This window comes from Trichosurus vulpecula, chromosome 1 (assembly GCF_011100635.1).
Source record: "Trichosurus vulpecula isolate mTriVul1 chromosome 1, mTriVul1.pri, whole genome shotgun sequence".
In the NCBI taxonomy this organism is placed as follows: domain Eukaryota; kingdom Metazoa; phylum Chordata; class Mammalia; order Diprotodontia; family Phalangeridae; genus Trichosurus; species Trichosurus vulpecula.
The window spans coordinates 79,062,772-79,206,950 of NC_050573.1; the positions used below are offsets into that span (position 1 = coordinate 79,062,772).

Below are 144,179 nucleotides of genomic sequence, written 5' to 3' on the forward strand. Positions count from 1 at the left end.
CGTTGGGGTGGGCCTTGCCCCCAAGGGATGTAGCAGATGTTTTTGGTGTCTTGCATAGTTACATTAGCTGCTATATATATGAAGCCACCAGGTGGCACTCAAAGCTTGCTATATCTGCTTACAAGTTAATTGTTAACTGCCTGCTATGGTGCCAAGCATTGTAATAAGCACTAGGGATAAAGAGAAAAGTAAAAGCCAATACCTGCTTTCAAGGAGGTCATAGACTAATGGGGAATGCACTTCATGGAATACATGGAAGAAGACATTGTGTACAAACAAATGAAGATGGGAGATAGAATGTTTTGTGTAAAGAATAGCAAGGTAAGTTTGACTAAACTACAGAGTGTGTGAAGGGGAATTGTATATAATAGACTATAAAGGCAGATTAGAATCAGATTATAAAGACTTTAAACGCTAGATGGAGTAGTTTGATCTACATACAATAAGGAGCCACAGAAATTTATTTTGTAGGGGAATGACATGATCAGATCTGTATTTTAAGAAATCACTTTGGTAGCTGTGTGGGGGATGCATTGGGAAGGGGAAAGACTTGGGGAAGGGAGACCACTTAGGAGGCCATTGCAATAGTCCAGGTAAGAGGTAATGATGGCCTGAACTAGGGTCAAGGCCACGTGAGTAGAGGGAATGGATAGATGCTAGAGATGTGACAGAGATATAATTGACAAGACTTGGTAGCTAAGTGGTTATCAATTAGTGGAGTGAGGTATTATAAGGAATTGAAGATGACTCCAAGGTTGTAAACTTAGGTAACTGGAAGGATAGTGGTACCCTTGACAGATATAGTTATAACAGGGTATACTGAGCTTCCCTGCCTGTTTCTGACCTGCCACATGTCCTCATATGGACAATTTAGGGATGTTAAAGCCCCTGACTGCTTCTTGCCAGCCATGTGTGATTCAGTACTGAAGGGTCTTAGATGCTTTGGATGTGACAAAGTAATCCTTTATTAGTCACTCAGCAGAAGTACTGTTGACTCAATGTATCTTTAAAAGGGGGTTGCCTCTCCTCAATTCCCTCTTCTCTTCCTGTCTATAGTCTGAAGATTCTGTCAGTGTTATTCAAGTCTATCCCTGGATTGAAGGAGAAGACTGACAGCGAGAGCAGGTGGATTCAAGATGAGCTTGAATCAGAGCCTCTGTCTATCTCTTCTGATGTTTTTCTTTTTGCCTCATCATAGGTGATGCTGAACACTGATCCTGCAATGGATGTATCAAAATCTGGGAGGCAAGCTCATGAGTTTGTGATATTGGATATCCTGGGTCCATTGGTCACAGCCTAGTAGAAGACGGAGTTTCTGGACCAGAGAAGACAACCACAAAGAAGAGAATGAGTCCAAGTCTGGCTTGCCAGGTAGGCATTTTTCATATGACTATTGATAATTTGATTTCTTTCTCCAAAAACTGCCTGTTCATATCCTTTGACCATTTAACAATTTTTATCAATTCTTTTTTTAAAAATAAATTTGGCCCAGTTCCCTATCTACCTTGAAGGAGATCTCCTTGAGGTCAACTGTGAGATGTCTATTTGGGGCCATCTCCAGTCATCCTGATCTGTATCTTGCCAGTGGACCCAGATGGCTCTGGAAAAGAAAGTGAGGCTGGTAACTTTGCACAGCCCTTCCTCATTTAAATCCAATTCACTTGCAAATCATGGTATCACCTTCCTGATGTCATGGTCCTTTTAAATAATAAAGAACAAATGACAACCTGTGAGTGGTATGGGCTGCCCCACTGGGGACCCAACTGGCCAGTTCCAGTTCGGCAATACAGCTTCTCTCCTTTGCCTTTGCCTTTGCCTTTCCCTATGTAAATAGCAATTGTTTCTGTTTTGGCCAGAAACCCTGAGAGTCCTCCCCTCCCAGATTGATTTTTTTATTGACTAGGTAGAAGAAGCCATTTTTTACCTCATTTCTTACCTAGCCTTAATTACTGAATGTCATTGCCTCAGTCAAACTGAGACCTAGGAAAGACCTTATCTTAAAAAGGCCAAGGTCTCCCACTGAATTCAGGGCCATCTCCAGTCACCTTGACTTAGGTCTTGCCACAGGACCCAGGTGGCTCCAGAGGAGAAAGTGAGGCTGATGACTTTGCATAGCCCTCCCTCACTTAAATCCAATTCACTAACAAGTCATGACATCACCTTCCTGATGCCATGGTCCTCTTCTAGAATGAAGGACAAACACAATGAGATGCCTATTCAATAGTCCTATGAAATGCATCATAATCTGATGTTTAAATTTTAACTTCCTAGGGGAGCATAAAAGCAGTTATAAGGAACTGATTACTTAAGTCTTTTCAGTATGTGTTTGTGTGAGGCTTTTGTGTCAAACATTTCTTTTGTGTTTTCAGAATAAATAGCTGTTCCATAACTGATTCATACTGTATGTTGAATACCTTTCTGTTCCTTCCCTGCAGGAATCATTAGACATCAGCCAATGCAGAACTAATAATGAAGGTTAGCATTTATATAGCACTTTAAGGATTTAAGGAAAAAACTGGAAAAGAAATGAGAGCTATGGAAGAAAGAATTGGAAAGGTAATTAACAGCTTGGCAGAGGAGGTAAAAAAATCTTGCCCAAGAGACAAAATCACTGAAAATTAGAATGGACCAAATAAAAGCCAATGACTTCATGAGGCAACAAGAAATATTAAAACAAAGTTGAAAGACTGAAAAAATAGAAGAAAATGTAAGATATCTCATAGCAAAAACAACTGATCTGGAAAATGTATTGAGGAGAAGAAATTTGAAAGTCATTAGACTATCTGAATTCTATGACTAAAAAAAGAGCCTAGACCCAAGAAGTCTTAAAAGAAAACAGCCCAAATTTCTTAGAACTGGAGGGCAAAGTAGAAATAGAACCACTGTTCACTTCCTGAAAAAAACTCCCAAACAAAAATTCCCAAGAACATCATAGTCAGAATTTAATTTCCAGTTCAAAGAAAATATTCAAAGTATCCAGAAAGAATTCAAGTTCCAAGGAGCTACGGTCAGGCTCATATATGATTTAACAACCATTACTTTAAAGGAATAGAGAACTTGGAATATAATATTCCAGAAGGCAAAGAATATAGGCTTATAACTAATAATAACTTACCAGCAAAACTTAGTATAATGTTGCAGAGTAGAAAAAATACCACTAATGAAATGGATGTTTTGGATAAGTTGGATAATGGATAAGTTGACATCTATACAAAAAAGGAGAGGAAGTAAAGAGAGTAGCTAAACTCTCATCTGAACTGGTCAAAAAGGGAAGAATATATACACACAGATTGATACAGAGATATATTTTACTGAAAAAAGAAGTAGGGAGGAAGAAGGAAAAGAGAGAGTGGGGAATTAGAAGGAAGGTAGATTAAGGGAAAGACTGGTTCTAAGCAAAACAAACTCTAACAAAGGACAAAAACTTTTTGTCACATCACAGAGTGGGAATCTGAGGGGGTGACCATAAATTGGAGAATGGCTGGACAAGTTATAATATATAAATGTAATAAGATAGTATTGTGCTGTGTGCTGTAAGAAATGACGGGGAGGGTTTCAGAGAAATCTGGGAAGACTTGTATGAACATTTTATACAATTAATATATGGTAAAGATGAACAATTTTTGAAAGAATTAGGAACTCTTAACATAATGACCCATGATTCCAGAGAACTAATGATGAAATAAGCTACTCAACTTGTGATAAAGAGGTAAAGGACTCAGAGTACAGAATGAGACAATTTTTTTTTGGATGTGACCAATGTGGACACTTGTTTTGATTGACTATATATGTTTGTAATGGGTCTTGTTTTTCTTTTGTTTTCAGTTTGAGAGGAGATTGGCAGGGAGGGTGAGGAGGCAAATTTTTGTTGATTGAAACAAAATATAATTTTAAAGTATGTCTTTATTTTTAATTTTTATTTTCAGTTCCGAATTCTTTCTTTCATACAGGTTGTTACTTTGTATAATGTTCTCTTTAATTCATTTTGTATCAGCTCATATATATATCTACTCAGGTTTTTTGAAACCAAGCCATTCATTATTTTTTTACAATACAACAGTATTTCATCACAATCATATACTACAATTTGTTCAGCCATTTACCAACTCATAAGCATCTTCTCAGTTTCCAAATCTTTGCCACTACAATAAGACCTACTATAAATATTTTTGTTCAAATAGGTCCTTTTCCTTTTCTTTTATTTTCTTTGGAATATACACCTAGTAGTATTGCTGGGTCAAAGGGTATGCATGATTTTGTAGCACTTTTGGCATAGTTCCAAATTGTTCTCCAAAATGGTTGATCATAGTGTATGATCTTTGTGAAATATTTCTGTAATCTCCTTCCTAGTATTGTATTAAAGTTTTTGCGTCAATGCTAATTAGGGAAGCTGATCTATAGTTTTCTTTCTGTTTTTGCCCTTCCTGGTTTAGGTATCAATACCATATTTGTGTCATAGTAGAATTTGACAGCACTCCTTTATCTATTTTTTCAAATAGTTTATGTAGTATGGGAATTAATTTTCTAAAAATGTTTGGTAGAATTCACTTGTAAATCTGTTGGATTCTGATATTTTTTTTGAGAGTTTGTTTTTGGCTTGTTCAGTTTCTTTTTCTAAGTATTCCTATTTCTTTTTCAATTAATCTGGGTAATTTATCTTTTTATGAATAATCATCCATTTCATTTAGATTGTCAATTGCATGTGATTGTGAAAATAGCTCTTAATAATAAAATATGATTTTGAAAGAGATCATTGGTAACTTAGATAAGAGTGATTTCATGGCTCACCTACCTTGTTACTCCAATCTTGTCCCTTTTCCTTGATATTTTTCTTCTCAGCCTGTCCCCCAAAAGTGAAATTGGCATTTATTTTAACCAGCATGTACTAAGGGTGAAATTGAAAGTAAAAAAAATATAGTTTTTTAAAAATCTGTAGTTGTTGATCTTATTAGTTCTGATTTTCTCTATCTTATCTTCTAGGTCTGCTTTTATAGATGCACCCAAGGACCTTTTGTACTGCTTGATCTTATAACTGAAAGGTGGGAAGGAGAGAATACTTCTCCAACCACTGTCTGTTCCCACTAAATAACAGTTCCCATGATGATCTCAAACTTCTGACCAACTGAGAGATCTGTCAATGGTCAGATAGATCTCCTCACCATCTTTTTCTAGTGTCATTGCAGGTCAGAGTAAAAGAATGACTGCCCACTAAGAGCCAGCTAGGTTGGAGGTACATTGTGGAGGGCTTAATTGTTTAAAAAAAAGAGTTTGTAGTTAATCCTAATGAGACAAAATAGCATCTTTTAAATTGGGAGTACTGATTTGGTCTATGTAAACTATGGGATAAGCAATATGAGTAGTGGATAGAGCATTGAACTTGGAGTCAAGAAGACCTGGGTTTGAATCATGCCGTAGACACTTACTAGCTGTGTGACCAGGATTCTGCTGATGAATGTTTAACAACCAGCTCTCTGAAAACACAAGATAAACTTTTCAGTTTAATCTATATTATTAACATTTTTCTCCATAACTTTAAGTCTAGACAAATCAAGTCCTGATTTGCAGCATTTACCAACTTCCAAAGTATAAATGCTCACACTGAAAATTTAATAATTTACTCTCTTTACAAATTGGCTCCAGCACACCCCCATGTGGGACTCTGGGCAACTCATTTAACCCTTTTTGAATCTAGTTTCCTAATTTTTAAAATGAGAGGGTTGAACTGGAAGACCCCTATGGTCCCTTCTCATTCTAAATCTATGATCCTATCCTGTGGTCTTTTAATGGGTGTACTAAACCATGTAAACCCTGGAAAGGGGGGCTACTGACACTTATGACTTTAAGGTGAGTGGTCAGAAGCAGGATTCAAATCCAGGTTTTCTTGATTCCAAGTCTGGTGCTCTTTCCATTATACCTGAATTCTAGCAGGAGGCATTAAATCTGGGAATACAAATAAGAAAAAGAAAGTCCCTGCCCTCAAAAAGCTTATCGTCTAATGGGTGAAGACAACAAACAAAAGGAAACTATAAAAACTGAGATGAGGGTGACAGGGAGTACCCCTGGCACATCATGTTCCTTGGGGTTCAAATCAAGCAGAGATACATATGTAAAGTGGAAGATTAGCTGGAGAGTTCAGATCCAGCCCTCTCTAAAGGAAATCTTTGAAAGGAGTTTAGTGCTCCACCATCTAGCCCTCCAATCAGAGGGGAGAGGAGGCTGAGGAAATTGGGAAGGTATGCTGATTCTCCTCCCCATCCCCTCACACTATCCTTTGTGGAGGTTGGGCTCAGACTTCATATTGTTTCAAAGTAGTATTAGTCCTAAATTCACATCCAATTGCAGCATTGCTGTTGGACAAGATCCCACCTCTGTTCCTGGGATACTGGTTTCAAAGGCCGCTTCTTACTCCTTGGAGTATTGATGTTGGACTGGCTACAAAACTGGGCTTGAGCTCTACTCTTAGACCTCCATCTGTGATCTCTTTCACTTACAATGAAAGAAAAAAGGGCAAGGCAAAGAACTGAGGCCCATACTCATGGGTCATAGGCTGGTCTCAGATAGGAAGGGCCTGAAGCCTCTACTCTTACACTTTCATTTCTCTTCTCTCCTTGGAAGGCTGCTGGATAGGAAGAAAAACCAAGAGAGAGGACAGGTTATGGTCAAACAGTACCTTTTAAATGTACCCCATCTGGCTATGCAGGCAATCAAATGACTAGCCTAATGGAACTGGTTACAGAATATTGTTGTTTATGGTCATTTGTTCTTTTTTATCGAGGAGGACCATGACACCAGGAAGGTGATGCCATGACTTGCAAGTGACTTGGATTTAAGTGAGGGCGGGCTGTGCAAAGTCACCAGCCTCACTTTCTCCTCCAGAGCAATCTGGGTCCAGTGGCAAGAAATGGATCAGAAAAACTGGAGCTGGCCACCTATGGAATGTACATGTATGCTCCAAAGTCCACATGGGGTTTACATTTGCTGAGTACTTTGCACAGGCTTATAAGGACTGGGTTCATGGGCCAGTCATCCATTTCACTAGTTTTCAGGAAGTCTGTTACTTGAATAAAGTTTATCATTTTCTCTTCTAAGCTATTTATTCTCCTAACTCTTCTTTTAAGAGCTTTAATTTCATTTTTTTTTATCCCTTGCTTCATTTTTTTCTAGATAATCATATAGTACTTATAAACAATTCATTTTTCCCCCCTTCAATCCTCTGTTGCAATTGTTACCAAGCCACCCTTTTCTTCTTTTGGGAGATCTCTAGTTTCACAATAATTTTTGATAATGGTAATTGTCTTTGGTTAACTCATCTCTCTGGATTTAGTACCTGACTTGGTACTAAAGCCAAGGCCAATCTCTACTCCCTCTCCTCTGCTCCCAACTTTCCTCCTGCACTTTTGGGTGGGGTAATCAGTTCTGCTTGGTCTCACCTTGGGTCAACTGGGTTTCTTGCACTAACCTCCTCCTAGGGTTAGATATGACTCCCTCACAATCTTTGAGGTTTACAGTTCTAGATACTTAGGGCCCATTATGTCATCTTAGAACAAGGTGCTCAGAAACTCTTTTATGTCTGGGTGTGGGCCACACTTGCACTAGTCTCAGCTGCTCTTTGGGGCTTTGAAGGGCTTTTTTGTGGATTTACAACTTCCATGGGGATTTCTCATGGGACCCTGCTATTCTTGATGTCTCTGGATAGAAAGCTATTGCCAATTTTTTTCTTACAGTTTTAAAAATGTGTTATCTGGCATACTGATCTATGCCTTCCCTCCTCCCTTCCTTCCCCTCTACAGTTCTGTTTGCTGCTGTGCAGCCCAGGCACCTCTGTTTACTGCATACAGCGCATGGGGCACACACTTTGGGCAGCTTTTCTGTCAATCACCATTAACCTCACTGGAAAATTAAAACAGGCTACAAGTGTCTCTGACTCTTCTCTGATGAGTACTGCTGTGAGACTACAGTCTTGTTTGATTGCATGGCGCGGGGTAGGGGCTGGCTTTCACAGGGGCCCCTTTCTTATTGCCCATGAGCTTCTGGCTGACTTTTTGTGCACCTCTGAGGTGGAAGAAGTCACTTATCGTGGTTTCTCATTGAATTTCTTCATCATTATTTGATCTGGTGTGAATTTGAGGTGTGTGTGTGTATGTGTGTGTGTGTGTGTGTGTGTGTGTGTAGTAAATACAGGGGAGCTAGGCAGCCTGTCTCCATTCAAGTAGCCCTTTTGGACAGAAGTTTATCAACCAATACATTTGCATAATCTTCATTGCTTCTGCTAGGCCAACACTAATGGACATTTACCCAATAATCACAAAATAGTGCTGGGGTTTTTCTCTCTAAAGTTCTCCTGTAGCAATATATTATGCAATTGAGCAGCCACACACATACTGGAAGGCCTGAATTAACAAAGCCTTAGATATGAAGCAGTGACTTATAACTCCTACTCTGTGCTTCTAGGGGAGCGATACAAGTCATGAAACATTTGTACCACAGGCAAACAGCCATTTAATATTCACCTAAGCTCTGTATGGTACAAACAAGTCCCACAATGTTAATATCTTCTAGTGAGCCAGGCCAACAGATGGGCATATCCTTCTGTTGGAGATCATTTCTGAGAGGAATGTTGTTGTGGGTGCCTCCTGCAGCTTCTAGTCAGCTCCAACCGGGGGAAAGGACTGGGTACTCCTGCCCTCATGAACTGACAATATTGCCTCTAAGGGCTGGAAATATCTATCTCAGTTGCTGTTTTGCCACCTATGTTAAGGGAAAGAAACAAAATAGAAGAACAAACCAGAGGCAAAAGGCCCAGAATAACTTGGCCAGCACATGTGTTCAAAGACTGATAGAGATTGGAGAGTATAAGAGGGAGAGATGAAGAGGGAGAGAATTCCAGACATGGGGGACAGCCAGAGAAAATGCCTGGAGTCTGGAGATCATGTTTTTTTCAAGGGAGAGCTAGAAAGGCCAGTGTCACTAGATCATAGAATATATGGGAGGATGTAAGGTATAAGAAGACTAAAAAGGTAGGGAGCCATGCCGGGTTATGAAAAGCTTTGAATATCAAACAGAGGAGTTAATGTTTGGTCTTGGAGGTGACAGGGAGCCACTGGAATCCATTGAATAGGGGCAGTGATATGGTCAGACCTGAAGATCACTTTGATAGCTGAGTGGAGGATGGACTGGAGTGGGAGAGACTTGTGGCAGGGAGACCCACCAGCAGGCTTTTGCACTAGCCCAGGCATAAGGTGATGAGGGCCTGTATCAAGGAGGTGGCAGTAACAGAGGAGAGAAGAGTGCATATAACAAGAGACATTATGAAGGTAGAGTGAAGAGGAGGAAAGTTGTCACATAGGCCCTAATTAGAAACCTCTGGTTCTAAGTGTCGTTTATTAAGAGGTTTGTCTGCCTATCTATCTATCTATCTATCTATCTATCTATCTATCTATCTATCTGTCTGTCTATACATATATCTATATGAAGATAGATAGATAGACAGATACCTAGGTAGGTAGATACTTCTGAGTATGAACTGATGTAGAGTGAGGTGAACAGAAGTAGGAGAACAATTTGTATAAAACCATTATGGTAAAGACAAACAACTTTGAGGAAATGTAGCTTAATGATGAACTACAATTCCAGAGGATTAACGATAAAGCATGCTACCCACCTTCTAATAGAGAGGTGAAGGACTCAGAGTGCAGAATGAGACATGTGTCTCATTCAAAGGGGCTGGAGGGATAGAAATAGAGATCAGAAATCATACGTTTCCTTTGTGTAACTGGAAACCAGTTCTACTTTGCCAAAATCGGCACTTAATGATATTAAGGTGGAAAATTATTTTCTTAAGTGTCCCAACTCCCTTTTCTTTCCAAAGTTGTTTTTTTATGTTTGTTTTGAAGGGTTGTGGGGTTAAGAGGGGATTACTCAATAATGATTGCCTTATTTGGAATTCATACTTCGTTTTCCCTTAGGTTGGTCTCTGCACTTGGATCAGGCTCTGGAACAACATCCAATGGTTTGCTTTCTGAGTTGGGCTCCAGTCATTCAATTATCAATGCCTAGGGTTAGGCATGGCCTTGCTCTGAAAAGTGCTGAGCAAACATTGTTAATTCTCCTTGCAAAGGAATTATGCCATAGTTGAAATGAAGATCAATGAGCAATGAGCAACAATATTTGCTAGATGTAGAATTCAAACCCTGCAGCAGCTTTTCTCTGTTGTCATTCTGGAGAGTTGGGTGACAGCACAGAACTTGACCAAACACCTCACAGAACTGCTGAGATGAGATGTTGTATAGGAGAGAGTTGACGATGGCGCTGATGGTATCTGCAAAGGGAAGGAGGGTCATATATGCCGTGAAGTAGGATAGTCCAGTCTTCCTTTGTTGTGCTTCAGCCGTGAACCTTTGAATCTGCTTTAGTATCCAGCATATTGTACAGTCACAACAAGCAGTCTTGAGTGTATAAAGGGGAAGAAAGAGAGAAAAAGAGAGACAGAGACAGAGAGACAGATAGAGACACACAGAGAGAAAGGCATGTAAAAATATCATAAAATATTTAGTCTCTCTGTTCTGCACTTACCAGATAGGAAATAGTACCAATTTTTCAGTGTTCTGTTTGACAGCCTTTTTTGCCACTAGCAAAAAGAAATTAACACTGTATTAAGGCCAGTGCAGTTGGCTGTATTAAAAATATAGATTTTTTTTAATGATCCTAGTAGGACTCCTTTGTTCCTGTTTTGTTTCATGATTGGGATTCTTGACCTTTTGTTCCTCTAGATGAATTTCATTTTCATTTTGTCTAGTTCTCTAAAATGACACTTTCATAGTTTAACTGGTATGGCACTAAAGTTGTAAATTAGGTTTAGATAGAATCTCCAGACTTACCTGCTCAGCACACTTATGGATGTTGGCCTGTGCTTTGAACATCCCCGAACTATAGGAAGGATGCTCCAGGCTCTATAATGGCCACTGAAGGAGGTTATTCAAATGCCACTGGGGCTGAAAGTGAGCCACACAGTAATAGTTATGCTGAGGCAAGTTCCTTCTCTTCGGATTCACTTCTGTCTTCCTCTCATGCTCCACCCTGTCCTTCCCACCCCAAGGTGGGGGATGGGCTGCTGATACCACCGCTCTCAGCTGCCTTTTTAAACACTGCTCCTTCTGAGCTGAACTCGTATCCATGCAGACATAATCAACCCTGGATCACAGCTTCCTGGATCTAACTACACCCCTTGAAATTTATTCCACACTTGCTATGGTCTGCAAAATGTTTACCAGGAGCCCTAATACTCTTGCCAGGGCCTTGCTTTTGGGACTACTCTTCCGTAATCTCTCAGGTATCTCTGTCCTCATCTCTTCCTCCCCTCTTACAGGACTTGTGTGTGGGGCTATGCCTCCAATTAGATTCCAGATATTTCTATTCCACTCTGCTCCTCATTCTTCCTTTTTCAATTGCGTGGGTATGTGGCTGAGAGTCTCCTTGCCCCCAGTTACTTGTTTTTTTTTTTTTTTTCCTCTGGGACTCGGCCTTTCATTAGTTTTCAGTTATCTCTGTCCTGGTCCTCCGGCTTTCCTTTCCAGAGGGCTCAGTGTGGGGTTGATCTTCTCCTTCCATGTGTCCTCTGCAGGGTCCTGGGCCCAGGTGCAACTGGTGGAGACAGGAGGAAAACTAACCTATGAGGGCCAGAACTTGACCCTGACCTGTACAGCCTCAGGGCTCCGCTTTAAGGACTTTTCCTTTTCCTGGCACTGGAGCTCACTTGGAAGCTTCAAGGAGATGGTGGCCAGTATCACTGCTGGGACAGGTGACATAAAGGAATACAGGAAGGACATTCAGGATAGAGCCTTCATTTTCAGGAACAATGAGGCCAGCACAGTCTCACTGACTCTGCACCATCTGCAGAAGAAGGACTCAGGCATTTACTACTGTGCAAGACTCACCGTGTTGAGGCCCAGGCCCAGGCCCTGACATAAAACCTATTCTCTCTGAGACAGGACCAGGACTGGAGCTGAGAACATAGCAACTGCCTAACCTATGAACCCAGGCATGGGAAACCTCTTAGAAGCAGCTCTGCTAATGTGCCTCTGTGTGTGTGTGTGTGTGTGTGTGTGTGCACGCACGCACGCGTGTGTGAATGTGTATGTGTGTGGGCACACGCGTGCATGTGTGCATTTATAGACTGGGGCAGAGACAAGCTGTGTCTATTTTTCTTTCAAGTAGGAAAAAGAACTCTCTCAGCTTTCTCTTCACTATCTCTCCATACGCCTAGTGGTGCTTGCTTTTGCCTTGTTCTCAATGGATGCACCCCCCACCCCCCACCTACCAACCTCAAGGTGAGTGCCAGGTTGGTCAGTCTTGACTAAGTTGGCTTTGGCTTTTCCAAACACCTACAAATCCATTTCAGAATGTGCTGAATCAGTGACAGGCCTCTTATTTCTGAAGAATCTACTGTAGTTAGAATATATGAGGACCTAGGGAGGTGGTACAGTGGATAGAGCATTGGGCCTGAAGTCAGGAAAACTCCTCTTCCTGAGTTCAAATCTGACCTCAGACACTTACAGGCTGTGTCACCCTGGGGAAGTCACTTAACCCTCTTTGGCCTCAGTTCATTTGTAAAATGAAATGGAGAAGGAAATGACAAACCACACCAGTATCTTTGCCAAGAAAACCCCAAATGGGGTCATGAAGAGTCAGACACAACTCAACAGCAACAACAAACAGCAACAGGAAGCCAGTGAACCAGGAGGGCAGCTTTGTAAAATACATATTCACCTCTTTGGACCTGTAGCATGAACTGGTTATGAATTCCAGCATAATTGTTTTGCAAGAGTCAATTTTAAAGAGAATTTTCATACAAAACTTCAAGATACTGAAGACAGTCTTAAATTCTCTTGGTCTGGGATGAGTTAGGCACTTCCCTATTAAGTGTCAATACAGGGGGTCTTGGAGGACATTAGAGATTCCTTTTCAAGGAGCCATGAGAAATCTCACATAGGTGTTGCTGCAGGTGCCCTCCCAGTAATAATAGTGCCCAGAAATCAAGCATGCTTCTAGGTAGTTGGCTAGTTTCTGAAGGGTATATGCTGTATTAATAAGATTAAGTCAGAGTCTAGAGCTACAGTGACTTGAGTGAGTACACCTAGAGGACTTGACCTTCTAGCTTGGCCACTAGCTTTGAGGAAGGATGCTTCTATCCTACAGCCCTTCGACTATAACAGAGAATGTAGGGAGCCTAAGGAAGTGGAGTGAGGAGAGACTTGAGACAGGAAGACAACCGGAAGGCTATAACAAAAGTCTAGGCTTGAGGGGATGAGGGCTTGTGTTAGACAGATAATATACAGGAGGCACTGGAGGTTTGGACTCCAGCCTCTAACAGGTTCACTCTTGATCTGGTCAGACAGGAAAGACAGCTTCAAAGCGGTTAATAATAAGCTTTATTCACAAACTCTTCCAGGAAGAGTTTTGGTTATCCAAAAACTCCTAGGGAGTAAACATCCTGGAGTTCCAATTAAGAGCATGAGGCAGTTACCAATAGTCAGGCCACCTCACTGATCTTATAAACCCTGATGAATCAGAGATGTGAAAGTGTAATAGGCATAGATTCGGGAAAGGAAGAGCAAGGGAAGGTGTGAGGCTCAATAAAAGGCAACTAAGAGATTGAAAGATTGGCTCTGCAGTTATATATATATATGTATATACATACATATGTCCATATTATATATGTGTGTATACATACACATATACATACATGTGTATATATACACACACATATGTATTATACATACACACACACACACACATATGGAGACATTAAAAAAGGTTGAGACGGCATGAATTTAGTCAATATAAATATTCCAGGCCCAGTGTTAAGTGCTAGAGATATAAAAAGAGGTAAAAGATCCTGCCTTCAAGAAGTTTACAATCTAATGGTGGTGACAATATACACAAACAAGCTTTATGCAGGATAATTGTCAAATCTAATTATTCTTTCTCAATCTTCATCCTTCTTGACCTCTTGGCAGTCTGATACTCTTCTTCAAACTTCTTCCTCTCTTGGTTTTTACTGTCTCCTGACTCTCTTCCTACTTGTCTTAGCATTCTTTTTCAGTCTCCTTTGCTGAATCTTCATCCCGGTTATATCCTTTAACTGTGAGTATGCCCCAAAGGTCTGTTCTGGGCTCTTCTTTCTTTATACTATCTCTTTTGGTGATCTTATCAATTCTCATTGATCCAATCATCATGCCTATGAGGATGATTTTAGAAGCTATATGTGCAGCTTTGGCCTTTCTCCTAGGCTTCAGTCCTACATTACCAACTGCATTGTGGATGTCTCAAACTGGATGTCCTATAGGAATCTTAAACTCAATATATTAAAAACATAATTCATTATCTTCCCCCTCCAACCCTTACTTCTTTCCTTATTTAATATTTTATTTTTCCCCAATTAAATGTAAAAACAATTTTAAACATTCTTTTAAAAAATTTGAGTTCCAGATTCTCTTCTTCTCTCCCTCCTCTTCCCTCTCCTTGATAAGGCAAATAATTTGATATAGGCTATAAATATGCAGTCATGCAAAACATATTTCCATATTAGTCATGTTATAAAAGAAAACACAGACTGAAAAAACCCAAGAAAAATAAAGTAAACAAAAGTATGCTTCAATCTGCATTCAGACTCCATCATTTCTTTCTCTGGAGATGGTTAGCATTTGTCATCATAAGTCCTTCAGAATTATTTTGAACCATTATATTTCTGAGAGTCCATTCATAATTGATCACTATATGATATTGTTGTACCTGTGTAGAATGTTCTCTTGGTTCTGCTCATTTCCATTTGTATTAGCTCATGTAAGTTTTTCCAGGTTTTTCCCTCCTTCTTTCTAACTTCACTATTACTGTTGAAACCACCACCAATATCTTAGTCATCCAGCTTCACAATCTTAGTGTCATCTTCTACTCTTCACTCACACTCACCACCCCCCCCCCCCCGCCATATCCAATCTCTGCCAACTCTTGTTTCTACCTTCATAATTTGTCTAGTATTTACTCCCTTCTCTCCTCTCACACTGCCATTTCTCTGATACAGGCTTTCAGTAAGGTGAATTTTAGTGTAAGGTGGATAGTATGTGTAAAGTGGATTTTTGTTATTATTTCTTAGAGTTCAGTTTCCCAGGATCCATGGCCATAACAACCTCAGTTTACCAGGATCGGTGGCCATGACAATCTCTGTTTCCCAGGTATTAGATATGAGTTCCCAAGCTCATGGTTCAAAACATCTCTACCATACTTGTGCAGCATTATATAAGGATAAATAATATAAACATGTGTGCTGAAACTGTAAGCATCCACTGCAACTGTGCAGTAAGATATAGGGATGAGGTGATGTAAACTTGTGAGGCTATTGCTGGCAATATGCCTTCTTTGTCTGATGCCCTATAAAACGGGTGGCCATTGGTCAGTGAGTTGGGGAACCTTTATGGTTGAATGCACAAGCTGAAATGCTGTGTGCCTTGATCAGCCCCCATCAAGGCTAGGAAGGGGGGGAAGCTTGTGTGCCTCACCTGGTCCCCATTGAGGCTTGAGGGGATTTAGGAGAACCCTTCAGGGTTGAGTGCACAAGTTGTGCCCAACTCGACTGGCCCCATTGAGACATAGGGGTAGTTGCTCCCCCTTCTCGCCGGCCCTTGTGAGAAGGGTGATTAGGGAATACTGTAGGAGTTTATGGTGCTTCTGTTATCAGCAATACTGTGTTAGAGAAGACTAGACTAGAATGAAGCTTATTATTAACCCCTTTGAAGCTGTCTTTCCTGTCTGACCAGATCAAGAGTGAACCTGTTAGAAGCTGGAATCTGAAGCCTCCAGTGACTCCTGTGTATTATCTGTCTAACACATAGACTCACTAATTGAGGTGAGGGCCTTGGAATAATCCTTTCCTCCCATTGCCACATTGAAGCTCTCCCTCTACTACCATTAATCAGTGACCTCTCCTCTTTGAGGTTCAATTCTCCATATACTTTAGGATCCTTTAACTCAGCTGTAAACACCTTCTGCAGACCATACCACACCTGGGGTTTAAGGTAGGTCATGTATCACTGTGTAAACTAAGTTGGAACTCACAGTGATGAAACCTCAGGAACACCTGGGGCAGAAACCAGCCAGTCTGTTGGAGGGGGTGAGGAGAATATGTATGGGGAACACACCTATACTTCATTCCCACTTAAAGGCACTTTCTTTCCCTTTTGACCCAGGTCACAGGGTTGATGATACTTTTTTTGACCATAGGCTCATTATCCCTGGCCTGAGATCATTTGACTCAAAACAGTAATGTTGCCTAGAAATGACCTTGAGGCAAGTCCTGGCTACGGTGGTTCCTCTACTGAGCTTAAACTGCCATTGTTAGGTACAATTGAGGGTAGCTAACCAGAGGAATCCCAGCTTTTTCCCTCCCTCTGTGCTTGAATAAAACTGGGATTTGGCCACCCAAGGAGAGGAAAACCCTTCAGTACTTGAAGGACTGGGATGAGGGAGAGAAATTAGACTTTGTTCTAAAGCTTGTCCTAGAAGGCACAACTGGGAATGATGAGGCTTTTTTGGATTTCATGTAGGGAAGAACTTTTTAAACTATTAGAGTTGTCTCAAAGAGTAATGGAATGCCTTGAGAAAGAATGAGTCCCTTACCCCTGGAGGTCTTAAAGCAAAGGCTGGAGATATTTAGGAGATTTCTATTTAGTAACATTTTCCATGTTTCTGCCTCTAGGATATTACTCATTCCTTCCTCTTTATTCCCACTTCCTCTACCTTACTATCACAGTCAATTAGTACCTGTCTAGATAATTCTAATAATCTCCTACTAGGTCCTGCCTGTATTCCATCATTAGTCCAATCCAGCCTTGGTACCAATGCTAGATTAAGCTTCCTTGGGAGTAAGTCAACAAGCATTTATTAAAAACTTACTGTGTGCCAGGTGCTATGCTAAGCACTAGGAAAAGAAAGGCAAAAAAGTCCCTGTTCTTAGGAAGCTTACACCCTGGTATTACCACCCACCTGGATTATTATAAAAGTCACTCCTCAGGTCTTCTTACTTCCATTCTATGTAAGTTCAAAGTAATTTCCCAGGGAGTTCAGGAAAGGTACTAGCAACCCGGGTGGGGGGAATCAATATCTTTGGCTAAAAGGCACATTTTCTCAGAGGTAGTGGTCTTCTAAAGCACCATCACTGTAGATTTTACCTCTTGAAATAGCTTCATCTCTGATTACAGAGCATATCTTTCCCGCCATGGAATTGTTCTTCAGCAGGACCTCTCCACCAATAAATTGAGATTTCCATATTTTTCCTCCTATCCTGATTCAATCCCTCCTTTTGTCACTTCATTCCTTCTCCAGTAGCCTCTTTTCTTTCTGAGATACTGTAGTTGTTTCCCCTTGATTTTAACACCTATTTGTTTAGAGTACATCATGTTCCCCTGTATCTTCGTTATGACCAAGTTGGATGTATACCAAGGACATAAGGATAGTTCAACACTAAGAAATAATGAAAACAATAAATTATACTTAAAAAAATCCAAAACCATATGATTATCTCAATAGAAACAGGAAAAACATTTGACAGAGTACAACGCTCATTTATAATAAAGCCCTACGCAGTATAGACATAGAGGGAACCTTTTCAAAATAATAAAAAGTATATAACTAAAATAAAAAGCAAGCATCATACACAATGGAGATCTACTAGAACCTTTTCTAATAAATATGGAAACAAAGCAAGAATGCCCACCCTCCCCAGAGGGGGCCTGAATCCCAGAGTTTTAGTAATGGGCCATGGATTATACAAAGAAAGGATACTGGACGAGGTCTGCATCTGGATGTGAACTGAGCTCCCTGGGATATGTGTATTGGCACAGTTAGGTGGTACAGGGGAAAGAGCACTTAACTGAGAGTAAGGAAGACCTGAGTTCAAATTTGGCCTCAGACACTAGCTATGTGACCTTGGGCTAGTCATTTAACCTCTGGTTACTTCAATTTCCTTATATGTAAAAATGATATTATAATAATAGCACTTCCCAGTTTTGTTGTGAGGCTCAAATGAAATATTTGTGAAGTACTTTCCCAACCTTAAAGTGCTACATAAATGTTCACTATTGGGGTGGAGGTGCTATGTTTCATTATATTTGACAATAGGGACAGAATGAAATCATTAAGAAAATTGTTCTAGGACCTTACCTTTCAAAGGGACTATTAAGGTCAGCAGCTTTGGGAAAAGGCCAGTGCAAAAGAGTAAGGACCTCAGGGAATTGAATCCCCTTTATCTTAGGGGAGGGTGACATTCCACAAATTAGGAAGAAGGTTCCCTTGCCCTTCATCCAAGATACCCAGAATTCCGTGGTCGAGGATAAGAGGGATTAAAAGTGAATTATTGGAGATGAGACCTCAAACTATAGAAGTGACTTACCAAAGACTGTCTGAGCTCTCTAACCTACCCCATACTGGGCTTACTCAGTACCCCCTCCCCCACTGCTCATCATGATCTTGGAAAAGGGGTTGCATAAAACAATCCATGCTCTCATGACAGAATTCAGTTGTATATACTAATTTCCCTTCACCCCCTTCTTTCCAGTGCTATGGAAATCCAAATTCCAGAAATTTGCTTGGAATGCAATAGCACTGTGGCAGCATTTTGTGCTGCAACTGAACTAGGGTAGGGCAAAGAATGGAGGTAAAAAGGGAATAGGGTAGGACATACATGTGTTGCTTTGTGGTATTCTCCTAAGCCTTAGGGAAAGAGCCCAACATCCATCTGGAACTGGTTCTGTCCCCCCTGAAGTTACTTGGGGCACAGACCAAGGCTATTGAACCATGAATTACCCAACATAGCAGGGGTCTGAGACACCTTGAGATCCAGTCTCCAGGGAAACTGCAATCAAAGGGGATGGAGTCAGAAAGTGAACAATAGAGGAATAAAAGGAGAAAAGACTGAAATTATCAAAGATCTCAAGAGTAAGAAAATTCAATTAAAGACCTTGTACATAAGCAGATAAATCAACAGAGAAGATGTTAAATCCAAAAGGGAAAATGAACTCCAGATCAAGTAAAAGAGTTCAGTTATCTATGAATAAATATTGAAAGATAAAGGAAAATGAATCAATTTCTGATGAGGCAGAGAACCTTATGTATTCTCAAAAGAGCATGGAACCATAATAGGATGTTCTTGAATGATTTAATAGAAAAATAAGATTTGTGAAAGTAGAATTTATGGCTTGCACAGCAAGAATAATTGGCAGAATAGAAAGACTTGAATCCATAGCAGCAAGTCTAACCAAAGAAACAAAAGAGAGAATAACTGAGTAGAAACACAAATACAAGGAAGTGAAGGACAAACTGGAAGAAGAGAAGAAAAAGAGCGACATGAAGAGAAAGCATAATTTCTACACAAGTAAAACGTTATTCTCAAAGACTGGATGTATAGAGACAATTTAAGGGTTAAGGATCATAGAGATGCCAAATGAAAGTGACAAAAAAATTTAAATGCCATAATGCAAGAAATAATAAAAGAAGACTGCCCAGATCTTTTCTGTAAAGAAAGGAAGAAGCAAGTGTTTACACTGCATCAAACACTTACAAATATCTTACTTGATCTTCACAACAATGCTGAGAGATAGGTGCTATTATTATCTCTATTCTACAGTTAAGGAAATTGAGACAGACAGACAGAAGTTAAACATCTCTCTCTGGGTCATACAGCTAGTAAGTATCTAAGTCAGGGTTTGAACTCAGGTGTTCCTAATTCCATGCCCAGAACTCTATCCACGGTACCACCTATCTGTCACAGAAAATAAAGTGCCAGATGAAAGAACCCACATATTGCCTCCAGGAAAGAAAAGACAAAACAAAACAAAAAACCCCACTTATGGTCCAAACTGCAAGACATGTACATTTTACAATTCAACTGACAAGTAACAAATTTTTCAATGACCAGAAGAAAGACCTTTAAATATAAAGGAAAGGAAATTCAAATAATGTAAGACTATTCATCACCCACCAGAAACTGTAGGAGGGAACAGAATAATATGTTCTGAAGAGCAATGGAACTCAGAATACAGCCCAAGGTGACCTACCTTGCAAATCTAAGTTTAACCAAAAATGAAAAGAAAAAGATTGGCATTCAACAAAAATTGGCATTTGAAATGTTTGTAGAAAGAAAACCAGACCTGATTTTTTTTTGCTTTTCAAACACCCCAAATAATAGAAATACAAGAACAATGAATACATACAGCAACCAAAGAAAACAACAACAAAATAAAGAATAGAGAGATCATTGAAATATCTTTTAAAATGTCCATGGGGAAACAGGTGTTAAAGCAGAAATAAAATGTGGTGGTGGAGAAACAGGCCTGAAACCAAACCTCACGTCATCCTGCCTATAGATTAGTCAATGTTTTTTGTGGGACTAAATTACAGAATAAGAGTGTTTATAAAAGGGGGAGGTGAGGAAGAAGATAGAGGAAAATATGCATTGTACCCTAGTCAAGTTAAAGGCTAATAATTAAGGGAGTGTAACTCTTCTAATGTCTCAAGAAGAGAGCCTTCAGGTGAATGGGGGGAGGAGGCAGAGGAATTGAAAAAGAAGGAAACAGTATTGAAAACCTTGTTTCAGTGGTATGAGGGTTACCACTGGTGAATGCTCCTGTGGGAGAAGAGAGATATTATATGAAGGGAAATGGAACCCTTATAATGGTTTTTATCTACAGAGATTTGATGTTCAGAGATCTCACATCCTACATCAGAAGAAGGGAAATCAGATCTCCTGGTGGCAACTGATATTCAGAAGAACCAACAAATCATTCATTGAACCAATAAATATTTATTAAACACCTACTATGTGCTAAGTGCTGGAAATACATAAAGAGGTGAAAGTTAATCTCTGACCTCAAGAAGCTTATAATCTAATTGAGGAGTCTATATACAAATCAAGCTGTATGCAGGATAAATAGGAAATAATATGCAAAAAGAAGGCACTAGAATTAAGGGGTGGGCAGGGAAAGCTTCCAGTAAAAGATAGGATTTTAGGTGGGACTTGAGTCCAGAGAGGTCAGTAGTCAGAGCAGAGAAGAGAAAGCATTCCAGGCATATCAATCAATAAACAATTTCAATCAATAAACATTTATTAAGCACCTGTTATGTGCTAAGCAGTGTGCTAAGCACTGGGGATACAAGAGAGGGAAAAGACAGTCCCTGCTTTCAAGGAGCTTGCAATCTACTAGGAGGACAACATGCAAACAAATATATACAAATCAAACTATATACAGGATAAATAGAAAATTGTTAAATAAGGTGAAGCACTGGAATTAAGAGGGGTTGGGGAAGCCTTCCTATAGAAGTTGGAATTTTAGTTGGGAATTAAAGGAATCCAGGGAGGCCAGTCATTGGAGTGGAGGTGGGAGAGTGTTCCAGGCATAGAGGACAGCCAGAGAAAATGCCTAGAGCTGTGAGATTGAGTATTTTGTTTGTGGAACAGCTGAAAGGCCAGTGTCACTGGAAAGAAGAGTAAATGTTGGAAAGTAAGGTATAAGAAGACTGAAAATGTAGAAGGGGGATAGGTTATGCAGGGCTTTGAATGCCAAACAGAGTATTTTGTATTTGATCCTGGAAGTAATAGGAAGCCACTGGAGTTTATTGAGTGGGGGTGGTGGTGGCATGATCAGACCTGCATTTTAGGAAAATCACTTTAGTGGATGAATGGAGGGTTGGAGTGCAGAGATAGAAAGAAAGAGAGAGAGATCAATTGATTGATTGATTGATAGATTGATAGCCAAAAGTCATTCCCTGGTAGACAGGTGCACAAAAGATAAAAACAGTTTTCAAAAGAAGAGTTGCAGACTATTAATAATCACATGAAAGAATGCTCCAAATCATTAATAATGAGAAATGCATCCAAAACAACCTTGAGGTTTCACATCATGCCCTGCAAATTGGAAAAGATGACAAAAGATGGAAGAGTCAATGTTGGAGATGGTTTGGCAAGATAGTCACACTGCTGCATTGGTGGTGGAGCTGTGAATTAATACAATCATTTTGGAAAGCAATTTAGAATTATAAAAATAAAGTGATTAAAAGGTTCATATGCTTTGACCCAGAGATTTCATTACTAAATTTATACCACCAAGGAGGCCATTGATAAGAAAGTAGTCCATATATGCACCAAAATATTTATGACAACTTTTTTGTGATAGCAAAGAATTGGAAACAAAGTAGATGTCCATCATCCTGGGGAAAGGTTAAATAAATTGTGGTGCCAGCATGTAATAGAATATTACTGTGCTATGAGAAATGATGAATGTGATAAGTACAGAGAAGCGTGGAAAATCTATATGAACTGAGGCTGAATGAAGGGGAGTCAAGAAAATAAGATAAATGCTGACCAAAATAATGTGAACAGAAACAATTACAAATCAAACATGAATGTTACAAAATTATAAAGAACAAGAATCACTCTTGACAGATAAGGAAAATAAGAAATGCTGGAGAGCATGTGGAAAAATAAGCACACTAATGCATTGTTGGAGTTGTGAACTGATCCAACCATTCTGGAGAACAATTTGGAACTATGCTGAAAGGGCCATAAAATTATACATACTGTTGGACCCAGCAATGCTGCTCCTAAGTATATATCCCAAAGAGATCAAAGGAAAAAGAAAAGGACCTGTATGTACAAGAATATTTATAGCAGCTCTTTTTTGTGGTGGCAAAAAATTGGATATGGAGGAGATACCCATTAATTGGGGAATGACTGAACAAGGTGTGGTATTTGATTGTGATGGAATACTTTTGTGCTATAAGAAATTATGAGGTGGATGGTTACAGAAAAACCTGGGAAGACTTATATGAACTGATGCAAAGTAAAGTAAGCAGAACCAGGAGAACATTGTACACAATAACAGCAAAATTGTAATGATAATTAACTGTGAAAGACTTAGCTACTTTGATCAATGCAATGATCTATGTCAATCCCAAAGGACTCATAATGAAAAATCACCTCCAGAGATAATGGATAAACTCTAAGTGTAGACTGAAGCATTTTTATGCTGTCTTTATTTTTCTTGCTTTTTTTATTGCAACATGGCTAATATAGAACTGTGTTTTTGCATGACTTCACACGTATAATGGGTATTATGTTGCTTGCTTTCTCAATGCGTGGGGGATGGGTAGAGGAAGGGAGAGAATTTGGAACTGAAACTTTAAAAAAGAACAAGTATGGTTCAAAAAAGGAGAAATGAGAAGACACTCCTACCTCATCCCTTTGCAAACATGGTGGGTCTACAGATGTAGCACATTGCACATATTTTCAGAATCTTTCGATATGTTGATCAGTTATGCTATTTTGTCCTCTTTTTCTCTTTTTGTCCTTAAAAATACTATTTGTTATATATGAAGGCTCTCTGGGAGAAGGAAGAGGAGATACTGGGGGAAGAATATATTGATATAAAAAAAGACAATAATAAAAATATTTTAAAACTTTATTTATTTTTATTTTTCAACACTCACTTTTAGAAGATTTTAAGTTCTAAATTTTTTCCCCTCCATCCCCAAGAGGACATGTAATCTGATATAGGCTCTACATGTACAATCATATTAAACACATTTCCACATTAGTCATGTTGTAAAGAAGAATCATGACCAAAGGGAAAAACCATAAGAAAGAAAAAAAAAACAAAAAAAGAGAGAGAAAATAGTATGCTTTGATCTGCATTCAGACCCCATAGTTTGTTCTCTGGATGTGGATAGCATTTTCCATCTTTAGTCTTTTGAAATCTTCTTAGATCGTTGTATTGCTGGGAAGAGCTAAGTCTATCAAAGTTGGTCATCGCACAATGTTGTTGTTACTGTGTACAATGTTCTCCTGGTTCTGCTCATTTCACTCATCATCAGTTCATGTAAGTCTTTCCAGGTTTTTCTGAAGTCCACCTGCTCATCATTTCTTACGGAACAGTAGTATTCCATTACATCCATGTACCACAACTTGTTCAGCCATTCCCCAATTGATGGGCATCCCCTCAATTTCCAAGTCTTTCCTACCACAAAAAGAGTTGCTATAAATATTTTTGTACATGTGGGTCCTTTTCCCATTTTTATAATCTCTTTGGGATACAGACCTAGAAGTGATATTTCTGGATCAAAGGGTATGCTCAGTAATAAAAAAAATTTTTTAAAGAAAGAACTAGTGACAATCTCTTAATTCACAATCACCCTTAAAAGGGCTCTGAGAAAGTGTTACAGTATTGTATTGGCTAGCAGTTTCCCTAAGTCAGAGACCTGCAAAGCTCATCAGGATAGTTCTCTAGGCAATACAGACAAGCCCACCCATCTCTTTACTCCAAAGGTTGCTACATTGTCCAATCAGATTCTATTATCTTAGTACACAGTGAAGCAGCTGTAAAGCCTTTATTTTCTACCTCTGCTTTCCCCTTTCAGACTAGAGAGGGCAGTATCAAGGAATAAATTCCACTAAAAGGTTTTATCTCACTCATATAGATAATGCTGAAGGGCAATAGCTGAAATTTCAAAAGAGTTCAGTTCTCCTCCAATTAGCAGGCTATTTAACCTAATCTTCAGCCAGTGCACGAAGTTATAGGTTTCTCTTTTACTTTACAGCTTCTCACATACAATAGCTGAAGCCTTCTAGGTAACTGAATGTTGATATCTTTTTGGCTGCTATCCTGCTGTGTTCTTCTTAATTACTCTCCTACTGTGCCATTTACCAAGAAATTCTGCTTCTCTCCTCCTCCTCATCTCAATCATTTGGTCATATTTCCGGCATCTCCTTCACCTCCTGTCTCTAACAAAGAAGCAAATCTTTTTTTTTTTTTTGCCCAGACTTGCCTCTTTACATGCACTCTAGATTCCACTGTTCCCCATCTTCTCCAGCAGAATGCCCCCATTATTATCCCCACTTTATCTATGTTCTTCAATATCTCCTATTGGCTGACTGCTTCCCTGATGCCTCTAAATATACTCCTGTCTTCCCTATCCTTTAAAAAATGCTTACTTGATCTAGTTATCCCCATTAGTTATTGTCCCATCTCTTCTCTCCCCCACACCACTCCTTTTCTTGGTTAAGTTCCTTGAGAAAGCCATCTACATTTGTTGCCTTCAAATCCTCTACTCTCACTCACTTCTAAATGTTCTGTATTCTCGCTACCAAACCTCATCATTCAACTGCAAATAGGCTCTTCAAAGTTGCCAATCATTTCTTAAGTGCCATTCTTCATCCTTCTTGCCCTTTCCATATCCTTTGACAGGCACAATCACCTTCTCCTGCATCTTCTCTACTTTCTGTTTTTATGATACTGTACTTTCCTGACTCTCTTCCTACCTGTCTGACCACTCAGTTTCCTTTGCTGAATTTTCATCCAGGTCATCATCACTAACTGTTTCCCAAGTCTCTGTCCTGAGCCTTCTTCTCTTCTTTCATAATATATCATTTGGTAGTTTCATCTGTTCCCGATAGGTTCAATTATCATCTCTATGCAAATAATTCCAAGATCTATATAATTTCTCTCCTGAGCTCCAGTCCTCTGTCACCAACTTCCTTTTGGACATCTCAAATTGGATGTCTCAACATATCCAAAAGAGAACTCATTACCTTTCTCCAGAAAGTCTCCCCTCTTTCTAACTTCTCTATCACTGTCAAGGGTAGCACCACTGTACCAGTCAACAAGGCTCACAACATTGGTGTGATTCTCTACTCTTCATTCTCACTCATCCCGTATATACTATTGCCACGTCTTTTCATTTCTACCCTCACAGCGTCTCTCATTTATATTCCTTTCTCTGCACTCACATAGCTACTACCTTAGTACAGGGTCCTCATTTCCCTCGTGCTTCAACATTTCCAATAGTTTTTAATTGGTCTCTGTGCCTCAGGTCTCTCCTTGCTCCAATTTATCTTCCATTCAGCAACTAAAGTGATTTTCCTAAAGCAGAGTTCTGACTATGCTACCCCACCCACAACTCAGTAAGTATCAGATACAAAGTGCTCTGCTTGGCATATAAAGTCCTCCACAACCTGGTCCCTTCCTACCTTTGCAGTTTTCTTACAATCTTTACTCACTTCCACAAACTCTGTGACCCAGTTACACAGGCCTACTTGGTTCTTGCACATGGTATTCCATCTTCTTTGCATTATCTGCCCTCCATGTTTGGGATGCTTTACTTCTTAACCACCAGTTCCTTGTTTCCTTGATTTCTTTCAAAACTCAACTGAAAACCCATCTTCTTAAGGAGGCTTTCCTTTTCTCCTTCTATCTTACCCTGCCGCTCATGCTTTCCCTCTAAGATTAACTTCCATCTATTCTGCATATATCTTGCAGATACATAACTATTTCCATATTGTCTCCTCCATTAGAATGTGAGCTCCCTGAAATCAGAGACAATGTTTTTCCCTTTCTTTGTATCCCCAGCACTTGGCGCAGCTCCTGGTACATCGTGAAAGTGCTTAATTCATGTTTATTGACTGACTGATTCTTTACTGCTCTTGATAGTTCAAATTAGAGTCTCCTGGTACTCAGTGACCTGTCTTTCCTTCATGATGTAAAATAGCTTGCATAATTATAATAGCTAGTAATAGCACTTTAAGCCTTGTAAAGTGCCGTACATGTGTTATCTTATTTGATCCTGACAACAATCCTAGAAGGTAAATACTAGTATTGTCCCCACTTTACATGCTATACTCACAAAATCTACCTTTTGTTAGTTATGAAAACAAGTCATTATTTAATAATCCCATAGTCTCCACTTATTTAGTTTATTGCTTTGTGAATTTTAACTTCTCAAGCTTTAAAAACAATCACATGTAAATTAGTTGATGGACCACAATGCCTGCAGCTGCATTCTTTCTCTGACCTCATATCAGTCCTTCTAGTTCTCTACTAAGTGCTCCTGATAGTCTGTGTCTCCCATATATTATTTGAAATTGTTTCTTCACACACGGATTTTATAATTTTTAATGACCTAAAGTTTTTCTTTTTGTCCCTTAGACTCACCAAATTCACATATGAAAGGGGGCAGCACTTTATATCCTTCATAATCCTCCTTTTCCTTTATGCAAAAGTTCTTTCCTTGCCCCTTTCTAAAAGGAAACTTTTCATATTTTATCTGAAAGCTATATCTCTTCACACGTGAATTTTATGGTTTTGGTACATAAAAGTTGTTTTTTCTGCCTTTTTCACTCACTAAAGTATATATGAAAGGGCAGCACCATAATTACTTCACAAAATGATTTATTTCTTTTTCTTCATGCTGAAATTCATTTTCTGTCCTTTTCTGCAACCATACTGCTCACATACAAAAGGAAAAATGCCTCTTACACTCATTGGTTGTACTTGTTCTTTTGGGGAGCAAGAAAGGAGGTGGGGAATGAGTCTGTCATTGAGTCAGATCCATTTGCTTTATTTCCTCTTGAGTGAGTGCTATGTCTGTCATCATAGCACCAGTGGTCACTCTCCACCTTCAGAGTAATAGCAGCTTGAGGTATGGAACTCTAGGATCTCACCTTTTGTTTAAATAGCCTAGAGTAGCCCTTCCCTAAGAGGTTCTGTGTGCTACTAGGCACATGATCCTCGTAAGATTCTTCTTTGTTGTTAGCTCATCAAGTTTTTACCTTCTTTGTGTTCTTGATGTCCTAGACCATGGAAATAGTTGAACTTATTTCATTTCTCATATATAATTTCTATATCAGAGGGACTGGAGAGGTTGTGAGGACTGGAGAAAACAGTTATTCTTCCATCTTGTTGTTCACATGACCCAGAAGTCAGGCTGTCACTATTTCATCAGTTCAGGAGATTACCAGAAGAGGAGAGGATTTGCCAAGTAGGAGGGAGGGCTCCCTCTCCACCAGAAAGGGAGTAGAAGAGTGGCTTTGTGTGGTGAAGTTTGTTCCTAAATGAACTAAGGACATCAAAGCCTATAGTTGTTCAAAGAGGTGAACTGCCCTTAGCACATGGGTTTTCTTTACTCTTGTTCCTTCTTGATAAGTTTCTGCCAGTGCCCATTCTCCCTATGGACATTAAGTATATCAGTAGGACAGTGTGACCCAGGTATGTGAATGCTCTATTATGTATTGATTATTACTACATTTGCCTTATGCGCCTCATCATTAAGTAAATGCTTCTCTTGAAAATCTCATGGTGTCATTGTGATGAACTGATTTCTTATAAATGGAAGAACACTGATGGAGGCTTGAAAGCTACAGTGGTGAATAAGGAATATTCCCCCAGAATGAGGTTACTCCCAGGACTCTGAGAGAGTTTTGGGTGTAGATGCATAATGAAGAACTTTTTCTGGGGATCCAGATTAGTCAATATGAGGGCATATTGGCATGAACAAGATAGCCCAGAGAAAAAAGCTACAAGTGGCTATGCCATATACACATTACACATAATTAATAATAATAGATTTAGAGCTGAAAAGATCCTTAGACATCAGTTAGTCCAAAATTGTAATTTTATAGATAAAGAAACAGAGGCCTTGAAAATCAAGGTACTATATCCAGTTTCATACAGGCAGAAAATATCATAGCTGGGATTTGAACCCAGGCCTTCTGACTCCAAATTCAATAAACATTTATTAAGCACATGTGTTATAGCAAGTACAGTCCTAGAAACTGGGGATACAAAGACAAAAACAAAATAATCCCTGCCCTCAAGAAGTTTACCTTCTACTGGGAAAAATAACTCATACATTTAAACAGAAAATCAAATACAAAAATAATCCTATGGAGCATGTGTGGAGATAGATCTGCTCCATAACAAATCTCTTCTTTTGGTGAGATATGTTCCTTGACCTCTTGCTAAAGAGTATAAACAACCAGAGGTTTCTGGTTGGTCCCCATGTGCCATCTTTGCTTCATGTTCCACATGACAAGGCAGGAGGGCTGTGTCAAAAAAGAGTTGAATACTGGGCATCATTCAGTAGGGATGAGACTTTAAAGGGAGAGACAATTTCCACTCTCATCTGAATGCAATATTTACTTCTTTGACAGTTCCCCCTTAGACTTCCTGTAAAGAGGGGAAGAGATTTTTTGTTCCTTTCCTCACTTCTTGCCTCAGTGAGCTTGAGGCTTGATCTCAATGCCTCAGCTGTCTCTTCTGCTTTGTGTTATTTTGCATGCACATAGGTTATCAGACATCTAATCCTAAGAGATGGACTTTTCAGGAGTGGTGGCCTTGGAGTTCAGGAGTTCCTAGTTCCACATTCAATGCCAGTTGTCCTGCAGGAGGTGATGACCACAGACATCAGGATGAACCCGAGCTATGCTCTGGCTTTCCAGAAGACATAGACTTTGGGTGAATTGTTTGAATAGTGCAGAACTGAAGTGTAAGAGAAATGTATTTATCAGTCCCACAAAGAATTTCACATTTCATTGGCTTTCAGCATCAAACATCCAGGAGAGTATCATAGGACTCATAGGCAATAGTTTCATGACTTTGACAATGTATTCTCATGAATCTTTTTTTTAATCTTTTAAACATTTTTTTTGTAGTGGAGGAAATAAATAGCTGTCCTATACCTGATTTACCTTGTATATTGAATTGTACATTTGTTGTATGTACATTTCTAGAAGGGAACCTGTTTATGCCTTTTGAGGAGACTGTAGATATGGGCCAAACCTAAGATTTATGTAAATTATTGTCTCCAGAATTCTACTGTGGGGTTGGGCTATAATGAGCCAGAGACAAGAAAAAGCCTGATCCTTCTCTATTTTGGCTAGGTTTTCCCAGGACTGAACCTAGTCCTCATGAATGCAGAACTGGGCTCCTTAGTGAAAGAAAATATCCCAGTCCCTTCATCCATCAGTTCTGTTGCACATAATATATACAAAGTAGATACAAAGTAATAACCAAAGAGAGGACAATAGCAAGTGGTGATCGGGTAGGGGGAAATAAGCATAGGCTTCCTGGAGGAAGTGGCACTTGAACTCAACTTTGAAGAAAGCTAGAGATTCTATGAGGGAAAGGTAATGAGGGAACATTACAGGCATAGCAGAGAAGCTATTTATTGGCACAGAGATGGTTAGTTGAATGTCCCCTCAGTATTGTGGAAACCTAAGCATCTTTGTAGGTTCAGGGAAGAGCAGGGATAGAGACAGACTGAAGATTTGAGACGAAGAAGGGAGGGTAGGAGTGAAGTTTAAGGGGATTTAAGATACTCAGGACCTTCATATTATAAAGCTGCTAACAAGAAAAAAATGACTTTTGATGACAGACACTTCAGTGGAAGAATAGGAGGAGAGTCCTCTACAAGTGAGGCTTGAATCCTTGGGAGGGTAGTTTACATGTTCTAAAGGTGGGACACAGGTGTCTTCTCTACAGTCTTCTCTCCTCTACCTAAGGATCCCCACAACAAAGGACTACAAAACTCTGTGATTGACATTGTGAGGAGAGTAAACAGAAAGTAGAGAGAGCTGAGGAGGGTGGGGTTTTAGTTGGAACATCAATCGTGGTGTAACTGGGATACACAGTGGTGCATCCCAGGGAGATAATGCTACAAAAACCATGACACAGAGGTGAAGCTGGGGAGGGGTGGGTTAATTGGATTCAAAGAATCTCCACTCACATGAGGATTGTGTACATTACACAGGGTTCTCATCAGTATAGGCAACCTATTAGATTATCAGTAAATACCAATCAGACACAGTTCTTTTCACTTGTCCTTGATGATTCTCTGAGTATTCATTGCTTCCTTTGCATTTGCACAGCCTCCATCTTAGTAGAGGCCTTCCTTCACTTAACTGTCTCATACTCCTTCCCCCTTCATTTCATCTGCTACAAGCCAGCTCAGTAAGCTTTCTCATCACACCATTCCCTAGACCAGAAAATTTAATGGCTCCTCATTAAAACTCCTAAACTAAAACGCCTTAGTCTGCTGTTAAAGACCATATCTACAATCTGTCCACTATGTGATTTCCAATCTTATATTGTTGGGAAACAAGGATGATGAAGGGCCTTGAAATTATGCCATATGAGGATTGGTCGAAAGGGCTGGGGAATTTATCTTGGGCAAGACTGGATTTGTTGCACATGGTGGCTCTGTTGGAGTATTTTAAGGGCTGTTACATAATAATAATAATGGCTAACATTTATACATCACTGAGATTTGCTAGCACTTTACAAATATGATCTCATTTGATCCTCACAACAAACCTGTTAGGTAAGTGCTGTTATTATCCCAGTTTTACAGATAAGGAAACTGAGGTAGGTTTAGTGACTTGCACAGAGTAACACAGCTAGTAAATGTCTGAATCCAAATTTGGACTCAGTCCGTTCTGACTCTAAGTCCAGCATTCTATCCACTGGGCCACCTAGAACAGCCTTCTTCATACAAAAGGGATTAAGCTCTTTCTGCTTTACCCCAGGAGAAAAAGGATTGAAGTTGTGAAGAGGCTTACATCTAGGCTTTATGTAAGGAAAAGTTCCCTAACAATTAAGACTACTCAAAAGTGGCACAGGATGCCATGGGATGTCATCTTTAAGCAAAGCCTGCATGACCACTGGATAGGTGGGTTGTAGAGGGGATTCTTGTTTAGGTATGCATTGGACTCAATTCCTTCCAAGGTCCCTCCAAAGGTTGACATGCTATAGTTCATTGGCAAAGTATTCCCATCACATTTATGGCAAAGCTGAATTGGTGGACACACTAGCTATCCTTGAGTAGTAGAGATCAATGACTCCTGTTTGAAGATTCTGGTCCTGCCATTTGTTGAGTTGATATAAACAATAGAGAGGCCAGCTATTCTCCAAGGGCATGTATTATGGTTGTGGTATGGAATCTCCTAAGACTTGTGAAACCTGACAACTAATATACACGCTTGGAGACTTTTATGAGGACAACCCATACAAATGGGAGCAGCCCACAAAGTATTACTAATAATAATAATAGCTAGCTAACAAATATAATCTTATTTAATCCTCGTAATAACCTTGGGAGACAGGTGCTGTTATTATTCCTATTTTACAATTGAGGAAACTGAGGCAAACAGAGGTTAAGTGACTTACCTAGAGCTACACAGCTAATAAGTGTCTGAGGTCAGATTTGAACTCAGATCTTCCTGAGTCCAGGGTCAGTGCTCTATCCATTGTACCACTTAACCGGCTAAATAATATAAAATTAGTATTTTTTTACATGGGTGATATTTTCATTGCTACAGTTGATGGAAGGTAGGGTTCTTTAGAAGATAAAGAGAATTTGTGAAGTGAACAGGTGGTTAAAATAACTGTCTAATAATGGGATCTGGAATTGTGCATTATGAGAAAATATAGCTTGGTGTATTTTTTGTATGTGTATACATATATGTATTTATGTATACACACATCTGTATTTGTGTGTGTAACCTGAGTCCCAAAACGCACTGGCATGGAACTCTCTCTTCATTGGTGGAGACCAATGCCCCATACATGTGAAGGGGACAGGGCAGAGTTGGGGAGTAGGTGAGAGCAGGAGAGAGCAGGGGAGAGAAGAGATTCACTTTTTGTTCAGAATTTCTTCTTTAAGCCTCTTTGGTTTCTTTAGATTCTTCAGGTTTTGCAGTTTCTTGAGGAACTTTTGGACTACAGTTCCATGCAAGAAGATGGAAGATGTCAACCCCACTTTGGTTTGCTAAAGGAAAAAAAAAGTCTGGGAAGAAGCAGATATGAGTCAAGCTTGCAGTCTCCATAATGTTCCTATCCTCAGCTTGCTACATGAGAGACTTTGGTTAATTCCCCTTGGGTAAGATCTAGGCTTCTCTCTCTTGTTGAGCTGAGTTATCTCACTCTCAATGGGAGAACTCTTTCACCCTGGTGTATATTCATATGGTACATATTCCCTTCTGTATACTTTCTCTGATTTCTGTTTTTGGTATGCACTTGGATAAATGGGTTTCTTGGATACTTCCAGTGTGAGTTCATTTTAGAACTAGCATTTGATGGGATGAGAGTCAGGCCTTAGATATAAAGCTTGAAGTTCTCTTTCCCCCCCGTTAATGAAACAGTGATCAGAAGTTAGCTTGAACCTGAAAATTACATCCCCAAGACTAACAATATTTAAAAGAGCAGATGATATAACTCTAGCCTGCAACCCTCTCTTTCTTAAGAGAGCAGAGGGGCCAACCTCCAACTTCCCCTCCTGGCAAGAAATAAAGTCTCACTTGGAAAAAGATGTGGCAGGGAGAGAAGAGTCTAAAGATGTCTATTTTCTCCCCTTTGAGTCGTACAATACTCCCATGTTACATGTAGTGGACTGCCTCGCTTCATGTGTGACTGTAGTGAGTATACTCTGGGATTACTATCCTAGAGTCAGATCAGTTACAGCTCTCCATGAGCCTTCTAGGGGTATCCTTAAGGGGTCAGAGTGTCTTTTTCTAATGCTGTTGGCCTGGACTCCCATTCTGGTGTGTTACTCCCACTATTAGTTGCCAGTGACTAACGCTCAAGTTCCATTTGTCCAATTAACATGAATTTGCTTTTACAAAGAGATATTTACTCTGAAGCCATGGCAAGAACAGGAACACAGATATGTCTCTCTGACACCTGTGGGGTATGCACTACCCTAATCTAATAGCCTTTTCTCAGTCCTCATTCATTTGGCCTCTTTGTTGCTTTTGACACTGTCAATGAATGACCCATTTCTCCTTAATATTCCCTTCCCCATAGGTTTTTGGGACATGAGTCTTTCCCGATTCTCCTGCTCCCTGAGGACATGCCTACTAATCCTAAGTGTCCCCAGAGGGTGCTTTTCCCTCTATGCTATTTCAGTTGGTGATCTTGTCAGCCCCCATGGATTTAATTATCATCTTTATATTGATTCTCAAATTGACTTAATCAGACCTAACCACTCTGCTTATCTCTAGTCTTGCATCTCCAACTACCTCTTAGACTTCTTGAACTGAATGTTTCATAGACATCTTCAACTCAACATACTCAAAAGTGAACTCATTATTTCCTCCCCAAACTCTTCTCTTCCTATCTATCCTAGTACTGTTTATGGTACCACCCAGGCTCTCAACCCAAGTGCCGCCCTCAAGACCTTACTCTCTTTCACCCCTCCATATCTAATCGGTTGTCAAGTTGTCAAGTCCTTCATAACGCCTCTCGTATATGCCCCCTTTCCTCCTCTGACACTGCTATCACTTTGGTAGGGGCATTACATTGTGAGCTCCCCCATTGTATTGTGAACTCATCAAGGGTAGGTACTGTATTTTGTCTTTTTTTTGTAACCCTAGTACTTAGCATAGTGCCTGGCACATAGTAGGCACTTAATAAATGTTTATTGACTGATTACCTCATGACTACAGCATTGCAATAGCCATCTGGTTGTTCCTTCTGCCTCAAATATCTCCCCATGCCAGTACATCCTCCATTCAACCGTCAAATTGATCTTCCTCAAATCCAGATCTGACCAACCTTCTCCTCCTCTATTCAATCAACTCTAGAGTCTATCTATTGGCCCCAGGATTAAGTATAAAATCTCTGTTTGGCTTTTGATGCCCTTTACCCCCTGGATTCTTTCTTTCAAGTATTCTTATACTTTAGATCTCACCACCTACTCTGTGATATAGTGACTTGCTTGCTATTCCTTGCATTAGACACTCTCTAACTCCTAACTGACCACAAGTAGTCCTTTCTGCCCTGGATCTATGACCCAGAACCGTCTATGAACAATGAGGAGTGTAGGGACATTCAGAGAGGACTAGTACCTCTGGTGTGAGGGCTGCCAAGCCCTTTCAGGTCTGCTTTCCACTTTCAGTATCTACCTGATCCACTCTCATCTGTGGTTTCAAGAAGCTATAGTATGCACAGTGACCACACCATGGCAAACCATTTCGGCAGATAGGCTAAACTGGGCTGAGAGTAATCTAGGGGTCTCAAACCCTTTGTGAGTTAAGGAGGTGTTTATCCCAAACATGTGAGGACCTCCTCTGGTAAAATTGGCTGATGAGGACAATTTGATCCAATGATCATGAAGGCAGCTGAATTAGGTGCTGTGGAGTGTTTAGAGCTTGGTTAGACATTGAAGATGCCAAGGTCATCCATTGCATCTCAAGCCATCACCAGTCATCTTGACTGTCCTGCCACTGGACCATGATGACTCTGGAAGAGGCTGACAACCTTGTGCAACTCTGCCTCACTTAAATCCAATTTATGAACAAATCGAAAGACATCACCCATACCCCTAAAAATACAGTTGAAAAAATCTTCCATGTAAGGAATTGATTCAAATGTATGAGAACAAGAGTAATTTCCCAAATAATAAATGGTCAAGGGACACAGACAGTTTTCAAAAGAGTCAAAGTATGAAATCCAAGCTGTAGCCATATTTAAAAAATGCTTCAAATCCCTGATTAGACAAATCAATAATTAAAAAATGTAAATTAAAGCAATTCTGAGTTTCTACCACATACATCGGATTGGCAAAGATGACCAAAAAAAATGACAATGACAAATATTAGAGGGGCTGTAGAAAAACAGGCATGCTAATGTACAGTTGGTGAAGCTACGAATTAATTAGTCTAGAGATTATGGAAAGCCAGTTACAACTGTGTCCAAAAAGTTACTAAGTTGTGCATATCCTTTGACTCACAATAGCACTTCTATGTCTATATCTTAAAAACAGTAAAATAAGAGGAAAAGGACACATATGTACAAAAATATTTATAGCAGCTTTTTTAAAAATAGGGGCACAGAATTGGAAACGAATGGAGTGGCTATCAATTACAGAGTGGCTGAAAAAATGATGGTGTATGCATGTGATCGAATACTATTGTGCCATAAGAAATGATGAAAGAAATAGTTTCAGAGGACCTGGGGAAGATATATGAGCTGATGCAGAGTGAAATGAACAGAACCAAGAATCAACAAGCCAAGTCAACAAGCATTTATTTATTTATTTATTTAAACACTTACTTTGCACCAGGAACTGTGCAAAGTACTAAGAATATAAATTCAAGCAAAAAGACATTCCCTCCCCTTAAGGAGCTTGTATTCTAATGGGAGAAGACAACATAGACAACACAAAAAAGGAACCTAAAAAGCGTCTGTGTGTGTTTGTGCATGCATGTGCACTCATGAAGAGGGAAGGGATGGAATGAACTTCCAGGACGAAGAAGCACAGGAGGATAGTGGAGATGTTTGAGAGAGTCAGGAGTAGAGCCCAGAAAGAAATGAAGATATGGCTGGTCTGGACACTTAAAATGGAAGATTTGGGAGGACCTGCCCAATCAGAGGAAGGGACTAAAGGCAGAGGTGAGAAGGTGAAAAGGGTGAGAAGGCCATAGGTAAAGTGACCTTCCAGGGTGAAGAGGCCAAAGGGGAGAATGATTTATACAGTAGCAACAGCATTGTAAAGACAAACAACTTTGAAAGACTTAAGAATTCCAATCAAAGAAGACTGATGATAAAGTATGCCACCCATCCCTAGACAGAGGGTTGTTGGATTCGGAGTGCAGAATGAGACACACATACACACATATTTGTTAAATGGCCAATGTAGGGATTTGTTTTACTTGACTATGCATATTTGTACAGAGGTTTTGTTTTTATTATTTTTTCAGTGGGAGGGAGGCAAGATGAGAGAGAAAGAAAATAGATTTTTGTTAATTGAAAAAAAAATAAACTAAAAAAAAAAGAACTGGATTGAGAAATACCATGTTGATCAATTCTCTTGTCTTCGTCAACACTACTCTTCCCCCTAAACCATGTTTCACTGATCACTTGTGAAGAACATAGCTTATAACAAGAAATGTCACTGTCGTTGAAGTCTACAGCATAATCTCTGAGAAACAGACACTACCAGGCATGTCAGAGAAGAAATAAGAATGGCTCGATCTCCAGTTTGGTCCACCTTCTTAGAAGGATTGATCAGCTCAAGTCTCATGCAACATATCAGGAGAAATAACCAGCTCAAAAATTCCCAAACTTCCTGAGAGAATTGGTCACCTCAAATAACACCAGTGAGAATCACCAATTTAAATATCCTTGAGGGTCCTAGAAAGATTGCTCAATGAGCTAGGGCCCAAAGTATACACAGCTTGGTCCTCTTTGGGGAACCACAGTTGGATCTTGAGGGGCTCCAAATCCTGCTCTTGGCTATTATTTGGTCTGCAACCAGACACTAGGATTCATCCCTCTGTATTTCGCTTTCCATTGCTCATTCTTCATTGGTGATTCCATGTAAGTAGGCAGCTAGGTGGTAAGGTGGATAGAGTATAGGGCCTCTAGTCAGGAAGACCTGAGTTCAAATTCTGCCTCAAACATTTACTAGCTGTGCAACCCTGGGTAAGTAATCTAACATCTTCTTTCTCCGTTTCTTCAACTGTAAAATGGGGATAATAATAGACCTATCTCCTAAAGTTGTCCTGAGAATGAAATGAGATAATATTTATCAAGTGCTTTGCAAGATTCAAAATTTTATATAGTAATTAATTATTAATTATTATTACTTTATCATGTCCCAGGGATGGAGCATTCTATCTCTCACTCTTAGGCTGGTAGGGGGCAAAGGATAGGAACTTATGTGGACACTCCAGGAATCAAGTGGAGAGCTATTCTGATCTATAGCAAAGACCAACCCTTTCAAAATGTTTGGCTTGCCTGGGAGTCTTTTCAAGAGGGTGATCCTAGAGGACCTTTTGAGACTTAATTAGACCTGCCTTTGGTCAGAGGATCTCCCATTTTTCTAGGGCCCCATGAGTTTCTTGGGTCCCCAAGAGCTTGACCCTGTATGTCCTTGTCACTAATTTCCTGTATCCTTCCCCTCCCCCCACTTCCTGCCACCTCCAGGTTCCCTCCCCCACCTTCCACCCAAGGAAGAAAAGTTTAGGTTCCTTCCTGTGTCACAGTGAGATAGGTGGGACGACTTTGGGCCAGGAACAGAAGTGACTGTGCTTCCAGGTAAGTTTCATTTTCCCAGCCACACTTGTACAGGGGTCAGGGGAACTAGGCAAGGGAATCTCATTCATTTGGACTCTTAGAGGACAAATATACTAGGCTGGTACCTTTGGGATCCTGGATGTGCCCCTCGATGGCAGAGTGGGGAACCTGGGACTGGGCTCCTGTCATTTAGTACTGAGCTAGTTAAGTGGGCCAGTTCCAGTGCTCAGCCCTCTCCCCAAATTCCTCCTAAGAATTGTCCAACTGCGGACACAAAGGTCCTGGAATTTCTTACCCTCCTGACCCAGGGCACTTCACTTTCCAATCCTAAGGATCTCTGAGAAACTAGGAGACCAAGGAAACTTCCCTACCCCTACCCCTCAAACCCAGGAACAATTTTCACCTCTGGGATTCCCTAAATCTTGCCACTGATCATGTTTGACCTTTCCTGAAGTGCTAGGAGCCATGTAAATGGCTAAAGAGAAATAGGTCCTAAACTAGGGGTCTTGAATTGGGGGGGGAGGTGTCCAGAGAAGGTGGAGTTTAAGAGGTTTAAGGAATCAAGACCCTTACTCCTGGGAGGAAGAATGGTTGGATTGCCCCTACTTACTCTACTCCCATCATTTCTTCTTTATGCAGAGGATAAGATCCAGCTGAAGGAATTAGGAGGAGGTCCCTACCCACGCAGCCTGACCCTGAGCCTCAAGTGCCAAACCTCTGGCTTCCAATTCAAGACAAGTATATTAGGCTGGTACCTTTGGAACCCTGGTCATGCCCCTCGGTGGCTGTCCAGCATTGACCATACATCTGCAGAAACCAATGAAGGCCGCATCATCTCCTCCAGGGAGGACAGCAGCAGCCAGATTTTCCTTCAGATTAAGGGCCTGGGCCTCAGGGACTCTGGCCATTATCACTGTGCAAGGAGGGTAGGTGATGGAGGCGACACAGACAAGCTGGTCTTTGGTCCTGGGACAGCTGTGACTGTAGAACCTGGTGAGTGCCTCCAGGAGAGACTTGGGAAGAAGAAAAGGATCTGTGGTCTGGGAACAGCACAGACATATGACCTGGGGACATAAAAGTTGAGCTGAGACAAGGGCTGGGGTCTGGTTGTCACAATATTTTGTCTCATGAGTTTTCACCCCACATAAGGGGCCAGACCAGGGCTGAGAGGGGGCCAGGAAGCAAGTGAGGTTTGCTTTTCACAGCTATTTGGTGAAATGTGTACATTCCCACAACTGAGTCTGTGTGTCAGGCTGGCAGGGTACTGCATAGGGGCCAGCTGAATGACAGGAAGCCATGGTTTGATTGCAGGACCTCGGAACCCTCTGTCACCCACTGTGTTCCTGGTGAGGAGTAAGGATGCTGTGGCCTGCTTGGTCAGTGACTTCTATCCCAAGGAACTCCACGTGTCCCTGGTCTCCCCTAGGACCTCAGTCTCAGCCCAGGCCCTCACTGTGGCTCCCACAGCCCATGGAACCTACAGTGCCATCCATATGGGCAGAGTTGGTGAGAACAATTCAGTAACCTGCTCAGTGAAGCACCTTGGGAAAGAGACCCTTGTGTCCTACCCACCAGGTATGAGCAGCCCCTGCCTGGGGACGGGGCAGTACTAAGAAGGGGCATCTTGTGCTTTGGAAGCATTTTTTGGATCACTGAGGAAGAGAGGCAGGGAGTAAGGAGAATACTATAGAGTGAGGACGGGCCCCCTGGCAAGTGGTCCTGGGCTGGGCCAAGGAGTTCTTGGGTAGAAAGTTTCATTCCAGACCAGTATTTCCTTACTGAGAGAGGTGAATACATAAGCAAGAGATGGGGTTCCTAGGACAGAGGATGGGGGGAGCCAGGCTAATGAGGAGTGTCCTAGCCTGTAGTGGGAAGTCCTGGGCTCACTGGACCCCAAGACTGTGGCTGATGATATCATTCTGCCTTCAGACTCTGTGAATCTGGAACCATCATGCCCTGATCAGGAGTTCACAGGTGGGTTAAAGGTAAAAGGCAAAAGGGTAGAAATAATGAAATTAATCCTGAACAACTTGATCAGAAGTGAGACCATTCAACCCAGCCTGATATTCTGTATGTCTCCCATTGTGATAATTTGGTACCCCAGGGTTCCTTATGGTGATGGCCCAGCATACAGAACATTGTACAAACAGCCTAGGTTCAGAGTGTGTGCAGCAGGCCTCAGTATAAGTAAAGTAATGGTTCAGGGACTGATGTGATGTCCTGGACCTTCAGACTGTGTGAAGTTCCAAAATTCAGGGAACATGTCAGCCCAGGGCTCAGGGTGGGGAATAGCACATACCTATTCTCACTGGCTTTCTCAGCTGCTCTGGCTTCACTTACATCTCTCTTTACCTAGCCTGGACCAAATAGTCCCTTGATGTTTCCCTGGCTCCTGCCCTAGAATCCTTTATTTCCTTAACCCTCCCCCATTCCTGGACTATAAGTCTTCATTATAGGTAATCCCCACCTTTTCCCTTCTCTCTTGCTAGTCCTGGGATGCTAAACTTCAGTGAAAAAAATCAGCAAATGTGGCTTGCCTGTGTCCTTGGTATTATATCTTTTTGACTCCTGCAGAACCATACTCTATGGGTCATCTTCCCCTTTCACATATCTTCAAGGTCTCCTTCAATATTGGTTCCTTCCTTCTGCCTATAAACAAACTCGAATATTCCCCCCTTCTTTATCTTTATTGTCTTTCCAGCTTCCATCCCTTGTCTCCCTTCCTCTTAACTGCTAAAGTTAAGTTATTTGTAGCCAATGCCTCCATTAACTCACTATTCGCTGTCTCTTCAAGCCTGGACATCTGGCTTCCAGCCCCAACCCCTCTACTCAAAGGCTTCTCTCAGTAACTTCCCAACCACCAAATCCCAGTGGTCCTTTTCAGTCTTCATGACCTATTTGAAGCTTTTGGCATAGTTTATCACCTATAATTGAACACCTCCTCCTCCACTGTCCTTCAGAGATACCACTGAGGAAGTTGATTCATTGAAGACCTCTACCTTATTCCAATCAGTATTAATAAATTTGATATGGTAGGGATGGTGATTATAAGTTCTGTGTATATAACCCTAGAGCTGTGAGCTGCAGGTTGCAAGATCACTTGCTTAATCATAGGAAACTTAACTAGAGGCCCTCTACCCTAGTTTTTCGTTGTCATGGTGACTAAGCCCAGTGTGACAGGTGACTCAACTATATGGAAAGTCCCCTAATTATTTTTGTGCCTCTAGACCATTCTCTCTTGTCCAACATGAGCAGGTGTCCATCTTATGACCACCTGGTCAGTGGAGATGCCTTATACTTCACCTATCTTATGACCACTTAGTCAGTGGAGATATTCCTTGCTTCACCCAACTTGTGACCCTGCTGACAGATCATTTTTGCTTATTTTAGTCTATGCATCATATATGAACCAATGGAATTATTCTATCTTTGGTATAATTGTTCTTGAATATTTAGATAGCTAATCCTATAAAAATAGGACCCTAGAAGGAGGAGACATCTCAGATCATGAGGAAGATCTGACTTCATTAGAGGGGGCCATGGACTCTTTAATAAAGTGCTATTGGCTCAGAGCTGTGCCTCAGTCTCTCTTTTTGTAGGTTGAATAATTTTTATCCCCACAACACACTATCTTTTTGTTCTTCCCCCTTTGTCCTTATCTCTTTAGTCCCACTGTTATCATGTTAGCACAGGTCCTCATTACCACCCTCCAAGACATTGTGATATTCTCATAGCATTTCCCACCTCTATTCTCTCTTCTACTTCAATACAATCACCCAAATAGTCTTTACTACCCCTAGTCTGTCACTTCTTCACTCAAAAATCTTCAGTGGCTATTTTCTCCAAGATAATGGTCACACTCCTTTTTTTTTGGTCTGGCATTCAAGGCCCTCCACCATCTGATACCATCTTTATTGCATTCAAATCTTCTCCAAGTACACCATGCTCTAGCCAAACTGGTCCACTCATGGCCCATGAAACACACACCATATGACTGTCCACTTCTTTGCATTTTCTCAAGTTGTTCTTTACGGGACCAATGACTCCTCAGTGTCTTCCCCTTGTCTTGCTGAATTTTTACTTATCTTTTTAAGGCCTACTCAAATGCCACCTTGGCAAAGCTCTTGCTTGATCCCCTTGTTTGGCAATGACCTTCTCCCTGTAAACTACTTAGTACCTCCCTATTAAGCTATAAAATAAATTATAGCTATCTGTGTTTATGTCTTAGACTCTCTTTGAGATTACAAGCTCTCTAAAGGGAAGGATTATATCTTAGCTAAACATTTTATCTTCCCTATTGCCTAATGTAGTTCTTGAATTAAAGTTGAGGAAATTTAAGTTTAATGAATGAATGAACAACTCGAGGGTCTATGACAGCCAAGGACTGAGAAAGTGTAACCACTCAAATTTTAGATTGTATGACAGTCCAGAACTCAGAGTACATACCTAGTGTTTCTAATATTCCAGGGCAAAAGATGTATGGTAACCTGGTGGTAAGAGTAGGTGATATTCCAAGACTGAGTGTGGGAGATAACATTGTGCTTAGGGCATGATTTCCCATAGTTCAGATATCATAAAAACTCAGGGTTCAGTGTGTTTGATAACTTAGAACCAAAGGTATATAAGAATATAGTACTTAGAGCATGTGACATGCTAGGGCAAAGTGGGTCTGAGATCCCAATGTGTGATTTTCCATTCTCTCAAGGCAGCCAACAATGAAAGTTTGCTTTGTTTAGTCTATAGGGGCCTATCACTGACTCTTCATTAGGTAGGATGATTAATGAGCAGGCAGGAAAAATGTTTCCTGTTATTTTTTGTTGGCTCAGAAAATGAATGAATCCTTTATACAAGCTTTTGTCTTACTATGGGCAAAGCACTGTGGAATACAAGTAGAAAAATGGAGGAAGTACCTGCTGTCAAGGAATTCACGTTCTAATAGGATGAGACAATGTGTATGGGAGGTTTCTGCTGCAAATCAGTTGACTAGGCACTGTGATACTCAGGGAACAGTAGTAAAACAGATGGTAATGCATCTTTAGTGTTGTTTCCTCTGACACCCGTGTCTGTTTCTGGTGCTGAATCATTTGATAGCAATAAAGACTCCTGTGTGAAGAACCTTCTTTTCTGAGTCTTCAGTAGCTGTGGCTGCTGAGAGCCAAGGGCTGTAGCATCTGCACAATGGACTTAGCTGGTCAGTAGTTGGAGGTAGTGGTTGAGGTTGTGGTAGTGGTCCAAATTAGCTGGCATACACTGTCTCATGTCTCTCCCTCAGGATGCCCCACTGCTTCAGCTAGGCTGGCTTGCCTGCCCTGTAGGTGTGATGTTTGGCCCCTTCTCCATAGTTGTTTTCCTAGATTATGGATACAGCGGATAGGCTAGAAGCAGGGCCAGTGGTCTGGGAGGTGCTACCATTCCTGTAGCCCTTGGGCTTATCTGCTATTGCTGGCACTTGGTCAGTGGGTGGTATGAAAGATGGTAGGCCCCATCTCCATGGGGATTAGTCCCTTAAATGATGGCATTAGGAGCACAGCTGAAAGCAAGGTTAGTGGTCTGGGGGGTGGTACTGCTATTCCCAGGGCTCTTGGACTAAGAATACTGTACTATTTCCATAGGAATTGAAGTGGAAGAGATGGTTAATGTGGTGGTGTTTTGACCTGATATCCCTGTCTCTGACCTTGGTCCTTACTTTTTTCTCTTAAAGCAGAATCCAAGCAGAGGAATAAGCTACTCCTCAGTGTGCTGAGCCTGAGAGTACTGTTAACGAAGATTGTGGCCATTAATGTCCTGTTCACAACAATAGCTTTGACCTTCTGAGGTGATTGTTCAATCTCACCATTTCCTCTACAGCTGGACCTCCCTTTTGATTCCATTAATCTTTCTCTCCTACCTGTTCCCTTATGCTTCCCTTCTTCTCTCACCCTTTGTACATCTGTGGATAAATTTCAGGAGGTATGTACATTTATTTTTAAAATATTTTGATAATATTAAAATATAAAAATAATATTAAAAATATAAAAATATGTTGATAATAACTACATTTCAGTATAAGTGGTTTCCTTTGTAATCCTATATATTTTAGTTTATGCATTTAAAAATACTGTTCTGATAAGTTTCACCAAACTGTCAAATGGGTCCATGACACAAAATAGCAAATTGTACATAATAGATCTGTAGTTTCATGTGCAATCCTCTTTTTTTCCTATTCCACCCTATTATGGAAATGATTGTTTTATTTTTTTAAGTTCAGAATAAAAAGGACAAAAACCCCCTTGTCTGGGATTCTTCTATGCTCCTATTACAGTCTAGGGGTTCTGGGAACCCCAAGATTCAAGGGCAAAAGATGTGGGTCCTACCTCAAACAAATTTGACCCAATCCTTCTTTCAGTCAGAGACAAGGTTATTAAAATAATGGTTGGGGTGATCAAGATTTAAGAATCCACACCATTGGCCAGATTTTAAGAATCTGAGCATTCATAATGCTTATATCGACAAGTGGCCCAAAATGAATCGGAGCACTTTAATGGAGGCAAGATGGAACCTTTATACAGAAGGTTGCGGGAAGATCTGGATGTGATCCAAGAGTGGCCAAGTAGTCTGGGAACAGAGAAGGGGTCTAGATGGAATTAAAGGGTGGTGTTCTAGGGTGGGGCCAAGTGCAGACAATGAGGACCACAATGAAAGGATTAACTGGGACCGGCTGGGTGCCACAGGTGAATGCCAGGGACCTGGGACATGTAGGAAAGTCAAGGGCCTTTTCCTTTTTTGAGGTCCAGATCCCAAAGACATGGTCTTTTCCTTTTAGAGATTCAGATCCCATCCCCATCACTCCCACAGCCTTCTCCTGTCCTGTTCTCCTTGGTGTTCCAACAACATATCCTCCATCCCTTGGTATTTCTTTTAGCCATTTCTCTTCTTTGCTTTCTTTTCTGTTCTCTCTGACTCTTCTGTGTTCTTTTAGAATTCCTTCAATTCCCACTGACACTTCCCATCCCCACCTGCCATTCCTCTGGCCATCTATTATCTTCCATTTTGCTCTTGTGTTTTTTATCCCTTCAGTTTCCCTCTGTTCCCATGATCTTCTCTTTGGAGACTTATTTATTTTGGACAGGCTGACTGACCCAAAGAGCAGCTGGATAATTTCGGCTTCTGACTTATTGACCATTGTCTTCTGACTTCTGCTTTTCCAGAAAAATCCTTAGAATGAAGTTTCAGGAATCAATGCTATGTCCTTGACATCATCCTTGGAAATCCCAGAATGATCCCAGCGACTTAAGTTGCATTTATTCCCCCCAGCTACAGAATAGCCAATCCTGGATCTGTGTCCCCTGTGATGTGTTCCTCAGATCCCTGTTCTGAAATAAAGATGGAAGAGGCCTGTCTGCTCTTCTCTGGATTTCTGTGTTTCAGGTGGAGAGTGGGGATTGGGCATTAATAACCAACACCACCTAGGTTTCTCTAACTTAAACTGTAGTTTAAACTATAACTCCTCTTACCTTCGTATCTGAGGCTTATTTTGGGGCACATACCAGGTAGCAACTTCACGTTCATGGGAGCCTGGTCACAGGGACTGATAAGGTCTGAGGGAAGCCGGGTGTACTGACGAGCTAGTCTGTGAAAGGTTGTGATAGGAGCAATAGCCTCACCCCTGTTTCCATGCAGGTTTTTCCTTAAAAGGCGTTGAAATCATCTTTGAAACTTAATTGGCTAGAGGGACTAAATGCTCAGGCTGTTGAAATCACTTCCTGATCATCTGAGTACAAAACAGCCACCCACATAGAGCTCCAGGCATGCTTCTTTTTTGATTGACCACTTTTAGGGAACTTCACACACCAGAATCAGCAAGGAATGTCTTCAGTGCACATACTTGCTAAATATCTTTATTTTGCTATGGTCAGGCAAATCTTTTTGTTATGTAAACTGAGGTCCCCAAGAATAGAGGCAAGGATTATGGTGGAGAGTATGACTGTGAACTAGGTGCTGAACTCTATAAGAAAGGGAGAAAGACCTGGGTAGAGGTTGAGAATGGCCACAGGGGTCTGTATAAAGTGAGACATCTGATGGAAGTGAACTTCAAAGTAGAAGTTTTTGAGTGATGGTATAAGGAAGAGAGTCTAGAAGTATCAGTGAGGAGAAAGAAACATTCCTCATCCTTCTCACTTTGGTGAAGGTGCATCAAGTACACTACAGAAAGTGGCCACTGATGTATATTCTATGGGAAGAGGAGGGTTGAGATCCAGGTTTCCAAGATTGAAAAGAGACAGTAGAAACTTGAGAAGAACAAGTCTAATATGAAAGGTGGTTGTTGTCAATCCCACAGAGTTCATTTTAAAAAAGACAACATTAGGCTGCATGAGCATGTTTATTTCTCTTGAAGTGGGCAAACATGCATGTAGATATGCATGGGACTTTATTTAAAAATGAGCTCAAAGAAAGTCCATTTGAAGGAGACTTTATATCCTTAGAGCAAGGAAGTGTTTCCTTCTCCCTCCCTTTGTGACTTAGGATGCCTGTGTCGGCCAAAATTATAGTTTCCGTATCTATCAGCCATGTCATAAAACAAGAATGTCATAACGGGATAGTGTCCATAAAACATCAAGATAAGGAAAGTGCCAGTTCCAAGGTGCCTGGACCTTATCAGTCATAACAGAAGAATGCTCCTGGTCCACTTCATTCAGCCTTGTGGTTGCTGACACAGAAAGGAGCATTTTGTGTTCACTCAGAGAGCACGCACAGCATCATGGTAGGTTAACTCTGAGTGGGCAAAAAATTCCTTTCTTCTGAGTGGCCAGTCCAGGTTTCTGGCTTTTTTCAGGTGATGGGGGGCTCAAACTGGCTTAGCTAGTTTACATTGTTAACAATATGAATCTCATTTCAAAAGCCTTTCTCATAGAAGCTCTAGTTACTGTTAGTTACTATAGCTTTAACAGCCAAATGGAATGTTTAGGATTTGACACTTGGGGCTGGCATTTTTTGAGAAACTGAGAAAAGAGAGTTAAAGGAGGTGGTTTGGGGAAAACTGTACAGAGGACAGAGAGAAAGAGGTTGAGAAAAGACTTTTTTCATGGAGGAAATGTCCTAAATGTTATACAAAAAACATTGAAAACAAAATTTTATGAGGAGTTAGTTTGGGGCAAGACTGTTAAGAGTGATGGCTTGAGAGAAGCTGAAGAGGCCATTTTCCTGTTATGGCTGGAAAGATTCTGGAGAAGACAGAGAAAAAGAAGATGAAGAGGTATTTTCTGATGAACCCATTTAAACCTTTTATAAAGAGGATGAAGAAAATTCTTGATAAGAGATGTTGTTTGGTATCTTGAGTAAACTGAATGGTGGAATTGTGTTTACATAAGTATGGAGAAGTCATTTGCAGTTACAGTGATGATCAAAGGTGACTTTGGCTATTATGGTTCTTGAAACTAAAATATTTTAAATAGTCATTTATATCTTTGTGTTATCATTGATTACAGTGTTAATACATGGTATAGCCAGTAATTTCAGTCCTACGTGATTAGAATAGCTGCTTATGGGGGATAGAGAATTTTCTATAGTTTATTAAAAATAGTGAATAAAATGAGGTATATAACTTAATTAATGAGAGATATACTACAACTTAGTGATTAATGAAGAAATACCCAAACATGCCCCTAGATTATCTGAGAATTTAGGATGATGAGAGTGAATATGGTAAAAAGCCAAGTAGCAGGCTAATGAGTGACATATAAATGAGATTTGATGACCAATAACTCCTTGCTACAAATAGAACAGGGTTCCATACATTAACTAATAAACAAGCAATTATCAAGCACCTATTATTTGCCAGGCATTGTGCTAAGAACTGAGGATACAAAGGCAAAAGAGAAATAATCTGAATCTTTGAGAATTTATAATTAAGGGAGACAGCACGCACATTTATAAATGTATAAAAATACACAAAACAGTTAAAAGGGAGACATGCATTTGTCCAAATCTCTCATACTAACCTTTTCTTCAAGATGAAGAGAAATGCAATAATCTGGAATTCAGCCTAGTTGAGTGGCCCAACCCAAAGAGTGATTATTATGGAATCAATCTGTATTTGGCTCTGGGCTATTCAAAATTTTAAGAATAATTTGGAAGACATAGATGCCATTCTTAGGAAATATGTATATGACACACAAAATTGGGAGAGATAATTTGCACCTGGGATGATAGGATCCCCAAAAGATATCAATAGATTAGGATGACAGAAACATTAAATAAATTTCAATATGACATGCAAAAGTCCTAGACATGGATTAAAAATAATAATCTGCCCAAATATGAGATGGGAGAGATAGGTGTAAAAAGTCTAGTGGTTTCAGAAGAGCAAAGCTCAATGTGATTCAATAGTGTGACACAGCCACCACCAAAGCTAATGAAGTTCTATGTTGCCTTAAGAGAGGGATAGTTTCCACAAGGAAAGAGGTGATGAAGTTGATGTATTCTGCCTTGGTCTGATCGCATCTAAAGTATTGTGTTCAATTCTGGCCAGAATGTTTTAGAAAGGATGTCCCCAAGAGGTTGATAAGAGCTAGAGATCATACCAAATGAGCTTCAACTGATGTTGAAGGAAAGGGAGATGCTTATTTAGTCTGATGGAGAGACACAATTGCATTTTGAATTATTTAAAAGAAGTATTTGAAGTTGAAGAGGGATTGGATTTGTTCTGTTTGATGCTAGAGGGTAGAACAATGAGCAAGGCAGGAATGTTACAGAACGGTGAATTTAAATTCAATGTTAAGAGAAAATGTCCTATAGGCATTGTGTCAGAGCATCTCAGAGGGACCAAGTTCACTTTGAGGAATTTCTCATCTCTCTTTGATGGATTTTTTTTTTTTTTTTGCAAAATTACTCCCTTACAGCTCTTGTTGAGTTTACGCCAACTTCCCTGGCAAGTTTTTGAGTTTACAAAATTTATGTTGTGAAGTTTTTTTTGAAGTTATAAGAAAAGAAAACAAAACCCACAGAAGAGCTCCCAGCACATGGTGTCTGGGTTTGTTTCCCATAATGCTTCCTCCTTCAGTCCTGCACAGTTCCTTGCACTCTCCAAGTCAGGGATTGGTAGTTCCCACCAGACAGCTTTAATGCCTGGAACTTCTCTTCAGATCAAAGCTGTTGGTGCTGTCCCAGTCTATTGGATAGGGACATGGTTACAGGGTGTCTCTATTTCTAGGGGGAAAGACTCTCACATTGCACCTCTGGAAACAGAGTGCCATACTGGGAATTGCCTTGCCTTGAGTCTAGCCCTCTTCAGTCCTATCTATACCACAACACTCTCCAACTCTCCATCTTGGTCCTGGCGAAGTGGGTAGCAGGTTTCATTATGGGTCATACTTACCCAGTCAGTCCCATTGACTGTCTTGTCTACTAGTTAATTAGTACCAAATAGGTTTTTTTATGATTACTGCCTTTGAGTATGGGCTGAGATTTGGTCCTGTTAGGGCCCCTTTATTCCTATTTTGTTTCATGATTTCCCCTGAGATTTTTTCCTTTTCTTCCTTCGGATGACTTTTGTTCATAGTCTGTCTAGTTTCCTAAATTACCCCCTTGGTAGTTTGATTGGCATATAACTAAAGCTGGAAATTAGGTTAGCTAGAATCTCTAGACTTAGCTCCTCAACAGTGCTGAGCTTTTCATGTCTGGATACTGGCCTCTTTCCTGAGCATCTCCAAACTTTAGGGAGGGTGTTCCAGGCCCTGCAATAGCAGCTGTGAGAGGCTGTTCAAATGCCTCAGTGGCTGGAAGTAAGCCCTGTAGTCGGAGTTATGCTGTGGCTTCCTCAGGCTCACTTCTTTCTTCCTCTCATGCTAACCACCACCCCCAACCCCTCTGTGGGGGATGGGAAGTCACCACTGCTTTCAGCACTCATAAAGACACCTCCCTTTGTGCAGAAGTCATATCCATTTAGACATAATCAACCTTGGTTATAGCTGCCTGGACCTCACCACACCTCCTGAAACCTGTTCCTTACTCTTCTAGAGTAGGCAGGATGTTTATCAGGGCCCCCAATACTCTTGCCAGGGCCTATCTTCTGGAGTTACTGCTTTCCATTCTACCAGGTATTTCTGTTCTTATTCCACTCTTCCCTTCTTCCTGGACCTCAGTGTTGAACTAAGTTTCTAATTAGTTTCTAGATATTTCTTTTCCACCCTGTTCTCCATTCTTCCTTCCCTAGTGGTTTGGGTGCTTAGCTTAGACTCTCCTCACTTTCAGCTATCTGGGTTATTTTCTTTGGCATCCAGCTCCCAGGGATCTCTGTTTTGGTCCCCGACTTTCCTTCCAAGTTGACTCAATGGAGAACTAACATTACTCTTCTATATATTCTTTGCAGGATTCTGGGCCCAGGTACAGCTGGTGGAGACAGGTGGCAAAATGATTCATGAGGGCCAGTTTGTGACCCTGACCTGTACGGCTTCAGGGATCCGCTTTAAGGACTTTGCTATGTCCTGGCACCGGAGTTCTGGCACTGGAGGCTCGAAGGAGTTTGTGGCTAGTATTACTGCTGGGAGAGGCAGCATCAAGGAGTAAAAGGAGGGCATGAAGGGTAGAGTTTTCATTTTCAGGAAAAATGAGGCCAACACAATATCCTTGACCCTGCGCCAGGTACAGAAGGAGGACTCTGGCATCTACTACTGTGCTAGCCTCACCATATTGGGGCCAAGGCAGAGGCCCCGACATAAACCTACTGGGCCAGGACTGAAACTGAGACCATACCTGCTGCTGCTTTGCCTGATGAATTAACCCACATGAGAGATCCTATATCAGTCCTATTATTGCATGTGCATGTTTTTGCATGAGAAACAGAGAGAGGGGGGAGAGAGAGAGGGAGAGAGAGAGAGAGAGAGAAAGAGAGAGAGAGAGGGAGAGGGAGAGAGAGAGAGAGAGAATTTTAGACTAGGTGGGAGACAGGTTGGGTCTGTGTCTTTCAAGGAAAAAAGGTCTTCTCTTCTAGCTTTCACTGCTTTTCCACACCCCCAGTGACTCTAGCTATTGCCTGCCACTTATTTCATGTCCTGCTCATCTATTACCCCCTTCCTAAATGTGAGTTGAAAGTGACCACATTTTCAGGAGTCAGGATCTGAGGGCCAAATGCTGGCTTAACTTGGGGTAGATAATGTGTACATTCAGGTTGGATGCTTACCCAAATCCTGCCCTGATCTTAAGTTTTTTTCTCTACCTAGCCCTGCAACTGGCAGAGGAACAAGCCCAGGCTCTGCTCTGGGGGTTGTATAAAAAATGCAGAACTAGTCTCTACCCCTGGGGAACTCAAAGTCTGGAGACTTGCTTATTGGCCCTTGCCCTCAGGAAACTTTGCTTAAAATGACTTTGTGTGGTAAAGGGCTCAAGTCTGAACATTCCCATTTTAAGGCTATTTCCTTAAATTCCCATTTAAGGATGATGATCTAGTAAGAAGAAGATCCGTGCCTTGAGTCACAGATACATTAAGCAGTCTGGATACTCTAAAATGCTGCCGAGTCTTCTGACTGCTGGCCCCATGCTGGACCAATAACCTGCTGCCCCGCCCCCCCCTCCACCCATATAGGCCAGTGCAGTGCATGACAGTTTGTTGGCCTATAAGACGTCAGGGAAGTTCTGACCCACAGAGTTCCCCAAATGTTTTACCCTGACATACCCTGACAGAGGAGGAGATAGCTTTCAGAAATCCTGTTACTAACATCACCAAATCCAGTTAATGCTCTTTCTGCTTAGGACCACGGACAGCTGCACAGCCCAGCACTCACCCAGGGACTAAACAAAGCAACAAATAGCCCACCCTGAAACCCACAAGGAGAGACACTCAGGGACACCTGCTCCCTGCAGCTCAGTGGTTCCAACGCACCTAAGTCCCATATGGCTCCTGTTCTCCTACGTGCAAAGACCCCCACATTCTGTGTAGGCCCTATGTGGAGATCAAGTTCCTCCAACGTACTTGTTGGTAACTTCTGACAGCTATAGTATGGGAAAGAGACATCTGTGCTACCCCTTATGGGGAAGTTCACTTAGGAAAAGCTGGATTAATGAAGAAAGATTGTAGTAGGGCCTTGATGGAGGGTTAGGGAAAGGGTTAAGAAGGTACCAAGGTTAGGGAGACAGTTGTAAACAAAAGAACAGAGCCTGGAATGGGCCAATCCTGCTCAGCCTCCAAGACTAACCTTGCTAAACCTAGGTATAGTCAACCTCTGTCCACAAATTCAAAATGGCTGCTTGTCACAGGCTAAGGCCCAAACTTTTTGGTCTGCTCTTGAAAACAATTCCGTAAGAAATTACCATTTCTTGAAAGAAAATGTGTGTGATTTTATTACTTTCATTCAGAACCAATGTTAGCCATTGTGTTTCCCTTAAATTTGGTTCTCTTTTAGGACTGTCTTTATTTACATCTTAGTGGCTATTGCATATATTTTTCTTTTTGGTCTTCTTTCTTCCCTCTGCATCAATTCATACAACTTTTCTAACAGTTTTCTGAATTTTCCATATTCATTGTACTTATACTGCAATAACATTTCAGTACATTCGTATGCTACCATTTGTTCAACCATTCCCAATTCAGTAGGCATATACTTTGTCTCTAGCTTTTTAGTACTTCTCAAAAAGGGTTTCCATGAATATTTTGGCATGGATGAGACCATTCTGTCATGGCTTTCTTATAGTAGAGATCCAGCAGTGGATTTGTTAGATGAAAGCAACTTTTCTTGCTTGATTTCCCCAATGGGAATTATTGGATCAATTCACATTTCTACAAGAGTGCATTAGTCTATCTAACTTCTCATAGTCCCTCCGAAATGGACTATTTCTATCTTTTACTATCTATTTTTTCAATTTTGATGTGTATAAAGTGACACTTTAGAACTGTTTTAATTTGGATTTATTGTGTTATTTGGAATATTTTAATATGGTTATAGACTGTTAGACTTATGAATGTATATTAATTCTCTTGATTTTGAAAATTAGGTTTTTATCCAAGAAATTTGATAATTTTTTTCAATCTATACCTTCTTCCTTTTTCCTAGATAAGTAAGTATAATATGCAAAGACAAATAATATACAAAATGACATACACAGACATTAGAATCAGGGACTAGTAATAGAAGAAGGATACAAAAGTGTGGTATGCTGTTCTGGATTTATGGGGCTAGTTCCAAAGGTTGGATAGGTGATCAGGCTCTCCCGCCCACTCTCCAATGTTTATCAGCTAATTCTTTCCAAATGAATAGCTGTATGCTAAGAATTCTTACATACCACTAAAAGATGAAACCAAAATCCAATGTACATATCACTCATCTCTGTAGTAAGATTTGTTGAAGGATATGAGTTATTGCAGAGAAGAATTACAGCTGGTTGGATTGCAGGTAGCTTGGGGTTATTAGGAGCATCAGTGCTTCCCAGAAACACCTGAGGTATTTACAGATGAAGGGATAGTTCTTCAAAGCCTGTAGAGTTTCTTCTGGTCAAGCACTAGCCTCCTTCATATTGTTGTTGTTGTTGTTGTGTCATTCAGTTGTGTCTGACTCTTTGTGACCTTATGGACTTGTCCATGGTTTTCTTAGCAAAAACACTGAAGTAGCTTGCCATTTCCTTCTTTGGTGCATCCCCATTTTACAGATAAAGAATTGAATCAAATATGAGTTAAATGCCTCACCCAGGGTCACACAGCTAGTAAGTGTCTGAGGCTGGATTTGAACTTAAATTTTCCTCACTCCAAGCCTAGCACCACCTATCTACCCTTCATATTTTTGTAGTTATTATATTAATTGTTCTTCTGGTTCTGTTCAGTTCAGTCCTCATCAGTTTATAAAAATCTTTGCAGGTCTCTCTCAGTCTGTCCTTTTCATGATTATTTATGGCTGTGCTAGCCTCCTCCACATGCATATAAGCACCTGTCCACATGAGGAGAACAGGATGGGTCTTAGGCAGTGATGTTATTTGAGGCTGAGTTGCTACTGCTCTTATAGAGAAGAAATTCTGCTTTTGATGTTAGTTCTCATCAGTGAGGCCCCCACTTTTTAAGTGTTCTTGAAGATTTAACAGCACAAATTGGTCAGGCAGTGTATGACTGGGAAATTTTTTCTGATTGCTAATTGGCTAGAGCACACGTATGTAAGCCATGGAGAATTTTTTCAATGCTAGTGATTGGTCATAGTTGCCTTATTGAAGCAACTTTATTTTGGCACACATCCAAGGCCCCCAGAAGTCTTAGACTTAACTACCTGCTATCTGGGGAAAAACTCAAGATGGGGAGTCCTCCTAATTAATCTAATGATGATATATAGTTGGTGACATTGGAGGTAGTACCAATCTCAAGAATAGCAGTCTGCTTAGGTTGGGTATTAATAAACATACTGGGAATGACCTCTACAGAATAAGACAAAATATAGAATAGTTAATACTATCTTAGAGAGGGGAAACAAAACCTCTGGCAGAAAATAGAAGAAAATAAGATCCTGTTGCACTTCTGACAAGCAAACATAAAAGTCTGCAAGTGGATTTGTTTAGAAGAAAACAATTAAGTCTTAACATGCAAACTAGAATAATTGCAATAAACCATTTCTTTTTCATAGCAAAGGAGTTTCCTGAGATGAAAGTTGCACTTGCAGTTGTTTCTGTGTACAATAACTAAAAGTAATAATAATGATGACAACGATAACAGCAATGGCTTTATCTATCACTTAGCTTCATTTATACAGGTAGAATTTCATACATGATAACACCACAGAACTTCCCATTGGTCACACAAGACAAAATAAAGCACTGGCTGATGAAAAAGAGGTCACCCAGGATCAACAGTACTAAATATTAGAATGAGGTGAGGCTGATATGGAAAGCTAAGGATAACCACAAATTTTTTTTCAAGAAGCTATATTGTGGGAGAGGATTCTGGGAAGATGGCAAAGTAGGTTAGAAAATTCCAAGCTCTCCGGATTTCCCCTGCAAACAAGACAAAACAGCACCTCAGGATGAAAGTAGAACAGTTAAAATAAACAAGAGTTGGGACAGGATAGTGGTCCTCCTAGGACAACTGGAGAAGATCCAAAGAAAAATCCTAGGACTGAGGTGAAATGTAACCGTCTCCAGGCTGGTTCTGCGGAAAGAACAAGTGGCAAACCCTGGGGTTAGCGGGGTTGGGAGGTAGCTTCATCCCAAGCCACAGGAATTTTCACCTCCTAGACAGTGTAAAGAGTTTGGTGTCTGAGTGGGGAAAGATTGAGAGAACTTTTGCTGATAAAGGATGCCAGGCACAGCAGTGTTGCCAAGACATGGCTCTGGATTAGAAGGAATCAGCACACACTGGGTGAGTGCAGAAGCAATGAGGTGGGGACACCACTGGCTGTGTGCACTTATAAGAGGGCAGGGTTTTGGTTTTGGTTCCAGGCCAGAGGGGAGAACTTAAAGAAGATCTGAGGCCAGAGGCATCATCTGCATACCCTAGCGCAGGGCTGTCCAAAATGTGGCCCGTGGGCCACATGCAGCCCTCAGTGTGACCCTCAATGGATTTATGCAGCCAGCCTACAAGCATAGAAATTTACATAAATGTTTTAGTAAACAGAGCTCTCACCAAAATGGCAAATCAAAATATATTGTCTATTGTTTCAATAAAAACCTAAGGTTGGACAGTCTTGCCTTAGGGATAGAGGTGATTACAGCAACAAACTGTTACAAATAAAAAAAAAGAGCAGGCAAAAGAGAAAGAAGCCAACTATAGAAAATTACTATGTTCCCATAGAGAAGATTGGGGTTCATCTTCAGAGAAGGATGCTTAAGCAAAAAAGAGCCTCTCTTGCCCCAAAGAGTAACATCAAATGGTCACCTGCCCCAAAAGAATTCATAGAATAACTTAAAAAAGACTGTAAGAATCAAATGAGAGAGATTGAGGAAAAATTAAAAAACAAAGAACAATCCAAGAAAAATGAAAAGATTATGAAAGGAAAGTCGACTAACTAGAAAAGGAGATCTAGAATCTTAAGGAAGAAAATGACTCCTTGAAAATTAGAATTGGGTGAGGAGAAGCCAGCAAAGTTATAAGAGACCAAGAAATAATAAAAAAAATAAAGAATGAAAAAATGGAAGAGAATATGAAACATGTCACAAGAAAACAACAGATCTGGAGAACAGATCAAGAAGAGAAAACATAAGAATAATCAGAGGACCTGAAGGCTACAATCAAAAAAGAATCTTGATGCAATAATACAAGAAATAATTAAAGAAAATTATCCTGAACTGTTAGAACAAGAGGGGAAAGTAGAAATAGAAAAAATCCACCAATAGCCACCTGCAAGAGATCCTATGAGGAAAACCTACAGAAATATCTTAATCAAATTCCAAAACCCCCGGCTCTAGGAGAAAATATGAGAAGCAAGAAAAAAGCCAATTAAAATATTGCAGAGCCACAGTTAGACTCACACATGACCTAGCAGCAGTAACACTAAAAGACCACAGGTCTTGGGACATTATAAATCAAAGAGCAAAAGAACTGGGGTTGTGGCCAAAAATTCCATATCCAGCAAAGTTAAGCATAATCTTGAATAAAAAATAGACATTCAATGAATTGCCAGACTTTTCAGGATTTTACTGCAAAAAGACCAGAACTTAATAGAAAATTTGACATACAAGATCTAAGAGAAACATAAGGTAAACATCAAAAACTAATTACAAGGGACTCAGGAAAGAACGACTTTATTTTTTATACGAGGAAATGTAAACTATATGTCTAAGATTGTAATCAGTAATTGGTAGTTTGAAAGTAAGATTAGGGTAGAGACGAGTATGATGTGATTCTAAAAAGTAATAACATTTCAGAAAAGGTAAAAAGAGTAATTATCTTACATAAATGAAGTGTGAGAGGAAGAACTGACATAGAAGAATTAGATGGGGGTGGAGAATTGGTAGTTCTGGAACCTTACTCTCATTGGGAATGGGTTAAAGAGGGAACAATACATTATACATACACACACACACATATTAGAGTCTTGTAAATTTAGAAAAATAAAAAGCTAAGGGGATAGGAAGAGGGGGAGGGATTTTCAGAGGGAAGAGGGTGAGGGAACAGGATAAAATGGGGTATAGAAGGTTGTCTAGATTGACGGGAATGGGATAAAGAGGGAATAACATATCTTTGGAAGGCTATAAAAGTTTTCTAAATTCAGACAGAAACAAGAGGTTAAGGGGCAAGGGTAGGGAGGAGACGATGAAGGAGAGATCTTCGAGGAGGGGTAGGTTAAGTAATAGGAGTGCAAGGTATTGGTAGAAGTAAAGTAGAGAACTCAGGAGGGATAGGGAATAAGAGACACACAAATATAACATAAAGATCAGGAGTAGAATTTATTAGGAATAAAAACAGGGGTAGTAATCATGATCTCAGACAAAGTTAAAGCTTAAATAGATTTAATCAAAAGACAAAAATAGGGAAACTTCACTATGTGTCAGCCATATTGATCAACATTGTTTTAGATTATTTAAAATAACTGGACAGTACAAGGTTGGAATATTGCTGTGGTGTAGGAAATGATGAGTCAATGCACTTAGAAAAATGTGGAAAGACATTAGTATTCTATCATCTTTATAAACCACAACTTGTTCGGTCATCCCCAGTCCTTCAGATTCCTAGTCTTTGCTATCTCAGAAAAAATCTACAAATATTTTGAACATCCTTACAGTTTGTTTTCCCTTCCTGTATCACTGTCTTCTTGTGGTGGAGGGGCTTGACTAGTTTAATGAAATTATGAGCTATGCCATGCAGGGTTACCCAAGACAGATGGGTCATAGTGGAGACTTCTGACAAAAAGTGATTAACTGGAGGAGATGACAAACCACTCCAGTATCTTTGCCCAGAAAACCCCATGGATGGTATTAAAATGATAAAAGATATGACACTGGAATATGAGCCCCTTAGGTTGGAAGGTGTCCAACATATCCAACAGTGGTAGAAAAGAGCTGAGGACAACTACAATTAGCTCCAGAAGAAAGAAGCAGCTGGGCTGAAGCTAAAAGGAAGCTTAGCTGCAGACATGTCTCGTGATGAAAGGGAAGTCCAATGCTGTAAAGATCAACATTGTATAGGAACCTGGTATATAAAATCTATGAACCAAGATAAGCTGGACGTGGCCAAACAGGAGACGGAAAAATTAAACATTGGCATCTTAGAGGTCAGTGAACTTAAATGGATGGGAATGGGTGAATTTAATTCAGGTGATCAAAGGATGAGGGTGCCCTCATAGTCCTTGATTATTGTCCTTAATTTTTAAATAGGACCAAAATGACATCACTATGTTGGAGTCAAGGTACAGTGTGTCTGACTGTGGCTGATCAGACCAGTATGAGCTCAGAAAGCTCCACCATAGGTTAGGCATAAATAATTCACGTGAACATTTGGGGCGGAGATGTCACTAAATTTATGCATCTCATATTTCTTTTGAGCTACTGCAATTCTGTGTCACTCATAGAGCACAGCACCTTCTTTGATGTCGGTATGCTATGCTGGGCAGTCCTTTGCCAGTGCCTCCTATGTTTCTCAATTGATTCCAGATTTATTCAGAGAGACCTTGAAAGTGTCCTTGCATTGCTTCTTCTGAGCTGCATGTGAGTGCTTGCCTTATGTGAGCTCTCCATAAAATAGTCTTTTAGACAAATGTACCTTTGGCATTTGAACAGTGTGGCAAGCCCATTAGAGTTGCACTCTCTTCAGTAGAGTCTGAATGATTGGCAGTATAGCTAGAGAAAGGACCTCAGTGTCCTGTATCTTATCTTGCCAGGTGATCTTCAAAATCTTTCTAAGAGAAATCAAATGGAATTGATACAGTTTCCTGGCGTGGTGCTGGTATACTGTCCAGGTTTCACAGGCATATAACAGTGAAATCAGCTCTGTTGACCTTCAGTTTGGTAGGCAGTCTACTACCTCTTCTCTTCCACAATTTCCTTCAGAGCCTCCCAAACAGCTAGCTCTGGCAATGCGTGCATCAACTTCATCATCTATATGTACATCCCTGGAAAGTGTACTGCCAAGGTGAGTAAACTTATCCACAGCATTCGATATTTCTCCATTTCCTGTAAATGATGGTTCCAAATATGGATGGTGTGGTCCTGGCTGTTAGAGAACCTGTGTTTTCTTGGTGTTGTTAGGCCAAAATTAGCACAGGCAGCAGAGAATTGATCTATACTTTGCTGTATCTCAACTTCAGAGGCTGCATTGAGTGCACAATTATCTGTGAACAACAAAAATCATGCAGCAACTCTCCCTTCACTTTAGTCTTGGCTTATAGCCTTTTCAAGTTAATTAATTTATTGTTAGTAAGGTAGCTGACCTTGATACTGTTTTTGTCCTCATTGAAGGTATCTGATAACAATGCTGAAAACATCATTCTAAAAAGCATGGGAGCAAACACACAGCTCTGCTTCAGTCCGTTGGTGACTGGGAAAGAGTGAGAGCATTGTTCACTATATAGAACTTGAGCAAACGTGCCATCATGAAACTGTAGGAGTCAATAAAGCAGTCGATAAAAATAAAAGTCAATAAAAGGGTATGAAAAGCAGTACTGGGTTATAATCTCAAAAATGATGGAATGAAATCTGTTCAAATTCAAGGCAAACCATTCAGTATCATAGTAATACAAGTCTATGCTCCCACAACTGATGCCAAAGAGGCCCAAGTTGACCACTTCTATGAAGACCTACAATATCTTCTAAAAAGCACAAAAAATATGTCACATTCATCACAGGGGATTTGAATGCTAAAGTAGGATATGAAAAGATAATTGGAATAATAAGTAAGTTTGGTGTTAGAGTACAAAATGAGACTAATAGAGTTTTCTCAAGATAACTTTCTGGTCATAGCAAACACTTTTTTTCAATAACCCAAAATATGACTGTACACATGGACATCACCAGATGGCCAATATTAAAATGAGATTGATTATAAACTTTGTAGCTAAAGATGGAGAAGCTCTATGCAGTCAGTTAAAACAAAAACTAGAGCTGACTGTGACTTCAATCATGAGTTTCTTATTTAAAAATTCTGACTTAAATTGAAGAAAGTAGGGAAAAACCATCACACCATATAGGTATGACCTAAATAACATCCTTCATAAATATGAGGTGAAAGTGATGAATAGATTTAAGGCATTATATCTAGTAGATAGAGAGCCTGAAGAGTTATGGACAGAGGTTCCAGTATTGTACAGGAGGCAGCAACAAAAAAAATCTAAAAGAAAAAGAAGAGCAAGAAAGCAAAATCGCTGTGTGATGAGGGTTTACAAATATCTGAGGGAAAGAGGAAAGGGAAAGGAAAAAGAGAAAGAGAAAGTTATATCCAATTGAATGCAGAATTTCAAAGAATAGTAAGGAGAGGTAAGAAGGTTTTCTTAGATGAGCAATGCAAAGAAATAGGAGAAAACAATAGAATGTGAAAGATGGGATCTCTTCCAGAAAATTAGAGATATCAAGGGAATGTTTTATGCAAAAATGGGAGTGATAAAAGACAAAAGTTGTAGGGACTTAATAGAAGTAGAAGGGATGGAAAGAATACACAGAAAAACCACACAAAAAAGATCTTAACATCACCAATAACCACGATGTTATAGTGACTGATCAAGAGCCAGACATCCTGGAGAATGAAGTCAAGTGGACATTACGAAGCATTGCTAATGATAAGGCTAGTGGAGGTGACAGAATTCCAGCTGAGCTACTTACAATTCTAAAAGATGATGCTGTTAAAGTGCCAACCTCAATATGCCAGAAAATTTGGAAAATTCAACATAGGATTGGAAAAGTTCAATTTATGTCACAATTCTAAAGATGGGCAATGCAAAAGCATTCATTTTACATGCCAGCAAAGTTATGCTTAAGATTATGAAAGCTAGGTTTCAGCAATATGTGAACTGAGAGTCACCAGAAGAGGAGGCTCATTTTTGAAGAGGTAGAGGAACCAGAGACCAAATTGCCAAGGTTTGCTGAATTATGGAGAAAGCAAGGGAGTTCCAGAAAAACATTTACATCTTATTCATTGACTACACTAAAACCTTTGACTGGGTGGATTACAACAAAATTCAAGTGGCAAGTCTTCAAAGAGATGGAGTACCAGATAATCTTGCTTATTTCCTGAGGAACCTGTATGAGGGGCAAGAAGAAACAATTAGAACTAAACATGGAACAACTGATAGGTTTAAGATTGGAAAAAAGGAGTATGATAAAGCTGTATACTTTCACCTTATTTATTTAACTTATATGCAGAGTACATCATGTGAAATGTCCGGCTGGACAAATCAAAGGCCAGAATTAAGGTTGCTGGGAGAAAAATCAACACACTCAGATATGCAGATGATACCATTTTGATGGCACAAAGTGAAGAAGAATTAAGAAACCTCTTGATGAGAAGGAAAGGGGAGGATGTAAAAGCTGGCTTTAAGCTTCATGTAAAACAACCAACCAAGATCATGGCTACTGCCTTTGTCACTTCCTGGATAATAGTGGGGGAAGAAATGGAAGCAGTGTCAGATTTTATATCCTTGGGCTCAAAGATTACTGTAGACAGTGACTATAGCCCTGAAATTAAAAAAATATTTGCTCCTTGGAAGTAAAACTCCAGTACATCTGGACAGTATACTAAAAAGCAGAGGCATCATCTTGCAAACAAAGGTCTATATAGTCAAAGCTATGTTTTTTTTTTTCAGTAGCAATGTATGGCTGTGAGAATTGGATTGTAAGGAAAGCTGAGTGCCACAGAATTGATGCTTTCAAATTGTAGTGCTAGAGAGTCCCTTGGACAGATCAGTCAATACTTAAAGAAATTAATTCAAGCTATTCATAGGAAGGTCAAATACTGAAGCTGAAGGTTAAATATTTTGGCCACATAATGAGAAGACAGGACTCATTGGAAAAAAACCCTGACATGTGGAAAGATTGAAGGCAAAATGAGAAGGGGACAGCAGAGGATGAGATGGATAGAGAGTGTCATGGAAGCAACAAATATGAGCTTGGATAGACTTCAAGAGATAGTGCAGGATAGAAGGGCTGGTATGCTATGGCCCATTGGGGTCACAAAGAGTTGGACAGGACTGAACAACTGAACAACAATGACAAGTTTGTTTTGCTTAGGACTAATATCCTCCTTAATCTACCCTCCCTCTAATTCCCTTCCCCCCTTTCTCCCCTTTCTCTCTCATTTTCCTGTTTAGTGAATTGGATTTTTGTATTTAACTCTTTAGGTGTATATTTATATTCTTCCTTTCTTTGACCAGTTCAGATGAGAATGAAGTCCAAGTGTTAGGTGCTCCTGCTACTCCATTCTCTTTGTTTGCATAGATATCTACTTATGCTCCTTGATTATGTGAGATAAACTTTCCTAGCTTCCCTTTCCCTCCCCCACCTAGTGTATTCCTCTTTCTTTCTATTGTTTTCAATCAACATATGTTCATCAACATATAACAGCTCCACTCCCAGGCCTTGTCAAATTGGAATCCTGCTTTGAATTCTGGTAATGAAAAGTTTCAGGGGGAACACAGGCATCATATCCCCATATATAAAGGTAAGCAGTTTACCTTGTTTACTCCTTTATCATTCTTGTTTACCTTTTTATGTTCCTCTTCATTCCTGTGTTTGAATTTCAAGATTTTTCCATGGTCTGGTCTTTTCCTCAGGAATATTTGGAAATCCTGTTTCATTAATGATCCCCTGCAACAATTTTACTAGTTGTTAATCTTGGCTGAAAGCCTATATCTTTTGCCTTCTGGAATTTTATATTCCAAGCTCTCTACTTCTTTATACTGGTGACTGCTAAATCACATGTAAGCCTGATTATGCCTCCTTAAAACTTGAATTCTTTCTTTTTGGATTCTTGCAATATTTTTCTTTGATCTGAAATTCTGGATCTTGGCTATGGTGTTTCTGGGAACTTTCACTTTGGAGTTCCTATTAGTAAGTGACCAATGTATTCCTTCCATTTCTACTTTGTCCTTTGGTTTTAAAATATCTGGGCAGTTTTCTTTTAAGATTACTTGAAATAGGATGTCTAGGCTCTTCTTTTGGTCATGGTGTTCTGATAGTTCAATGTGTCTCAATTTTTTCTCCTTGATCTGTTTTCCAGGTCAGTTGCTTTTGCTATGAGGTACCTTACATTTTCTTCCATTTTTCAGCATTTTATCTTTGTTTTAATATTTCTTGTTTCCTCATGAAGCCATTGGATTCTGTTTTATCTATTCTAATTTCCAGGGAGTTTGTTGCTTGGGCAAGACTTTATACCTCTTGTGCCAATCTGTTAATTCTCTTTCTTATTCTTTCTGCCATGGCTCTCATTTCTTTTCCAATTTTTCCTCTAGTACTCTCATTCCATTAAAAACATTTTTTCCTTCCTTTAAAAAAACAACTCTTGCTTCATGCATATCCCCAGTGCTTAGCATAGTGTTTGTCACATAGTAGGAGCTTAATAAATACTTATTGACTGACTGACTCTACTCTAACTCTACTCACTTCAGTCCAAATTGTAGGAGAAATCCATTTCTTTCTGGCTGGGAAGACTACTCTTTGAGACACTGAACAATCACTTCTAGAGGCATGTGCAGCTATTTTCTGGAGACTCCTTATAGCTAAAGAAATCTATCTCCAAAGGGTGTTGTTATACAAATATCCTTATATTTTGCTATAACCTTCTTGACTATGACATGAGGGAGGAAGGATAATCTAGGTAGCAACAACCTATGCATCCTGTCAAGACTGGAGAGAATTTTATTTTTAATAATTAATTAATCAATTTTTAGTTTTCAATATTTACTTTCATAAGATTTTGAGTTTTAAATTTTCCCCCCTTCCTTCTCCTTCCCCTTTCAAAGATGGTGTGCAATCTGATATAGGCTCTACTTATACATTCATATTAAACATATTTTCACATTAGTCATGTTGTAAAGAAGAATTAGAACTAATGGGAGGAACCACGAGAAAGAAGAAACAAAACAACAAAAGAAAAGGAGAACAAATAGTATGCTTCCATCTGCATTCAGACTCCAGAGTTCTTTCTCTGGATATGGATAGCATTTTCCATTGTGAGTCTTTTGAAGTTATCTTAGATCTTTGCATGGCTGAGAAGAGCTAAGGTATCATAGTTAGTCATTGCACAATTTGACTGTTACTGTGTAAAATGTTCTCCTGGTTTGCTCATTTCACTCAGCATCAATTCATATAAGCCTTTCCAGATTTTCCTGAAGTCCACCTGCTCATCTTTTCTTATAGCACAATAGTATTCCATTATATTCATATATTACAACTTTGTTCAGCCATTCTCCAGTTGATGGACATCCCCTCAATTTCTAATTCTTTGCCACCACAAAAAGAGTTGTTATAAATATTTTTGTACATGTTGTTCCTTTTCTCATGTTTGTGATTTCTTTCGGATATAGACCTAGAAATGATATTGCTGGAACAAAGGGTAAGCACAATTTCATAGCCCTTTGGTGTAGCCCTTCAAAATTGCTCTCCAGAATGGTTGGATCAGCTCACAATTCCACCAATGATGCATTAGTGTTCCAATTTTCCCACATCTTCACATTTACCACATTTATCATTTTCCTATTTTGTCATATTAGTCAATCTGATAGGTGTGATATGGTATAGATTGCTTTAATTTCTTCCTCTGAAAACTGCCTGTTCATCTCCTTTGACCATTTATCAAGTGGGGAATGACTTGTATTCTTATAAATTTAACTCAATTCTCTCTGTATTTTAGAAATGAGCCCTTTATCAGAGATACTGGCTATAAAAAATGCTTCCCAGCTTTCTACTTTCCTTCTAATCTTGGTTGCATTGGCTTTGTTTGTGCAAAAACTTTTCAGTGTAATGTCATCAAAATCATCCATTTTGCATTTAATAATGTTCCCTTTCTCTTGTTTGATCATAAAGTCTTCCCTTCTCCATAGATCTGACAGGTAAACTGTTCCTTGCTCTCCTAGTTTGGTTATAGTATCAGCCTTTATATCTAAATCATGTACCTGTTTTTACTTTATCTTGGTATAGGGTGTAAGATATCGATCTATGACTAGTTTCTGCCATACTACTTTCCAGTTTTCCCAGCAGCTTTTGCTAAATAGTGAGTTCTTATCCTAGAAGCTGGAGTATTTGGATTTATTGAATAGTAGATTGCTTGTGTCTTGTGTACCTAACCTAGTCCACTGATCCACCACTCTCTTTCTTAGCTAGTATCAAGTATTTTTGATGATTGCCGCTTTATAATACAATTTAAGACCTGGTAGGGCCAGGCCACCTTCCTGTGCATTTCTTTTCATTAATTCCCTTGATATTCTTGACCATTTGTTCTTCCAGATTTGTTATTGTTTTGTGTAGCTCTATAAAATAATTTTTTGATGAGTTGTTATTTTTTTAATTAAAATTTGAAAATTTATTTTCTTTTTGTATCGCTTACATTTCTCAATATATCTCTCCTATCTTCCCTACCCAGTGAATCATTCTTTGTAACAAAGATCTTAAAAGAAAGTGAAAAAAAGCAGTCTAGCAAAACTAACTAGAGATTGGCAAAGGCTATGGAGTAGGAGTAAGAAATATAGCTCAGCTTTCCCCATAAATACTTCAATCAAGACATTAGAAAAGTACAGACCAAGTAGTGATCATGCAATTAAGCAGAAACCATGGGCAGTCATTTTCCCTGGCTAACATCACTAATTTGGCTCACAGAGAAGTGACTAGGGCAAGACAGTGGAATAGGGTTGGGCCTATAGCTTTGTTGTTCTGATCTCAGAGATATATATTGGCTTTAGTCCAGGGTCAAATAACAGTGCCTGGGGCTGTAGGTCTAGAGGTCAATCTATAACTTTGTTTCCCTGAACTTGTAGTCTTTCACTTAGCTGACAAGGGTTGAAGCCAGCAACTGGGGCTCCACTCATGGACTTGCTTATAGTTGTGCTGTCTAAACCCGAGCTACAGGCCTAAAGCCTTCAAAGCTCAGGCCAGAAGGGCAGTGACTATACCCCAGGGGACCTTAGGTCCCCTTGGAAAATTTGCAACTCCCTGACCTAAGTTACTCCTGACTACCTAGAAGAACAAAGAATTTAATACCCAAAGAATGCAGCAGAAGGACCTCAAATAAAAATCAACTAGAAACACACAAGGCCTTGATAATTCCTTCAGGAGTGTACACAGTCTGGCCTTAATACAAAAGTCTAAATTTCAGAAGGAAAGTTGGAAGAATGAGTGAACATACAAACAAACAATTTGAAAAAGACATTCATGATATAGAGCTATTATGATAGCAGGGACTTCTAAGGCATAATAAAGAATACCCAGAAGAAAATAACTCTAAAACATTTACAAGCTGTCCTTCAAAGAAAAAACAGGTTGGTAACGAGCTCAACTAGGATTCTTAGAAAAAAATTAAGCAAGAGGTTTTTTTTTAGAGTTTAAAATGATATTATAAAGAAAATGAGAGTGGTAGAGGAGAGAATTGAGAAATGAGATGTTTGGAGGAAAGAGCTAGAAAGAAAATTATTAGTTTAGTGTAAGGGGTACAAAACTTTACCCAAGTAACAAAAATCACCAACACATCTAGTGTTTCTGACAATATTTGCAATATTTCACATCCGTATTCCCCCATATCTGTTATGAAGGGAGGTGCATTTTCTTAATTCCATTACAGGGCCAAGATTGGTCATTATAATTATGCAGCATTCAGCTTCCTTTTTTCCTTCCACCCTCCCCCACTTATATTGTTGTAGTTACTGTGTATCTTGTTTTCCTGGTTCTGCTTACTTCACTCTGCATAAGTTCATGTCATTCAATACTTCTGTCATCTTCATAGTCTTCATTTCATGTAATCCATGATAATTAACTAAGTTGTTCCCCAATCTATTTCTAGTTCTTTGATACCACAAAAAATGCTGCTATTTTTGGCATCTGTGGGACCTTTCTTTCTAGTCAATAAAGATTCTTTAAATGTCTGCTTCATAGAGGGACACAAATATGAAAAATAAAGACAGTCCTTATTCTCAAGGAGCTTACAATCTAATGGGGGAAGAGAATATACAGAAGAAAATTGAAAAGTTGAAGGGGGAGGAGGGAGGGTACCTGGTATGGGGACATGATGGAAAAACCAAAGAAATCCAAAATGAATGTTGCTGGGTGGGAAATAAAACGCTTTTCCTTTACCTTTGACCTCCTTATAGTACATGCATAGCAGTGGGATCTCTGGGTCCAAGGGCACAGACTGTTGTTGCTGTTGTTTGGTTGTTCAGTCATGTCTGACTGTCCATGGCCCCATTTGAGGTTTTCTTGGCAAAGACACTGGAATGGTTTGCCATTTCCATCTCCAGTTCATTTTAATGATTAGGAAACTGAGGCAAACAGAGTTAAATGACTTGCCTAGGATCACACAGCTAGTAGGTGTCTGGAGCCAGATTTGAACTTAGGAAGATGAGTGTGACTCCAGGCATGGCACTCTATCTACCATGCTACTTAGCTGAACTCTGGGCACCCTTTCCCCATGGACATTTTAGTCATTTAAAAAACCCATTATTCCAATTTGCTTTCCAGAATGGTTGTACCATTTAATTCATAGCTCCACCAACGGTATTTTAGTGTGCTTGCCATTTGGAAGCCCTTCAATCATGAACTCTTTTAAAGTTTTGTCATCTTTGCTAGTTTTTTGAGTGTCAAATGAAACTTCAGAGTTGTTTGATGTTCACTTCTCTGTTATTAGTGCTTTGAAGCTTTCTTTCATATAGTTGTTAATAGATGAAATTCTTTTGGGAATTGTTGCTTCATATATATTGGCCACAGAACCAACAGGTAAATTGTTTGCTGGGTCTGTGCATCCTTTGAAATAACCTAGGCATCTTCAGTTATGGGCTTCTATTTCTCCCCAAAGAGGCCTACTTGCTGTATATGCTTCGGTGGGACTCAAGAATTCTTTCTGGGGATCTAGCATTTATTGTAAGGGGACTATGCATCACTTGGAATGACAGATAATTTCTCTACAGGGCCTATGCATCCCCACTAGAGACCTGTGCATCTCTTGTAAGAGCTTCTACATTATTTCCATGTCAGTTTTTGTTCTGTTTACTCTGTAGGAGTGGGCATATCTTCAGTAACTGCTTCTGCAGACTCTACAGGTGCCTATGAAACTTCTAGGAGTACTTCCCTCAGGGCTTGACCCTTCTGGGGTTTAGGGTGAGCTGTTTGTCACTGTGTTGATTTCAGTGGAAGCCACAGTGACACAGCCTTAAAAACATCTGGGGCACAAACTACCAAGCCTGTTGGAGGGAGTAAGAAGTGTGTGTGTGTGTGTGTGTGTGTGTGTGTGTGTGTGTGAATGAGTTATCCCTGTGCTTATTTGGACCTGAGCACTTTCTGACCTTTTGTCTAAGTTCACAAGATTGTTGAGGCCTTCTTGACCTTAGGTTCATCATCTCAAGCCCCAGGGTGTCTGGGCTAGATCAGAGGAGATGAGGCTGTGGCCTAAGAGAGGGGGCCTAGGGCAAGTCCTAGGGAGCTTAGGTGGACAATGTCAGTCACAGTCATGAGGAGCTAACTGGTGCATTCTTGACTCTTTTTCCTAAAGTGAGCAAACCCTTTCTAATAAGCCACTGCTGGCCTTAATCACCTGAGGGGAGGAAAACTTCAGGTTTTTGAAAGGCTGCCAAGTGGAAGAGAAATTAGACTCCTGCTTGGCTTCAGAGGGAAAATTAAGCACAAGGAGGCAGAAGTTTCAGTGGGGCAGATTTTGAAGGGAATAATTTCTGACTAAACTGAGTTATGCAAAAGTGCAATGATCTATCTTGAATGAGAATGATAGATTCACCATCACTGACATTTTCAAATGAAGGCTAGAGGTCTATTTATTGGCATTCTTGTAGAGAGGATGCCTATTTGGTCACAAATTGGTCAGTTCTCCCTTTGTACTCTCTCTCCCAGCCAGCTTCTCCTCTTTGTCTTCATTCCCACCATCCTCCTGTCATGGCTACTCATAAATACCCAAGCGAACTCTTTGAATAAACTCCAAAAGAGCTATTTTGCTTCTTCTCACATGCTCATTTCACCCCACTGTCCAGCTGAATTTCCTTGTATTTATAAGAAGGCCAATTACTTTTCTCCCTAAACCTACTCTTCCTTCTGATTTCACAGCTTCTGTCCATGGCACCACCATTCACCCAGAATCCCATGTGAAAAGACTAAAGAGTCATCTTGGTCTCTTGGCTCTCCTTCATCACTCACATCTGATCAGTTACCAGGCCCGTCATAGCCATCTCTGCAAGCTCTCTCTTAAATCTGCCCCCCCCCTTCTCTCTATTCCCACAGGCCAGCATTTTAGCACAAGATCCTCATGATTCCCAGTCTGGACAATTGCAATAGCCTCTTTTAAAAAATAATTAATTATTATTTTTGGTTTTTAACATTCACTTCCACAAGATTTTGAGTTTTGAATTTTCTCCCTCTTCTTTTCACACCTCCCCAAGATGGCGTGCAATCTGATACAGGCTCTGCTTATACATTCATATTAAACACATTAGTCATTTTCACATTAGTCATGATGTAAAGAACTGTTAGAACTAATGGGAGGAATCATGAGAAAGAAGAAACAAAACAAAACAAGAAAAGGAAAAGAGAGCAAATGGTATGTTTCCGTCTGCATTCAGACTCCAAAGTTCTTTCTCTGGATGTGAACAGCGTTTTCCATCATTAGTCTTTTAGAGTTGTCTTAGATTTTTGCATTGCTGAAAAGGGCTGCAATAGCCTCTTATGGGGTCTTTCCATTGTCACTCTCTCCCCTCTCTTATCCATTCTTCACACTCCTGCTAGAATCATCTTTCCTATTCTTAGGAGCTTTCTTATTCTTAGAAGCTCACCTCTCTCCTCTGCTTTAAAGTGTGAAAATAACTACTTCACTTCAATAAAGTGGCTAAAATCCAACCTTCTATTACTCCCTCCATTTCCTGCTTTGCCTCCTACTACTGTGCTGCTGAACGAAGCTGGAGAAAATAATAAAATTGCTGACTAGGCCCGCTACAAATTTTTGCCACATAATCTTAACTGGACGCTCACTGTTGCAAGGCAATCCTTTTACATTTTCCTAATCAATTCACTATTCTACTCACCATAGTAGTTTTCTTAAACTTTTCTATTCCTCATTAAATCTCCCATAGCTCCCTGTCTACCATCCTCTCAGCTGAGAACCTTGCTTCATGTTTCACCAAAAAAAAAATCAAGGCCATTTGCAGAGAGCTCCCCCTTCTCTCCTCTCTCTCTCTCTCTCTCTCTCTCTCTCTCTCTCTCTCTCTCTGTCTCTCTCACTAAGTAATCCCTCTTTCCAATTTTCAAAGATCTCTCACTTTATCTGTTCATACCTAATCATCCGAGATGATGATCCCATAGCTATTTTTCTATCCCTAGCTTCTCTCCTGTCTTCTAGTCTTGAATTTTCAGTTGCCTATTGAATATCTCCTACTGGATGTCCTGTAGACATCTCAAACTCAACATGTACAAAACAAAACTCATTTTTCCCAAGCTCTCCCCTTTTTCTAAGTTCTCTGTTACTGTTGAGGGTACCACCATCCTTCTGGTCACCCAGACTCAAAACCTAGGTGTCATCCTTGACTCATCATTCTCTCTCATTCCTCCATATCCAATCAGCTGCCAAGCCTTGTGATTTCTAACTTTATAATACTCTTATGTATGGTCCTCTTTCTCCTTTGACACTGCCACCACCCTGGTGCAGACCTTCATCACTCCATACGTGGACTATTGCAATAACATGCTGGTTGGTCTTCCCGTCTCAAATCTCTCCCCATTCCAATCCATACTCTTATTAGCTGTCAAATTGATCTTACAAAAGTGTAGGTTTGACATTCCTGTTAGTTTTCTTCCTGGCATCTCTTTCAGGTGATGAATAGTAGATTTTTTTCTATTTCTACTTTACCCGCTCATTCTAGAACTTCAGAGCAATTTTCCTTAATAATTTCCTGTAATATTGCTTCTGCCAGAACCTTTCAGATCCTAGAGCAGAGATGGAAACAAGAGAGGACAGGACCCCAAGTTTAGACCCAGTGAGTCCTGCTGGGAAACTGATTTGTCCCATCGTTCTTTCTCCTGCTTTCCTCAGATCTTTCATCAAATCAAAAGTGAAGCCCCAGCCACATACCCATGCACCCTCATTTTTTTACTCCTTTTTCTGAGCTGCAGGTGTAGATAATTTGGGAATTCCTCTTTGTAGTCCAGAGAATTTGGGAGAATAAATGGGAAGAGGCTAGAGGTGGATGGCTCTATGTAGGAGTGAGGCATTTCCTTTCATTTTTGGTATGTGTAATGAGCTATACGAATACTTTGTGATAAGTATCTGAGTCTTGTGGATGGAGGGATATTTTTACAGGCTTGCTATTACTGCATACTTTCTTTTTCTGGTTCTGCTCACTTCACTTTGTATCAGCTCATACAAGTCTTCCTGGTTTTTCTCAAACCATCTTATTTATCATTTTTTTATAGCACAATACTACTCCATCATATTCACATACCATAACTCGTTCAGCCATTCCTCAGCCGATGAGTACCCCTTCAGTTTCCAATTCTTTGCCACAACAAAAAGAGCTGTCATAAATATTCATGTGCATATGGGCTCTTTTTCCTTTTAATTTGATCTCCTTGGGGTATAGACCTAGTAGGTATTGCTGGGTCAATTGGTATGTGCAGTTTTACAGACCTTCAGACATAGTTTCAAATTTTTCATAGTTCACAGTGGAAGTGTAGTTATGACTAGAGAAAGGAGAGCCCAGTCAGATGGGGTGGGAGCTCATGAGCTAGCTACATATCTAGTTCACATTTTCTCATTTTGAGTAAAATTCATTTTATTCTCCAGTTTAATTTTGAATGATGCTGGTGATGCTGCATGAAGTTGCAGGCTTGGCAGTGGGGGTAATTGCAGGTAATTACCTGTGAATCTGAGAGTCAGGTTCCTGGCATGAGTTGGTGATTTCAGAGCCTTGGGCTACTCTGAAGGTATGAACATGCTGCCCTTTTAGCTGTATGACCTTCCCATATCTACGATGATTTTTTGCATGTCTGAATTGTTCTTAAACAAAAGGAAAACCAAATTCAGTTGCTTTTACTATAGCATCACAGTGTCACTTTTCTGGTTTATGTTTGTTGTATAAATGGTTTTATTTTATGGTTTCATTTGTTATTTGTTTTTTATTTCAGGGTTCATTTCAGTCAGCAAATTTGCTTTGTGATATATCCCTAGGAAATATAAACCTTTAGGTCCCTTTGTCTTTGTGAGGAAGGTGGTCCTGCTCTGCTGTACATCTCTACCTCCATTGTTCTGCTATCCTAAAGTACGTTTCCACCAGTTGTATTCTACACTTTCACATATTTGCAGCCAAAACAATAAAAACTTATTTTTTTGGAAGAAAAAAAATGAAGCCACCCTCACATGGCCAGTGCAGATACTGCAGCCCTTTAAGAAGGTTACCCCAGAAAGACTGAAGACCATGATGGCTCAAGTAGAGTGAAACCTAGTGGGGAAACTCAGATATTGCACTCTATAATTGATACTATGACTCTTTTATATAGGCTTGCAGGAGAAAAAATTCAAGCCATATTGTCTGGGAAGGAGGCAAAAGGGTTGTAGGTATCAAATGAAATTGAATAAATGAATTAAATGAATGAAGTCAAATCAATGAATAGAATGGATGGATGAATGAAAAGGGACATCTACCAAGAGGGGCAATGATTATCAGGGCAGGAATGTTTCCCAGAATCTATAGATTGGAGGGCAGGCATTAAGGGGACAGTGAACAAATCTTCAGAACAAAGGTCCAGGCTAAATAATCCATGGGAAGTATAAACATCTGACAAGGCTGTTGAAGGATCCCTACACTGAGATTCCATGCAAAATTATGTTTTTGTGCCTGTGAAGGGGTGGGGAGATTTTGTAGGAATTGACTTATATGCCCATGTGGTTTGTGACTTTGAGAGTATGTTCTGCATAAGGAAAGAACCAAGGTCCCTAGTAGAGCTGCTGAGGAAGAAGGGAGCTCAGAGGAAATCCAGAGATTCACATAGTGCTCTATTAGCCAAAAGTGGCTGCTGTACTTCCAAGAGTATTGACATAGAAGACTTGCTGAGGCTGATATAGGTGAGGAAGCTTCATAGCACTCAGTAGGAACATCTAGGAAATTGTAACCCTCTCTTTTAAAAATTTCCTCTGTGTATATGTGTGTAACCTTGCATTTTATTTGAAAATAAATTCTTACTAACCTCAGTTATCATTGGACTTTGCAAAGGGGAATGGAGGGGAATGTTCCTAGGGAAGTATGTTGGAGCAGCAGTGATGATGACTGAAAACAGAATGTTGGCAAGAGAACCATGGGGGATGTACATTAGTCAGATTTGCTAATTTTGGCAAGTACGTGTCAATAGGAAGTAAACCAGTTCCTCTTCCCTCTTTTCTTACGGGAAAAAAGGAAACATGGAGGTACATTCACAATACAAATAGAAGGATGGGGCTTCTGAGAAAATGTCCCTTCAAACATGCTTCTGGATGAGTACAGAGCTGCAGAAACTGAGACAACAGAAAGTGTGGATATTAGAGCTTCAAGACTTATAGGATAATGCTGAGAAAAACTGATTGAGAGAGACAGACATGGTAATTAAGTGGCACCCCACTTATAGCATAGTTCTTGCATATAGAGGGCTATATATTCCACCCTTTTAAAGAGTTGATAATATAGCTATATATGCTGTAGATCAGGAAGTTGTCCTATATTGAGAAGCGCCCCCTCTACCACTACCACCTTGGCCAAGGTTCCTCTTAGCTCAGTCTAGGGTTTAAAATATAAAATTATATATATTTAGGATATTATATATAGTATATATATGTATGTGTGTGTGTGCCTGTGTGTGATTTAGAAAGGCCAAGGTCACCCACTGTATCTTGGGCCATCACCAGTCATCTTGACCTTTGTCTTGCCTCTAGACTTCGATGACCCTGGAGGAGAGAGTGAGACTTAATAAGACTCTGCACAGCTCTGCCCCACTCTTATCTAATTCATGCACAAGTCAAGACATCACTCTTATGATGTCATTGGTCCTTTTTGAGAACAGAGGACAAACAGCAGCAATTTATTAATAATATTTTATAATTCTATCACAAATTGGCCTGTATTTTGGAGTCTCACCCTGAACTCAAAGAAAATCTCCAAATATGGTTCGTGCCTCATTTCCCATTAAGGTCCCTCCCAACTTCACAAAGTGACAAATGGAAAACATGTTCACATTGAAGTTTGAATACATTTACTGCAATAAATAATATTTCAAAAAACTCAGGGCATTGACTCAAGTTAAGTATTACTCAAATCCCACCAGCAACTTCTGCCCCTTTTAAGAGATGGGTTCATAACTTCACTATTATTTGTTTTAATCTTATTTAATATTTTATTTTTCCCAATTACATGTAAAACAATTTTGCCATTCTTTTTTCCCAAAATTTTGAGTTCCAAATTCTTTCCCTCCTACCACTCCCCCTACCTCATTGAGAAGACAAGCAATTTGACGTAGGTTATATGTGTGTAGTCTTGCAAAACACATTTCTACGTAAGTCATTCTGTGAAAGAAAATATAGAATATCACCCCCAAGAAAAATAAAGCAAAGAAAAAGTTCTTTCTCTGGAGATGGATAGCACCTTTCACAAGTCATACAGAACTGTCTTAGATCATTGTATTGCTGAGAATAGTTAAGTTATTCATAGCAGATCATCACATAATATTGCCATTACTGTGTACAATGTTCTCCTGGTTCTGCTCATTTCACTTTGTATCAATTCATGCAAGTCTTTCCATGTTTTTCGGAGAGCATCCTGCTCATCATTTCTTAAAGCTCAATAGTCTCTTATCACAGTGATATACAACAAATTGTTCAGCCAATTGATAGATATCCCCTCAATTTCCAATTCTTTGCTACCACAAGAAGACTAACGATAAACATTTTATACATATAAGTCATTTTACTTTTCATTTTTTATCTCTTTTGGGATACATACCTAGTAGTGGTATTGCTAGGTCAAAAAGTATGCATGATTTTATAGCCCTTTGGGCATAGTTCCAAATTGCTCTCCAGAATGGTTGAATAACTATACTTCACCAATAGTACATTAGTGTTTTAATTTTCCCCCATCCACTCCAACATGGGTCATTTTCCTTTTCTATCATATTAGCTAATCTGTAGGTATGGAGTGGTACCTCAGGGTTGTTTTAATCTATATTTCTCTCATCAATAGCGATTTAGAGCATTTTTTTCGTATGACTATAGATAGCTCTAATTACTTAGTCTGAAAACTGCCTGTTCATATCCTTTGACCATTTTTCAATTGAGGAATGGGTCTTATTTCTATAAATTTGACTCAGCTTTCTATATATTTGAGAAATGAAGTCTTAATCTGAGAAGCCGTAATTTTTTTCACATTAATGATTACCAACTATACATTTTCCTTCATCCTATTTCCCTCTGTTTATTCCACTGTCTCTCTTCTTTTACCCTGCCCATTCTCACAAGTGTTTTGCTTCTGACTTTTACCTCCTCCAAACTGACCCCACTTCCATCAGCTCCCCTGCTTTAATACTTTCCCATTCTACTTTCCTGTATGGTAAGATAGATTTCTACACCCAACTGTGTGTGTATATTATTCCCTCTTTGAGTCAATTCTAATGAGTGTAAAGTTTGTGTGCTCCCCTCTTCACTTCTTCCATTTTCCCCTCCATGTAAATGCTCTTGCAGGCCTATTTTATGTCAGATAATTTATCCCATTCTACCTCTCCCTTTTCCCTTCTTGCAGCACACCCTTCTTTCTCATCCTTTAATATTTTTTTAGATAACCATACCATCACATTCAACTCACTCCTCTATTTTCTGTCTATGTATACTCCTTCTAACTGCCCTAATAATGATGAAGTCCTTAGGACTTATTAATATAATTTTCCCATGTAGGAATATAAACAGTTTAATCTCATCGAATCCCTTGATTTCTTTTTCCCGTTTACCTTTTTATGCTTCTTTTGAGTCTTGTATTTGAAAGTCAACTTTTCTCTTCAGCTCTGGTCTTTACTGGGGCCTGGTCTGTACTGGCAGGACCAATACTGGACTGTGTTCCTCTCTCACCCTCTTGCAACAGACCTTTCCTGCCAACCTTCTAACTTGTCTTGGGTTGAACAATTGTTTCACTTCAGGTTTTTTTGGGTTCTGCCACTCTAGAATTTGTTTAGAGTCATTATTTAAAAGTATGTGGAAGTGTTTGTGGGAGAGCTCTGGTGAGTCCCTGCCTTTACTTCACCATCTTGGTTCTGCTTCCTCCATAACTTTGCTATAATTTAGGGAACTACCATATCCTTGAGAGGCCTTGGCAGTTGGTCACTTGTCCTCTGCCCTGTGTACTGTGCAGTATGATTTTTAATTCCTCCCTTCTCTACTCCCTGTCTTTAATATCTATAATCAGATAAGCACTTCCCTATTATTTGGCAAGTGTTGCTTGTGCTCCCCAGTGGCAATCTCAAGGTTTCACCACAGATCAAAGGGCCATAAATTCCCATGCTTCAGGGCTGTGGGGTTGAGTGAGGAGATAGCAGAAGTTGCTGAGAGGGGCAGGGTTATGGTGGGACCCTTGATCACAATGGAAGGTATAGACTACACAGTGGTGTATCCCTTGGGAAGAAATAACTTCAACAAATCCCCCTCTATCAACTCCAGCTCATATGGTTCTAGGTCCCGTGAAATCACACTTCCACCTTGCCATCCTTGTTGTGTCTCAAGTGGAGTTCTCTGCCTAGCTGAGCACTGGGACAGCACTGCCAGCAGTTTCTAGGCTGACTCATGGCTGCCCAGGAAAGTGTGTGTGTGTGTGTGTGTGTGTGCACGCTCACGTGTGCATTGGGGGGATTCGAAGAGAGAAAAAGGAGAAGAGGGAGAGAGGAGAGGGAGATAGGAAGCAGAGTGAGAGAAAGAGAGAAGAGAGAGAAAGGGAGAGAGAAAAGAGAAAGAGATGAGAGGAGAGAGAGGGAGGGAAGGTGGGGGGGTATTAGAATCAGCTCATCCTGGCTCGCAAGATCTGATTGTTAAATTTTCAGTATGAGCATACCTCAGAATCAACAAACTGTTAATTAAAGCTTGATTTATTGTCTATCATTGATTTGCAGACTCAAGAAATGGTAGATAAAATGTTAATAATGTAGATTAAACTTAAAGTGTGTCTTACATACTTGGAGAACCAGCATATCCTTGGAGAGAGGAGATAGACACACAGAGAGAAGCAGAAGGGAGAGGAGAGGAGAGAAAGAGAGAGAGAGAGAGAGAGAGAGAGAGAGAGAGAGAGAGAGAGAGAGAGAGAGAGAGAAAGAGAGAGAGAGAGATAGGCAAAGAGAGAGTAAGAGGAAGGGAGAAAGTGGGAGGAGGAGAGGGAGGGGGAGACAGAGAGAGGACAGTGAGACAGATTGACAGCTACAGACAAAATCAAAGTCATAGAATGAGGCAAAAGGAGAGACAGACAGACAGAGAAAGAGATAAAGAGAGACAGAGACAGAGGCAGATGTGTGTGTATGTGTGTGTGTGAGAGACAGAGAGAGAGAGACAGAGAGAGTAAGAATGAGAGAGAGAAAGAGAGAGAGAGAGAGAGAGAGAGAGAGAGAGAGAGAGAGAGAGAGATTCAAGAAAAATATAAAATATTTAGGAGAGACCCAGAGAATGAGGCAAGTCTTTTTCTTCAAGACATACTTAGGTCCCTGGGAGGCCAATGCATCTGATCTTAACTGTGGGGCACAAGTATCTGCTCTGAACAATGTGTCCTACTTTCCCCATGATCAAAGGATTATAAAACCTCATGCTTCAGGCTGTGGGGCACAGTGAGGAGAGAGCAGAAAGAGCTGGGAGGGTCAGAGTTTTGGTGGGACTCTTCATCACAGTGGAAGGTACAGACTACACAGTAATGCATCCCCTGGGGCTCCTTCTACAAAAACCGCTATTTAGAGGTGGAGCCTTGGGGCTAAACTGGATTAGTAGAGACTGTCATGGGAAGGAAGGAATGTTCTCATTCTAATATTCATCAATATAGGAAAAGCCATAGATTCCAGACATTGAGTTCTTTGAATTTTTCCTCAGCAATGTCCCTTGCAATCATCACCTCATTTCCACTCATTTCCAAAACCACAACCCTGGTGAATACTTTCATTAACTCAACTCATCTTGTACTCCTGCCAGCATCAACTCTTCTTGGACATCCCATCTGACTAAGCCTTCTCATTCACTCTGATTATATTATTTCCTTGTTCAGAATCTTTTATTGGCTTCCCATTGCTTCAAGATGAACTCCAAGCTCCTTTAAGGCTCTAGCCACCATCTAGTCCAAAGCTACATTTTCAGTCTTATTTCATTGGACAACCAGAGCTTGAAAGGCTCACACCATATAAGGAATAACTGAAGAAGGTGAAAGAGTTTAGTCTCCAGGATCAAATATAAAATCCTCTTTTTAGTGTTCAAAGCCCTACACTTCATTCCCCTGCACATACTTAGCATTCCAGTGACATTGGTTTTCTTTCTATTCTTTGAACAAGATACTCCATCTCCTGACTCCAGGCATTTTAACTGACTGTCCCCAATACCTGAAATTCATTCTCTCATCCTCTCCATCTCCTGGTTTCCCTGGCTTCCTTCAGGTCTCTAAACAAAAAGCTTTTCATGATCCCTTTTAATGTATGTGTCTTCCCTTTAAATCTCCAGTTTATCCTGTCTACATCTTGTTTGTACATGGTTGTTTGCATTATTAGCTTGTTAGCCTGTGAGCTCCTTGAGAGCAGGGATTATTTTTTTTTTGCCTTTCTTTGAATACCTACTGCTTAGTATAGTGCCTGAAACATAGTAAAGTCTTTAATAAATGCATCTTGATTGACATATTTTTTCCCTCCCAGAGAGCTGGCTGTTAAACATTTAGCAGCACACCCCTAATTTAAATCCAAGTCTTTCTGACTCTTAAGTCCAGCTTGCTCTCTCTTTCTGTCTCATTCTCTCTCTCTGGGTCTCTTCTAGGTCTCTTTCCATACACATACACCCACACATAGAAGATGAAAGAGTAGATAATAGCGAATGAATATAAGAGCATGGAACAGTCCTTGAAAAATAGTGTCAGGAATGCTAAGACTCAGAATAAGATTTGTGCACATTGGTAAAGGTAGTCCCATACTGAGAGTTCACTATAATGATGAAACCACAGGTCTAGTAAAAATCATTTTGCACATATCTTGTATTTTACTTTACTTGTGAGGAAAACCAAGGACAACAAAAGATTCATGTTTTTTTTAAAGCTATACTGGGGAAAGGAGGGGGATCAAAAAAACAGAGAGGGCCAGTGCTTGGGTTGAATTGAGAATAGAGAGAAAGAATGGCTGCTCATCTCTCACTTTGCTTCAGTTTTCTTGGCCAAGGAGAATGACTCTTGCATTGTAAAGGACAGAATAGAAATGGTTAACTTGGACTGGATACCCAAGATAAGTAAGGACATGGTGAGGGTGCAGCTAGCTGTGCTTGATGAAGTAAAGTCAGCAGATCCAAATGAAATAACACATCAATTAACCAACCAACCAGCCAGTCAACCAACCAACTAACCAACCAATCAGTCAACAAGCATTTAATTTCCTACTACATGCCACACAGTATGCTAAGCTATCCTTGCCCTCAAGTGCCTCACATTCTACTGGGGAGATATAATATTTTCACAGATAGGTACAATATAAGTTACATACAAAATTTTGTTTCTTATTAGACTTGTGATTTCATTATTATAGTGAGCTCCCAGTATTGGACTATCTCTACCAGTGCACACTTATGGTCTTAGATTTACCTAGTACAATGCAAGGTTAAGTGACTTGCCCAGGGTCACCTAATAAGTATGTATCAGAAGCAAGACTTGAACCCAGAGCTTCCTGCTTTTGAGACTAGCTCTCTATTCACTTGATCATACTGACTGCTCAAAATTAATCCACAGTGATTTTGTGGGGAGAGGTACTAAAATTTGGAAGGATCAGAAAGCTTCATGAAGTAAATAGCACTTGAGCTGAGACTTGAAGGGAGCCAAGGAGTCCAGGAGATGAGGAAATAGAGCATTCTGGCTATGGAGACAGAAGGTAGAAGATCATGTGCAGGGATAGGGGATGGGTGGGAAAGTGAGGAGGTGTATGCAGGGGAGTTGTATGGGTGCAGCCTGGAAAGGCAGCTCAGGGCCAGATTGTGAAGGACTTTAAATGTTAAACTGAGAAGTTTGTATTTTATCTTAGTGGCACTGGGGAGCTCCTGAAGCTTCTTGAGCAGGATAGTGATGTGGTTACATCTGAACTTTAGGATTATCAATTTGAAGGCTATGTAGATAGGTTGAATTGGTGTGGGGAGACACTGGAGAGGAGACCAATTTGGAGGCCACTGGTTGGTTGTTGTCCTTTGTTCTCGAAGAGGACCAAAATGACATCACTATGCTTGAGTCAAGATTCAACATGTCTGACTGTGGCTGATAAGGCCAGTATGAGCTCAGAATGCTCTACCACAGGTCAGGAACAAATAGTCTGTGTGAATATTTGTGGTGGATACTCCAAACTTCTGCATCCTACATTTCCTTTGAGTTGGTTCAATTCTACTTTGCTCATAGAGCACAGCACTTTCTCTGATGTGGGCATGCCATGCTGAGTGGTCTTGTGCCAATGTCTCCCATGTCACACAATCAATTCCAAAGTTCTTGAGGGAGACCTTGAGAGTGTCCTTGTAACCCTTCTTCTGGCCACCATGTGAATGCTTGCCCTGTGTGAGTTCTGTATAAAATAGTCTTTTTGGCAAGCATATGTTTTGCATTTGAATAATGCGGTCAGCCCATCAGAGTTTCGCTCTCTGAAGTAGAGTTTGAATGCTTGGCAGTTTAGTTCGAGTAAGGACCTCAGTGTCTGGTACCTTATCCTGCCAGGTGACCTTCAGAATCTTCCTAAGACAATTCAAATGGAAGCGATTCAGTTTCCTGGCATGGCACTGGTAGACTGTCAAGGTTTCACAGGCATACAATAATGAGGTCAGCACCACAGCTCTGTATACCGTCCATTTGGTAATCAGTCTAATACCTCTTCTCTCCCACACTTTCCTTTGGAGCCTCCCAAACACTGAGCTAGCTCCGGCAATGTGTCCATCAACCTCATTATCAATGTGTACATCTACCAGTACCTTTAGTTACATGAGGTTAATGTAGGTTATGACACTTTTTTTTTATTTGGAGAAATTTTTTTCTTGTATTTCTATTCCACTGGACAGTAACAAGTAAGACATTTGATATGAAGTCAGGCAAAGATCAAAAGAACATGGCATGGCATGCTATTTTTTCACTCATTACTAACTGGCACTTTGAAAAGAGAGAAATTAAATAGCAGGAATTTCTCATTAGCCCTCCTCCCAACTTTCCTATTTCTATCATTCTTTGATTCAGAGTTTCACAGTCTGGGACTATGGCCCTGAAAGCCAGGGGTTCCACATCCTTCTTTCTTTTTCTGACAGGGTTGATTAGGTGGTAGATTTGGGCTGGGGATCATAGTAAATGTAGTTTGCCTACAGAGTATCTTGCATTATTCTTGTGGATAAGTTGGAGAACTGTGAGCTAGATGATAATGCAATGAGATGAGTTTAGAACTGTTTGAATTACTTGACTTATAGTGTCCTTGTTACTACTATTAGTAGTTCCATGTTAGTTTGACAGGAAGTCTCTAACATAGCGCCTTAGGGATCTGTGCTTGACCCTGTGCTGATTAACAGTTTTATCAATGTCTTGGACAAAGGCATGAATGTCATGCATTTCAAATTCACTGATGACACAAAGCTGGGACAGATAGCTAACATACTGGATGACACAGTCAAAATCAAAAGACCTTGATGGACTAATACATTAGGCTGAATCTACTAAAGGGACATTTACTAGAGACAAATAAAAACTCCTTTGCACAGGGCATCAAGCAATCATTTGGTCAATTAAGTGAGAGTCATCTTACTCCATACGGGCTCAGGATTGAGACTATAAGTCAGAGACTCTGAAGGTACTGAGGGTGTAGGATTCACTGAATCGTGCTGAAGGGTAAGGTCTGTCTACCCACTGACCAGGTTTATTTATGAATTTCTAAGGGTAATGGGAAAATACTTTTCACACCTATCTAGACAACGCCCATCGATGGAGGGTACATACTGTGCACTTGGTATGTAATCTCAATGTGAGTTTAGATCTGCATTTGGTCCATAGTGAACATAGTGAAAAAGTGTAGAATTTTGAGAACTGGAAGGGATCTCAGGGACCATGTAGCCTAACCCATACCCAAGAGGTATTCTATGACATACTGAACAAGAGGCCAGTTATTGAACAAGCATTTATAATTACTATTTTAATTAATAATTAATTTCCCATATATTATAAATTAATTATATAATTATGTTTTGTATTTATTTTTATATTTTTATTATATTTTTATATATAATTATAATAATATTCATTATAATCAACATAATCAATTAAAATAAATAAATAACTAGTAATATTAATTATGTGCCAGGAGCTGTGCTATGTGCACAAAGAAAGACAAAAACCAGTTCCTCCTTTAAAGGTGTTCACAGTCTGATGGAGGAGACAATAAGCAAACAAATATGTACAAACAAGATGTAGACAGGATAAATTGGAGATAATCACAGAGGGATCACACTAAGATTAAGGGGGAGTGGAAAAGGTTTCTCCTAGAAGCTCGGATTTTAGCTGAGTCCTGACGGAAGTCAGGAGCCAGAGATGAGGAAGGAGAGAATTCCATATATTGGGGACAGCCAATGAAAGTGCCTGGAGCCAGGAGTGTCTTGTTTGAGGAATAGCAAAGACACCAGGGTTACTACAGTGTGGAGTATGTGAAGGACAGTAAGGTGTAAGAAGACTGGAAAGGTAAAAGGGGCCTGATAATATTTGAAACAGCCCATTCCACTTTTATATAGTTCTAATATAGAGTAAGGAAGACTGCCCCAGAAACTCCTAAGTTGTATGACCCTGGACAAGTCACTTAATGTCTCTCAGCCTCAGTTTTCTCATCTATAAAATGGGGATAAGAGTATCTACCTCTATTGTTATGTGGATCAAGTGAGATAATGTATGTAAAGTACACCACTATCCCTGAATGTTATATAAATGCTAGCAGTTATTATTGTTATTACTATGAAGGTTTTCTTGATATCGGTCTAATTTGCTTCTTTGAAATCTCCACCCATTGCTTTTGCCTTCTGGAACCACATAAAACAAGTCTGATTCCTCTTACATGTGATAGCTTTCTGGACAGTTGAACAAAGTTATCACATTGTCCTCTGAGTCTTCTCTTCTTCCAGGTTAAGCATTCCCAGTTCCTTCAGCCGTTCTTCACATAGCGGGAGCTCAGGGCTCTTCACCATACTGGGTGCCCTCCTCTGGACCCTCTCCAACTTACCAATGTTCATTTTAAATTGGGGTGCCCAACTGAACACAAAAATTCAAATAAAGTCTGACAAGGGCAGCATTCAGAAGGACTATCACCTCCTTATTATTGGAATTCCTGGTCCACTTAATGGTGACCAAGATCTCATTACCTTCTTTGGCTGCTCTATCACTGCTGAGCCCTATTGAGCTTGCAGTCCCCCTTATCCAATGATCTTTTTCAGATAAGCTTCTGTCCAACCGTGTCTGCCCCTTCTCTTACTTGTGAAGTTGATTTTTTTGTGCCTATGCATAAGACTTTACATTGATCCCTATGGAATTTTATCTTATAAGTTGCAGCCCAATTCTCTAGCCTGTCAGAATCTTATTGGATTCTAACTCTATCATCTACTGCAGGGCTGTCCAAAATGTGCCCCGCGGGCCATATGCAACCCGCAGTGTGATTTATGTGGCCTGCCTACAAGCATAGAAATTTACATAAATGCTTCAGTAAACCAAGCTGAGCTACTGCAGAACTCACACTAAAATGGCAAATCGAAATATATTGTCTATTGTTTCAATAAAAACCCAAGGTTGGATAGCCCTGATCTACTGTATTAGCTGTTATTCCCAGCTTCTTGTCATTTGCTAATTTATTAAGCATGCCATCCGTCCATGCCTTTATTCAAATGTAGTATACGTGCTCCGGCTTATTCCCTGAGAACCCAGCAGGCTGTGTCTCCAGCTCTGGGTTTCAGGACATCATAAGCATTTTTGTCTGGTGTGGTGTGATGTGTGTGTGTGTGTGTGTGTGTGTGTGTGTGTGTGTGTGTATGTGTGTATTGCCATTGTCTTGAGGCCCTACTAGTTGTATCCACCTCCTCCCCACTGTTAGGTGCCAATAACTAACATCTTACTTCCATTTAACACAACATCAATGAACTTTTATGAAGACTTATTTTCAGTGAAGATACAGCAAGAACAAACATACAAACATTTCCTTCCAACACCTCAGGACTAAACTCTTTGTTCAATTCCTATATAACATAGGTCTCACGAAGTTCATGCAGCCTGGCTGACAGATGAATCCTTCTGTCAGCTCTCACTGGTCCAAGAAGGTCACTACCAAAGGTCACTCCTTGCACCTCAGGACATGGCTGCAAAACCCAAACTCTGGAGCACCAGCATGCTGGAGAGTTCGCTGGACCTTTTGAAACTCACACGATAGGAAGTCTTATTCCTTCACCTAAAATGGAAAAAGAACAATTACAGAGGCCAAGGACCAAGGTGAGGGCCACATGGCCACAAAGGGGAGAAGTCCTCAAAGACCCTCCCTTACAGCTCTGTCTCTCATCAGACACTGTGAGCCAAGTCAACGAGATCCCTCAAGACAGCCGTTGGAGAGAAGGAGGCAAAGATATTAGGCCAAAGGTGACAGCCTTCTTGAAGATGTCCTTAATTCTGTCTACACAACCAATGGACAAAGGCTCCCTCTAGCCACATGGTTAGCATGGAGGAATGTTGTGCATGCTCCATAGTCTCTCCAAGGTACTTTCTGGAACCAGGCTCCCTAGTCTCCCCCACATGGGGAATTTCCTTCAATGGAGCACACCAATGCACTTGTCAATGTTTTAGCTCCCCATTACATAAATAATTAATGAAAATACTAAACAGCATAAAGAGGCACAGATCCCTGGGGTCCTCTACTGGAGACCTACTGCCACATTGACATTGAACTATTAATGACTCTTGTGAATCCAACCATCCATTTAGCTCTGAATCCATCTAACTCTCTTATCTTCTAGTCTACCTGTCTTTATCTTCCCCACAAGAACAGTATAAGATATTTTATCAAAAAGCGTTGCTAAAATGGAGGTAAACTGTATCTAAAGTATTCCCCTCATCTATCAGTTTAGTAACAGTGTTAATAAAAAGTCATTGGGGTCAGCCTGGCATGACTTGTTCTAGATGACGCTGTGCTGGCTTTTTGTAATCACTATTTCCCTATCTAGGTGTTCCCCAACAATCTCTTTAACTCAGTCTTTCTTAGATTGGAAAAAGAAAAGTGTAGTCACCACGGGAATTGTCTCAATAGTTATTCTAAAGTTCAGCAAAGACCAACTTTCCCCAAGCGTCTGGCCTTCCTGAGATCCTATCAAGGAAGGGACCCTGGAGGGATCTCTGATCCTTCTTAGATCTGCCCTTAGAACCCAATATGAGGTCCACCATTATTTTTTTAACCAGTCCTACGGTTTTGTTGACATAGAGAACTCTCAGTGAGGTAATTCTCTTCACTGATGCAGATCAAAAACTGCTCTGAAACTTAGTCTTAGAGAGTTTCCTGGGACATTGAAGAGTTAAATGACTCGCCCATGGTCATATAGTCAGTTTGTGCTGGAGACAGATTTAGACCCAGGTCTCCTGACTCCAAGGCTATGCTATTATGTCACATTACCTCTTAAAGTCCCCTACTTTACTGAGGCTTCATGAACTTGGTGGGTTCCCATGAGGCTGACAACAGGCGTTCCTGCTACTCATTTCTTAGATCCTGCCATTATCCTCCAACCCACTTCCTGCCATCTTGTTCCCCCTGCCCTTCCCAAGGATGAAGGTTTAGGTTCTTTACCGTGGCACAATGAGCTCAATGGGAAAATTTTGGTCCTGGAACAGAAGTGACTGTACTCTCACGTAAGTTTCCATGTTCCCAACAGAGGTAGGGAAAGTTGGTCAGGGGATCCTACTCCACTGAACCCCTAAAAGCTACAAGATTGTGGGAGCAATCTGGGACTTGGCTGGTGACCCCAGTCATCCTTTACCAAAGCCTGTGGTGGTTTTGTGGGGCAGGTCCCACAGCCAGCCTTGTCTCCTAAAGTATACCAAAATCATCACTACAGGAACCCCCAACCCTAGCCACTCCCTAAACCTTTGAATACTAAACCTACAAATCCAAGGGCAGTGACTTTTCCCTCTCCTGATTCTAAGAACTTCACCTTCCAATCCCAAGAAATTCCCCCAAACTGAGAAGCTGTTGGACCCCGGGAACTTCCCCCACCCAGAACAGCCCTAATCCCTGGGACCCCCTGAACCTTGTCAGTGACCATGCTAGTCCTTTCCTGTAGCTATGGGATTTGTCATCCATTTCTTTCCCTGTGATGTATCTAAGGAATAAAGGGCCTTGACTTTTGTATCTAAAATCCTGGGGAAGGGGAGAAGGGTCTAGAACAGAATGGCATTTAGGAGACTTAAGGACTCAAGATCTTTGCTCCTAGGAGGAGGGATGGATTGCTTGTCCCTACTTCATCTGCCCCCACCATCCTTTTCCTATACAGGAGATGAGACACTACTGAAAGAGTCAGGGGGAGGCCCATACCTGGCTGGAAAGACCCTGAACCTCAAGTGCCAAGTGTCTAGCTTTCAGTTTAATACAAGCAGACTAGGCTGGTACCTATGGGCCCCTGGACATGCCCCATTGTGGCTGGCCAGCCTTGACAGCACATTTTCAGAAGCCAGAGAGGACTGTATCACCTCCATCAGAGAGGATACCAGCAGCCAGATTTTTCTCCAGATTAAGGACCTTAGCCTTGGAGATTCTGGCTACTATCGTTGCACGAGGATGGTGGGTGATGGAGGTGATACAGACAAGATGATCTTTGGTTCTGGGACAAATGTGGCTGTGGAACCTGGTGAGTACCTGCTCTGACTCTGTTTTAGGGAAATAGACCTTATGAGACCAGATCTGGTCCTAGGTCACATAGTTACTGGTGCCCAGACTAGAAACCAAGATCCTTCATTTCTCAGACCCTTCTCTCTACCACAGTGTGCTGTGTGAACATGCACAGCTAGCACACCCATTCTGGGCAGTAACCTCTGTGGTAGGTGATTGAAAGACTTTGAGTTCCCACCATAATAAGGTTAATGGACTTGGGACACCCAAATGTGAAGCCCAGAGACCTGTCAGACCCAGTAGAAGCCAGGAGTGGGGGGAAGTTTGGAGGTAGAAAAGGGGCTGTGGTCTGGGGGCAGCACAGGCATGTGAGCTGGGGATGTGAGAGCCAGCCTTGGGCTGGGGCCAGGGAGCTGGGGTTGAGCTCTAGTTTTCACAGTTATTTAGTCACATGAACTCACTTCTCACACTCGGGGTTCAGGTGAGAGAGGGGTGGGAAACAAGGTTGAGGTTTGTTTTTCACAGTTACTTGGTTTCATGTATTTGCTCCCCACACAAGGGGCCAGGCCAGGGCTGAAAGCAGGGCCAGGAAGTGGGTGAGGTTTGGTTTTTACTGTTATTTGGTCACATATGTTTCTTCCCACACTTAGATCTGGGTTGCAGGCTGGCAGCAGGGTGCTCTGGAGGGGCCAGCTGAGTGACAGGAAGTCATGGTTTTATTGCAGGACCTCGGAACCCTCTGTCACCCAGTGTATTCCTGGTGAGGAGTCAGGATGCTGTGGCCTGCCTGGCCAGTGACTTCTACCCCAAGCCACTCAATGTGTCCCTGGCCTCCCTTGGGGCTTTAGTCTCCGCCCAGGCCCTCACTGTGTCTCCCACAGCCCATGGCACCTACAGTGCCATTCAGATCAGCAGGGTTGGTGAGAATGACTCAGTAGCCTGCTCAGTGATGCACCTTGGGAAAGAGACTCTTGTGTCCTACCAGCCAGGTATGAGCAGCCCCTGCCTGGGCATGGGGGGTGGTGGTACCATGAAGGGGCATTTTGGAAGTGTTTTCCATATCACTGAGGGACATAAGTAGGGGAAGGAGCAGGAAGTGGATGAAAATGCTCTAGAGTGAAGAGGAGGCCCCTGATTGGGGAACAGAGGCCTGGACTGGGGCTAGGGGTCTTTGGGTAGAAAGGGCTATTTGAGACCAGTGTTTCCTGACTGGAAGTGGGGGGAGGAATCCATAATAAGGGATGAGTTTCCTGGGATAGATGAGGTGGGAGCCTGACTGATGAAGGGTTTTCTGAACTATAGAGGGAAATCCGGGGCTGGGGAGGAAAGTCCTGGGCTCACTGAATCTCAAGGCTATGGCTGATTATGTCTTTCTGCTTTCAGATACTGGGATCACCCCTCAGGTGGAATCATCTTGTCACCACCAGGAATTCACAGGTGGGTTAAAGGTTAAAGGTGAAAGGGCAGAGATAATGAGCTTGAGCTTAAGCCACCTGATCAGAAGGGAGATAATTCTACCAGTCTGATAGTCTCCATATCTCACCCTCTGATAATTTGATACCCCAGGGTTCCTCATGGCTATGACCAACACAGAGCATGATAAAAACAGCCTAGGTATGTGATAGTTCAGGGATCAGAACATATCCAGAGGGGCTCAGTGTTGGTAATGGCTCAGGGACTGGAGGGAGTGATGGCCTAGATCTTCAGACTATGCGAAGATCCAAAATTCAGGGAAAATGCCAGTCCAGGGCTCAGGATGGGGAGTAGCTCATTTCTATTCTCCCTGGCCTTCTCAGCTGCTTTTCATCTCTGGATGGTTCCCACTTTCTCCCTCCTCTGCTCCTGGTTTTGGGCTTCTGAGTCTCAGTGGAGGAAATCTTTAACCTGAATTAACTTCATTCATTACAGATTTATGCTACAGCATCTCAGCTGGGCCCTCACTCTGAATTTATATTTGTTCAACTCTTATCAACATAGTGGATAGAGAATGGACCTTCAAGTTAGGAAAAGCTGAATTTAAATCCTACCCCTAATATATACTGGCTGTGTGCCCCTGGGCATTTTATTGCTCTAGGCTGCTCTCTAGTATGATAATTTGCAGAGAAAATACCAACCCGCATTAGTGGATGGAGTTACAAGCAGGATTTCCCTTTGTTCCCTTTGCTATCTTTATTCCCTATAGTAACAGTTCCAAACTTATTCTTCTCCTCTACCCACTCATTAACCCACATCCTCCATAGCTTTGGGAGACATCTCCACATTCTATTTCCCTACGGAGCCTGAGCCCCTCCTATGGGAGTGGTCTCCCTCTCAGTTCTCTGTCTCATGCTCATGCCTTTTCAGCTTCATCATCTACTACCCTCTGACTAATATTTGCCAACATGTATTCAGCACTTTAAGGCCTACAAATCACTTTACGTACACTATCTCATTTGAGCCTCTCATGGTGAGAGAGGTACCGGAGCTATTGCCTCCTCCCCTTTCTTATAAATGAGGAAACTGAGTTTCAGAGAGATTTAGTGATTTGTCCGTCATTACACAGTTGGTAAAAAGGGCAGCCAGTGGCTTAGTGGATAGAGCACTGGGCCTGGAATCAGGAAGATTTTTAGTTCAAATCCAGCCTCAGACACTTCCGAGCTGTGTGACCCTGGGCAAGTCACTTAACCTCTCTTTGAGCCTGACAAAACGTGTCCACTGGAGGAGGAAATGGCAAGCCACTTCAATATCCTTCCTAAGAAATCCTGAATGGGATTACAAAGGGTTAGTCACAAATGAAAGACTGAACAGCAACAACACAGACGGTAAATGTTACAGGCTGGATTCTAACTTGCTGTTGGCTCTTCATTTCAGGAAAGTCATTTTGGTGGTTGTTGAGAATAAGCTTCGGTGGTGAAAGGCCTGGGCCAGGGAGACCCAAATAGAAGGCTTCATAACAGTCTTTATTGACTCTAGATCTTGCACTCTTTCTATTTCATCACACCGACTCTGAGGAATCCCTAGTGCAGTCTCTGCCATTGAGCCCATCTCCTCCCGCCTCCTCCAGGGCCTTGTTCCATCTCCAATGTCTCCTTTGCTCCTAGTTCAGTCCCTCTGATGATGAACTTGGGTCTTCCCAAACCCCTTTATCTTAATTACCCATCCATTCTATGCAACACTTCTCTCTCTTTCACTGCTAAAATTCTCAGAGTTGTCATCACTCTTTTGTCAGTTTCTCCCCAAGCTCTTCCCATCTGTCTTCCATACTCTTCCCTCTGCACAGTGAGTTCTCAGTGACTTCCTAACAACCAAATCCAGAGGCTTCTTTCAGTCTCCATTCTCCTTTGACCTCTCTGCAGCTCTTTATGCATATTATCATCTATGACTGAATGCCTTCTTGCCCACGGTCCTCTAGAAACACTGTATTATCTTTATTTTTTACTCCCCTCTCTACGTGCTTCTTCTCTATCCCCCTCTCTGGACCCTGTTTAGTGTGGATACTCCTTAAGGGCCAGTCCTGGGCTTTCTTCTCTTCTCTTTCCTTTGTCAATTTTCTCCTCCAGAGCTATCTAGGTCCAGTGGACAGATATTCATCAGGATGACTGGAAATAGCTCAGGATGCAACGGCAGACCCTGGCCCTTTTAAGCTAAGGTCTCTTCAGGTTCTCACTTTGGGTGAAGTAACACCCATTCAGTGAATAGGTCTCTTTAAGAAGTGAGTCAAGGGATGACCCCAGTCTCCTTGATCACTCACTATCTTTATCTCCAGGCCTTTAGCTCTTTCATGAGGCTCCAAACCACACTTCCAAATGCCTTCAGAACACCTCTACCTGCATAGCCCCCTGGTCCCTCAAATTGAACACGTCTAAAGTGGAGCTTATTCTCTTTCCCCCTATGTTTGACATTTCCCCTTGTTCTGCTGCTATTCAGTTCACCCTTTCTCCTGTGCTGTATCTTTGGGGTGATTGTTGATTTTTCAGCTCGCTTCAGTCTTATATCTTGTTAGTCACCAAGTCCTGCCAACTCTGCTTCTACAACATCTTTTACTCCAGTCTGCACCCCTTTATTCTTAACGTCATCTTCCTAGTAAAGGCCCTAATTATTGTTTTCCTGGATTGTCGAGATATTTGCCTGGTATGTTTTCCTACTTCTGCTCTCTCTTCCACGTCACAATACAATCACCAGAATAATCTTCCATACACACACACACACACACACACACACACACACACACACACAGAGTCATTTGAGTTCTCTGTTCAGAAATTGTTAGTGGCTTCCTTTGATCTCCCACTGTTTTAACAATCCGGCTAGCAGCTTCTGTGGGGGTGTAAGATCCACCCACAGCCAGCACCCAGAAAGCTGCCAATAGCACAGGTTCTTTTGATCTGCTTAACTAAGGAAAGCAAGGTGAAGGGGTTGACGAGCTTACTTTAATTCAGCATACAAATATCATTCACTTAGTTCAGGGAAAAAAAGCCAGCACCCTGAACTTCAGAGCAAATTACAAACAAAGTACAAACATCAATCAAGGCAGACCCAATACGGATTCATAGTTACCAACATCTAGGTTCAGCCCGGGAGCTCAGAACAAGGGCTGGCCCAGAGTCACGCATGCCACCACTGCTGTGGGAATGAGCTCCAAAGAACAGACAGCCAACCCTTGGTTTTTATATCTTTTTCAGCATCAGGTGTGTCACACATGCGACTCACCCACATGACCTAGAATTGTCACAAAGAGGTGGACTTAAACCCACATGGTCTAAGAGCCTCTGCTCTCCCAGACATGTAAACTAGGCCCTCCCTGGAGTTAGCCCCACCTTGGGCCCCACCTTAGTTGCCAATCCACACCCACTAAGGTTTTACACCTAATAGGGGTTTGGGCCTGGAGCTTAGCACCTAGTAAGGCTCAATGAATTACTCAAAGGGAACAAAAGCCAAACTATTCAAGGGCACTTGTTGAACTAAGTGCTAAGGAGCTTATTTTGCTTATCAACACACCCACATAATGTCCCAACTCTGTTGTTTGGCATTATAGGCCTTCCACCATTCAATGCCACCCTGATCTCATTTTACTCTCTTTCATGTAGTCTAACCTCTTATTAGAGTGGTTTACTCATTGCCCATTGAACATACCATCTCCCTGTTCACTTCCTTGCATTTCCTCAGGTTCTTACATATGTGTTCAATAACCTCTCAATGTCCCCCTCTTGGTTTGTTGAATTTTTGCCCATTCTTTCAATTCAAATTCAAACTCTTGTCCATTAATCCTTCCTTGAAGCCCTTATTCCATAGTGACTTTCCCCCTCAGGCTTCAGATAGCAGATTGCTTTGCACCTCTCTAATGCACTTGTATAATATTGTATATTGTAGTTAACTGTGTCTGTGCCTTCTTGTTGTTGTGTTTGCCCTTTGTTTTTGAAGAGGACCATGACATCAGGGAGATGACGACATGACTTGCAATTGACTTTGATTTGATTGAGGGAGGGCTGTGAAAGGTCGTCAACCTCACTTTCTCCTCCAAGGCCATCTGGGTCCAGTGGACAGATATTCATCAGGATGACTGGAGATGGCTCAGGATGCAATGGGAGACCCTGGCCCTTTTAAGCTAAGGTCTCTTCAGGTTCTCACTTTAAGTGAGGTAACACTCATTCAGTGAAGGCCTCTTTAAGAAGTGAGTCAGGGGCAGCTAGGTGGCTCAGTGAGTAGTGCACTGGCCCTGGAGTCAGTAGGACCTGAGTTCAAATTTGGCCTCAGACGCTTGACACACTTACTAGTTGTGTGACCTTGGGCAAGTCATTTAACCCCAATTGCCCTGCCTCCTCCCCTCACAAAAAGAAGTGAGTCAAGGGATGACCTCTTTAATAAAAAAAAAAATCAAACTGGCCAAAAGAGAAACAGTTTGTGCCTTAGGCCCCTAGTAGACTGTCAACTTTGTGAATGTGAGTACTATGTATCATCAAAACATTGTATCTCCTTCAACACATAACATAGTATTGGTGTACATTTTAATAAATGTAAGTTCAACAAACAGATAAATGAAATAATGAAGAAATGAAGAAAGCCAGAGTTCAGAACCTATGATATCTTCCTAGGGGCTGAGAAGAAGGATAAGCCAAATTTTCGAGTCTGTGATAGTCTAAAACTCAGGGTGTGTAATAATGTGGGAATTGAAATGCGTGATCACCTTGGGAAAAGGGTGTAGGAACTCATATTCAGTGTTTGTGGTAGTCCAGGAAAACGTGTTGGAATAACCAAGTGGCCAAAGTATTCAGGCTCAGTGTGTGTGATAACCCATTGCACAGAATGCGTGATGTCTTAGGGCTCAGTGTCTGGGATAAGACATTGTTTAGGGTGTGATTTCCCTTGGGTTCAGATTCTGAGATGGCTCTTGGTTCAGTGTGTTTGATAGCTCAAAACTAAGGGTGCATGTGATAAACCAATACTTAAAGCATGCCATGGTATGCCATGATGGGGCAAAGTGAACGTGAATACCCAGCATGTGTGTAATATTCCCTTCTCTAGAGGCAACTGACAATGTGGGTTTATTTTTCTCAGACCATAAGGGCCCCATCATTGATTCCTAATTAAATCCAAAGATACCTTTCTCTCCTGATCCTGACCTTTCTCTCTTATAGCGGGGGAAGCAGGACCTGAGCAGGGGAACCAGGTGCTCCTGGGACTGCTGGGCTTGAGACTGCTATTGATGAAGACCGTGGCTATCAACATCCTCTTCACCACCCTGGTCTCAATCTTTTGATGTTCCTCCCATCCCATGAAATTATCCCATTAATCCTAATCTGCTCCCTCATATTCCCATCTATCTGTCCTCCCCAACCCCCATCCATATTCAGCCTCTTTTTTCTCAGGCTCCTCTCTATCCCTTTATCTTTCTCCAAACTAACCTCATAAAATCATGTCTCTTCCTCTAGGCATTTCATAGTCTTTTCTCTGCCTTCATGCCCTCTGTTCCCTTAGATTCTTTTTTATTTTCCAAGTCTCCTCTCTTTCCTATTATTCTTTCCCTATGATGTCCCTTCTGTGGGTGGAAAAGGTGAATGAAGGGAAGGGAATAAGCTGCCTGCAGATAAGTTTGACCTCTGACTCCCTGACTCTTGACTTCTGACCTTTGCTTCTCCTGAAGCCTGAGAAACAAAGTTCTAGCAGCCACCATTTGTACCCTGTCATGATCATTTGAACCCCAGAATGATCCCAGCGACCCCAGTCACATTCATTCCCCCTTAATATTCAGAATAGTCAATCTTCAGTCTATGTCCCCTGAAATAGCAAGGGTATTCCTTTCTTTGGAGGTCGGGATATGGAAGTGGGAGTGGGGGACCAGATATTCATAGACCATGTTCCCCAAGTTTCCATAGCTTGGGCTGCAGCAACAGTTCCCACTATTACCTTTTCCCTATATGAGCCTTTTTTGAGTATAAAACCAGGTTGTGACTTTCAGTTCATGTTCATGAGATTATGGCTGTCTGGGCTGCTTGGAGCGAGTAGGGACCATGTACAGTGTCAGAAGTTAGGCTGTGAAGGTTGGGGACCTAGGGGGGAGAAAATCAGCCTCATCATTCTCAAGTACTTAGCTTCTCTTACTATGTCCCTGGCAAGGTCACTATCTTTCATTCTTACACTATCCTTACATTCTTACATTCCCTTAAAGGAATCATACGGGGGAGGGATCTTAATCTGTGGGTCAAATGTAGGGATGGACTTCCTGGTGTGAGATCTCCTTGAGCCCCTAATGCTATCTATGTCTGTCCCTCTTCCCAAGGATGTTCCTGAGGTAAGGGGCATCAGGATACTTTAGGATACAACTCAGAGCCTAGACTTCCTCTGAGATGCAGCTGACTCTAATCTGAGTCCTCTGTACCCTCAAAGATCAAATGTTAGTGTTGTGTGAACCACTGTTTCCCTAGTAAGAGAGGAAATGGAAGGAGGACCAGGGAGTACACACTTCTAGAAAGAATTCCAGAGAGCCAAGGGGTCCAGGAGGGAGAAACCCTAGTGGGAAACAAGGACAGATGACCAAGAATGAGAATGGATAGGACAATCCCTCAGGCTATAGGAGAAAAGAACAAGGGAATAACTTGGGGGTCCTGGAGTTAAGCTTAGCCTCAAATGCTGACACTCTCTTGGAAGGAAGGAAACAAGCATTTATTAAGTGATTACTATGTGCCAGGAACCACACCAAGCTCTGGAGATATAAATATATGTAAAAAAGAAAGACAATGCCTGCCCTCAAGAAGCTTACCTTCTAATGGGAGAAGACAACACACAAAAGGGAGCTTAAAGGGGGTAAAGGGAAAGGATGAAGACACTCAAGGGGATGTTTTTGAAGTACAGAAGCCAGGAACAGAGCCAAGAGGAGAATAAAGGCCAATCTGAGTCCCTCCACAAAATGGAGACTCCAAAAGGAATTCACCAGTGAGAAAAGATGGTGGGCCTCACAGAGACACATTCCAGGTTGAAAAGATTGCAGGCACATTAGGATGTGGTATGGTGAGGAGGTCCCAGGTGCTAAAGGAAGCAGAATGAGGCAGTGTTGGGACATGTTTTTGAAGACTAGAAGCCAAGAATAGGCCCCTTGGTCCCAAGTGTAAGGAAAAATCACAACATAAACCCACCTATGAACAAAGGAGTGTTCAGGGATTAAACTTATTAAGTGACATGATACCAGAGGAATTTGGGTCATAAAACTGACACACTGTCTTCCCTGACCTCCCATCAAATAAATCAATCATCTGAGGCTCATGAGGGTGAAACTTGTAAAACTTCAGTCTGGGTATCAACCTATAATGATGAAGTAAGAATAACTGTTCCATACTGCCTTGATGGGCATGAAGTGCTGCAAATGACAATGATGGTGGGGAATGAGATGCTGGGGACATGGACATGCCAGCATCTTCCTTGTTCATACTTCCTCCCTGTATTCTGAGCCTACTTCTCCCCCACTCATCCTCTCCTCATGCCATTCATTCATAAGCCAGTGCATTAAAGGATGTTCTTAAGACTCCTGGCCCAGATAAACTGAGGCCCACATCCCATCCCCCATCAAACCAAGCTCCCTCTTTGTACCTTCCCTGTCCAACCCTGCTTGTGGGAAAAAATGACCTCCTGATTACCAAAGTGTGTGGCAGCTCAGGCCTTGTTAGGTAGTTCGACAGCAGGCTGGAGGCAGCTCGCTAGAACCCAAAAGAAATGCTAACCTGGCCCAGGTCTTTGATTAAGCTGATAGGGAGAGGCTTACCACAGAGCATATAAGGGCCACTCTACTTACTCTTCAATTTCTCATCTCTGAAGGAATAATAATAATAATAATTAACTTTTACATAGCACCTATGCACCAGGCACTCTTCTAAGCATTTTACAAATGTTACAACCTGGGAGGTAGGTGCTATTGTCATCCCCATTTGACAGATGAAGAAACTGAGGCAAACAAATGTCAAGCGACTCACCCAGGGATACCCAGGGTCTGAGGTGAGATTTGAACTCAGAAATTCCTGACTCTAGGCTCTGCACTCTATCCACTGCACCACCTAGTTGTCCCAAGCCTTGTGCTCTCTGTTTCTACCTGGGGTCAGTAAGTCCTTCATCTTGGTACTACTGCTTGAGAATGATATCCTTAGCATCTCATTACAGGAACCTCTTACTTTCATACCCAGACTCCAAGGGTTTAGCTGTGCCAGGTAAGATCCTTGCTTGAAAAAATTGTCAGAGTTGGCAGGATCATGTGCAATGGCCAGGGAGGAAGTTCAGAAAGAGCAGCAGTCAGGAGGACGTGACCCATCCCCTCCCTCTGAAGCTAAAATGGCTTAATATGGCACCTGGTGTCTGATCACACAAGAACTATGGGATCTATGAGATAAATGCCATCTTGGGATTGCCCCGCTGAGTCTGAGGATATCAATAGATGGATCCACCATCTACAGGGAACCTACAGGGACTGAACAGTGGAAGGAAAATTGTCCCCTGGGTGGTCTTAGTGTAATAAAGAAGCAAGAGAGGAAATAGCCTGACTTTGCTAGGATACAAAGGAGGAAAGGGTGACAGGATTGTGCTCTGGACTGCCTGTTGGCTGAGTGACTCCTACTCAACCCCTGTTGAAGCTGGATCTTCTAGAGCTGAGTTTGGGGGACCATAGGATGTGGAAGGTAAGATCTACAGACAGCGTGTGGTGGATGAGCAGTCAGACAATGGCGGATCTCCTTGGAAACTCCAAATCCATCATCTACTCTGCTGCCAAAGTGATTTTCATGAATTGCGTGTCTGACTCTGACCTTCCCATCTCCCAACTCAATAAACCCCAGTGGTTCTTATAGCCTCCAGGATCAAATACAAAATGTTCCTTTTGGCATTTAAAGCCCTTGACAACCTGATCACTTCCTACCTTTCCAGTCTTTTTACCTTTACTCCCCAAATGTATTCTATGATCCAGAGACTCCATGTTCTTCTACTTGCTGTCCCCTATTACATCGCTAATGCAATATCCACATCGGCTGCTCTGAATATGCAGGTGAATTCCTAGGTTTGAATTGCAACATATAACAGACTGTCTTTATAGAAGACAAAACCAAAACATTTATTCAAACAGCAGAAAGCCAAATCCATAATAGCAACAAAGAAATCTATACACAATATCAATGCAGGGGGCACTGTCATCCCCAAGCCTTTCCTCCATCAGTCTTCCCCACAAACAAACTCCCTCAAACAAAATCACTCCCTCTCTCACTTATGCTAGCTGCTCTGTTCTCTCTGCCTGCCTCCTCTCTCTCCAAACTCCAACTCTTACTGTCTCTCTCCTAACTCTGACTCACTCCAACTTCCTGCTCTACCCCTTCCTGTTCCCTTGATTCAGTAAGCTCCTCCTACCACAGGATCCATGTGACTCAGACTCATGTGACTCGGGCAGGTCACATGGGCCTATTAATGGATGGGAAAGATCTTCCTATTTCCACTAACAATACATTAACAATACACTTATGTCTGGAATACTCTCTTTCCTTGCCTTCACCTCTTGTCTTCCTTGGATTTCTTTAAGATTCGTCTCAAATCCCACCTGCTGCAAGAGGCTTTTTTCCATCCTCCCCAGATCCTCCCTCATTAGCAGATGGCTTCTTTCTGAAATTGCTTTCCATTTACATGGCAGATAATAAAGTTGTTTGCTTGTTGTCTTCTCTATTAGAATGTGAGCTCCTTGAGAGCAGGGACTATGTTTTGGCCTTTCCCTGTATCCTTGGTGTTTAGCACAATCTCAAGCATATAGTCAATGTTTAATATATTTTTTTTAACTTTTTGACTGACTGAATAAAAACTCCCCACAAGCAACCTGAGTTGGAGTACTGGGTGCTCCATTTTATAATTTGGGCACAGGCCTTTCACAACTCCTTTTCTGTAAGGGAATGAGAAAAAGCCCACCTAGCTGTCATCATTAATCTAACCTGTAAGGTGAGGTAGGTCTGAGTCAAAGTGAGTGCAATATTCTTCCAAGGAACTGGATCAACACAAACCATATTCCTTCATGATCTTGGGAGATGCTTCTCAAATGACTTCTTTGGCCACTGGACAATGGTACTTGTTAAGTTAACCTTACTGACAGTGAATTGAAGCATCTGAGAATCCTGACCACTAAACCCTTGATGCCATTGTAAGTTCAGCTAATTACCTAAGTAGGCCCTCAACAAGGGGTTCCTATCCTGTTCCAGTGAGTTGATAGGTCATTGCAGGTAGGATGGCTCCCAAAGGGTGACTTTCCCTAGGAATCTAAAGCAGGCCAGTGGACTGATCTGATACGGACTGCCTCCCAAAAGAATTTCTGAAAGTAACCCAACAATCCCAGGTGGCCTCCCTGACATACCTGAAATGACTTAGGGCCTCTTTCTTGGGGGCTCCATTTGCCCTTACTCACGGCCACCCTTGGAGAGATTTAGGACCTCGTGCTTGTGACCCTAAATACCTTAGCTCAGATGGATTTAGGGCATCAGGTCCTAAAGATGACATGATCTGGGGCAAAAGGACCCTCTGGCAAGCTGTTGTTATAAATACTGTTACACCGTCTAGGAATAAACAATACTTGTTTGAAAGCCAGAAAGGTTTTGATTATATTTTACATTTATTCGGTCTGAATAAATGAGTACATCCCCTGAATGGAGTACAAGAGAGTACAAGGACTGAGACAAATGCCAGTCCTTTTATTGACTCCCAGTTCAAATCTCTTGCCTGGCTCTTCATTGGCCAGATGTAATCCCCCGACTGCCTATGTCATGCCCTTCTCAAATGGCTCATTAAACGTTCGTAAAAGCCTCTAACCTTTCACCCAATCAGAAGTTTGGTTTCTGCTAGATCATAGCTCTGATCAGAACCCATCACCTGACCTACAATCTACTATCACTATCCTGTGGAAACAAAACTCCTCCCACCATTTCTCACACTGTGAATGAAAAGGTCCTGTCCTTTGGGAGCTATAGATTTAGCTGTTAAAACCTGAGACTCCTTAGGAGGAGCTAGGTGGAGCAGTGGACAGAGCTCTGGTCCCAGAGGCAGAAAGAACTGAGCTTAAATTCGACTTCTTGGGATTGTCAAGAGGATCAAATGAGATAATACTTGTAAAGCACTTAGCACAGTTCCTGGCACATAGGAGGCCCTTAATAAATGCTTGTTGCCTTCCTTCCTAAAGAAGAAATGGATGGCAAGACATTCAGCATCTTAGTGTGGGGGTTCTAATGGTTTAGGGCAGGAGATGAGGGGGGCAAGTACTCCTATTCCCCCCTCCCCATATCCTTTTATTCAGACTTAAAGAGCTTGAAAGTAGGGACCAATGTCTCCCAATTTGACCAGTCCTTGGCTCTACCAATCCTGTCAGGAGGTCTTATGATAGGGTTGTGATGAAGTAGGATGGGGGCATTCAAAACAAATGTTCCCTGGACTATTAGATACAGAATCACAAATTATATTTATCCAGGGAAATCTAATCCAAGTCATGGGGGAAGTGCATGGTGGAGTGGCATAGGATTCCCATACAATTATGATGGTTTGGAAGAGTGTCCACCTTGGGAGCCACAGCCAGGACTCACATGATGGTTGGACACTGAACCCTGGTGATGCTGGACTACCAACCTTAATTGATTATTGCATCATCATCATCATCATCATCATCATCATCTAGTGTTTTAAGGCTTGCAAAGCCTTACAAAGCATTTTTAGGGTTATATTATTTCATATGGTCCCCACACATATTATGTCATATGATCCTCATGGCAACCCTGTGAGGTAAGTGGTATTATAATCCCCTTTTTACAGATGAGGATATAGTATGAGAAAGGTTAAGTGACTTGCCCAGGGTCACACACCTAGTAAGTGTCTAAGGCAGGATTAGAACTCAGGTTTTACTAGTTCGAAGTTTAGCATTCTATTACCTATGCCTCCTAAATGCCAGACAATCTAAATAACCAGGAGACTCTCCTTGTTAAAGTGAGATGTGTCAAACCCCAGGGTGCCACATTAAGTAGGACTTAGGCAGGAAACACTGGATCTGCTACTCTTACCCAAGTCACTAATATAAAATAATACTACATCTTGAGAAGAGAAAAGGAAATCTCTGCATTAATTGATGAGATGAAATAAGCTGAGATCCTAGTATACACCTACTTATTTAATAGCCTGTAAGGTAAGGTAGATAGTATCTCACTGTGGAACTAAGCCAATTGGTTCCCACAATTTCTGGGTTTCTGGAGCAGTCTCCAGCTTGAGAGGGTATATCTCAAACTTTTAGATAATGATAAGAGGTCATTGACCTAGCTAATGTTTTCTTGTCCTTCTGGGCACATCCATACAGTAAGGGGAGAAATCTATCTGAAATTGCTACATGAGTTGTTCTGTTTGTGAAAGCCACCAGGGAACACACTAAAACTGAATAATATCAGCTCTTTTTCATTATCATATGGACCAGCCAGCCCTAGTACCCGTGTCTCTACCAAACTTTTCTTCCTATTGCCTTCCCAGATTTATAGATAACCTATGGGTATGCCTGAATTTCCATCATTTTCATAATTTTTTTTGAGGGAGGAAGGTAGGGCAATTGGGGTTAAGTGACTTGCCCAAGGTCACACAGCTAGTAAGTGTGTTCAAGTGTCTGAGGCCGGATTTGACCTCAGGTCCTCTTGGCTCCAGGGCTGGTGCTCTACTCACCGTGCCACCTAGCTGCCCCTTTATTTTCATAATTTATTTTTACTGCATCTTATTTGTTGGTTAGTCTATTTTTTAATCCTTAGCATGAACCCAGTAGGACTATGTTATCTACATCTACGTTCAATACGTTTACTAAAACAATTAGAAAGTGATGCTACATTGTTTAAGAAAAAGAGATTCTAAAGGGCAGCCTCAGCTGAATTCCATGCTGCCTTCTCTGTTCTACCTTTTGCTCTGTCTCTCTCCATTGGTAGAAATAATCAAACATAGGAGGCCCTTAATAGTGATAGGTGGTTTCTTAGTTCACTACATTTACCTCCTTCCATCTCCTGATCCTGTGATCTCAAACTCTCTGTACTTATTGGTTAAAGCCACTGCTTGATGATGATACGGCCTGCTTAGCTTCCTTCTGGCCACCAATATGGCCACTGACAGCTTAGATTACTGGAAGTGTGAGAAAATAAAGGCCGCAAAGAGAGAGATGCCTCATTCCACTAGAACTTCCACTGGAGCTTGAATCCTCTCTAGACCCTACAAGAAAGGTGCTTTACATTAGCTTTCCTTGTGGCTATTCAGATCCACACTTCTGTGTTCCTTTGGGGCCTAACAATTCAGACAGCATAGAGGAAACATATCAGATTTTCACAGTGGATAGCTGTTGTAGCATGTGCTTTACAAACATAGTAAATAGCCTAAAAGGCATGGGGATGTGAGCTCACCATGCATGTTCTAGGCAGAGTTGTCCAGTTTGGCCAGAATGTAGTGTATGATTAGGGAAGTAAAATAAGACAAGGTTGGACAGGGAGAAGAAGGAAAGTAACGTGGGATTGTGGAGGGTCTTGAACACCAAGGGTAGGAGTTTGAATGGTACTCAGCAGGCAACTGGAAGTCACTGAATGTTTTTGAATAGAAGGGTGACATTACCAGATCAATGCTTAAAGAAGATTATTCTGACAGTAATAGAAAGGGTGGATTAGAGGAAAGGTGGGAAGACTATTGCAACAGTTTTAGTCATTGAGAATGAGTACCTAAATTAGGTTGTTGACAGTCTGAGTGGAGCAGAAGAAAGGGGTATGATAGATACTATGCAAATTGATTTGACAGAATCTGGTAGCTACTCGAATACAAGAAGTGAAGGAGAGGGAAGAGTTAATGATACTTCTAAGATTACAAACTTGGAAGGCTCAATGAATGGTGGTACCATAAGGAATAGGTTCAAGTAGAAAGGTAATGAATTCCATTTTGGACATAAAGAAGATATGAGGCAATGGTATGTAGCATGACAGAGGAGACAGAGGAGAGGATGGAGGTGGGGAGATCTATTAAGAGGTTATTTCAATAGTCTATGAAGGTAGCAATGATGATTCAATTCAGTTCAGTTCAATAAATATATATTTTTTGGGTACTGAAGCCGCAATTTCTTAAGTATTTACAAAGCTAATGAACTGTCAAAGGCAGAGAAAAAAATAAAAAAAACCAATTCTGTCCTCAAGGAGCTTCCATTCTACTGAGTGATGGAAATAGTATTGGAGTGATGGAAATAGAAACAGAAAATGAGGCATACATGAGAGATGCTGTGAAGGTAGAATTCACAGGATTTGTAGAAAACAAGAGGGTCAAAGACAACACTAAAGTATCAAGCATGGGAGACTAGATGAATGGTGGTGCCACAGAACACTGGGGACATTATTGTAATATTATTGTAATAGCAAAATCAAAAGGATAGGCAGGCACTGATAATGTCAATCATAAAGCACTATAGAAATGTGAGGGACTCTTATTCTTAAAGGGAGGAGAGGAGACAGCAAAAGACAGAGCCTCTGGTATCACCCCACATATAAGGTCAGGAAGGAGCCTACAAAGAAGGTAGAAGAGTGGTTAGAGAGGTAGGTGGACAACTATGTAGTGTCCATGAAACGAAGGGATGAGAGAATATCCAGAAAGGAGGAGTACTCAAGTGGTCAGCAGTGAGTGGCTTAAGCTCCAGGACAGAGTCTTAAAGAAAAAGCCATTCAACTTGGTAATTAGGAACTTTTGGTGGCCTTGAAAAGAGAGGAGCTTCAGCAGAAAAATGAAATTTCAAGGAGTTGAAGAGAAAGAATATGTGAAAAAGAGATGGAAATACCAAGTGTAAAACTTCTCCAAGAAATTTGGAAAGAGGGATGGGAAAATAGCAGAATGGGGTAGAAGAGTCAAGGGAAACTTTTAGGGGGACTGGAGAGAATTGATCATGTTTATGGACAGATGGCAAGGAGCCAACAGAAAGAAAGAGACTGAAGATGCGTGAAAAAGAGGGAGTGGAGGCTTCCTGAAACAAGAACCCTGAGGAGGGTGGAAAGAATGGAGACAAAGGCATAGATAGAGGGATTACTTGAGAAGTAGAGTCATTACTTTCTTTGTCACTAGAAGGAAGGAGGAGAGAGTAGGTGATGATTCTGAAAAATGTCAAGGAGTAGAAGAAATAATGGCACTCCAACCAGTCATTCAATCAATTCTTAAATAGCTAGTTATTCCTAAATAATATTAAGGATTTCTGAAACTAATAATTACTTCTTCAATGTGAAGCTTACTGATCATTTAAGAATTGGAGCTTTTTGTATCATAATCACTGTTCACATAACTGTAACAGCACTCACAGGATAAGGCCTAACCTGCTCAGACCAATGATGAATAAGCATTTATTAAGCACCTACTGTGTGCCAGGAACTATGATGGACACTGGACACACAAAGATAAAAATGCAACTGTCCCTGCACTCTCGAATTCTATGGGGGTGGGGAACAGAATTCACAACATGTACATAAATATAGCTTAAAAACAAAGTAAATTGGGGCAGCTAGGTGGCACAGTGAGTAGAGCACCGGCCCTGGAGTCAGGAGGACCTGAGTTCAAATTCGGCCTCAGACACTTGACACACTTACTAGCCGTGTGACCTTGGGCAAGTCACTTAACCCCAATTGCCCTGCCTTCTCCCCAGCCAAAAAAACCAAAAAATGAAGTAAATTTATTTTTTTTGTGGGGGGGTGGCCTCAAACTTCTTCATGAAGTAGGAAACTAAATAATTTGCTCTAAGTCAGGGGTATGGGCTTCAAGTCAGGGCATGAAGAGATGAAAAAGTCTTGGTACTACTAGAAATACACTCACTTGACACTGAAATTCAGGTATCAAGGGCAATTTACTATTATTGAGGAATCCAAAGGAATCGGAAACGTTCCTGGCCAGGAGTGGACTCCACCCTTCTTTAAGAAGGGGGAGTACTGCTCACAAAAATGAGATCAGCTCCATAGGGTTAGACTGACACAGACTGATGCAGCATCAATTCAGTACCTTCCTCCAGAGAACTGATTGTTCCATTCCCCTTCCAGGTTCCAATCTTCCCCATACGGCCCTTACATGCTGCTCCTTGGTATGTTCCCCCCCACAACATACGTCCTATGTTCAAAAATGGTGGAAAACTCCTCCGTGTGTGTGTAAGGTAATATTCAGTTAGTCAATTAAGCATGTGTGGTAGCCATTTGACCCAGTTTTCTCTTCAACCCTGACCATTATCTGCCCAGTTTAGGGCAGTTTTCCTAACAACCTGGTTTCATGGTATTTGCAAAACCACAAGCTTTATTTGGATTGGCTGGGAACTCTCATCCTGGTTAATTTTCACTCCTTCTTTGTTCAAACTGACACTTAATTAACTATTCTGTGGAACTTAATTGATTCTTCTGTGGAAACCTAACTTTCCTTAACTTTTACTAATCTCTCACAGTACACTGGGGAGGGATGAGATCAAACATTGATTAGAGAAGATTATAGACTGCAAGGTGTGGGATTTTTTTTTCGTTTTTTGTTTTGGTCAAGATCTAAAATTTCCTCAGTGTGTAGGGAACTCTTATGAAGACTCACCCCTCCACTGATGCAGATCTCCAGCTGTTTTGCAATTTAGACAGTTGCCCAAGGCACTGACAGTTAGGCAACTTTCTGGGAGTCATGTGGCCAGAAGGTGTTCAAGGCAGAACAAAGACATTGAAGTCTGTTTGCTATCCACCCACTAGGCAACATTGCCTTTTTCTTTAAGTAGAGCTCAAATTTGCCTCTCTGCAATGCCCACCTGTGGATCTTTGCTCTGCTCTCTGGGGCTAATTCGAGTAAGTGTATATTATCAAGTCCCTGCTACTTGCACAGTACTGTGCTGAGCAGACAAAAAAGCAACATCTCGTCCCTCTCAGTGCTCATATTCTACTGCGGGCAGGGGACAATATCATCAAAGATCAAGGTAGTAAAATAAAGGGAGTAAGGAAGAGACAAAGGAGAGATCTGACCAAGAACCAGCTTTCTGGCTACTATGTTATGCTGCCTCTCAGTTGAGGTTTTACCCTATATATTTGGAGTCAGTGAAACCAGCTGGATTTTGTGTGACTTTCTCTAGCAATATTCAGTAGCTCTGGAGTAGAAGAGAAACCAGGGAAGGAGAGTTCCTCAAAGATAAGAAGAAGCAGGTTGGGAGCAATGGGAGTTTCCCCAAGTGAACTGGGTAGGATTGGGTTGTAAATTCCATGAGGGCTTGCTTCCATGCCTCATCTACATCTTGTGTCTCACTCACTGCCTTGCAAACCAGTAGGCACACAATAACTGTTTATTGAAAAGAAAGTGGCCCAACTCATCAGCAGGATCTTGTCTATTCCACCTTTTCCCATTCCTTACCTCACAGACTCCACCATGGTCAGAGGCAGTTATGTGGTACAGTGGACAGAGTGTTGGATCTGGATCCTGAAGACCTGAGTTCAAATCCAGCCTCAAACACTTACTAGCTATATGACCTTGGACAAGCAAGTCACTTAAACTCTTCTTGCCTTAGTTTCCTCATCTGTAAAATGGGGATCATAATAGCACCTACCTGCCAGGGTTATTATAAGAACAAAATACGACAATGTGTGTATTAAGGCTTTGAAAACTTTAGTGCTATGTAAATGTTAGCCATTATTATTATGAACACTTTACCCTGTCTATGTTTAGAGCATTCATTCTCCCTTAAAACCTTTATCTCATTTACTCCAGCCTGCTGACCCTCCCTATACTCTACTTAAAGAATGCCCTTGTTCCATTGCCAGTACCCTGGATGGTCCATCCCACATTCTACTGCAATCATTTAACTTGACTATTCCATCTCATTGACTCCATCCTGTGTCCTCAACAACACCTTCTCTATTCAGCCATTCCACTTCATTGTTTCCACTCCATCCCATCCACTCCAGCTTATCTACTCTACCACATGCCAGTATTAGCCCTGATGTGCTACCATGTCCACCCAATCTCATCTGTTCTTCCCTGTCCACTCTGCTTCATGCCTCTTCCTTTCACCTTTCAAACATGTCTGCTCCACTTAAGCAGAATGGCATAGGATAAGGTGTTGTTGCTGTTGTTTGTCCTTTGTCGAAGAGGACCGTGACATGGAGGTGATGCCATGACATGCAAGTCAATTGTATTTAAGTGACTTTAGAGTCAGAAGCCCTGGACTGAAATTCCACTTCTGCCACTTACCTACCTGTTTACCTTGGGTATCATTTATAACTTCACTGTGCCTCAGTTTCCTCATCGGTAAAATGAATAGGGTTGGAACCAGAGGGCCTCAGGGTCCCTTTAGCTCTAATAATAACAATAATAGCAAACATTTTTGTGGTGCTTTGAGGATTTCAAATTGCTTTATGAATATTATCTCACTTGATCCTCACATCAATTCTTTTGGGAGAAGGTGCTATTGTTGTCCTCACTTTACAGAGGAGGAACCTGAAGCAGACAGAGGTTAAGTGACTTGGCTGGAGTCACAAAGTTAGTAAGTGCCTGAGGCTGGATTTGAATACAAGCCTTCCTGACTACAGGTCCAAGATCCTATCCACTGCACCTGCTGGCTGCTCTAAATATCTCAGCCTAGCATTCTAGGAAGCATTCCAGCTCACTTATTCCACTGTGACTGCCCCAATCAACAATGATCTCTCCCTCCTCTCCATGCCTACATAATCTGGACATGTCATCTGGCCCAGGGGTAGCTGAGAATCCAGAATAGCTATTGGGCTTATGGTGATAATGTTCTGTTCCTGGACCCTGGTGCTCCTCCTGAAGAACTGGTACCTAAGAATCCTGTTTCCTCAGGGTCTTGGGATGCAGAGAAAGACAGAAGACTGGGCTGGGGGTAAAGCAAGGACAGCTAAGAATAGAAAGGCCAGACCTACCTTCTAATCTGTGCTGAGCTGGACTGTGTAGCTTTGGTGTTCATCTCAAGATGCTAGTCTATGTCTGAAGCACCCCCATACTTCAGGACACTTGCTGCAAACCCCATATAAAACTAAAGGTGACTTTTTAAATACCAATAGGGCTAGGAATTAGCCCTGCAGTCACAGTTATTCTGTGCTAACTGCCTTTTCCTGCCCTGGCTTACATTTGTCTGCCTCATACTGGGGGATGGGCAGAACCCACTGCTCTCAGCTGCCTTCTTAAATATATTTTTTTGTTAAAGTAGGGCTCTGCTTCCAGGGTGAAGGGCACACTCTCCCAAGCTTCAGGTGTTTTATGTGGATGTTTTCAGAGGTACTACTTGTGTCTCGTAAGTTTTCAGTTCTTCCAAGGAGAAGTGTTTGCTACTCTCTTGTTCTGTGCTCTTGTCTGTGGGTGACTAAAAGCATTCTTTTCTGCCCTGGAACTGTGAGAAGAGTCTCTGCTCTACTGTGGCCACAAGCTCTGGTGTGCTAGTGCCCCTCCTTGCCTGGACTGTGGCCACCCAGGACTGTGACCCAGATGTAAGTATGGGTAAAGTCCTGCCCCCAGTTCCAGCAAAGAGAAGCCTATAATCTCCTGATGAGTTGTTTGACCTCCTTATTGTCTATGGGTTGAGAGCTCTGGAAGCAGCCACTGCCACTGCGGATTCAGTGGCTCCCAAGGCCTGCTCCTGGTTTGCTGGACCTGGGTCTATGCTGGCTTGGCTTGCACTGGACTTTGCTCCACTCTCACCCTGGTGCAACAACCTTTCTTGCTGATCTTCTAAGTTGTTTTGGGCTGGAAAATTGTTTTGCTCCATCTTTTTGTGGGTTATGCTGCTCTAGAACTTGTTTAGAGTCATTATTTAAAGGTATTTGGAGGGGTTTGAGGGAAAGCTCAGGCAAGTCCTTGCTTTGACTTCACCATCTTGGCTCCATCTCTCTCCAAGGATTGTTTTGAGTATCAACTAAGAAAATATTTGTTAAATGCTTTGTTAAGACCTATTATCAATGCTAGCTATTGTTAATACTGTTATCTCTGTCAGATTTCTGCATCTTCTATTAATTTGTCAATATGGTACAATTAAAGGAGGACTGGGTTAGCATCCAGGAGATGTTGTAGACTAGGTGAAGTCATGTCAACAAGTACGTATTAAGCATTGACTATATGCTGGGCACTATGAGAAACACTGGGGATACAAAGAAAGCAAAAACAGTCCCTACCCTCAAAGAGGCTACATTCTAATGGGGAAGACAACTGAATGCACACAACATATCTCTCTCTATCTATTTATTGAAAATGGGAAATAACCTTAGAGGGAAGGCACTAGTTGCTAGGGTTGGGGTGTTGTAGTGTGGTGTGGGAAAAGGTCTCTTGAAGAAAGTCGTGTGGCTCAGGCTAGAGGCAGATTCTAGTTTGATGTGAAAACTAGAAAAATTCTTAGCCCTCCAAGCTGCCCCAAAGTAGAATTGACTGCCCCATGATATGATTGATGGGCTTATCCCAGTGGGGGTCTTCCAGGAGAAGCTGGGACTAACACATCTAGGACATGGGTGAGGCAAGAAAGGATGCCTCTGGGTGACTGTAATATCCCTGGATTCCTGGTCTTTAATCTCGATGACCTGACTAGAAATGCCTTTGAAAGGTGAAGTGGCAAGTTACTTGAGTGTCTGGTCATTGTCAATATCATGCCACCAGCCCTTCATCCAGTGACCAAGAACTCTGGCTTACCTAAATCTAAATGAGCTTATCCTAAATGTGCTTACCTAAATTAGTCAGGGAGCAGCATGCATTCATACCCAGGTCCTGGAGCGCTATCAGCTTTTGAGAAAAACAGCTTAGACATAATTAAACAGCTTCATGCTTTCCTGCCTCTTCCCCTCCCCTGTTTTAGATTTTAGAGATATCTCCACATGACTCCCATCCCATCTGCTTTTTCTTTTCTCAAAAGTAAATACTTAAATAGATCAAATGACAAGAGGCAGTTGGGTGGCATAACAGTCAGAGTTGCAGCCTTGAAGTCAGGAAGTCCTGAGTTCAAATTCTACTTTAGATACTTACTAGCTATGTGATCCTAGGAAATTCACTTAATTTTTCTCAGCCTCAGTTTCCTCATTTGTAAAATGGGAATGATAATAGTACCTATTCACAGAGTTGTAAAGATCAAATAAGATGATGTATACAAAGTGCTTTGTAACACTTAAAGAGCTATATAAATGTGAAACCTGGTTATGATTATTGTCTCTGATCTCTTCTGTGATGGTGGATTGAAATTCTTCCATGTCTCTCCGGCCTGTGTGATTCTTTCAATGTTCTCTATATATCCTTGACAAAGGACCTACAAAACATACTGGAAAATGGGGGTTTGGAGTGGGAGCAGAGAAAAGCATCAATGATGACTGAAGCTTATGACCCTGGATGACTAGGAGGGATGGTGGTGCCATCGATAGAATTCACTTCATTTGACTTCACATCAAGAAACATTTAAGTGCTTATTTTCAACAAGTCATTGCTAGGTGTTAGGGATATAGAAATGAAAATAAATAACTGCTATTGTCAAGAATCTTGTATCATAGTCAGGGAAGTCTCACATTTCATTATTAGTCATGTTGTTTAAGGATAAATATTTTGGAAAAAAGTTATATTTTTGCTAATAGAGAAATACCTAGAACATTCATGACCTCAGTTAGCCATGCCTATGGCTGATTCCAGGAATCACTCCTAGATCCTTCAGCTATGCTGAAACAACCTACTTTCTCTTGGTGGCAGTGTATTCCAGTGGCAAGTTCATTTCTTTTCAATGGGGTAGAAAATTATAGCACCAAGAGGGGGGAGGAATGAGCTTTAGATATATTGGGCTTAGTATGACAGCATGGACTCCTGAAGAGAATGGTGATGGGGGGTGGGGTAGAGTGGGATACGAGATGAAGGAATCATAGGTAAGGAGTTTGGTCATCCTTGTTCACAGTGTTTATGTTTATTCATGACCTAGGTGTCCAAGGTAGGGTATAATAGTCAGCTGACCCCTTGAGGGGACACTTGGATTCCCTGGACCTTGCTCCTACACTAGACCTGCCAGTTGTTTCCCATAGCATCAGATAACTTTTGAGTGCAGCTACCAGTGAACTCAACAGCAGGTGGGGAACTTGAAGCTCTCCAGCAGCCTGTATAAGGGCGAGCCATTCAAAAGGATGCTACACTATAAAGAGCCCATTGGTTTAATAATAGCTAACATTTATATAATGCCAGGCACTATGCTAAGCACTTAACAAATTTTATTTTATTTGATTGTCGCAACAATTGTGGGAGGGAGATATTATTATCCTCATTTTAAAGATTGGGAAACTAAGGCAAATAGAGATTAAGTGAATTGCCCAGGGTCATACATCTAGAAAGTGTCTGAGGCAGAATTTCAATTCAGTTCTTCCTGATATCAGGCCTGGCACTCAATCCACTGTCCCACTTAGTAGCTAGAGTGTTGATGGGGTGCTTGGGGGCTTGGATTAGACCCCAATTTTAAGATCACATTTTTCCCTAGCCTCAAAACACTATCCCTAACAGTTTTCTCCCCAGCCCAAGGACACTATGCCTAGCAATTACTCATGAGTGGGCCCCATTAAGACAAACTACCTTTCCCTGCAATAACTTATAAGTAGGTCCCAGTAACTAAACTATTTTTCCCTGTTACAGGAACAAGCTGACCTCTATAGAATTTCCCCTGTATGAACAGGACTATCATGTACCAGCAGAATTATCAAGTACTGGGACCCACAGTTACTGTATACAATCCGGAGGTCAAGCTATAGAGGTCAAGTCCCAAAGCTAACTTGTTACAGACATAACAGACCAAAAATACACCCCTTAGAAATCCCTCCCATGGTTTCTAGTAGTGAATAATGCCTGTTTTCTGCCACATAATCCACTATTTTTCTTATATAAGCTTTAGCATCATTCCTGTTAAGTTGCAAGTTTCTGAAGGAGCTCTGCCCACCCCATTGACATTACAATAAATCTTTGCCAACTTGACTTAAAGAATGCCTGAGTCCATGAATTCATTCCAGATGACCCTCTCTTGTACTTCAGTCCTTGAGGGGTTCCTGAACCCCTTAAACCTCATCATTGTCAAGGTTGTGTTGTGCTGAAAAAAAGCGAGCGAGACCCGGATATAAATTTTGATGTGGATTTATTCCACTGTTCGGAGTAAAGACTCAAACAGAACAGCCCCAAGCAGGGTACTTAAAGGGTCAGGGTACTTAAAGGGAAAGAACACAACTTGATTACCATGGAGATGGGAACACAAACAGTGGGACAAGCTGAGGCAGGATTATTTCCATGGAGATAGGAGTACAAACAGTGGGGTCCGTGGAGATGGGAGTACAAACAGTGGGGTGAGCTGGGGCAAGATGGAGAAACTGGGGGGGCAGGGCACAACAGTTGAACACCTAAGAAACTATATCCCCAGGTGGTATGGCTATCATAGAAAGGTTTTCATGGAGCTCTGTTTGAAATCTTTGGGCTAGTCAGTGCATCCCTAAGGGTTCAATACTGCATTGTCTTCTGTTGAATCAAATTGGAAGATGTTGGCCAGTGTTAGCCAATGTCCCTTGAACAATTAATGAATGACGTACTGAGCTCCCTGTCCCTCAAAGAGTTCAAGTTGACACTGAATGAGTGACATCCTGTCAGCGAATGACAGAATTTGAGAGTTGGAAAGGACCTTAACAGCTATTTAGTCCAACCCATAGGAATCCATACTATAATATTCCCAACAACTATTCATATAGTCCCTTCTCGTACTCCTCCACCTTTTTAGGCATCCCAATCTTCTGGCCTGGGTGACCTGATTGAAGCCCTACTTTTCCTTTACTCCCACTTAGCCAAACCTAAGGAGCAAGCTGGGCACCCCTATGCCCCTGTCCCTTGTCTAGCAACAATACCCCTTGGTTATTGTAAGCATTATTAGCTAATTGTCATCCATTACTACCACTATGGCTTGCAAGTTCTCACAACCTATCACCCTTTCTATTCCTCAATTATTTTATTACCAGACAAATAAGGCAAGCTACAACCATTCCCTACCTCCTGTTTTCTCTTTGCCATATTCTGCAACCCTTAGTAAGGAGGGTCTCTAAGCATGTTCAGGCATGTGTTGGACTATTGTTCATCTTTTGTTTTGAAGGGGACCAATGACATCACAGAGTTTTATCTTGACTTGTGGGTGAATTGGATTCCCTCCCTCTTCCAGAATCATCAAAGTCCACTGGCAAAATAAAATACAAGATGACTGGCAATGGCCTGGGATGCAGTGGATGACCTTGGTGCCTTTGATGTCCAACTAAGCTCTAAGGTAGCCTGCTTCAAGGCTTGTTGGCACAAATTTTTCTCAACACCCATCCCACCAGGGGAAGTCTTAATGTGGTTGGGGTTGACATCCTTCTAATTCACCAACTGTTTTGAGGCCTGTTGGTTAGCCTCAATCTGGCTTAGCCTGATTTATGAGATGATTTTGGTGGAGTGCTGCTGCTGCACATGCTACAGCTTCTTGGAGCCACAGGTGTCAATTGGGTGAAAGATGGACACCAAAGATGGATGAGCAGCCACATTGAGCAGAGGACTAGATGCAAAGATATAACTAGGAATCTTGGCACCACATAAAAACTTACCCTCAAATCAACAGTGGTGGAGAGAAATCCTGGACATCAACTAAACAAAGGGTGACATTTTGGGGGGTGTCCCAACTTGTAGGGTGGGGGAGGCTACCACCCAGTGAAGGACTCACCTGGTCTGGGTTCAGGAGAATAGGAGATTTATTAATTAACTAATTTTTGTTGCTAACTCATCTCTGTACTGTTGAAGGGGTAAAAATATCCTTCCTCTAACACTTACTAGCTATATGACTTTAGGCACTTAAGATCTGAGCCTCAGTTTCTTCATCTGTAAAAGTAAGGAGTTTAGGTTAGATGGCTTCCAAGGGCCCTTCCAGCTGTAGCTCTATGAACCTAGGATCTTGCTAAATTGTGAATGTAATGCATTTTAAAATGGAATAATCTAATAAAATCATCTTTTAAAAGTTCTACACCCTCAAAACTTCCTTGCCTTGGGGTAAAGCTCTGGCCACACCATCACCAGTTAAGTCTCTGGCTAGATGGACCATGAGATCCCTTCAAGCAATGAGAATCTGAAGTTTTGAGACTTTCCAGATATTTAATGGAGTTGTTTGTCTAGAACATAGAATCCTCAGACAAGGGTACTATAATATAAAGTTAGCAAGGTACATTAGTTTGGACTTTATCCTCTGAATACTGGGGAGCCACTAAATTTCTTTGAGCAGGGGAGTAATGCAGTCCAAGACAGGTTTTAAGATCATTCTGATAACATGTTCAGGAATGACAGGAAGATAAAAGACTGGAGGTGGGGTGGCTTAGGGAGAGCTTCCAGCTTATTCGGTTTATTGAGTTTCTTTTGTTTTTGGAGAACATTAATGGTGGGGAAGTTCCTTCTTGTATTGAACCTAAATTGAAACCTTTACAACTTCAGGGGGAAGCAGTCAATCAAGTATACTTCAGTTTCCCCTGGACATGGAAAGAACTTCAATTATTTTTAGATACTTTAAATCAAAGAGGGATTGAGTTCATTCCAATTGGTCCTAAAGGAGAAAACTAGAAGCAGTGTGTGTATGTATGTGAATTGATGGATGAAACAAATGAAAATGAATGAATGAATGAAAAAATTTATTAATTAAGTGTTTATTATGTGCAAAGCACTCAGCAAAGCCTTGAGGAAAGGTAAGACAGTCCCTACTCTCAAGGAGCTTGCATTCTAACGAGGGAGAAATTACTTCCGGAAGGTTTCAGCTGCAAGTCATATGGAAAAGTTCTATGGTCCTTAAGGTGCAGTGGCAAAGCAGATGGCCATGCCTATTCTTTAATGTCATTTCCATTAATAAAGTTATGTCAGCTCCTGTTGTTTAACCATATGGTAGTACCAATGACCTTTTTTTCTGTGTTTCAAGAAATTGTGGTCGCAGTATCTGCAGGAGTCATTGCCTTCAGGGACTTTCCCAGTTTGATGGCTGTGGACTAGGGGCTGGAAGTGTTGCTTTCCCAACACTTTGGGGATGCTGGGCTGTGTCCACTTAGATCTGAAAGGAGATGGGGGTCAAGGTGGTGATGATAATTTTAGTTGCTTGGTACATGCAACCTTTGTTCTCTCAGAATATCCTGCTGCTTCGGTTAGGCTGGCTTGCCTGCCCTGTGAGTGACAGTTGGTGGCAGTTGATTGAGCTGGTGCATGTGTGTGTGTGTGTGTGTGTGTGTGTGTGTGTGTAAAGGGAGCAGATTTCATCTCACAATGGGTCATAGGACTATAGATTTAGAGATGGAAGGGATCTTAAAGGTTATGTGCTTGAACTCTCTACTATTAAGATCAGGGAAGTTAAATGACTTTCCAAGGTCATCCAGGTAAGAAATCTCCAAGATGGGATTTTAGCTCTTGGGAAAGAGAGAGAGATTCCTTGTCCCTGAAGGCATCCAATGAAAGGTGGTAGATAACCCTACCCTAAGGAAACTGTAGAATGTATTTTGCTCAGATGGGGATAGAGGGATAAATTCTGGCTGGGGATAGTTTTGTTAGTTGGTGTGTTGGGGAAGAGGGACATTGACATCACACTTTCAGGGATGAAATGTGGGGGGGTGTCAGAGAGATGCCTATGGACTAAGGCAGTTTTGGGGATCAGACCTGCTGTGCAGCAGGAGGGCCCTCAATCATCATGATGGGACTATCCTGAGCCTTTTTAGAACCACTTTCTGGGAACTGACAAAATCATCAACAGAAAATGCAACAGCTTCTTGGAAGGCCTAATGTCTGAAACACACAGCTGCAGATCCCAATGTTAAGCTGTGGCAACCAGAGCTCCTTAGGGGCTCCTAGAGGGATGAGAGGGGTGGTTTGGAGTATGCCATGAGTCAATGTTCCACTAACTGGGAGTTACACCGTGATCTGTTTTTAGAGGGATTTATTAAAAAAAAAACTGTTAACCTCTGTAGCCATGGCGTATTATTGCTAAGGAGCCTATGCTCTCATTATAAGAACGTATTGTAACCAGAATGGACTTTGTTTTCTTTGAATGACTCAGCTTACCTCATTGAACTTCCCTGGACACTGGGGCTTGCTCTTCTGGGGCAGGAAGCCCAGCGACCATGCCAGGAATCAGAGAACTTCCTGTGTGATGAGTCATGGGGATGGCTGAGGGGAGATGTGTTAACCTGGTCTACACTAGGTGGAGGGGCCAAGTCAAAAACCAATAGGCCCTGGTCATTCAGGTGGTGCTTGACGATGTCAAAAACTCTATAAGAGGGGAGAGGACAGCTTGAAGATCCCCTTTTCCTTTTCCGGTTAGAGCCAGAGACGCCTACAGCCAAAGCTGAGCTGCCGGTAGCAGAGCTGACTGGAGTGCTGAGCAAGGACTGGAGGCCAGTGGGTAATCTTCTTACCGTAGAGGGGAAGCATGTATACGATTTTGCCTTATACTATCTCACTTCTCTGTGGCCTCCTGGTTACCCTTGTGAGGCGGACTTATTGGGCCTGGAAGCTTTCGATGAAAATATCAAAATGGGGACGCTGGTTTGTGGGCTTGTTACTGTGGAGTGTAAATACATGCTTTAGTTCTCCTGCCTTCTGCCTAGAGAATTCCTTATATCCTGCAGTTCCGGACCTTTTAGGCACATATGAAATTCTCTTTGAAATCATAAATTCTGCCTTTCTAATATACCTATTTGTTCTCTTTAAGTAATCAGCATTACAGATACTCCGGGGCCACCTAGTCCATGCTCTACCTGAGAAGAAATTCCCTATGCAACAGTTTGAACAAATGGCCAACCAGTCTTTGCTTGAAGGGGGTCCACTATTTTCTGAGGTGGCCCATTGTACTCTTGGATAGCTCCAACTGTTTGGAAGTCTTTCCTTTCATCAAGCCTAATGTTCCTTCTTTCCACTGTCCTCAACCTCCCCATTCTTAATTCTGTCCTTTGGGGCAGAGCAGAATGAGGACATTTTCTCCTTCCATGTGATAACCCTAAAAATATTAGAAGACAGCTATTAGATGTGTCCTCTGGCTTCTCTTCTCCAGGCTAAACATTGCCAATTCCTTCATCATATCTTCACATGGCATGACAAAAGTCAAGATGCCTGATGATGGCCCAGGATGCAGTGGATGACCTTGCCCTTTTAAAATTAAGGTCTTTCCCAGGTCTCAGTTTATCTGAGGCAACAACCATTCAATGATTAAGGTCTAGGTAAGAACTGAGACAAAAGATGGCCTAGTTATTGCGAAAGAATCTGGGAAGGAAAGAACCTCAGAGTTTCTAGCCATAACAGAAAGCAATTACTATTTACACTCAGAGTCATCAAAACCCAAATAAGGGCAAGAGAGACTTGGGCTGGGACTTGGGCTGTGGTAGAGTCTATCCTTAACATCAAATACAAAGTTAGGAAGTAGGCTAGAAAGATGGGCAAACAAAAAAAGAATCCCCCATATAAGGGGCTATTATAGGCTATATTATAGATGCTTGAGACATAAACACAGAGGAAGAGAAAGACTTTAAAACATCTACAAGAATTAATAGAAAATATAATACGTAAATAACCCTATCTTAGAAAGAGAAACTGAAAAGGTAAAAGAAAAAAAAAAGAGCTCCCAAGGGGGAAAAAAAAAACCCAGGAACAAATGGATTTAAAAGTGAATTCTATGAAAATGTAAAGAATGACTAATTCCAATACAACAAGAACTGCCTCAAAAATAGATACAGAAGGGATCCTACCAAATTTCTTCCATGATACAAATATGGTCTTCATATCTAAATCAGGGAGAGTTAAAAGACAGAAAGAAAATTATAGACCAATTTCTCTAATGAATGTTGATGCAAAAATCTTAAATAAAATATTAGCAAGGAGACTATATCAATATAACACAAAGATTATGTATTTTGCCCAGGCTGATTTATACCAAGAATGCAGAGCAGGCTTAATATCAGGAAAATTATGAGCATAATTGACCATATCAATGACAAAAACAACAAGAATCATATAATTATTTAATGGAGCTTTTTAAAAAATTTTTTTATTTTTTTATTTTTTATTTTATTTTTTATTTTTAGCTTACAACACACTGTTCTACATAATTTTGAGTTCTAAATTTTCTCCCCTCCCTCCCCAAGATGGCATGGAATCTCATATAACTACCACGTATAACTTTGCATTGAATTAATTTATACACTAGTCAAGTTGTGGAGAAGAATTATGACCAATGGAGTGAGTCATGAGAAAGAAGAAACAGAACCAAAAGTTAAAAAAACCCCAAAAACAACAACAAAAGAGAAGAAAAAAAAGCGAGTATGAAGTGTGCCTCAATCTGCATTCAAACTTCATAGTTCTTTCTCTGGATGTAGATAGCATTCTCTAATGGAGCTTTTTTGACAAACTATAAGACCCATTCCTGTTAAGAAAAACACTTGAAAGCATAGGAACAAATGGAGCTTTCTTTAAAGTGATAATTATTATCTATTTAAAACCAAGAACTGGCATCATATATAAGATAAAGCCAGAAGCTTTTCCAATAAAAAGGTAACCATGTAAGATAACCATCATCATCATTACGATTCAATATCGTGCTAATTAGTCTGGCAGAAACTAGGTAGAGGTCAACATGTCACAACAAAATAAACTTAGAATAGGCATATAATTTAGACATTAGGGGTGACATCATAATTAAATTAGTGGAACATAGAAGAAATTTTCTTTCAGGTCTATGTATAGGGGAAGAATTCATGACCAAATAAAAGATAGGTGGTAAACTGGGATAATTTTCGTTGCATAAAATTAAAAAGTTTTGTACAAAAAAAACCAATGTAGCTAAAATTAGAAGAAAATCAGGAAACTGGGGAAAAGTCTTTGGAATAAGTTTTTCTAATAAATGTCTAATTTCTAAGATATTTAGGAAAGTAAGTCAAATTTACAAAAAAAAGAACCATTCTCCAATTGATTAGTGGTCAAAGTATATGAACAGATAATTTTCAGAGAAAGAAATCCAAACAATAGCCATGTGAAAAAATACTCTAAATTGCTAATATTTGGAGAATTGCAAATTAAAACAACTCTGAGTTATCACTCCACACCCATCAGATTGGCCAAGGTGACAAAAAATGATAAATGCTAATGAGACTGTGGGAAAATGAGTGTACTATGCAGTATTAATGGGACTATAAACTAGTCCAACCATTCTGGAAATCCATTTGGAACTAAGCTCCAAAAACTCTTATACTTTACATATCTTCTGACTCAGCAATACTGCTACTAGGTCTATACACTAGAGACCAAAGAAAGAAAAAAGGACCCATTATGTGCAAAAGTATTTATGGTAGCTTTTTTTGTGGTGCTTATAGAAAGTTGGAAACATCTCTTCAAGAAGTCTATAAATTGAAGAATGTCTGAACAAGTTTTGGCACATGAATGCGATGGAATACTATTGTACTGTAAGAAATGATGAAGAGGAAAGTTCCAAAAGATTCATGATATAAAGAACTACGGAATCTGAATGCAGATTGAAGTATACTATTTTCACTGATTTTTGTTTTTATTTTTCATAGTTTTTCCTTTTTGTTCTTTTTCTTCTTTCACAACACGACTAATGTGGAAATATATTTAATATGATTGCACATATATAACCTATATCAGATTTCTTGTTTTCTTGGGAAGGGCGGAGGAGAGGGAGGAAAGTAGAAAAATTTGGAACTCAAAATCTTATAAAAAATGAATGCTGAAACTATCTTTACCTGTAATTGGAAAAAATAAAATACTATTTACAAAAAAAAGAAACAATGAATGGGATAGCTTCAGGAAGAGCCTGGGAACACTTGTATGAACTAATGCAAAGTGAAATAAACAGAACCAAGAGAAAAATAGCAATATTGTTGAGAGAACAGCAATATTGTAAAGAAAATCGCCAATGTTAAGGGGTTAACAAGCTTACTTTAACGCAGCATAGAAATACCATTCACTTAGTTCAGGGGAAAAAGCCAGCACCCTGAACTTCAGAGCAAATACAAACAAATTACAAACATGGACAGACAGGCCAAATACAATTCATAGTTACCAACATCTAAGTTCAGCCCCGGAACTCATAACAAGGGCTGGCCCAGAGTCATGTGAGCCACCCTGACTGTAGGTCAGAGCTCCAAAAAAAGAGAAAGCCAACCCCTGGTTTTATATCTTTTTCAGGGTCAAGGGTGAGTCACACATGTGACTCACCCACGTGACCTAAAATCGTCACAAAGATGCAACTTAAACCCAGGTGGTCTAAAAGCCTCACAAACATGTCACTCAAACCCATGTAAACTAGGCTTTCCCTTGAGACAAGGAGGTCATCAAGGACTCCTAATTTAATCAAGGAAATAAAGGCTAAACTCTTCAAGGGCACTTGGTTGAACTAAGTGCTAAGAGCCCATTTTGATTGCCAACACACCTTTTCAATGGGTGGGGTAGGTGGAAGATAGAGAATTCAAAACTGAAAATAATATAAAATTGAATTTTTAAAAAAGAACATATTCCAGTCAGTCCACTGGAAACCATCTCAGTTGACACCAAACATTTTTTTAAACCAATAAAATCGATAAACCTTTGGTCAATCTGATTTAAAAAAGAAAGAAGAAAACCAAATTACCAGTATCAAAAATGAAAAAGGTGAATTCACCTCCAATGAAGATGAAATTAAAACGATAAGTAGGAATTATTTTGCCCAACTGTATCCACATAAATTTGACAACTATAGGGAAATATGTGAATATTTACAAAAATATAAATTGCCAAGGTTAACAGAAGAGAGAGTAAAATACCTAAATAACCCCAACTCAGAAAAAGAAATTGAACAAGCCATAAATGAACACCTTAGGAAAAAATCTCCAGGCTAGATCATTTTACATATGAACTCTATCTTCCCTGGTCTTATCACCAGAAGAAAGAGCCTTGGGCTAAAGCTCCAGCCCCACAATTCCAATCCTAAAATGTCACTCTGATGACCATGGCAGCCTGATACCCCTGCCCCCAGCTTCAGGGTGTACAAAACCCAAAGGCACAATAGAGATTGATTCCCTTCATGTAGAGCAGACTTGCACAACTTGGCATTGGATAGGGGCCAAAATTAAGTGAGGTTAAACTTCTGCCCAAAGATAGGTTTTTAGTGGTTCACTTTCTAAGTAAAGGTAACTAGAGAAATGATGATGCTTGGTTGCTATGGGTCATGTGACAAACAGGAGAGAGTGGGCAGCAGCAGGATGCCCAAATCCTGAAGATCATATGCTGTGCAAGCCTGATCTAGAGAAACCAAACTCAACAAAATTACCTGTAAACAAGGAACAGGAAATTTTGCATTTAAATCTCTGCCCAAAAAGATGGAAGGAAAGAGGAGAAGAGACAGTGGGAGGAGAAAAAAAGACACCTCTTCACTCACCTGAATTCATTCTTGAGGGTGAGGAGGACATCCATTAATGATTAGGCTTATCTTCTACTTTGGTGCTGCCATCCCAACTCCTAGGGGTAGAAGAAGACTTTGGCTGCCCTGGGCCATGCTCAGCACCATCTCCACCCCCTCTACCAGAATCAGTGTCTGCCTCTCTATCTCCTTCCTGAAACTCCTGAAAGACTCATTCAAGCCATCTCTGGGGTTGCATCATTCTCCTCAGTTAGTTCCCAATATTTCCCTGGGCAGGAGAATGAGAAAAACTCCAAATCCCAGAATTCTCAGAGAAGTTTTAAATTATTTCCCCCATGAGATCTCCAACACTCCCCTCCTGCTCAGAGAGGGATCAGATGTATCACTACCCTTTTGTTTGTTTCCCAGAGCCTAATGAAAAATGGAGTAGGAAAATCACTGAAAGCTGAGAGAGAAAACTGAGAGATTGGTTTTTTTCCTTCCCATAATCTTTCAAGTCTTTCAATTTCTTATTACCTAATAACTTTCCCAGTAACTACTCTTGGTTTTCTTCCTTTGCCTCTTCTTTCTCTCTCCATGTCTTCACTAACCCATATCGAGCCACTTCTTTTGCTGTTTCTAAGACTTCAGACAATTGGAGAAGACAGTTTCCAGAGTCCTTGTGATCTAGAAAGCTTACAAGGCATGTGACTCTGCCAATTTATGAACCAGATGAGAGAAATGATCATTATTCTCTTATATTAAAAACCAATTACTATTGGGGAGATTCAGGATTTTTTTCCTTCCTATTTTTTCTTTCTCTACTAGGTCAAATCAGCCCCTGAAGTATAAAGCTGATAATGAGATTGGATTTAGCATTCTCTTCAACCTTGTTCAGGCCCCACCCAACTGGGGAAGCCCATTGTGTTCTACTCAGGCTTGGGTAGGGGAAAGTAGATTCTTTGTTTAGATGGGATGGGGGGAAATAGCTGGGGATGGCATGGGCATAAGAGTGATATAATCAAATTCCATCCCCTAGCCCCTCGTTGGAATAGGTCCACCTTTCAAGATAATATTCATTCTTCTCATTGTTAACTAATCAGAGTTGATTGCCACCTATACAGAACACCCGCTCTTCCAAGGGCATATAAAACATCAATAGGCTGCTATGATCCATCTTTGATTTATGAGAGATGGCCAAATGACCTTCATTTTGTTAGTTATTTGCTAGACATAATTAATAAAATGATTAATTACCCAGAAATTGTCTCTTGAACTTCTTATACATGGGGGATATGAGAGAGAGAACAGATTTGTTCTGATTTCTGGTGAGACAAGACTTTGAATCCTGTCTCCAGGCAGCATGTGGTCACTCCTGATTAGGTCCATCTGGCCCCTCAGAAGAGAAAAAAAGGTACTTTTCCACTCTGACAGAGTATAAACAGCATGTTACACCACAGTTTTAAGGGTAACCAAAACCAAGGGGCTAGACCAAGGAAAAGGAGCTTGTAGCTCTGGTCTGAAGTTAAGAAAATTAGTCCTGGGACAGCTAGTTGGTGCAGTGAGTAGAACACCAGCCCTGGAGTCAGGAGGACCTGAGTTCAAATCCAGCCTCAGACCCTTGACACACTTACTAGCTGTGTGACCTTGGGCAAGTCACTTAATGTTGGGATTTGGGTGGGGGTGGGACGCCGCTTAGGGCTGGGTGGAGGGTGGGGCAGGGACTACAGCTTTCCGGGTATAACGCTTTTCCGGGTATATCGCTGGGCGGTGCCGGCTTAGGATGAAGCCCGTCCATATAAGGCAATGTTATAGCTCTCGCCACTGGATTGGCTGCAATAGGTTATATAATGTACGGGGATAGGGGAAGAGAGCAGAGTCGAGTCGAGCAGTCGCCGTGGAAGATGTACCAATAAAGACCGTGAGCGAGATCCTCTGGCGTTCTGTCTGGTGAATTCCGGTCTGGGTGGAGGCCAGGCCGGCCGGTGACGACCGAAGGCTCGGTGTAGGAGCAGAAGAGGTCCCCCGGGGAGGACTGCCCGCGACCCCCGGCCCAGGAAGAGGCCTAGGGGGAACGCGGCAACTTAACCCCAATTGCCCTGCCTTCCCCCTCTAAAAAAAATTAGTACTAAGTAGGTCTGGGAGAACACACCTTGAAGGGTGTGTTCTAGATAAGATACTGCTTTGTCTTATTCCTCTTCTCCACCTGACACCTCTTACTTATGTAGAGGAGAGATTCTACTCCCATTTCTTTCTCAGTGTTGTGTTGGGTTGCAATGCCAATTTTGCAGGTTTCAACAAAAGGGCAAAAAGAAAGGAAGTGGGAAGATTGGGAGGGAAAACTCGGGGGAAACCAAGGAAGAAAGAAGAAAGTAGCAAGGGAGGGGTGTAAAAGAAGCATCATTTTGCCCACCTTCTAGTGACTTAGCACACAAACGTGCATGCACACACACACACACACACACACACACACACACACCTCACCACCACCACCACACAGTTACTATATTGATAGAACAGAATGGGGGTCAAAGACAAGAAATTCCCAAACTAATTTAACTAAGGAAGGTGTTGGGCTTTCAAATACATTGACAGAACCCATAGTTCTAATGAGGATGGGCCATGGAATATATCCTGGTATTACAGAAGCACAGTGGAAGATTGAGATTGAATTTGGCAACAGAATAGGTTACCTTGATGTTATTTTGATGTGGGAAGTGACTGATATTATTCTCATGTGGGAAATCACTGCACTTATTTGACATATACATTATTTTAATGGCTAACAAACTAATAGGAAAATGATCACTGGTATCAACATTATCCCTTTGAACCCCTCCGTGTGAGCTGCCACAGAACACAGTTAAGGAAGTGAGATCCTGAGAATAGGGTGGTTTAGAAGGAACTGGGTGGTACAGTGGACACTCAGAGTTGTACGCAAAAAGATCTGAGTTCACTTTCTGCCTCAGATGCTTACTAGCTGTGTGACCCTGGACCAGTCCCTTAACCTTTCAGACTCAGTTTGCTCATATGTAAAGTGGGATTTGTAACAGTACATACCACACAGAATTATTGCCGAGGATCAAGTGAGAACAATTCAATTCAATAAACATTTATTATGTGTCCCCTATGTGCCAAGTATTGTGCTAAGCACTAGGGAAGGGAGGAAGAAATGGAAAAAGGAATGATGGAAGGAAGGAAGGAAGGAATGGAAGAAGAAAGAAGTGAAGGAAAGAGGGAATGGAGGTACAAAGAGAGGAAAGGGAAGGAAAGAAGGGGAAGAATAGGACAGGAAGGGAAGGAAGATGAAGGAGTTTTGGAGAAGGCAGGAAGGTAGGAAGGGAGGGAGGAAAGGAAGAAAGAGAGAGGGAGGGAAGGAGAAAGGGAGGGAAGAAGGAAGGAAGAATTATTTCCTATTTATCTTCAATATAGAATATTGGCACAAAACTGTTTGCAAGTTGTCTCCCCATTAGACTCTGACCTCCTTGAGGTTGGAGATTGTCTTTTGCTTTTTTTGTATCCCCTGCACTTAGAACAATGTGTGGCAAATAGTAAACACTGCATATGTGATTGTTGACTGATTGGCTGACTCCCCCAAATATATAAAGCAAAATTTTTTTACACCTTTCACACTAATAGACTCCTTGTAGCCCCTCTGTATAGTCTAACTTTATTCTCAGTAAGTATGCTCTGTCCTGAGGTTCATAGAGAATTTCCGGGGTTTGAGGGGAGGCATCTGAGGGTAAGAAATGGATGCAAGCAGGGGCCAGAGAAACCCAGGGATAGGGCTAGTGGTTGGGAAGCCTGGAGTGTATGGCCATGACCCCTGTTTTCCCTATGCTCAGCCAGATCTCCATCATCTTCCCTGAAAAGAGCCAAGGACACCCCTGTCCCTGAGAAGGATGTCCTTATAACTGACCTTCTGCTTAGGGAGGAGATTCCCAAATACTAACATGGAATGCCTTTTCCTGTGCCACGGCAGAGTGTGCCTATCATATTCTCTTAAGTTGGCATGATATGTTTCAAGTGAGAAGAGACATTCCAATGGATCCCCAGTTGGGAAATATGATAAGGAACATCGTTGGCTTGTGGACAATGTCATAATTACTTTCTACAATTTTCTTTCTCACTCGTAGAGGTAAGCATGATGAAAAGTCAGGGCAGGGAATTCCTCCTGAGCCCTATGGGAGAGTTTGAGCAGGGAAGGTAGAGGGATATGAGTAGTTGGTGCCTCCACCCTTCCCCACCCATTTAACCCCAAAATAGCACCAGTAAACCCTATAATAAACACCCTTGGGGGTTTTCTAGGGTGCCTTGATCATAAGGCAATACAGACAGAAAAGTTAGAGGAGAACAAGACATATCACAGTCTGAGTTCCTCTTTAATCAGGGTGTCTAGAACTATGGAATTGTCTCTGAGTCTCTGGATCCACACACAAACACTTTGTGTCCCTGACGCTTGTGGTCTCTATCCTCTTCTGGAATGTTCCCTGTATGAGAAAACTTGGGTGCATGTAAGTGGTAATGAGCTGGCTTTGGGGACCATGGGATCACAGAAGATTCACATCTCTCCACTTCAGTAGGAGAGTTGGGCCAGTGGGTCATCTTCTGTGAGACAGATTTAGCTGAGAAAACTCCTACTCTCAGTCTTTTGGGAGCTTCTGAGATCTTCGAATTAGAGCTGATAGTCCCAGTCTGAGTGGCTATGTCTTTAACTTCAATGTCCTCTTTCAGAATGTCTTCAAAAACGTGCCTTTTGGTGGCACCTGAATGGAATCCTAACAGTGACTTATTCAATGGAACTGGGTGCTTGTATTTGTTATCTGTGGGCAAGACACAGTTGCCAAGGTAATGATGACCTGGGGAGAGGGATGGTGGGGAGGAAAAGTGGACAATATTAAAGGGCAGTCTTCGTGAAATATTCACTGGGTGTCAACTCCCTATCCTCATTCTCTTACTTCAATCTCTGGACAGTCCTGACTCCAAGTATCCCTCTTTCCCTTTCAAAGACGGGTGTGACTCACCCCAGGCTCCCACAATAGCATGTGGACTTCTTTTCTCCACATGTATAATGGCCCACAGATCTCTTGAAGAATTTGGGTTGGGGAGGCGGGGGTAGTTCCTGAGGGTGGAACAGGTTCTGTTTAATTCAGTGTGTCAGATAATCCAGAGGTGATAAAGAAAGCCAGCTGTGAGCTGTAACTGGGGGTGGGAGAAGAGACAAGTGGTTCCAGCCATTCTAGAGGAGGGCCCTGGGAAGGGAAACTATACAGTCCACCTTGGACCAGTTTCTAAGAGGTAACAAGCCTTGGTCTGCTCTGCAGGTTTTATTCTCAAGGAGGAGTGGATGAACTGGCTGGTGTGGAGCCTCCTTTTGATCCTCATTTTCTTCATCTTCAGAATGATGTTGAACTTACTATGAGGATATTTTTCCTTCATTATTATTATACTACTGTTTTCAGTGAATCTTACCAATATTGATAGCATCATCTTTGTGCTGCCTACACTAAGGATGATTTTATTTTATTATTTCTTCGAAATTTTTATTTTGTTGTGAGTTCCAAATTCTATCCCCTCCTTCCCTTCCCTCCTCCCTCCCTGAGACAATAAGCAATCAGATATAGATTATACATGTGCAATAAACATTTCCATATTGGTCCTTTTGTACAAGAAGACAAATGAAAAAAAGGAAAGAATATGAAAATAGCATGCTTTATTCTGTATTCAATCAAGTCAGTTCTTTCTCTGGAGGTAGATAATATGCTTCATCATTAGTTCTTTGGGATTGTCTTGAATCATTGTATCATTGTGAATAGCGAAGTTACTCATAGTCTAAGTGAATTTGCACCACCTCCAGTGAGTTTGCATCAGTAACCATAACTCCTTGGTAGGGCTCTGTTTCCTTTGATCACTCACTTCTTCTCCCTTCATCTTTCCCAGCCAATATTCCCCCAGTGTCCTTGTCAGAGCCAGGACTCTGGACAGATCTTGGGATATATCCTGAGGAATCTCAGGTCTCATGTTTTTCCCCAGGACAGGGGCACTGAGACCCTGCTGACATGGGGCACCAAATGACCCCTGGAGCCCGTCCTGATTGATCTCTTGTCGTCTGGTGTTCTGTGAGGATCTTCTGTGTCACAGACATCATTCTTTATCACCTTTATTCATGACCTCCAGTGAAAGTGAGCAAGCCCAAGGGAGCCAGTTCTCTCATTTAACACCCTAGACTGCAGGGTTAACAGAATGCTTTTCCAGCTATTACATAAATAGATTAGATGACTGCTCTTTGTAAACTAATAATAGTGTTAGCAGGTAACCTCATCTTCTGTAGGCTCACTGACAGCAACTTCAGGACAACACTGGCAGCTTACAGAATGATAGGAATTATATGCATTAGGTCTAGGTTTTGAAAGCTTTCATTCCAAGTAGTTTGGATATCCTGAGTACTCAGTGTGATGATATTTATTAAAAAATTGTTCTTAAATTTCATTTATCAGTGATTACTGTCATCATCCTCATCATTATCATCACTGAATTTCAGATTTTCAAGGCTTGGCCTGAAGTCCGGATGAGCTGAGTTCAAATTCAGCCTCACATACCTACTAGTTCTGTGACCCTGGGCAAGTTACTTAACCTGTTTGCCTCGGTTTCCTCAAGTGTAAAATTGGGCTAATAATAGCCTCTACCTTTGAGAGTTGTTATGAGGATCAAATGAAACAATATTTGTAAGGTGCTCAGTAGAGTGCCTGGGATAAATTAAGTACTATGTAAGTTCTATTATTACTATTATTACAATTTCTGATAGATTAGATTACGGCCCCATGAAGCAGAACAAGGAATAACTGGTGAAAGCTGGAAAGAAGCCAGTTGACATTTGATGTCAGGAAAGACTTCCTAACAATTAGAGCTGTAGAAACATGGAGTGGGATGCCTTGGGAGAAACTGGGTTCTCTTTTACTCTTGTTGTTATGGTTCAGTTGTGTCAGACTCTCCATGACCTTCTGGACCTGTGTCTATAAGGTTTCCTGGCACACATGAGGCATTTAAAAAGATTCAAGAGACATAATTTCTGAGTAATTTAATTGTTTTATTAATAAAGCTAGCATTTTAATAAAAGGATGGTCATTTGGCCATCTCTCTCTTAGACCAAAGACAATCATGGCAGCAGGCTTACAGTTTTTATGCCCTTGAGGGTATCCCCCAGGGTGCCAATCAACCCTGGCAGGCAGTGAACAATTAATGAGAGAATGAAGGTTACAATGAGGGGCTGGACCTGAACTTTGATTATGTCATCTACTTCTAAGTCCCAAATTTCCCCCCCTCCTTGAGCAATTTGTTCAATCAATTTATGCCCAACCCAAGCCTCAGCAAAACATAATGGGTGCCTCACCTGGGTGGGGTCTAGATAGAGGAGGTTAACTCAGCTTTAGAGACTGAACTTTTAACAGCAGGACTTTAGAAAAAGGGGGAACCTCTGGATCTCCCCAAGTCATTGGTTATTAATAATCATTTCTCTCTGACACTGGAATGGTTTGCCATTTCTCCCTCCAGTGGATCATCAATCAAATGACAAGCAAAGCTTACTTGACTTGCCCAACTTTACACCACTAAGAAGTTTCTGAGGCTGGCTCTTAACTAAGGTCTTTCTTCCTGACTCTGAGCTCTATTTACTGCACCTCTAACCTCTAGCTAACCTCTAGTTAGCTGCCTCTAACTAGAGATGTTTAATCAAAGACTTATTTGTCATGCTGTTATGCAGATTCTTTTTCAGGTATGGGTTGTAGGCTAAAGGGCTCCTGAGGTGCTTTTAAATTCTAAAATTCTATAATTGGGTTATTTGGTTCAATTCATACCTGAAAAAGAAATATCAGGAAAAAAAAATATCTAACAAGTGGTCATCTAGCCTCTGCTGGAAAACCTCTAATGGACATATTCTGAAGTTAGCCTGCCTCAGACTAGTTTATGTTTAATACTGGAACAAGATGATACAGGCTTTTCAACAGTTAACCAAAACATTTGTTTAGCCATAGCAGGAGAAGAATATTCAACAAGGATACGCATTGAGAAAACTTTAAATTGATTAATCTCAGAAAATCTCCCCTGTCTGAGTTGCTTATTGTTTTTCCCCAGCCAAGTATGAGAGAAAGTGACAGAAATAGAGACACAGAGAGAAAGAGATATGCTAAGCCAGTGACTCCTAGTCTAGACCAGTAAGTGTGCTAGACAGAGAAAGAGACAGACAGACAGAGACAGATAGTCAGGCAAAGAGAGCATTAACAGAAAGACAAAGGGAAGTGGAGTGAGAGAAAGAGAGGGACAGGGACAGAGACAGAGAAAGAATTATAGTTTATAGTTCACAGTTCAGCAATGAGAGCAGAAATCTTTGCAACCAATGTAGGACCCCTACCTGTGCCCAGTAGATTGATCGTAGTGTAATTGGCACATTTGTCCATATTTCCAATTCTATAAATATCTTGGAGCAATTGGGGAAATTTTAGCATTGTCCTTTCACATGCCTCCCCCAACAGCTTGCACCACACAATCACTACAAAGTCCACATGGCATAATTCTGGTTGGCCTTTCCCAAATTTAGAAGAAGGGGAAGGAGAAGAAGAAGAAAGAAGAAGGAGGAAAAGAAGAAAGAGGAGAAGAATTAATTGATTTATTGTGACCCCGAGTAATCCAAAACCAAGCAGGTTGTCCCCTATTCACACACAAATATGATTCCCTTAAGGCCAAGAGGAGCCTTTTCTCATAGGTGATAATGACCATAACATTAGCAATACAAAGATTTCTAGTGCCAGCCTATCTCATTCTTAAGTATTTGTCCTTTTATAAAACTTATTTTAAAAACTTACTATTTATTTATTTTTAAATTCTTTTCTTTTTAAATTTTGAGTTCCAAATTCTCTCCCTCTCTCCCACCCCTCCTCCATGCACTGACAAGCAATATGATATGAATTTTACCTGTGAAATCATGTGAAACAGATTTCCATATTAGCCACAATTTTTTAAAAAGCAAAATAGAAATAAAATGAGAAATTTGCAATTTGCGGTCAGAGTTTGCCAGCTGTCTCTTAGGAAGTAGATGACATTTTTTTCATCACAAGTACTTTGGAAATGTCTTGGGTCATTGAATTGATTAGAGTAGCCACATCTTTCACAGCTGATCATCATTATTACATTGCTGATATTGTACACAATGATCTCCCTGTTCTTCTCACTTCACTTTACATCTGTTCACATAGATCTTACGATGTTTTTCTGAAACCAGCTCCTCTTTACTTCAAGCACAATAATACTCTATCGTAATCACATGCCACAAGTTCTTTGGCCATTGAATAGCATCCCCTTGATTTTCAATTCTTTGCCACAACAAAAACAGTTTCTATAAATGTTTGTGTGTGTGTATGAATATACATGCTGATCTGTGTGTATATACACACATATATATATGTGTGTGTGTGTATGTGTAGATATGTATGTATGTCTTTTTCCTTTTCCTTTGACCTCTTTGGGGGTACAGACCTAGTCGTGGTATTACTGAGTCAAAGGGTAGGCACAGTTTTATAGCCCTTTGAGCAAAATTTCAGTTCTCCTTTAGAATGGTTGAACTACTTCACTACTCTACCAACAATTCCTTAGTGTATCTATTTTTCCCCATCCCCTTCAGCAATTATCATTTCTGATAGGTGTGTGAGGTAGTATCTCAGACGTGTTCTAATTGCCTTTTTCTAATCCATGGTGATTTAGAGCATTTTTTTCAAATGACTATAGATAGCTTTGATTTCTTTTTCTGAAGACTGCCTCTTTATATCCTTTCACTCATTTTTAATCGGGGGGTGGTTCCTATTTTTACAAATTTGACTCTCTTCTATACAATTTGATACTGATTTTAAAAATATAGAAGTTGTTCAGTGGATCAAATATGATCCAGAAGTAATTGAACTTTTAACCCAATGACACAAGGACTCTGTTGGCACAAGGACTCATTATGTAAACATGAAATGGAGGCACTCAGGTGGTATGGTAGATAGAATGCTGGACTTGGAATCAGAAAGAACTGAGTTCAAATCCTGCCTCAAACACTTTCTACATGTTTGACCGTGGGCAAGCTACTTAACCTCTCTCTCTCTCAGTTTCCTCATCAGTAAAAAAGAGGAAAATTATTATAACACTTACCCCACAGGGTTGTTGTGAAGATCAGATGAGATAATACATGGAAAGTCTTTTGCATGCCTTAAAGAAATATTAGCTAGTATTACTATAGCAAAGGTCATATCCTGAATAAAATTAGAGAAGAGTAGGAGATGCCTGGCACCACTGTCCTCCCTCTCTGGACTCAAACTTTGATTCTTTATTTTGCCTCACCCACTACATCCAATCAGAGGCCAAGTCCTATTGAGTCTATTCAACAGCTCACAGCTCTCACAGTTCTCCCATCCCCACTTTCACTATGGTAACCATTCCAGTACAAAATATAACAGACACTACCCTCATACTGCCTCAAAGGCCAGGTGAACTAGATTTTATTCCTCCTGGAGAAACTAGGATCTCTGAACATGGCTTCAGATCCCACCAATGTTATCCCTTACCTGTACATGGTGGTCCCCCTGAACTGCCTTTCCATTTAGACACTAACAGTCAGATTGGCTTTGAAACAAATATTTACTTCAAAAAGCTTAATCAGAAATATTCAAACTTACTTTAAGAATTTCCAACCATGAATTTTAAGGAAACTCCCTAAACTACGGTCTAGGAAAAATAGTTGCCTGTCTTTTCTGGGTAACCCCAGGCAGGTTGGTTCTTAAGGGATACCTGATTTTTTATTAAATTTGAAACTTAGAGATTCCGTTAAAACTTTCTCTATATCCACTATCTGAATACATCTTTGCTTCACTCCAAAATTGAAAGACATTCCTTGCTGAGATGATGAATGGCCTACAGTTATACAGAATAATGACTCCCTAAGTGCCTCTGCATGCAGTACACGTCCTACATCCCCAAACTATGAAACACTTAGATTGGCACTTTGAAATGAAACTGTTTGAGACTGGCAAGAGCCAAAAGTCAAAATAAATTGTTGGAGACTCCCAAGAAGCCATATGAGAAGAATGCCTGGCTGAGGTCTAGCAAAGACCAGTTCTTTCCATATATCTGGTCCATCTTGGGTCTTGACAAAAGTGCACTTTTAGCTAGACTTTTTGAGGTCCCTTAGATCTCTCCTTGGCCGGTACCTTCTTTTCACTTTCTCAGGACTTCATGATCCAGGTAGCCCTGATGCATTGCTCATTAGTATCCTTCAAACTACTCCTCCTGCCTGCCCCCACAATTTCCAAGGACCCTCCTTCAGAAACAAAGACTTTAGAGTCCTTTCTGTCAAGGACTCTGGCCAATAGCATTATATGAGGAGCCACAGACTGGTTAGCCTGTGAGGAAAAGATAGATGTGACTATGAAGCCTGGTAATTTCCCCAAGACATATACACATACACACACATCCCTCCCTCTAATCCCAGAAAATACAGGTCCCATGAGTCTTTGCCTACTCCCACATCACACATATAGAAATTGCAGAAGCTCAGTATGGAAGGAATGTGATCTCTCCACCATTCTTTCCGCTACTGTGCTCTGTGTGCCCATGTGGAATTTCTTCATTCTCTCTGAGCATTAGACCCCCGAGGATTGTCTAGGGCAGATCTCTGAAGGACTTGAAAGAGTCAAACAGTAACAACACCTAAAGTCTTAGGAGATCTAAACTCAAAATCTGTGGGTCCTCATGCCTGAAGTACAACATTGGGAAGATATAAAAGGAACTCAGATTGGAAAGAGGAGGCCTGTACTCTGGCAGCAGCATGAGTTTAGGATATGGGAACCAGGCTGGGCCTCAAGGGTTGATGCCCTTCATTCTCAAAGAAGACCAAAATGACATCACTATGCTACAGTCAAATTTCAATGTGTCCAACTCTGGCTAATCAGACCAATATGAGCTCAGAATGCTCTACCACAGGTTGGACACAAATAGTCCATGTGAACATTTGGGGTGGATTCCCTAAATTTGCGCATCCTGAATTTCCTTTGAGCTTTTAAAATTCTGCTTTGCTCACAGACCACTGCATCTTCTCTGATGTGGGCAAGCCATGCTGAGTGACTGTCCTGTGCCAGTGTCTCTCATGTCACATAATCAATTCTTAAGAGAGATCTTGAGAGTGTCCTTGTATCTCTTCTTCTGATCACCATGTGAACACTCGCCCTGTGTGAGTTCTCCATAAAATAATCTTTTTGGCAAGCATACCTTTTGTGTTTGAACAATGTGGCCAGCCCATCTGATTTAGGCTCTCTGAAGCAGAGTTTGAATGCTTAGCAGTTTAGTTCAAGTAAGGACCTCAGTGTCTGGTACCTTATCCTGCCAGGTGATCTTCAGAAACTTCCTAAAACAATCTAAATGGAAGCAATTCAGTTTCCTGGCATGGCACTGGTAGACTGTCCAGGTTTCACAGGCATGCAGCAATGAGGTCAGCACAACGGCTCTGTAGACCTTCAATTTGGTAGTCAGTCTAATACCTCTGCTCTCCCACACTTTCTTTGGAGCCTCCCAAACACTGAGCTAGTTCTGGTAGTGCATGCATCAACTTTATTATCAGTGTGTACATCCCTAGAAAGTACAGCTACAGAGGGATCCACTTCAACTTGAGGTAAACATTCAATGGCTTCAGAATTGATTGATGATGGTCTGTTGAAAACACTGTGGAAGTGTTCACCCGGTCTCTCTAGGATCATATCCTTATCACTAATCAATGTGACTCCATCAGCATTGAGTTGTTGAGATGCACCATAGGTCTTTGGCCCATAAATAGCCTTCAGGGCATCATAAAAGCACTTTGGATTGTTACTATCAGCATAAAACTGAATTTCTTCTGACTTCTTACTGAGCCAAGGATCCTGAATCTCTGTAAGCTTTGTTTGTACTTCATTTTTAAAAAATTTATTTAGTATATTTAGTTTTCAGCATTGATTTTCACAAGAGTTTGAATTACAAATTTTCTCCCCATTTCTACCTTCCCCCCCACTCCAAGATGGCATATATTCTGGTTGTCCTGTTCCCCAGTCAGCCCTCCCTTCTGTCATCCCACTCCCATCCCATCCCCTTTTCCCTTCCTTTCTTGTGGGGTAAGATAAATTTCTACACCCCGTTGCCTGTGTATCTTATTTCGTAGTTGATTGCAAAAACTTTTTTTTGTTTGTTTTTGAGCATCTGTTTTTAAAACTTTGAGTTCCAAATTCTCTCCCCTCTTCCCTCCCCACCCACCCTCCCTAAGAAGGCAAGCAATTCAGCATACGCCACATGTGTATCATTATGTATAACCCTTCCACAATGCTCATGTTGTGAAAAACTAACTATATTTTGCTCTTTCCTAACCTATCCCCCTTTATTGAATTTTCTCCCTTGACCCTGTCCCCTTTCAAAAGTGTTTGTTTTTGATTACCTCCACCCCCATCTGTCCTCCCTTCTATCATCCCCCCTTTTTTTATCTTCTTCCTTCTTTCCTGTGGGGTAAGATACCCAATTAAGTATGTTTGATATTCCCTCCTCAGGTCAAATCTGGTGAGAGCAAGATTCACTCATTCCCCCCTCACCTGACTTCTCTTCTCTTCCTACAGAACTGCTTTTTCTTGCCACTTTTATGCGAGATAATTTACCCCATTCTATCTCTCCCTGTCTCCCTCTCTCTCAGCTCTCATCCCTTAATTTGACTTTATTTCTTTTAGATGTCTTCCCTTCATCTTCAACTCACCTTGTGCCCTCTCTCTCTCTCTCTCTCTCTCTCTCTCTCTCTCCCTCTCTCTTTCTCTCTCTCTCTCCCTCTCTCTCTCTCTATATATATATACACACACACATACATATATACATACATACACATTCACTTATACATATACATATATATATATATACACACACACACATACACACACACACACACACACACACACACACACACATATATATATATATATATATACGCATATTCCCTTCAGCTACCCTAATACGGAGGTCTAATGAATCATACACATCATCTTTCCATGTAGGAATGTAAACAAAACAGTTCAACTTTAGTAAGTCCCTTGCAATTTCTTTTTCTTGTTCTTTTTCTTGATTACCTTTTCATGCTTCTCTTGATTGTTGTGCTTGAAAGTCAAATTTTCTATTCAGCTTTGGTCTTTTCACTGAGAAAGCTTGAAAGTCCTCTATTTTATTGAAAATCCATATTTTGCCTTGGAGCATGATACTCAGTTTTGCTGGGTAGGTGATTCTTGGTTTTAATCCTAGCTCCATTGACCTCCGGAATATCGTATTCCAAGCCCTTCGATCTCTTAATGTAGAAGCTGCCAGATCTTGGATTATTCTGATTGTGTTTCCACAATACTCAAATTGTTTCTTTCTGGCTGCTTGCAATATTTTCTCCTTGATCTGGGAGCTCTGGAATTTGGTGACAATATTCCTAGGAGATTTCTTTTTGGGATCTATTTGAGGAGGCAATCGATGGATTCTTTCAATTTCTATTTTGCCCTGTGGCTCTAGAATATCAGGGCAGTTCTCCTTGATAATTTCTTGAAAGATGATATCTAGGCTCTTTTTTTGATTATGGCTTTCAGGTAGTCCAATCATTTTTAAATTATCTCTCCTGGATCTATTTTCCAGGTCAGTGGTTTTTCCAAGGAGATATTTCACATTGTCTTCCATTTTTTCATTCCTTTGGTTCTGTTTTATAATATCTTGATTTCTCATAAAGTCACTAGCTTCCACTTGCTCCAATCTCATTTTTAAGGTAGTATTTTCTTCAGTGGTCTTTTGGGACTCCTTTTCCATTTGGCTAATTCTGCCTTTCAAGGCATTCTTCTCCTCATTGGCTTTTTGGAGCTCTTTTGCCATTTGAGTTAGTCTATTATTTAAGGTGTTGTTTTCTTCAGTATATTTTTCAGTATTTTTTTGGGTCTCCTTTAGCAAGTCATTGACTTATTTTTCATGGTTTTCTTGCATCCTTCTCATTTCTCTTCCCAATTTTTCCTCTACTTCTCTAACTTGCTTTTCCAACTCCTTTCTGAGCTCTTCCATAGCCTGGGACCAGTTCATGTTTTTCTTGGAGGCTTTTGTTGTAGGTTCTTTGACTTTGTTAACTTCTTCTGTCTGTATGTTTTGGTCTTCTTTGTCACCAAAGAAAGAATCCAAAGTCTGAGACTGAATCTGGGTGTGTTTTCGCTACCTGGCCATATTCCCGACCAACTAACTTGACCTTTGAGTTTTTCAGTGGGGTATGACTGTTTGTAGACTAAAGAGTTCTATGTTCCACGCTTGAGGGGATGTGCCAGCTCTGCCACACCAGCACTGCTCCTTCCCCAAGAACCCCCAACCCGGATTGGACTTAGATCTTGAGCAGGCTGTGTACTGCTCTGACCCGCCACTTAATTCCTCCCACCAGGTGGGCCTGGGGCCAGAAGCAACTGCAGCTGTACTTCTGTAGCTGCCCCACCTCTGCTGCTCCCGGGGAGTAGCCTAACCAGGAACTCCTTCCACTCCTGCAGCTTTTCCCACTAACTTTCTCTGTTGTCCTTGGTGTTTGTGGGTTGAGAAGTCTGGTAACTGCTTCAGCTCACTGATTCAGGGCGCTAGGGCATGCTCCACCTGGCTCTGGGTGTGGTTGGTCCGCGTCGCTCACGCTGGGCTCTGCTCTGCTCCACTCCGCTCTGCTCCCAGCTCCATGCGGGATAGACTTCACCCAGAGACCATCCAGGCTGTCCTGGGCTGGAGCCCTGCTTCCCTCTGCTGTTTTGTGGGTTCTGCAGTTCTAGAATTGTTTCAGAGCCATTTTTTATTGGTTTTTGGAGGGACTCAGCGGGGAGCTCATGCTAGTCCCTGCTTTCAAGCCACCATCTTGGCTCCGCCCCAATCATTCTGTACTTCATTTTTGATGGCATGAACGGCTGCTTTTTTGGAGATGGATGAACTATCCAGCTGGTTAACCCTGTAGAGTTCTTGTTTGTCATTGAGCATCTTCTGAATTTCCCCATCATTTTCATCAAAACAGTCTTGCTGTTTGCAAGTGTTCTGACCCAGACGAGCAAAAGCAGTGCTATATACCAAATCTCTGAAAGCTGCCCACTAATTTTCTGCTCCACTGTTGCCAACTGTGAGTCAATACTACTTTCTCTCCAAGTTAGCAACAAACTGTTCCCTCTCAGAGAAGAGCTCCAGTTGTTGACATTAATTCTTCTGGTAGTTGTTTTGCCTTGGGAATGCCATTTTGTTGAATATAATATTTAGTTGGGAGAGGATAAGTCTGTGATCAGTCCAGCATTCTGCACCACACATTGTTTTTGTCACTCTCACGTCTTATTTGTCTCTTCTCTTTACGATCACACAGTCTATTAAATGCCAATGTTTGCTGTGAGGGTGCATCCATGAAGTTTTATTGTGGTAGGTAAACAGAAGACAGGGTTGGTGATGAGAAGGCCATGAAATACACAAGTCTTCATTAGTAAGTGACCATTGCTGTTGCTGTTTCCAACTCTATTCTTCCCTAGGACCCCCTGACAACTCTTGGAGTCTGAGCCTACTCTAGCATTAAAGTCTCCCAGAATTGTAAACTTGTCTTCCTTTGGCACATTTATGATAAGGGTCTCCAGGTCTTCATATAATTTTTCTTTGACCTCATCAGGGTTCGTCATGATGGGAGCAAAGGCACTGATGATGGTGGTGTAACATTTTCCTGCAAATGGCAATCACATTGTCATGAGCCTGTCATGCACTCCTTTCAGCAGGCATTAAAGTTTGTTTACTAAATTAGGTTTTTTTTTGCAAAATCTGCCAGCTACATGGTGCTCCCCTTCACTGTGGCCACTCCAGAAAAACATGTATCCAGCTCCAATTTCAGTGAGCTGGCCTTCATTTCCCAGCCTTGTTTCACTCAGGGCTGCTATTTGGATGTGATACCTGCTGAGTTCTCTTGCAACAAGAGTTGCTCATCTTTCAGGTCTACTGGATTTTGTCTTGTCTGTTATAAGTGTGTGCACATTCCACATGGTGATGGTAAGTGGAATTATCTTTGCAGACATTTCTGTACACTTTTTGTGTTTTGACCACAGAGTGGGATTCCCCACCTGCTGTGATAATCAGGCCAGGGCTGGGTAAGCACACAATTTTTAGGACCCCTTTTCTAACCCCTTCCCCACACCAGGAAGTGAGCAGTGTGATCCTTAAAAGGCTGCTCAGACACCCAGGGGACTGCCAAATTCCACTGCTGTTTCCAGTGGATTCTGTCTACTAGACCATGCTCTCCCACTTTTCCAGTCACCAATGGAGTGAAGCAGCTCTGTGTACTTGCTCCCATGCTCTTAGCATGTTTTCAGCAATGTTGTCAGACTCCTTCAATGAAGACAAAATATCACCTACACAATGAAAAATCATCAAGGTCAGCTACCACACTGATAGCAAATTATTTAATTTGAAAAGGCTATGACATATTGTTTGAACACCAAATAATGTATATTTGCCTAAAAGACCATTTTATGGAGAGCTCACATGAGGCAAGTGCTCACATGGAATTCAGAAGAAGCAATACAAAGACACTCTCAAGATCTCTCTGGAAATCTTTTTATAGTTAGGATCTTTTTCTGATATTTCCTCATTGTTCCAGCCTATTTCTTGACTTTTAACTCTAATGCTAAAATGGGGTTCTTCTTCTAGAGTGGAGGCGGTACCATCTAAAGCTTCAGGAATTTTGCACAGCTATTCTCAGAAGTAAGGCTGCAGACTCATAAGTTTTTATTTCTTCCAAGGTGGGATGATTTAGGGAGCGGTGTGTTTACTACTCTCCTGTTCTGTCCTCTGGTCTCTGAGTGACCATAAGCAGTCTTCCACCCTGGAAAAATGACCAGCGTCACTGCTCCCCTGAAGCCACAAGCTCTAGTGTGCTAGTACTCCTTACCCTGGGATTCAGACCCTGAACTGTGACCCAGATCCAAGTGTGGTCAACACAACAGAATCTTGCCCCTGGTGCCAGCAAAGGGACCCCTGTAATCTCCTTCTCACCCGTTGTCTGAACCCCTTACCGTCTGTGGGCAGAGATCTGGAAACTGCCACTGCTGCTCCTGATTCAGTCACTTTCAAAGCCTACTACTGCTTTGCTGGAGCACAGCCTGCTCTGGACTGTCTGCCACTATCACTCCCATGCTATAGACCTTTCCTGCCAATCTTCTAAGTTGCCTTCAGCTGAAAAACTGTTTTCCCCCATCCTTTTGTGGGTTCTGCCAATTTAGAATTTGTTTTGAGCCATTATTTCAAGGTATTTAGAGGTGAATTTGGGGAAACCTCAGGTGAGTCTTTGTCTTTTCTCCACCATCTTGGCTCTGCCTCCTTCTCTGGAGAACTTTAGAATCCATTGTGAGAAATGGGAGGCACTAGCAGAGGACCATCCAGCATGGTATGCCCAAATCAACGAAGGAGTTGTTCTTTATGAGCAAGACTAGTTGCAGTAGGTCAAGAGAAACATGAGGTGCACAAATTTAGAGACATTTCCATTCCAAATGGTCATATGGACTATTTGTGCTTCACCTGTGGTAGAGTCTCCTGAATTCACATTGGCCTGATCAGCCAGAGTCAAACACATTGTACCTTGACCACAACATAGTGATGGCATCTTGCTCCTCTTCAAGAACAAAACACAACAACCAACCAACCAACCAAGCAACCTATGTGCTAAGCACTGGGAATAGCAGCATTGCTCTGGAATCTGACCTGCTGGTTGTAGTGTGAGCTAGGAGAGTAGTTCCAGAGCATACAGTATATGATCCTGGGGAGGTCACTTAATCTTTGTTTGCCTCAGCTCCCTCATCTGTAAAATGGGGACAATAAGAGCACCTACCACACAGGGTTGTTATGAAGATCAAATGAAATAATAATTGTAAAGCACAATGCCTGGCACATAGTTGTTCATTCTTTTTCAAAGAGGACCAACGACATCACAGTGTTGGGGTCAGGATACAATGTGTTCACTTGTGACTGATCAGTTCAATACAAGTTCAGAAGGCTCTACCACAGATCAGGCACATGGAGTCCATGAGAACATTTGGGATGAAGATTTGTCTGGATTCGCACAGCTCACGTTTCCTTTGTGCTGCTGCAATTCTGCTTTGCTTATGGAGTACAGCTCCTCCTTTGATGCAAGCAAGACATGCTGGGTGGTCCTCTTCCAGCATCTCTCATGTCTCATAATCAATATTAAAGTTCTTCAAAGAGATTTGAGAGTGTCCTCATATTGCTTCTTCTGACCACTGTGTGAGCACTTACCTTCTGCTATTTCTCTGTAATAATCATTTCCTAGGTGTGCCTGTGTTTGGCATTCAAGGTACAGGTCCAGCCCCTCAGAGTTGTCCTCTCTACAGTAGATTTTAAATGCTTGGCAGTTCAGCTCAAGAGGGGACCTCAGTGTTTGGTACCTTATCTAACCTGGTGATCTTCAGAATCTTCCTAAGACAATTCAAATGGAAGCAATTCAGTTTTCTGGCATGGTGCTAATAGATTGTCCAGGATTCACACCCATACAACAATGAAGCTAGTACAATGGCTCTGCAGACCAGCAGTTTGTTAGGAAGCCTATTAACGCTTCTCTCCCATACTTTCCTTCAAAGCCTTCCCAACATCGAACTAGCTCTGGCAATACATGTACCAAACTCATCTTCTATGTGGATATCCCTGAAAAGTATACTGCCAAGGTAAGTGAACTTATCCACAGCATACAAAATTTCTCCATTCAATGTGACCCATAGTTCCACATATGGATGCTGTGGTGCTGGCTAGTAGAGAATCTTTGTTTCCTTGATGTTAATTGCCAAGAGGAACACAAGCAACAGAGAATAAATCCATACTCTTGCAACTGAGCCTCAGTGGTTGCACTGAGTGCACAATCATCATTGAACAAAAAGTTGTGCACCAGTTCTTCCTCCACTTTAGTCTTGCCTTCAAGCTTTTTCAAGCTAAAGAATTTCCCATCAGTGTGACAGCTGACTTTGATGCCGTTTTTGTCTTTGTGGAAGACATCCAACAACACTGCTGAGCACACTATACTAAAAAGCATGGGAGGAAGCTCACAGCTCTGCTTCACTCTGGTGACTAGAAAAGCATGACAGCATTGTCCTTCATTCTGAACCTATACAAGCATGCCATCATGAAAATGGGTGCAATACTGATAACCTCTGGGCAACCACATTTTGCCATGATCTTCTATAGGCCCTAACAACTGACAGTATCAAAGACTTTGGTCAGGTCAAGGAATGTTGTGTGCAGACCTCTGTTCTGCTTGTGGCATTTCACCTGGAGTTGTCAGGCAGCAAACACCATGTCAACCATTCCTTGGCCCTTTCTGAAGCCACACTGCCTCTCTGGCAGAAAACCATCTTCCACATAAAAGATGACATGATTAAGAATAACTCTGGCAAGAATCTTGCCAGCAATGGCAGAGAGAGAGAGAGAGAGAGAGAGAGAGAGAGAGAGAGAGAGAGGGAGAGAGAGAGAGAGAGAGAGAGAGAGAGACAGAGACAGAGACAGAGACAGAGACAGAGACAGACAGAGAGAGACAGACAGAGAGAGACAGACAGCGAGAGAGAGAGACAGAGAGAGAGAGAGAGAGAGAGAGAGAGAGAGAGAGAGAGAGAGAGGGAGAGAGAGAGATGCCCCACGAATTGTCACAAGATAGTCTATTTCTTTTTCCTTTATAGAGATGGATAATGAAGGTATCCTTGATCTCCTAGGGGATAACTTCCTCTTGCCATATAATCCAGAAGATTTCAGTCAGCTTCTCTATCATTAGTGGACCCCCTGCCTTGTAGATCTATGCTGGGATAAATCCAGAACCAGGCACTTAACCACTCTGAGAGGAACCTGATGGTATTCAGTACCTCTTCTTCAGTTAGAAGTTCTGCTTGAGAAGGATTGATGACAATCTGAGCCTTATAGTCTGGGGCTTTGGCATTGGTGGGTGATGGTCTGTTGAGAACACTTTGGAAGTGTTCAGCCCACATCTCCAGGATCATTTCTTTGTCACAGATCAGTGTGGCTCCATCAGCACTGGGTAGTTGAGATGCACCAGAAGTCTTTGGCCCATAAATAGTCTTCAGTGCGTTGTAGAAGCACTTTAGATTGTTGCTGTCAGTATAAAATTGAATGTCATCTGCCTTGTTACTGAGCCAAGATTCCTGCATCTCTCTAAGTTTCACTTGCACTTTACTTTTGATGAAATTAAAGGCTGCCTTCTTGGAGACACGCAAGCGTCTGCCAAATCCCACTGCTCTTTCAATCCAGTTCAAAACAACCAAGTTCCCTGGGCTACTTGTGTGTGGGGTTGTGGCTATGGCTCCCAGTATATTCACACTTGCTGCTTCATCATTCATCACAGGACTTCAAGGTAGGTAAAACTCTAAGACAGTAAAATAATAAAATAGATAGTAAAATGGTGGATGATAGGTAGTCTTGACTTGTGTGGAAATGGATTTACATGAGGCACAGTTGAGCAAAGTCATCAGTTTCACTCTCTCTTCCAGAGTCACAAGCCAAGTGTCAATACAAAAGTTGAGACTAAGGTCAACATGCTGGGATGCAGTTGATGACTCTGACTCTTTGATGTCAGACAAAGATCTCAGAGCTCTCAGCTCCTGCTTCAGCCACCTTAATGGCTGTGGGAATACATTGTTCCCGTCGGCCCATTCTGCCAGGGGAAGTCTTTGCATGCTTGTGGTAGCTATCCTCCTAATTTAACGATGAGTTTCAGGCCTGTCAATTACCCTCAACTTGGTTTAGCCCATCTCTTAGACAGTTCAACCAAGTGGGATAGCCTCTTGGAGCCACAGGTGAGAGTTGGGTAAAAGTTCATCCAGAAGTGGATAAGCAGCCTGAAAAAGAGCTCAGCAAGCCAGAGGTATGATTCCTACTTTAATACACCACACAACGAATGTGCACATACACACATATGTGTGTATATATATACAGATACATATATATATATATATATATATATATATATATATATATACACAGATAGATGGACAGACAGACAGATAGATAGATCGATGTATCAGTAAGGCAAGTGTCACAATATCAATGGTGATCATGAATACGCTTGTATAGTTCTGTATCACAGAATATAAGGAACTCTCCATATAGAAGGTAGAAAATGTAAAACATTCATTCAGACACGAGAGGATCAGATCCCAAAACCAATAACTCCAATTCAATATAGCAGCCTTTTGGGGCAGTTAGGTGTTACAGTGAGTAGAGCACCAGCCTTGGGGTCAGGAGGACTTGAGTTCAAATCCAGCCTCACTTACTAGCTGTGTGACCTCAGGCAAGTCACTTAACCCCAATTGCCTTGCCTTCCCCCCTCCAAAAAAGACCATAGCAGCAATTTTATCCCCAAACCAGTAAGTCCACTTTATCATAACAGCAACAAATTTAAACCACAATATCACATCAGGGAGCCAAAACAACCCATAACCTTCCCATCTGCAGGGGTCTTCCCATAAACACTCACAAACCCTAGCTTTCTGTTTGCCTGTATCATCTCCTACCTCAGTTCTGAGAAATAGCTTAATGACTACCCTCAGAATATATCTATATCCATATCCATATCCATATCCATATCCATATCCATATCCATATCCATATCCATATCCATATCTATATCTATATCTATATCTATATCTATATCTATACTTATACCTATATCAATATCCATATCCATATCTATATCTATATCTATGTCTATATCTATCTATATATCTACCTATATATCTATATCCATCCATCTATCTATCTATCTCTCTATATCCTTTTTAGAGCCTGAGGGCTTCAAAACCCTCATGACCTAGTTAGAAAAAGGGTGTGGGCCTTCCTACAAACAAGCCTCTCCTCATCAAACTTCTCTTAAGGAGCTACACCTGAGACCTGTTAATGGGATCAATGAGTGAGGAAGATCTTTAATAATATTAATACCAAATTTGGCCCCAAGATCTTTCACATCCATTACATAGGCACCTTGTATCTGAATAGGTATTAACATTTCTTAAGTACAACAAAATCCCCACAAAATAAACATATTACGAGCTTCACATTTACAAAATACATAACATAGCATCTCATTACCAGAGTGGTCCCATGGCCCTAGATCTTTCGTATACATTACATAGGTCAATGGGAAATTTGGTAGAACTGGTGTTAATTACACCCTAACAGTATAACAGGAATAA

At 41.1% G+C, this 144,179-nt stretch overlaps 2 protein-coding genes across 2 annotated transcripts; both read left to right on the forward strand.

The window, feature by feature from the left end:
- The first annotated feature begins 11,259 nt into the window (after positions 1-11,259).
- LOC118833555 (immunoglobulin alpha-2 heavy chain-like) lies at positions 11,260-39,502 on the forward strand. The gene is made up of 6 exons (XM_036740922.1): positions 11,260-11,329; positions 11,621-11,934; positions 34,730-34,748; positions 37,863-37,910; positions 38,529-38,882; positions 39,201-39,502. Exons 1-6 carry the CDS (start codon positions 11,260-11,262, stop codon positions 39,500-39,502), a joined length of 1,107 nt encoding a protein of 368 aa, XP_036596817.1.
- Positions 39,503-49,893: 10,391 nt separating this feature from the next.
- LOC118833563 (M1-specific T cell receptor alpha chain-like) lies at positions 49,894-93,925 on the forward strand. Its single transcript, XM_036740933.1, is given in 8 exon segments — positions 49,894-49,963; positions 50,236-50,540; positions 70,408-70,426; positions 85,991-86,038; positions 86,680-87,033; positions 87,740-88,003; positions 88,398-88,451; positions 93,629-93,925. Coding segments are annotated over 8 exon segments (1,236 nt in total). The 3' UTR covers positions 93,751-93,925.
- The last annotated feature ends 50,254 nt before the right edge of the window (positions 93,926-144,179 follow it).

Coding starts and splice junctions, on each gene's coding strand:
- LOC118833555 (XM_036740922.1), top strand. CDS start 11,260: ATGTTTACCAGGAGCCCTAATACTCTTGCCAGGGCCTTGCTTTTGGGA. Junction 37,911..38,528: donor AGAAGTGACTGTGCTTCCAG/GTAAGTTTCATT, acceptor TTCTTTATGCAG/AGGATAAGATCCAGCTGAAG. Junction 38,883..39,200: donor AGCTGTGACTGTAGAACCTG/GTGAGTGCCTCC, acceptor GTTTGATTGCAG/GACCTCGGAACCCTCTGTCA.